The 140,210-nt window shown below is 43.5% G+C and overlaps 9 protein-coding genes across 25 annotated transcripts in view; 6 read left to right on the top strand and 3 right to left on the bottom strand.

Moving 5' to 3' along the window:
- LOC118221880 (alanyl-tRNA editing protein Aarsd1-like) overlaps nucleotides 1–6,970 on the top strand; it is a 7,992-nt gene extending 1,022 nt beyond the window's left edge. For both annotated transcript variants that reach the window (XM_035407315.1, XM_035407314.1), the window contains exons 3-12: nucleotides 234–393; nucleotides 1,067–1,124; nucleotides 1,342–1,498; nucleotides 1,930–2,046; nucleotides 2,693–2,823; nucleotides 3,424–3,490; nucleotides 3,891–3,982; nucleotides 4,484–4,538; nucleotides 4,871–4,965; nucleotides 6,086–6,970. In XM_035407315.1, the coding sequence (XP_035263206.1) occupies nucleotides 234–393; nucleotides 1,067–1,124; nucleotides 1,342–1,498; nucleotides 1,930–2,046; nucleotides 2,693–2,823; nucleotides 3,424–3,490; nucleotides 3,891–3,982; nucleotides 4,484–4,538; nucleotides 4,871–4,965; nucleotides 6,086–6,224 (1,071 nt within the window). In that variant the 3' untranslated portion in view covers nucleotides 6,225–6,970. The remainder of the gene's footprint in view (nucleotides 1–233; nucleotides 394–1,066; nucleotides 1,125–1,341; nucleotides 1,499–1,929; nucleotides 2,047–2,692; nucleotides 2,824–3,423; nucleotides 3,491–3,890; nucleotides 3,983–4,483; nucleotides 4,539–4,870; nucleotides 4,966–6,085) is intronic.
- Nucleotides 6,971–8,534: 1,564 nt separating this feature from the next.
- On the bottom strand, nucleotides 8,535–11,559 carry LOC118221882 (glucose-6-phosphatase-like). The gene is made up of 5 exons (XM_035407319.1): nucleotides 11,241–11,559; nucleotides 10,740–10,849; nucleotides 10,140–10,245; nucleotides 9,552–9,667; nucleotides 8,535–9,411 (listed from the first exon to the last, which is right to left on the bottom strand). Exons 1-5 carry the CDS (start codon nucleotides 11,456–11,458, stop codon nucleotides 8,909–8,911), a joined length of 1,053 nt encoding a protein of 350 aa, XP_035263210.1. The 5' UTR covers nucleotides 11,459–11,559; the 3' UTR covers nucleotides 8,535–8,908.
- A 6,330-nt stretch (nucleotides 11,560–17,889) lies between these two features.
- On the bottom strand, nucleotides 17,890–20,804 carry LOC118221209 (glucose-6-phosphatase-like). Its single transcript, XM_035406057.1, has 5 exons — nucleotides 20,475–20,804; nucleotides 20,235–20,344; nucleotides 19,950–20,058; nucleotides 19,467–19,582; nucleotides 17,890–19,334 (listed from the first exon to the last, which is right to left on the bottom strand). Exons 1-5 carry the CDS (start codon nucleotides 20,702–20,704, stop codon nucleotides 18,832–18,834), a joined length of 1,068 nt encoding a protein of 355 aa, XP_035261948.1. The 5' UTR covers nucleotides 20,705–20,804; the 3' UTR covers nucleotides 17,890–18,831.
- A 4,026-nt stretch (nucleotides 20,805–24,830) lies between these two features.
- Nucleotides 24,831–31,314, top strand: g6pca.1 (glucose-6-phosphatase a, catalytic subunit, tandem duplicate 1). Its single transcript, XM_035406058.1, has 5 exons — nucleotides 24,831–25,212; nucleotides 25,955–26,064; nucleotides 26,410–26,512; nucleotides 27,656–27,771; nucleotides 28,098–31,314. The coding sequence occupies exons 1-5, from the start codon at nucleotides 24,995–24,997 to the stop codon at nucleotides 28,598–28,600; spliced, it is 1,050 nt and encodes a 349-aa protein (XP_035261949.1). The 5' UTR covers nucleotides 24,831–24,994; the 3' UTR covers nucleotides 28,601–31,314.
- A 9,916-nt stretch (nucleotides 31,315–41,230) lies between these two features.
- Nucleotides 41,231–90,100, top strand: LOC118219464 (protein FAM171A2-like). The gene is made up of 8 exons (XM_035402631.1): nucleotides 41,231–41,476; nucleotides 55,299–55,526; nucleotides 60,182–60,274; nucleotides 70,819–70,977; nucleotides 73,274–73,453; nucleotides 81,705–81,818; nucleotides 82,742–82,868; nucleotides 83,207–90,100. Exons 1-8 carry the CDS (start codon nucleotides 41,335–41,337, stop codon nucleotides 84,735–84,737), a joined length of 2,574 nt encoding a protein of 857 aa, XP_035258522.1. The 5' UTR covers nucleotides 41,231–41,334; the 3' UTR covers nucleotides 84,738–90,100.
- Nucleotides 90,101–90,239: 139 nt separating this feature from the next.
- slc25a39 (solute carrier family 25 member 39) lies at nucleotides 90,240–105,835 on the bottom strand. Of its 5 annotated transcripts, none has more exons than XM_035402634.1 (12): nucleotides 105,632–105,835; nucleotides 101,757–101,862; nucleotides 101,255–101,314; nucleotides 100,557–100,607; nucleotides 99,006–99,115; nucleotides 98,285–98,352; nucleotides 96,893–97,017; nucleotides 95,688–95,861; nucleotides 95,257–95,366; nucleotides 94,144–94,225; nucleotides 93,069–93,149; nucleotides 90,240–92,185 (listed from the first exon to the last, which is right to left on the bottom strand). In XM_035402634.1, exons 2-12 carry the CDS (start codon nucleotides 101,851–101,853, stop codon nucleotides 92,067–92,069), a joined length of 1,077 nt encoding a protein of 358 aa, XP_035258525.1. In that variant the 5' UTR covers nucleotides 101,854–101,862; nucleotides 105,632–105,835; the 3' UTR covers nucleotides 90,240–92,066. The 5 variants fall into 5 exon arrangements, with proteins under 5 accessions (XP_035258525.1, XP_035258524.1, XP_035258526.1 ...); XM_035402633.1 differs by having other exon boundaries at nucleotides 105,637–105,834; XM_035402637.1 differs by lacking the exon at nucleotides 90,240–92,185 and adding an exon at nucleotides 93,905–93,994 and having other exon boundaries at nucleotides 93,097–93,149; nucleotides 105,637–105,835.
- Nucleotides 105,836–107,982: 2,147 nt separating this feature from the next.
- Nucleotides 107,983–126,016, top strand: LOC118219776 (progranulin-like). 10 transcript variants are annotated; one of them, XM_035403175.1, is made up of 19 exons: nucleotides 107,983–108,040; nucleotides 109,065–109,173; nucleotides 110,203–110,340; nucleotides 110,927–111,064; nucleotides 111,709–111,852; nucleotides 112,135–112,219; nucleotides 112,630–112,736; nucleotides 113,665–113,815; nucleotides 114,125–114,237; nucleotides 114,637–114,763; nucleotides 115,012–115,103; nucleotides 115,402–115,546; nucleotides 115,911–116,008; nucleotides 116,902–117,180; nucleotides 117,906–118,133; nucleotides 119,213–119,455; nucleotides 119,807–120,040; nucleotides 122,390–122,680; nucleotides 123,866–126,016. In XM_035403175.1, the coding sequence occupies exons 3-19, from the start codon at nucleotides 110,203–110,205 to the stop codon at nucleotides 124,004–124,006; spliced, it is 2,754 nt and encodes a 917-aa protein (XP_035259066.1). In that variant the 5' UTR covers nucleotides 107,983–108,040; nucleotides 109,065–109,173; the 3' UTR covers nucleotides 124,007–126,016. The 10 variants fall into 10 exon arrangements, with proteins under 10 accessions (XP_035259066.1, XP_035259064.1, XP_035259063.1 ...); XM_035403173.1 differs by having other exon boundaries at nucleotides 108,008–108,142; XM_035403172.1 differs by having other exon boundaries at nucleotides 108,013–108,150.
- Nucleotides 126,017–126,128: 112 nt separating this feature from the next.
- Nucleotides 126,129–135,521, top strand: rundc1 (RUN domain containing 1). 2 transcript variants are annotated; one of them, XM_035403183.1, is made up of 6 exons: nucleotides 126,129–128,499; nucleotides 129,668–129,676; nucleotides 130,338–130,496; nucleotides 130,747–130,945; nucleotides 131,165–131,260; nucleotides 132,662–135,521. In XM_035403183.1, exons 1-6 carry the CDS (start codon nucleotides 128,104–128,106, stop codon nucleotides 133,525–133,527), a joined length of 1,725 nt encoding a protein of 574 aa, XP_035259074.1. In that variant the 5' UTR covers nucleotides 126,129–128,103; the 3' UTR covers nucleotides 133,528–135,521. The 2 variants fall into 2 exon arrangements, with proteins under 2 accessions (XP_035259074.1, XP_035259075.1); XM_035403184.1 differs by lacking the exon at nucleotides 129,668–129,676 and having other exon boundaries at nucleotides 127,637–128,499.
- A 344-nt stretch (nucleotides 135,522–135,865) lies between these two features.
- Nucleotides 135,866–138,858, top strand: rpl27 (ribosomal protein L27). Of its 2 annotated transcripts, none has more exons than XM_035404913.1 (5): nucleotides 135,866–135,962; nucleotides 136,415–136,497; nucleotides 136,614–136,783; nucleotides 137,404–137,514; nucleotides 138,775–138,858. In XM_035404913.1, exons 2-5 carry the CDS (start codon nucleotides 136,417–136,419, stop codon nucleotides 138,821–138,823), a joined length of 411 nt encoding a protein of 136 aa, XP_035260804.1. In that variant the 5' UTR covers nucleotides 135,866–135,962; nucleotides 136,415–136,416; the 3' UTR covers nucleotides 138,824–138,858. The 2 variants fall into 2 exon arrangements, with proteins under 2 accessions (XP_035260804.1, XP_035260806.1); XM_035404915.1 differs by having other exon boundaries at nucleotides 135,945–136,114.
- The last annotated feature ends 1,352 nt before the right edge of the window (nucleotides 138,859–140,210 follow it).

Here is a 140,210-nt window from a genome sequence, read left to right as displayed (position 1 = left end):
TACATTGAAATGACCAAAACGTCCTTGTCTCAGCCCCCGCGATTTTGAATGTAAGGAGTTAGTCATGAGGTTTGACTGTCAGAACCTTATTGTAAAGTGTTACCATATAATGTGTTTGCTGTGTAAAGCAATATACATGTATTCATATTTGTTGTGCCAATAACATTTCTTGAACGGGAGAGAGATTGAAAGACAAGGGACGCACGCATGTGACCACTTTTTGGCTTTTTCAGCCAGATGACCGCGGGACGATCGGGCCCGTGCCTGTCCTGCGGGTGACCAGGCAAGGTTCAGAGGCGGTGCACTTTGTGGAGTCGGCGCTGGAGGTGGGATCGGAAGCACGGCTGGAAGTGGACTGGGAGCGCAGATTTGACCACATGCAGCAGCACTCTGGTGAGGCTGGGAGGCCCGTGTGACTGCATGTCATTATTTCTGTTTTTATTTATGTGGGAGATTTACTCACAATGCTGAAAGCCATTTGTGGAATACTTTCATCGCTGGAGTTATCTCATTACTCATTACAATCCTACCCAATTGCACAATATGGCATAAATATGTGCTCTGCCTATAAATCTGACTGGCTTATTTGGAATGCGATTGAACCAGAGACCATCTATAAAAGTTTTGCTGTGGTTTTAGGCCAGTAGGGGGAAGTCTTGGGTCATAAAGAGCAGGGGTTTGGCTACATTCTCAATCTGTGCTCTTCGCTCGAGCCATTTTCCTGTCCCCCTGTTTAATCAGCCCAGTTCACACTTCTGGATACGCTCCAGTGGGTGTGGGGCCAGTTCACTTCTAACTGACTGACGAACAGAGTGCTGCGGCCCTACATCCGATAGTCGGCATGTCGGCATGAAATAGGCTAATTCAAGTAGTTCCCTGCTCCAGCAGTCTTAACCTCGTCTGATTTGTGGTGACAGTTCTGGTGCAAAATGATTGCCGCGTTCCCATGTTTGGTGCTCATGATTGGTGGTGGCAGTGTGGACGGTGAAGCTCAATGAAATTTTTGAAGGGGTTGCAGAAATTATGCTGATAATGGTAACCGTTTGTGTTCACTTTGCTCTTTTAGGGCAACACTTAGTTACTGCCTTGGCAGACAGTATGTTTGGATACAAGACCACCTCCTGGTAAGTGTGTGGATTTAAGAAATCACAAATTGTTGCTGTTATGTTATGTTTTTTTTGGTAGGGTTTCCATGCTAGCTTAATATCTCTCATCTCAATCAGTTTATATACAGAACAGAAACTCCTGGCTTTAGTACAGCGGTAGCTCCAAAACTGCACCTGTTTCCGCCAGCGCTTACGACAGGGTGTTTCTGTGTGTACGCGTCTGTGCCGCGGGCAGGGATTTGGGCCGCCAGCGCAGCGTCATCGAGCTGGACACGGCTGCGGTGAAGCCCGGCGAGATGGAGGCCCTGGAGGACGCGGTGAACCAGAAGATCCGCGAACACGTCCCTGTCACCGTGCAGCTGCTCTCCCTGGACGATCCCGCCGTGGAAAAGGTGCAGGTTGCGTGGGCAGGAGGCTCTTCGTAGACCAGGGGTGGGCAAGGAGAGTTTTATATCCGACTGGATGTCATGTCAGCTGGTTCTTAAATATTTAATTAGCCCAATCCTTTTCTTCATCTGACAGTTTAGATACATTTCTTGACAAGCTCAGGAAAGAACTGAAGCCTGTTCTTGTGTCCCAATATGAACTGTTGTTCTGTGGTTTAATATACAAGTGAACTAGCATTGATGTATAGAGCTAATTGAGCTTGGGTAATTGGTGGAAGCAAAAACACACCAGCTCTCCTGGAAAGAAATTGCCCGCCCCTGTCTCGGACACCACTGCAGTGGTTTAGGACTGAGGCTGCCCTCCACTTCACTCACCTTGAGCACACAGAACACGCCGCACTCATCTCCTGGCCCTCGGTGCCAACGTCCCCCCTCAGGTGAGGAGCCGCGGCCTGCCGGACGACCATGCAGGACCCGTCCGGATCATCGACATCGAGGGCGTCGACGCCAACATGTGCTGCGGGACCCATGTGTCCAACCTCAGCCACCTACAGGTAGAGTCCTGCTCGAAACAAAATGGTTCTGTTTTTCTTTAAGCCTATGTGCTGTTTCAGATTACAGTTTAAGGTGAAGCTACGTTTGGCTTTGCGCTTTAGCGATATGCAGTGTTGCGGACCTTGAGTTTTGGTTGATTTCGCATTTTATCCAAATAGTGTTTTAGTGTTTAGATGAAAAGCGTAAACATTATAACCCATATGGAAAATAATGTATTATTTCAGATTTAATGTTTAATATTTAGGCAGTTGTTTGGATCTCCTTGTATAGTTTTCTAATTTCTTGCTGTTCTTGCCCCAGCAAGTTACCTTGGCTTTCCTCTGTTCACCAATCTTATCTGTCAGCCAGTATATGCTCACATAATGTATATTTTCGAAAAGACAATACCTGTTATGGCTGTCAGTATTGTTTTCACGCTTACCTTGGACTTCGCATGGTACAACCGGCATGTTGTGGCACTTGTAATCTAGTCAAAAAATACTTTTTTATAACCTTGCAAACATTGCTTGCCTTGGCCCAAATTAGGTGCTTTACATGGCAAGATAACAACATATACTCTTGACTCAAGTCTCATGCTGTTCTGATTGATGGCCACTGGTTTTATAATCCTCAAACACTAAAGCTGATGTACTGTGTTAATTTCAGGTTATAAAGATCCTTGGGACTGAAAAAGGAAAGAAAAACAAAACCAACGTGATTTTCCTTGCGGGAAACCGGGTTCTGAAGTATGCGGAGAAAAGCTACAGCACGGAGCGATCGCTGACATCCTTACTCAAGTAAGGCCTGGGCCAAGCATACTGTACCACATACAGCTGTTTGGCCATTGAATACCTTCAATTTAATATCCTATCAAATAGTCAAAAATCTGTATTTGAGAACCTCCCAAGTGTCTGACAATTATTTTCAAGCCATCAGCAGATGCTGAATTTCTGTTTTATGAAGAGCACGTTCAGTTAAATAGCCTTATTGTTCCCACACAGGTAAAACCTAAATCAGATTTATTCACAAATTTGTATCCCCTTTTCATTTTATTTTCAAATTTGAACACCCAGAAATATCCAAAAGCCCCTCTCATCACTGCAGAAGCCTCTTCCATCTGGAGTGTGTTTGCTGCCAGTTGCCGCTTCTTTTCAGTCTGCGGCCCACAAGCTGAGCTTCGCAACTGCTGTGTCAGTGGAGTGCGCTTCTTACAGCTTTTATAGGCAGGTGCCTGACCAATCAGAGGAGCTGCAAAATGACATCATCCTGTAGGTCAAAACCCTCCCTCTGTGGGTGACCAAATATGCCAAATGTGCACTGCAGTGGCATGGTCAGGATTCAGAATCAACTACTCGACTTTGCTTGTTTCTCACCATGTTGAATCCTGCATCTAACAGGACTGGAGCAGATGATCACGTGGAAGCCGTAGACAAGCTGCAGAAGTCTGTCAAGGTGCTGCAGAAGGTGGGCCATTCTTAAGTGGATCTTAAGCGTTCATTTCTGTTTCTGTACACACACTGCAGTTCTAAAGCCATGTGGAATGCACGTTGGGTGGTTCTGTGAGAAAATAAATCAGAGGTAACGTTTGGGCACACTGAGTTTGTAAATCGGCCCTACCACGAGCGTTGATTTTGTTTATTTTTGCACTGTGTACGCATAGTAAAATTTCCCTGAGGCTTTGTACATTTCCACTGAACTTTCCCTATTGTGAAATGCTTTTTTAAATATTGTTTCACAAAAAATGTTAATTGCTTGGAAACTTTAGATCTGAAATGATAATGTTAATGTAAATTGCTGGGAATTTTTTTGAGAGAATTCCTGCTGGTAATTTGATGATAAAGCTGTCCTTATCTTCCGTTTCAAGAACAATCTCAACCTTTTACGAGACATGGCTGTGCTAATTGCAGAGAATTTCAAGAACAACCCCAATCGAGGCGACTTGTTCTGTTTACACAGGTGAGCACCTGATATCTTTATTCATTTCGGAAAGGAGTGCTGTTTGGAGGAAAATGAGATGTCCCATATAAACACATTTTTTGGAGATCTTGATTGAAGATAATTACATCCTTTGATATATTAGTTTTTTTTTCCTTTGCTTTTTCTTTTCCTTTGGAGTTTACTTGGCTTACATGCTCTGCGTTTGTACTGTTTCAGTTACTGAAGGTTAACTACTTTGCTCAGTGCTGCAACATCCCCACCTACTGTTCAGGCTATCTGATTACGAGTCCAGCTTATTCAATAATACACACTGCTGCTTCTACAGATCAGTAATATTACTGACAGTCACAACGTTTCAAAATGGTTATTATTTACACTTTTAAGTACATACACTTGCTTGCTTGTGGATATTGTTAGCTAAAAGGCACAGGACACATTTCAGCTGATAAAAAAATCAAAAAAGTATTTTTACTCTCTCTTTGTGTGAAATTCTTTTTCTTCTTTTGCTTAATCTTGAAGGAAGGACGGTGACAATGAGTTCATGAACATTATAGCCAATGAGATAGGCACTGAGGTGAGGCTGCTACTTTTCTAATCTTTTTGCTTTTTTCATGATTTAGCATCTGACCTGCGTCAAGTACATATTTGAAGTATCTGCTTTTATACATGTCTGTGAAATTAGTTTGTTTTTAATTCAGGATTGTATGTTGGGATGGCAGTTCCTTAGTTAACTCTGGAACCACACCTTTGTGGACACACCTGTTTTCAATATTTCTGTATCCCTTTTTTCTTTTGTTTTGGCAGTTGCCTGTATTTGATAATATGCTTTACTGGAATGTATTTACTTGTTTGATGAATGGTGAGAGGTCACTGAGACCTTGGACTGGTTCCTGGTTCCTCCCTCAGGACACAGTGCTATTCCTGACTGTTGGAGATGAGAAGGGGGCGGGGCTGTTCCTGCTGGCAGGGCCAGTGGGTATTGTGGATGAGCTGGGACCCAGGTGCGTGTGATTTAATTGACATGTGGGACTGTGGTTAGTAGTGAATGCAGTCAAGTTAAGAAGGTGTCTACATTACATACCCTTGCAGAGGAATAGGGCAGATTTATTTGCAGGTGAAACATCACTACAATTACCATACAGTTAAAGCTGTCCCAATGAACACATGCTTGTCCAATTAATGCTTTGTTTGCCAACTCATTTTAGATTCTAATTGTCTTTTTAGTGTGAAATTTGAACATTTTAAATAGGTAATTTTGCTCATTTTGAGGCAAACATGACCATAAAAAGAAAAAGTGCACTGTCTGAATAGTTAATTTCTTGCAATTTTCTAATAAGCTTTTCTTTTAAGGCTGCTTTTCTTACATAGTGTGACTAGTTTACTACATCACCTACAAGCAAAGCATTTCATAGCTACCGGCTAATTGACCAAACGACCAAGTTGACTGCTTGACTGGCAGAAGGTGCCATCAAGCAAAGACTCTGGGTTTAAATTCAGCAGCACTGAGTGCATAGAAAAAAGCACCTATCAACTCAACTTGCATCAAATGGCTGCCCAATTATAAAGTTAAGGACAGGGGGTTGGAAGCAGTCCTACAGCCGGTATTGGATTCCCAAGAATGTTCATATTCATATTTAATAAACACATTTGAAGTTATCCAAATTACATCTACCCATTAATTCAACTACGGGAAAAAATTAAGCAACAAATTATTTTAATTGGCTGGCAGCTGGCATACTGTACAATATATATTACTTTATTAATTCTTCTAGGGTCAGTTTCATTATGGACTGGAAGCATGTACAAACACATTCAGTTGCAGCATAAGTTAAATATATAATATGTATAATAGCATATGCATGTAATGTCTATTATTCCAGTGTATTTTACAGTACCACTGGAGTGAGAACATTCTAGCAGAGGTAATGGGCAGTTGCAGGTTGTGTATCTTCATGCAAGGCCATTTGTGTTACTGTAAACGGAGCGCACAAGCTTGTGGGATGCTGCAGTGATCTACCAGTGTAGCATCAGTTTTGCATCTGGTTCCTTCACTTGAAGTCCTCTGCCCTTTTGCTGCGTCGGTAATGACGTCTGCCTGTTTCCCACGTGCCCCTGCTGCAGGGTGGCGGAGCTGTTGGAGGGGAAAGGGGCCGGGAAAAGGGGGCGTTTCCAGGGGAAGGCCAACCGCATGGCCCGGCGCGGCGAGGTGGAGGCCCTGCTGCGGGAGCACAGCCGCCATCGCGGCTCAGGGGAGGAGTAGGCCGGCCGGGCGCGGCCCTGTCCGCCCGGCCACCGCACCCCCGGACCGCTGTCTGTCTGTCACTCGAACGCACAGGTGCGCTCGCTCGCACGCGCAAACGGGAAGAGGCGTGCAGGTGTGCAAATCCGCACAAGCAAACAGCCGAACGCAAAAGGGATCAGGGATCTCGCACTCGAATCCTGGAGGGCCGCAGTCTGCTGGTTTTAAGCCTGCTTCAGTTTTTGGTCTTTGATTGGCTTGAGATTACACATGCCTTGTTTCCAAGGCCTAAATTGGTTTCTGATTGAAAGGGAAACGCAAAAACCCACAGACGCTCCTGCCCTCCAGCACAAGCGTCTGAGACCCCTGGCCTTGTTTTCTGAAAAACGAAAGTCAATATGTTTACGATCCTTTAAATCTATTTTAAAAAAGGAATCCTATGTGCTTATACTGTATGTGTTTTTTGCTTACATTGTATAAGATATCATTCACATCTGCATTACTGTGCTTCATGGGTCCTCAGACCTGGTACTGGGGCCCCCCAGTGTGTGGTGGGCCTCAGACCTGGTACTGGGGCCCACTAGCCTCACACCAGCTAATGGGTCCCCTCAGTGTTTGGTGGTTTTCATCTGAGCCCCAACACATGAACTGTAACAAGCTGTTATCAATTAGATACTATAAATGTCTCTTTATGGTTGATTGCCCCTTTGACGACCACATTACGTCAGCTATGCATGAATAAATGTCCTATAATCAGGTCAATCGGATCAATTAATGCCTCATTTGATGTGCTATATGCAAAAGGATTCTTTAGGAAAGAGGCTATGCTTGTTCCTGATTACGGTATGGAGACAGTTTAAACTGTTGGGGCTCTAGCTCCTGAAATTACCTGGAAGTCACCTGGTCACTGAAATAAAGCCTTTTGTTGAAAATCAAGAGTTAATAAAAATAATTAAAAATTTGTAACTAAAAAGCGAATGGTGATGAACAAAGCCTGAATTGTGTGATTAAGTTTAGGGAAAAATAATGCCCAGGTTTACAACTAACTTAAGTGATCAAGCGATTGTCTGCAAAGCAACAGCATGCACAGTTTCACTGGCAGTGTATTAAAGGAATTGAATTCTAACCCTATTTAATCAGTGATTTCATAAACAGTACAGAGAATGGAAAATGAAAACAAATTTGTGTGCATCCTTTTTTCATTAAGTTATTCATCGTGCTTAGAAATTAAATTGTTAAATTAGGCATTATATAAACTTGTAGGTTCCATTATCAAACAGGTTCCTCCTGTTTTCATTCTGAGAAACTAGGTGGGGCAGTTTAACAAGGTAAAAATGTTCTGGAGTTCTATATTCAGTAGAAAGTTAAAAGGCGTTATTATTATTATTATTATTATTATTATTATTATTATTATTATTAATAAACAGATTATACTGTACTAAATAAATACTATTGTTGTTGGCTAACAATTATACGTAAGACATTGTTTTGGCCTCTTGAGTTTACCCTGTTGAAAAGAATAGACTTTTCATGAAGAATTCAATTTTATAAAAATTATTTTTATTTGGATGTACATTTAATGTTGTCATTTTATAAAGAGCAAATTTTTAGTTCAGCAATCACTAAGATAAACAAGAAAAAGTGTTGATTCTTGCTTTTACTTGTAAGTCAAATTTAAAGACAATATGTTGATTGAATTCAGGCCAAAGTCTCTATAATGAGCTGTACTAACTATGTAAATACACAGCTCCCTGAAACTGAGCAGCCTGTCTGTTCTCTGGCAGAGCTCCAGTTGGTGGTGTCGTGAGCATGCTTCCAGGCGTGGGTACGTCTTCATTTACTATTTCACCTTGGTAGACGAGAGTCGTAATTTAGGGTTGCCAAAGAATCGTGTTCGGTTTGCTCGCTGGCAACGTTACCGCAACTTTGATTTCTTATGCATTCATGTCCGTTTAGCTAGCTTTTTAGCAATGGCCTTAGAGAGGAGCTTCTGGTGGAAGGTGGGGTGAGTGACAGTGTGACACCTACTTTTAAATTTGTCACTTGAAGGCCTGACACATTCTGACCAAACTCACTTATAGTGCCCGCCTCATCAAGCGTGTTTTTTGGGTGTTTATTATGTCCATAGTCAGATTTTGTGAAACTGAAAAACTGTTTTTTTAAAGCACCAACGTGAATACATTATTACTCGCAATTAATGGTGATGCAACAACTCTTTCACAACTGCTTGTGAACAACTGTTTAGTCTGTCAACATGTTCTTGAATCTTGCATTTGTGAGTCTTGTTTAGCAGTTACTACCTGTGTGTGTGACTGTGTATACAACCACAGATTTCATCTTGATCAAAAGTTTTATTATAAAAGATACACAATATACAGTATTTTACATTGAATGACCCACATTTGATGTGGGGAAACATTCTTTCACATATTAATAGTGTACTTAAAAACGCGTACCCTGCTCAGCAGGTAATAAATTAATCCTTATTTTCTTCAAGTGGAAGCCATTGGATATGGAAACATAAAAAAAGGTTAATTGATTTAGAGCATGTGACTGACAGTATCCTTTATGTAATTATTTCACTTGCCATTTAGAAAGCCTGTTATTACCAATGACTAATATAGTGATTTAGGTTTTAAGAAAAAGTCTTCTGTTTTGTTCTGTGAAAATATTCTTTGCCATTTGGCAGTCTGTGAGTCCTCTGCTCAGAGCTGCTTTTTGCTGTTGGCACTCAGAGCCCCTGCTACGCAATAGGGGATGATGCTGACGGTAGCCAGGGGAACGGTGGCGCTCTTGCAGAAAGACAGCAGGTAGAACAGGGCCGCAGTGTGGGTGGGGGGCTTGAAGGAGTCAAACAGGTGCAGCAGCACCAGGGAGGCGATGATACAGCCGCCCCTGAAGGGGGCGCTGGTGCTCTTTTTGCTCTCAGTGTACAGGGGCGAGTGCAGGCCCAGCCCAAGTCCAAATAAAGTGCCCATGTTGCGCAACAGGCTGGCGAAGGGTGTGGTATCCATGTGGACCCACTCAGAACGGACGCACCACTTCTTAGCTTTCTCCAGGGTCCAGAGCAGATCCACGCCCAGCACCTTCAGCAGCAGGTAGAACCCCACAGCGAAGGTGAGCAGGAAGAGGGTGATGAAGAAATACTTCTTCAGACTGGCGCTGTAGATCCACTGCACTCTGGAGAAGGCCTCAGCCACAATCATACCTGGAGAAACAAATGGTTCTGTTATGGATCTCTGGATCTGTCAACACTCTTGGCCTCAGTCTTGATATTGCTTAGTGCTGTGAAGTATGCAGCACATGTGCTTCTGTTCATATTTAGGCATGTTTTCACCTGTGACTCACCTGTGATAACCCCAGCAACGACCTGGTGGGGGAAGTGGGCGGCGATGAACACCCTGGACAGACAGACGCAGACCTGGACTCCCCAAAATAAGGTCCAAAGTGTGCCCCTCACACACCTGACAGAGACAGAGAGCTGTCAGCACAGGCTTCCATGTTAACACATTTGGCAGTGCAGTGCTAATAACATCTGCGTGTGCGTAACATCTGAGTGATGAAATGCTGGGTTTCAGTATGTGGTCTATGATCAAATTATGTAGTTTGGTGTTTTCATAGAGCAAACCCCAGTCTGGCACTCCAGACCAGGGTTACCTACTCCTGACTTAGTAGGTGCTCTGTCAAACACAGTGTTAGAACAATAAATTCAATATAAATCAATAGTCTAAAGTGCCAGCCACACCACAACATATTTTAACTAAAATGAATGCAGCTTCAAGTATATATTTGTACCTAAAATTCCATACAACTCTGCTCAGCACTTTGACACTGTGGGCAGTTGTGTTTTATTAGAAAATATAGTAAAGGGTCTAAACTGCCGTATTTGGGTATATTGTGGAAAACATTGCGATATCTGGGAAGTTGGGAGCTCACTGTTTTTTTGTGGAATTTCCATATCTCTTCAAAAACATGGCAAGAAGAGAAGTGACCATAATGTAGTAGACCCCAGCCGCCCCCATGGCATGACCAGAGGGACTTCCTGTGAGAGAAAAGGCAGTGACGTCAACTATGATATCAGTTGCCCATGAGAATTTGATTCGTTCAGGTGAACTACCTCGCTCAAGCATACAACAGCACTGTCCTACCTGGGAATCTAACCTAAAATCTTTGAGGTTATCAGCTCAGTTCCCTAACCATCTTATTACACAGCGGCCTATTTTCATTAATCAAATGATTGATGTATTCTTGGGAATAGAAACCAACTTTGTCATTTCAATTGAATTTTCAACCATAAAACCTGACACGGAAAATCCCTTTCACTTAGTTTTTTTGAGAATACGGCCATTCATGATCCTCATCATTCAGTTCAATAGCATCATCATAGAAATAATCCCTTAATGCTGCAGTGAACATTAGTCAAATCCAGTGCTGAAATGAATAGCCATTTAGCTGACGTGCAATGTTGTTATCTGCTAAAAGGCAGCTGAATTGGGAAATGTGCAACAGGAGAGTGTGTGCATTAGGTATGCTTACCTGGGCCAGTCTCACAGGTTATTGGGAACTGCTCAATATGGGGAAATGAGCCATTGCTGTAATAGGGTGTTTCATGGACCCACCAGTATGGCCGTTCACCAAACAGGACCCTAGAAAAATGCATTTATAAATAAGCCTGTTAAAACCATGCCTGAACAGTAAAGACATGAAACCATATGATCCACTGATGCATAAACAATAATATGGGGTATTATTTAATTCATTAAAATCAGACAAATGTTCTGTTTCCCCTTTGTCAAACTTTAACAACAGATGCATGGCCAGATTTTCAGATTTTTGATTGACATGACAGGTTAATATAATTACAAATCGCACTTCTTTGGATGATCAGTTCTGTGTGTGTATATATATATATATATCCCAGCAGAAGATCAGCAGTAGCGGATTAGGCTGCATAGCACAATGAAATGTGTACAGGTTTCAAACTTAGGCCTCTGACAGAAGTGGAGCCGTCTGTGAAAGCTATGCACGGTAGCTCACCACTTGAAGACCAGGTTGAGCCAGTCCCCGATCACAGCCACCCAGATGAGCTTGATGCCCACGGACTCCCGCAGGTGAAACCAGATGGGGAAGAAGACGAAGAAGGTGTTCCTGAGGTCGGCGGCGAACGACACGAAGAGGAACCAGCCCTGGGCGTCCTTATAGTGGGTCTGCAGGTAATGCGTGGAGCTCACCCCGAAACCATGCATGGCGTCCATGGCCGGCGCTTTCTACGCTCGAGCTATTAGCCGGACGGCTGCTGATATTGATAGCTGTGTGAGCTGTGCCTAACGGTGAGTGCTTCTCCACCCACTTGTGTGCAGCGGGTCAGCACACCTTTTTATACCCTTTGCGGTGGTCCAGCCAGCCAGGTGGCCGACCTTTGGATCCGTGAGAGGAATAGGTGGGAAGAGAAAATTAACACCTCTGTAAACATTACATCACGGCAGTTCCCCACAGGCAGGCGACTCAGCCGCACGCTCTCCCTCATCCGCGGCGCACGCTTGCCAGGGCTTCTCCCCGCGTGGCTTTCCATTAGCTCTCCCTGATCGATCTCTGCTAACTATGCAAATGAGCAATAGCTCGACAGCCGTCCAATAGCTGCTCTCGAAGCCAGCTGCTGGAGTTGTTTTTGCATTCTTTGCGTACTTTCTCTAAAGGACGGCATTGCTCAAAATGGATGGGGGGCACTGGCCTGCTGAAGAGTGCGATTTGAAGATTGGTAGTGCTCCTTCCGTGGCTGTCTTGGAAATATTCAGCAGTTTTTAAAGATTTTAAGGAATTTGTTAAAAATTTTCTAGACCATGTAACATGTCTGCGCATATAAAATATGTAGTGCAGGGGTCCTCAATCTTGTCCAGAAAGGGTCGTTGTGGGTGCATGCTTTTTTCTTCAACCACACACTTGGTTCTGCTAATCAACCAGTCTTTGCTACGTACCTTGACTAGTAGAATAACAGTGTGTAACTACTTAGTTGAACCAAAAACCTGCACCCACACTGGCCCTTTCTGGATAAGATTGAGTACTCCTTGTATATTTCTGACTGTACATTATATTATTTTAAGTTCAGTCAATTGAAGGAAGAACCCCACAATACCGTGGAAAGTCCCCTGGAGAGGCTAAACCATGTGGTCGAAAGGACTTTGGCTAATCTGAGTCAAAGGGGGTAAACAGCACTGGACAGCAGCCCTGGTGAAAGTGCTAAAAGGTTTGTGATGTTCACTTCTGACTGAATGACCCCGGTGGTTGGTTCGCGTGCCAGCCGGCCGTTGCTAGGAGAGCAGCGGAGGGGAAGGCCCTGGAGCCTTATCATGTGGGACGTGATGCCGAGGCCTGCTGTCAACAGCGAGCCCTGCCCACTCGCCTTCGTGTCCCGCACCACAAGCAGACCCCGTGGGCTAAAAATATTTGAGCACAACATGCCTGATGTCCTTTCTGGGCTACTGTCATTATTGACACATTTGCTTTGTAATGGTGCATGCTGTCTAAAGGCAATACACTGGACTGGAGACAGGTGGAGTGGATGGATCAGGGGCACTTAATCAGCAGTTTGGAAGGTAATGTGTGTTGAGGATGGAGACATTGTCAGCTATGCTGGCATAATGGAGATGTACACCCTGTACTGTATACTTGTGTGTGTCAAGGGAAGCATCCAGTGTACTGTGAACATCACTATACAGGCACAGGTGGAACTAGGGTTTCGGGCTCAGGGGGCAAAACACTTGAGGGTAACCCCACCTCATTTGACAATGGAGGCACTCTGTTTTTGTGAATTGCTTGCCCCCTTGCCCCCAGTTCACCCCAAACTCTGCCGCCCCAGTGACCTATACAAATATTTTAATAAAACAAATAAATCAGTCAGACAACCACAAAAATACCACAAGTCCTGTCAAGAGCTTTAAAACAGGGAATGAATAAGGCAGTTAAACAGTACTAGTACAGTAGATACATTTAGTGCATTAGGAATAAAAATGTTGTTCAAAATCAAGTATTACCAGTGTGTGTAGGGTGTTGCGGAGGGGGGTTCCCCTTTTGAGGATGAACCTAATTGTGAGCTGGCATTCTGCTGAAGGTACAATAATTATTGACATTTATTTTCCATGTAAGTTAATTAACTAATGATGCTTTATTTATTCACTCCATTAGATCAGCTTTCCTTGTCATTACAGTGGGCAAAGCAAGCTGCTAACTATTTTTAGAGATGTTTGTTTCCAATGGTCACAGTTACACTAGCGGTTTCATGGCATACTGTATGTATGTACAGTACAGACGATATTTACATTAGAATGTATTTAGGGGATTGGCTCAATGTTGACACACACAATTAATATCATGTTATGTAATAAAGTTTTTTCCTTTGAAAAACAAACCCTTAAACCCCACTTAAAACCCAGGGCTTTTTGTCTTAAATAAACCCTATTATCTTCAAAAGTATATACAGTATGGACATGATTCAAAGCTTGAAATAAAGAGCTCAATTGTACCAAAATGACCAACTGGGAGACTGATCCTATGGGAGTCTTAATCCGTAAACATACATGACATTTGTATTCTGAAAAACCGCAAAGGAATCCAAAAATCGTTTTTGTATTTTCTATATTCAATAGTAATTATATGTATGTTTGATATTATACAAAACCAGATTTCTTTTTCCAATCATACCACATGATGTATACAACACCAGGATAAAAGTTTGGAGTGGATTGAACAAAGAAGTAAAATTTGATATGCATTTTCCCAAAGGTGGGCCCAAGTGTCCCCAAAACATCTCCAAATTGGAATATTGCATTTATCTTTTTTCCCAGCCATGTTCCACTTCCAGAAGCTAATTTAATTGAGGGTGGTACCCTCTGAAACCCCACAAAACAAATATTCTTTATTTACCCATTCTCTATACTTGACTAAGCAGTGTATTTCAGTCAGATGTTATTCTTTCGGAGAGCTTCTAAATACAAAATCTGTTCATGATGGTTACTTTTCACGCTAACTAAATTCACTTAAAAACAATCAGACCACTTGGTTTTTACCTTGCTGCATGCTCTGATCTGCTCTCAGCTGTCAGGTTGCTGTAAATCAGGCTTGTAAGCTGTGAACCTCCTGATCACAACAGAGTGAAAGCTCACAAGGAGGGAAATGACAAAAATATCAAATTGAATCATAAACGATTTACAATAACATAGTGCCCTTTATCACTGCAGTGTTCTAATGCGAAGTATTTGCTGATAAACAAAGCTCCAATAAAGCATGCCCTAAGCTTACAGTCCTGCACTATGCAGAAACGCAAAGTGAAAGTAAGTGGGTAAGCAGCAGAACTGTGAAGCCATAATTTCAGCAAGAAAAAAAGTTAGCTATGTTCGAAAGCTATGTAAATGAGCTTGAAGAACACAAGACTGTAAGGTTAATGTAGCATATACAGGGTTTCCAATCAGGGGCACAAGTCATGATGAGTAGATCTTAGAGAGTTAGTTAGAGATTTTTTTCTGGTAGTAGCTTGCTTTTAGATAATTTAATTGGCACTGGAATGTTTAATTGAGATCTCTTTTTTTGCCGTTTGTAAGGTAAGAAGTTCCTTTTTTAGAAAAATGGCACTTTTTGCATTTGAAATTCTATTTACGTACATAGAAATGGTTGTTTTCCAATTTGCTCGAAAAGGCTTTCAGCTCAATAGAAATAATGCAAATTGAATAATGATTTTTGCTAGCCTGTGTACAAAGAGCAGATTGATTGATTAGGGCTCAGAGGGGGATTTTAGGGATATCAATACCATCACTCTTGTATTAGCAGTTGTATTAGCTGTTGTTTGACTTGCTGCGTACAGTTACTGAATTATAAAATTATTTAATGGTCAACCTGGAGTGTCTATTTCAGCCCTACTTTGGGGAAGGAGGCTGCCTTGTTATTTCTTTTGTTATCTCAAATGGTTTTTCCAATTGAGATGGGGTTTTTTTTGCATCTAAGTGCAAAGAGTCTAATCTTAACAAGGTGTAGGTATTACAGCAGTGCACCTTAATCATTGACAGATAAAAGCAATAATTTAAGACACCGGTGTCTACTTAGGGGCTGGCATGTCCAACTTCCACCCCAATTTGAAACTGCAGTCACATTCATGCACAAACCCCACTGCAGATTTGGGAGAGTGTAGAATTTTCTCTGAAACACATGGTATCGCCAGCTGCTTCTTTTCACACTACAGACTACAGCCAAGCTTGCACTGAGTGGAGTTGGAGGAAGACCTTTCATATGCAGCTTTAGCATGCCGTCCACGGGTGCCTGTTAGACCAGCAGCGTTCGCTGGATAGAGTTGTACATGGACTCCTAACGGTCCAGATTCAATCTGTTGCTCTGCGGTTAATCCTACACTGTGTCCCCTTAACCGAATGAGCCATCCAGCAGATGCATTTTTTCCGTTTTTTTTTTTTTTAATCTGAAGATGATCAATTGAACAAATGCCATTCTGTACTTCCACCTGGACAAAGTGGCTAAAAAACAGATGTGTGGCAACTCTGAACATGTGATTAGCAGTTCAGGTAGGATTAAAACAATGGGTAAAACAAAATTCAGGGAGTACCTGCTTAACACAGCTCCTGGTTGCCACTGCTTAAGCCCTATACTTGGTTAGCTTGCTGTGCTACATTTTGTCTGATATTGCCTTTCCATGTGTCTTGAAAATTTTCCCTGTCCCACATGGATCTGAGCTTTTTCCCTTCTGATTTTTCCTCCCATCTATCAGAGTCATTCCATGTGAGTGTTCTTCATCCGTTTTCTTTTGTAGTAAACCTCTGATGACTCCTGTGTGGAGGCCTGCCATGTGAAATAAACCTTGCTCTTGCCTGTAGGCATCCAGCATGTTTTCCAGTATCAGGCTACATTGATCATACTCAACTCTTCTACTGGCTGGTTTGTTGTGCTGTTTGTGGTGTTTTCTGGGTGTACTCAGGTAGCTGGGGCCTCATTTAAAAAAATGTTTATAAATTTAAACGTAATTTTAACATGATGTCCCAGTTATTCTTGAGTTATAAAAATAACTGGGACCAAAAAAGTTGGTTTAAAGTGGCATATCTGTGTCTTACGCACCTGGGATATATAAGATGCATGATTGCATTAGTGTGAAGAGTATCACCAGGATTCCCTTTTCAGTGTAGGTCCTGGCAACTTGCACACCATCACACATGGTGTGTCTGGGTAAAATAACCTTTATGAAGCATTATGTAGCATTATGAAGTTTTTTTCAAATTATCAAGCCGGAATGTCCTGCAGTTACACTCCCATTATTGCATGACTTAGTCAAAGTAAAGGAAACACTTGCAAAGCAGAGCGTGTCCAGATCCATGTTGCGTATGTGGCAAGATCCAGAAGGGCAGGGGGATGGGAATGCTATGGTGATGATCCTGACGTAAGCCCCCATGACCTCATCATCCCCGTTGTCACTGCCCTCCTCACAGCTAAGCCACGAGAACTACTGGGCCAGATTGCAAAACTGAGAGAAAGCCAAAAAAAAAAAAAAAAGATCTGAATACACACACGAGGTAAAAGACAGCAATTGTCAAATATTGAATGTCCAGCCAAGGCTCCTGGGTTTACGGAGCTAGGCCTCGCACTGACGTGTGTAAACCCCACCATTGCATGCAAAAGGTCACACAACAGGGCATGAAAACATGTTAATGATTATCCATAGTTATCTGTTGGGTCCTCTGATATGAAGACACAGTACTTGCTGTTGACGTTAAGCATTTTCTACTGCTACTGCTAGTGCTGCTCGTGCTTTTGAGCAGGGACTGCCGATACTTTGGCTTTTTATGATTTGTGTTCTCTTTAACTGGTAAGTGCAGGACCCTATTATGGTGGCAGGCAGTCTGTTAATCCCAAGTAAGCCATCCACAGTATTCTAACTGAAACACTTAGCATGTAGCAGTACAACTTCACTGCAGCATTGAGAGAACCAAGTTAGGGTAGTTTCAGTCACTCAATGATGGCTGTTTTGTCTATGGAACAGAATACAAATTTCTTTTTAAAAGTTTGATAAATTTGGTAATTGGTAAATATTTTAAATGAAATTATAGATGGCTTTTTATGCATACTGAGTGAGGAAATGAAGTATGATCACAACAATAGTTCATCGTGCATCCCATAATCGATAATTGGCCATTTTTGTTGTTATTCAGTCTCATTTTCTTTTCTCGTTTCTTGTTGTAGGTTCTTGGAAACACACAGCAGACTAAAGATAACCTATGTAAACTGCTCTGTCCAGCCAATGTTAGGGGAGTTCATATTTACCCGTGTTCAGTATTCACATTCAGTGTTCAAAATTAATTCAGTTTACTAAGCAATATTGCACATCCAAACCCTTATGTTCACATTAATAAGCACATATGCAAGTTGGTACATTTATGAGAGCTCACAGCACATGGATGTGATAAATAAGAGGTAGCAACTGTGTAGTTCCTTATTGTTATCCCTCTACATGTGAGTGTATTTGTAATGGTTGTTTTCAGGGGGTGAAAATATCTTTTATTTTATTGAGATACTTTCCCTTGCATGGAGATCCACTTGTCTGAACCTTTTTTGTTACCTCTTATCTGAAAATTGTGTAATTTCAAGATCATCTTAGACACAGTGTGTAGTGTGGATGTACTGAGAGCTTTCACACAAGTTCTAAAAATTATTTTATTATAAATAGTCTGGAATAATTCAAAAATAGAATATGACAGAATAAACATCTTTTTTTAAATGAGGGAACACCCCACAATTTTGAACAGTCTTGAACAATGTCAAGTGGCTCTTAAGACATTAAGAAGTTCAACTTTTACACAGCTTCATGTTGTGTGGTGGCAGGTCAGGACCCTTCCATTCTTTACAATGGGGTTTGTGCCATGACACATTGGACTCTTTATGAGTAATCTATACCCAAGGACCACAATATTCACTATCACTGTCACTGCTTCACTCGGGATCCTATGGACTCTTAAACAATGGAGGAGGCTGATCTAATTGACATTCAGTGCGATCACAACAGTTAAACTGCAGTCATAATGTCTACGCATTACAAAATCCAACAATATGTTGTTCTTTTTAAAAGATCAATAAATTAAACAAGCCCCAGTGTGTGGCTCACATTTTGGAAGAAATATAGTATACACTACAGTATAAACTAGAATCGCCACTGGAATTCATCGATTGTAATGAAATGAGAGATGATGAATCTGATCCACAGTAGCTTTTCTGAGTCCAGAATTCTTAATGAAAACAGCTCACGTATTGGTCAGGACATATACAGACAGTACTGGATGATGTCAGACAATCAGGGATCCGAGGTTGGTTTTTCCTGTCATTTGAGAGAGGCATAAGAGGAAAATTCAGGTCTGTAGTCAATGATGAACTTTCCCAGATCTTCCAAAGTGTTGACTGGGCTTTCAGTTCCTAGCTTAAGTCGCCACTATTGTTCCTGAGCTGAGCTCTTGGGTTCTGGAAGTATGGACATTATTGAAATGTTGTGAAGTTGAAGCATCTGCGAAAACCATTCAGTGCTTTAAGATGACTTGCAGATGAGCTCCTTTGCAGGACCTCAGATAATCAGTCTGTGTGAGTCCTCTGCTCAGAGCTGCTTCTTGCTGTTGGCGCTCAGAGCCCCTGCTACGCAATAGGGGATGATGCTGACGGTAGCCAGGGGAACGGTGGCACTCTTGCAGAAAGACAGCAGGTAGAACAGGGCCGCAGTGTGAGTGGGGGGCTTGAAGGAGTCAAACAGGTGCAGCAGCACCAGGGAGGCGATGATACAGCCGCCCCTGAAGGGGGCGCTGGTGCTCTTTTTGCTCTCAGTGTACAGGGGTGAGTGCAGGCCCAGCCCAAGTCCAAAGAAAGTGCCCATGTTGCGCAACAGGCTGGCGAAGGGTGTGGTATCCATGTGGACCCACTCAGAACGGACGCACCACTTCTTAGCTTTCTCCAGGGTCCAGAGCAGATCCACGCCCAGCGCCTTCAGCAGCAGGTAGAACCCCACAGCGAAGGAGAGCAGGAAGAGGGTGATGAAGAAGTACTTCTTCAGACTGGCGCTGTAGATCCACTGCACTCTGGAGAAGGCCTCAGCCACAATCATACCTGAAGAAACAAATGGTTCTATTATGGAGCTGCCAACACTCTTGACCTCAGTCTTGATATTGCTTAGTGCTGTGAAGTATGCAGCACATATGCTTCTTTTCATATTTAGGCATGTGTTCTCCTGTGTCTCACCTGTGATAACCCCAGCAACGACCTGGTGGGGGAAGTGGGCGGCGATGAACACCCTGGACAGACAGACGCAGACCTGGACTCCCCAGAAGAAGGTCCAAAGTGTGCCCTTCACACACCTGACAGAGACAGAGAGGGACCTGCTGTCAGAACAGGCTTCTGCTGGCACGTGATCAACCGTGAAATCAGGGCAGAGAGGTACAGTTGGCTGCCGCGTGCTCACAGAACAGAGAACAACAGCCTCTATTAATAGAGCCGCGTTCGCTTCCCTCACTGACTCTTCACGTTAGTCACCTGGTGCTCACTTATTTTTAGAAACAAAGCAGGAATATTCCATAAGTGCAATGGCTTTCATGGCACTTGACCAATTATCATTACAATGATAAAGTCCATTTGGTGGGTGCATTATAGCAGAAATAACTCAGCAGTGCTAAACAACAGCTATTACGGGAACTGAAAGGAATTAGAGAGATATGGGGCCTTTACCAGTTGTTGGAGTTGGACATCCCCTTGCTCTTCATCAGGATGGCAATTATCGAAGTGACCATGGCGTAGTAGACACCTGCTGCTCCCATGGCATGACCAGATGGGCTACCTACCGATCACAAGGAGAATCGGAGTCTTTATTACAGCAATTAAAAATGCAGTATGGAAAGTACACCTGTCAATCGAAGACCAACAAGTGCTGTTAGATGATAGTTTCAATCCACATATCACTGATATATAATAGGTAGTGAGCTGATAGGTAGTGAGCACAAAGGCGATGCTTACCTGGACCTGTCTCACATGTCATGGGGAACTGCTCAATGTGAGGTGCTGAGCCATTACTGTAATAGGGGGTTTCATGGACCCACCAATAAGGCCGTTCACCAAACAGGATCCTGAACGGGGAAGACAGTCTGGTCAGTAAAGTCAGTCAAGTTTTGCAAGGGCGCCTTAAGAACATGTACAGAAGCTATTGCAAGGAGAATACAATGGAAAAATGAGCTTGTTCAGGCTGATTTTACTCACCACTTGAAGACCAGGTTGAGCCAGTCCCCAATCACAGCCACCCAGATGAGCTTGATGCCCACGGACTCCCGCAGGTGAAACCAGATGGGGAAGAAGACGAAGAAGGTGTTCCTGAGGTCGGCGGCGAACGACACAAAGAGGAACCAGCCCTGGGCGTCCTTATAATGGGTCTGCAGGTAATGCGTGGAGGTCACCCCAAAGCCATGCATGGCGTCCATGGCCATATTCATTTTTGGGCTGTTTGCTATAGATTTACTGCTACTCAGTAAAATTGGCGTCACTCACACTAGGAGACTGAAAGGCAGCTCTGACATTCTGTTGCAGTTTGACTCCTGCTTTTATACCACTAGGCCCACTACCTAAACGCATGGACAGGGCCTGATCTTTGGACCTTGTAGTGAGTAATAAAACAAGACAAGAGTCAAAAACGTTTGTTACGTCAAACGCAGAAAGGCACAAACAAGTTCAGGGGCAAGTAAAAGAGCCCCTCAGTCAATCAGTCTCCAGTCCAATTTAACCCCTAAAACGGAAAAGGCACGCACACAAGCTCCATGTCTGCACGACACGAAGAAAACTCAGGCAAACAAATCGGATGCATTAAACCTAGCATTTTTTTATTTTATTTTATGCTTCACTCAATGTTTCATTGAAGATTTTAACACTTCCACAATTATGTCTGCCCAATATTTAACAACACGAGAGTGAAAAATGGATTTAAAAAATGGTTCCAAAAACTCAGAAAGCAAATATATGCCTCACTAGCCACAACATTCATTTATTTACTCAGCTAACTGTTTATGTTAATATGATGAAGCATCTAGGAATATCTGGGTGAAAATCCCATTATAGTAAAAATTCAACTCTTTCAGAATTTGTCCCAGCTTATTTATTAGTTATATAATCATATTTTAACAGTGTAGTGAGAGATTTCAGAATTCAGGATGGTTAAGTCTTTTACATAATTGAATTAATCATTAAATGGTTTTTCCTTACTCTGAACATCCTGACAAGATAAACAGCTAGTAAAAGCTAGCATAATTAAACCTTCTAAAACTAGATAGATGAACACAGATAGCTGTACATGTAACATCCAGGTCCTCCTTTATTATCTCACCTTTCTGATAGCGTTTAACCTTAAGTTTAATGTCACTGGTATGATCATGTGAACTGACATAAAAGTGATTTATGTTTTCCTCCAAATGTAAAATTTTACTAGAAATTTTCCATAATGGAACCAAATCATTTTTCAGGTATAAATGTGTAAAAGTAGTCACAATCACTCTTAACTTTTTCATTTTTATTTACCCAAGAATTTTTTTTTTCTTTTTCAGTAATATGCCACTTTGAATAATACACCAACAATGGCCAAATACTAAATCAAAAATATAAATGAGGCATTGCAAAAAAAAAAAAAACAAATCAACCGAATCAAGAAGACCGGTCATAACTTACAGACAAATTCATGCTTAAAGCCCGAACTTTCACAGCTACCGACAAAACAACTCAGTGGAACGCCAGTTTACAATATCCACATGTTTTGAGACAATGGTTTGTTTGGAACGACAGACGAGGTGAATCATTGAAAGGGCTTTTATCAAGTAATGTCTAGTGCATGAGCTGATCACAGCTGAATGGGAAACACTGTCTAATCATTGCTGGAATGTGCTTCCTCAGTTGTACACAGCATCCATGTGGATCTCGTTCAAACGAGAGCGATAAGCTCCTCCACTGCACCCATATTTGAATTGCTGTCTTCTTTTAAGATTTTGCAATGTAGCGGCTTGTTACATTCAACAAAGAAACTGCATCCCAAATTAACAAAGAAAAAAAAAAGTTTTACTTGTGGTCTACTCTGGTGGTCTGAGAGGTGAAAATATCTCAAGATTTTCTTGACTTATCATCAGGGAGCAAAACATTTGACAGCAGTGATTGATACATTAAGATTAAGATCACTTTACTTTAATAAAAAACACAAGGTAACTTGAATTCTTTTTTTGCAAAGATCTCCTAGATGCACAGACGTGTATTATAAGAGAGTTTAGTACCTACCTGGCCACGCACCAACCTTTTGAATGTCAGTCAGCCTCTCTACTTCATCGTGCAGTTTAACCACATCCCTTAGTCTACCATTTATGTCCCTGAGCTTCAGTATTCTTCAACAAACTAGCATAGCTACATTGTTGAGTACACTCCGAAATGCAGTTTGCAATTTCACTGGTGATATTCTTTGAAAATATTACAGTTTACAATCCAAGATTAGTTTGAGTGCCATTTGTCCTTGCATTTGTTGAGCCTTTTTGGAAAAAAAAGAGGCTATTATTTAGTTATTATTATTGTAAATTTCCATGGAAGGTAGACTGGTGTGATGTGACTTTGTAGGAAAATGCGGGTTACATCTTAGAATTTTGGGTAGTTTGTGGTTCAGAAATTCACAGCTTTTTGCCAGGCTAATAGAGATGTATAAGACTGGCACTCAATGCTGTATTTTAATGGGCTGTTGGTCCTCAATGACCCTCACATGTTTATGTTTGTGTTTGAATGTGCTACTGATTCGACATGACCATCGTGCTGCTTAGGTATACTATTGGCATACAGGTTGTCCACCCTAAAGATTTGCCTGTTGTCCAGATATTTGGAAACCACTGGCTCGAACCATCACTTCAGTACATTCAGTACCTTTTTTCAACCAGTTGAAGGACTGGGAGGATCCAGGGGAGAGATAGCTCAGGCAGCAGCTAGCGGAAAACACCAGGCACAGTCAGGAATGCAGTTTCTGGGCTATTTTAAAATGAACTCAGGAGAAGACAGCAACTGGTACGCTGAGATTATATATTTCTGATTGGTTAGGAGCTGTCTGTATTTTAACTCATTTACAAAGGCTGATTACATGTCAGGATGCTAGTCAACTATGCAAAGTACACCACATGGCCAAAAGTATGTGGACACTTGTCACCCAACAAGATCATTCAGATTTAAGGGCATTAATATGGCATTGGTCCACCCTTTGCTCCTATAACAAACTCCACTCTTCTGGCTTTATACTAGATGTTGGAACATTGCTGCAGGGATCCATTCAGCCAGAAGAGCATTAGCCAGGTTGGGCACTGGGAAAATGATAAAGAGGGGGAGGTATAGGAGCAGGGTATTGCCAGAGAACTACAGAGAACTTCTGTATCTCCTTTGCCTGCAAAGTGTGTGGAATATGTAGTTATATAACACCCTCACTTGCCACAGTCCAGCACCTGTCCAGCCAGGCACTAAGGTGGAGTGGAGAGTAAAACATCATAAATCATTTATATTAGTTCCAGCATACAACATTGCATGCATCTCTCCAAATTACTTTTGTGAGCAGTAGTCAGGGGTTAGTATGTGCTATTCACACAAACACACACACCATGACAAATGTGTAAGTAGTGAATAGATACTACAAAACACAGCAATTAGTCAGATTATTTTCTGCACAGTCTTATGGTATACATAATAAGACAGGTGTGACAAATGTTATGAGTGCTACTTTTTTATTAATTAAATGTTCCTTCACAGCTGAGGTCTTCTGACAAGGATTTTGAAAACAAAATGTCTAATCAATCAACAGTGCCTGAGGATTTGATATTTGTCAATTTAACATGGTTTTCAACCCACATAACAAATGTTGGAAGCACAGAATCGTCTGGAATGTCACTGGGTTGCCTCTGTGTATGAAGTGTGCTATAGAAATACATTTTTATTGATTGATTGATTGATTGATTTATAGACACCTGCACATGTAACGTTTCAAGTCTTTACAGCCTTAATAAATTAGAGCAAGGGGCTATATTTTGGATATATTATTATTAATATCCAATGTTATGGACTGAGCTAATGTGAATAATGAGGAGTACATGCAGTACATGATTTTTAAATTGATTATTATGCTTCAATACACAATCAACTACTGTATCAACACTTACACACCAACTGGAGTGTTGTTGGATAAGGATTCATTTGCTCACTAATTTGCATGGCAACTTTTTGAGAGGTTGCTAGGAGAAAAAAGTAAAAAAAGAGGAGATGGAGAGAAAAAAGGATGCAGGAGAAGAGGAATCAGTCGGAAATTGTGCTTTTGTGAAATTATCTGCATCTGTCATCCCATCCATGTTCCAAACACAGTACCATATTCAATGCCAAATAAGAGACATACCAGTGATCAACAAATAACCTTCCCCCAGACAAGTCATTTACTAAATGTTTACTGTTTGATGAATCAGGACCTCAATTCATACTCTGAAAAAGTAAAATGCCTGTTTATCAGGTTGGCACCAGCAGCCTGGGGTTATAAAGGTCAGAGAACCTGGATAATCCCAGATTTTCCTGCAAGCAAACAAATTGGTCAGCCTCGTATAAAGTTCACTTTCAAAAGAGCAGAAAATGTAAAGAAGAGCAGACAGGAAGGAGACAGCCTCAGAGCAGACCCCAGCCTTCAGACCTTCTAACTGTCACTAACCGCCACACGGTCACGAGCCGGACCGGACGGCAGCACCATGGACCTGCTGCACAGCTCCGGAGTGGACCTGGCCGTCCGCCTGCAGGCCCAGTGCCGCGACTATGAGAGCTGGTTCCACTTGGCCTCCACGGTGGCAGACCTGCACACCGTCTACTTCATCGTCTTCCCTCTCTGGTTCCACCTGCACCGTGAGGTGAGCATCAAGCTGATATGGGTGGCTGTCATTGGAGACTGGCTCAACTTGGTCCTCAAGTGGTAAGTTCATTTTTCAATGCAATTACATGTCATTTTTGCAAACGTGTTTTCCTAAGCACAATATTTAAACTTAAACCAAAAGAGTAAATGAATGTAGGCTTTCCTTGACTCTGCGGAGAAAAGTTTGAATGTGACTTTTAACATGCATTGCTTGCTTCTGCAATCTAAATGTATGATATTGTTCCTGGAAATGCACATCTTTGCACACTGAATAGGGTGGTTTATCATTTTAACATTTAGCATTATTTGATGCCATTTTAGTTACAAAGATTTAAGCCTTAAATATAAGTTGATGCTGATTTTAGACATTTGTTTTTAAAATGCAACTGTAAGGTTTTATCTTTGCAATAGTGGAAAGAAACATCCTATCTAAATATGGATTTTCTCTCTTGAGGCCAGTGGTTACAAAATGTAACAAACAGAAACCAGGTGAAATACTCACGCAAGTGCATATTGCACTTTTCTTCACATTGTGACGAATCCATGTGCGTGTGCATTTGCAAGTGAAATTAGCTAAAGGCAATTAGCATCCCAGCAGAGTGATCGGTTCAGGGACATGATTTTGCCACAAAGCAAATGACAAAAATTCAGAAGGTGCCAGAAAACTTTGTTTCGGTCAGGTTGCACAGAGTGGCATTTAATATGTAGTGAACTTTAAAAATCTCCCAGGATATTCTCAGTAAACAGTTCTGATATGGAGAATACAGTTGCTGGATTAAGTTAGGTTCTTTGTTTGCAACAGGGTTCTGTCTGGGGAGAGACCATACTGGTGGGTTCATGAAACACAGTATTATGGGTCAATGCAAGCGCCTGTCTTAGAACAGTTCCCCATCACATGTGAAACTGGGCCAGGTACTGCTTCTCTTCTAACATCCAAAGTTTGAGCCAATTCCAACAAGTACCTCTAACTACATTATGCATATATTGCACAGCTCTCAATGGCAAAATTCTGAATGAATTTATGACTTGCATAGTAAGCTAATGATAAAATTTATTTTAACTTTAGATAATGGCTTCAACCTTTGCTCCTTTTGTTAAGAATGTGAGTCCATACATGGTGGCGCAATCTTATCTTGAAAGAAATTCATGTCAGAGAAAATACCGTTTCATAATAAAAATCATGCATGGGCTAGGTCTGTTACACCCCTGCTTTTTATTGGAACAGTCCGTTTAGTGCATGATTGCTGTCCTCTGCAGGGAGTCCCTCGGGACACGCCATGGGCTCGGCAGGGGTTTGGTATGTGATGGTAACTGCTGTCCTCTCCATTGCTGCAGAGAAGTGCTCTTCAGTGTTCACAGGGTGAGTCTGAGATGTGTTCACCTTTGCACATGTGTACAGATGATCATGTGATCATTCTAAGGAGTCATGTACTGTACCTTAGAGTAGAATGTGACCAAATGTGTCTATTATTTTTCCATCATATTGTGTGTTATCTTATTAAAGTCCATCAATTAATGAGTACATATTAATGATATTTGAGAATGAAGAAAAATATATTTTCATTATTTTGAGTTTATTTTAAACACACAAACCTAACTAATTTTTATATCCTGACCCATGAATAACATAAAAATATGTTAAACATAAGCAACATACAAACATTAAAAAAACATAGTCTTTACAGTGAGAAGAGGAGGTTAGAATGATGTCAAATAAAAATGAAATACCAATCCCAACTAGAAAGGAAAGTTTGCCGACTTTAAATTGGTTTGTAAAAGCTAATGTTGGAACATGCATGTGGAAGAATTATAACTAACAAAAGAAAACAAACGAATATTTGTTTGGGTTGAACTCATATTGAAGTTGCTAACGTTACTCAATGTTACTTGCCAGAGATTTTGTCCATTAGAAGTTTTGCTTGCTTTGCAGACAGATGGCCTATATTTGTGGCAGCTGCAGCGGCCGATTATGACGTCAGCTGCAAGCGTGTTGTTCAGATTCTGAACATTCCATCAATGTTAATCAATGGAAAATCTTTCTATATAAAATTATACGCATCTCAAAAATATGTGAGCTACTGACACAAAAAGCAGTTCCATACTAGATGAAGCTGCTGGCCAAATTTGGTATTTTTTGAGACTGAAAAGCTGTAGGAGGCGTAAGGTACTGAGTATTGAAGTGAAATAAGCAGAAGAAATAGTAAGGAAAACTGTAAATTGGCCACCTTAATTATCCTAAATGATTTAGTAATGAATTAAGTTGTAGGTTCATATTCATGATTCCTGGCACAGCATTTGGTATTGCTTGAAAATGTCTCATATTTCACAAAGACAAACACCAATATTTACTCTGGGGTCGTAAGACAAGGCATTCTGTCCTCACTCTGTTTAGAAGATTGTGTCATATATATATATGACTATATGTAGCAGTGTGTGAGTAACATTTTTTTATGTATGGGCAGACTGTGCGTTGAGTACTGATTCCCCCTTCATTCACCTCCAGGCTTTTGCGCTTGGTGCTATGGATGGTGTTTTGGTCTGTGGAGCTCCTGGTCTGTATGTCCCGGGTGTATATGGCTGCCCACTTCCCACACCAGGTCATCGCAGGGGTCATCTCAGGTCAGTAGCCCCTGAGAAACTCATGACAGCAGTCCACTGAGCTGACAGGTTTCAGTAGCTAATTTTGTGCCAACTAGTCCATTTTGACAGTCAATTCCTCACATTTTACATTGAAATTAAAGACATTTCCCCATACTAGTATGTTACTGGTATGAAATATTTTCTCAGACAGTGAAATCCCAACACCATAACTGTACCATGACTCTTTCCAATGGCTTTTCTTTCACATTTAAGAACCTTACCTGCATACACTACCCCAGATTGGTTTAGGTGGCTTTCCAATGCATTTCTTATTGTGAATGAGGTCATTTGTCTACTGATGGCAGGCATGATTGTGGCTGAGGCCTTCTCCAGAGTGCAGTGGATCTACAGCGCCAGTCTGAAGAAGTACTTCTTCATCACCCTCTTCCTGCTCTCCTTCGCTGTGGGGTTCTACCTGCTGCTGAAGGCGTTGGGCGTGGATCTGCTCTGGACCCTGGAGAAAGCTAAGAAGTGGTGCGTCCGTTCTGAGTGGGTCCACATGGATAGCACACCCTTCGCCAGCCTGTTGCGCAACATGGGCACTTTGTTTGGACTTGGGCTAGGCCTGCACTCACCCCTGTTCACTGAGAGCAAAAAGAGCACCAGCGCCCCCTTCAGGGGCGGCTGTATCATCGCCTCCCTGGTGCTGCTGCAGCTTCTAGATCACCTGAACTTCTCCTCTGATAACGCAACACGATACTACTTACTGTCCTTCTGCAAGAGTGCTGCTGCCCCCCTCATTGCCACCTCTCTAGTGCCTGGTTTTCTCGCCCACCTTTTTTGGGGAAAGAAAGGCAAAAAACATTGAACACTAATTTAATAGGACGAGGTGAGGTGCCATTTCTCTTCCAGATTCAGCCGTTGTGAGAGCCCATATCTTCATGTCTGTACACATCACTAAGGCTCTGAGTTCTGGGTGATTGGGCTATGTGTGTTGTAACTGGAGCACAAAATGAATGAAAGCTCACACATAAAATCCACGTAGCCATGTTAGCATGCTTCAAAGCTACCCAATGCTCTGTGAATAGCCCCTGGATATTGTAACATACTATAACGGGATGACATGCCGATTCAACAGTTAAAAGAGTAGTCAGCATTTACAATGGAGGGTTGCATCGAAGCTCCAAGAAACACGTTGCAGTGACTAGGACTCCCTGGCTGCTTTTGTTGCTGTTTTTGTATGCCATTATTTCTGCGCTGTTACAAAACTGAAGGACTGGGATTCTTGTGCACCTTTCTATTAGGAACTCCCACAGGAGAGGACCATTCTGTCTGCTCTGGGTGCTTTTTAAAACTGACCCAGGCTTCTGTTCACAGTTTTCCTGTTTTTGTATAATCTCTTACTTGCTCATTTGCAATATAAACATCAGTGAGATTTTTTTTTTTAAAGAAGGCAAGGCATTTTCCAGTTTGCCTTGGGAGTGCTTCTCTGATTGGCCTTGTGAGACTATACCATGTGCTTTTTTATGCTTCAATTATAATGCTGGAGCAATGATTAAATTAAGTGAAAACATTGTTTGAATATCATCATATCCATGTGATGATTAGACCAGATAAAGTTCCCATTGGAGTAACATCCATATTGACAGCTGAGACTGCCATTTAATATCTTACCTACTTATTGAAAAAACCTACTTATTGAAAAACTCCCAAGTTAGACATTGAATGAATATGACAGAAATAACTTGTGAACCTTCTTTCACTTCTGACGCATCTTTCAATGCGCATTTATATAATAGTGTCCTGTAACAGCTTGTGTTAATGATTCTCGATCCCTATCTCTGTAAACTTGGCCCTCGTGTGCCCACTTGGGCCCAGCAGCACCCTCCCATTCACATGCACACACAGGCAGGCACTCAGCCAATCAGGTGTTTTAAAGGCGGATTGGTCCACCGGGTTGGCACAACTTCCCTGCTGAGAACACAAGACCAAAGGTTTGCTAGCAACCTCTGTGATCTGAACTCTGACCCTCTCCAGAGCAAAAGATTGTGTGTACTGTACCCGAGAGATGCACTGTGGTTACCACATGTTATTGTGGCCGTTTGGGTTCACTTGTCCCATCAGTGTCACTCACCTCGTACCCTTTTCTTTCAGCTCTGCTGTTAACTAATAAAACTACGCCTGTTTCTGTTCTGCTCATACTAAAATCGCCTTGCAGGCTTTCGTCTAGTTTTCTCCTCATTAAGAAATGTCAAAAGTACAATAACATTCCTTCTGGCTGCAGTGGCATTGTCTGACTTTATGAATCTTGCATTTTACTGTAATATTCATTATAGAATCTCCGGATTCTCAATGAACATAATACCTCTGCAGCCAGGAGGTCAGAAGCCCACCACAGATGAATCATAAGACCTCCACAGGTAGAAGGCAGAACTGCAGGAAAGGTTGGGGGGTGTTTTATTTTGTGAATACCTTGCTGAGGAAAGGTAGAAAGGAAGCTGGGTCAAACAATTTCACAGTATAACCAATAACCTACAGCAAATTCCTATTTTGGTATGTAGATATATGCATTTTTAAATATTCAATTGGAATTGCGGCAATGTCGGTGATTTATATATCTTTCATTATTGCCTGTTTTAACACACAGAAGGACTATTGTTGTTTGGTTGGTAATCTTGGCATTTTTAGATTCATTTTGGTAATCTTAATGTGTGCAAGGAGGCACAGGATATTTAAAATCCCTTGCCAACAAATGCTTCTTGGAGCCTCAGGGTCATTTTCGATTCTCTCCTTAATTTTGAGAGTCATATTAAAAAGGTAGCGCAATCTTGCTACCATCAGCTCAGGTACGTAGCAAATATTAGGCCATGTTTATCTTTTTCTGGCACTGAGAAAGTAATTCATGCTTTTCTCTCCTCTCAGTAAGATTACTGCAACTCTCTATATGCAGGTTCAAGTAGTCTTGTATTATCTAGCTCCAGCTTGTTCGAAATTCAGGGTAACCCTGGTGTCCTGGCTAAACAATCCCACACAATAGCCTGGATATGCATGAACAACATGCAGCACAAACAAGCAAGTTATCACAAAGTCTATTTTTCCCTTGTTATCTTACATTTGCTCATTCCCTTGTCCACGTCAGCTCATGACTGTGTAGGCTACAACTGTATTCTTTTTGGTGCAGATGAGATAAAGTTCTGTGCTCAGAATCAATAGCAGTGTGGAATCAAATATCCAGTGTTCAACCTGTTGGTTAGCAGGCTGCTTGTCTTTGCAGTTCCCTTGGCTGGATTTTTATTCCTGTTATTTTTCTGTATCCTTTTAATTGTTTTTTTTATTGCTTTTCCTTGAAAACATAACATTGGCTAGCTCTCTGTAAGACCACAGAGAAATACCTTGAGGTGCCCCATCTATGTAAGACACTGTGTACATGTAGGCTGTGAATGGGGTTCCCCTCTTTGGTTTTATATATAAATGCCCTTAAATAAAAGCTGAGAATGTGCTCTTTAACCATATGTGAATTGTTTGATTACAAATCTAAAATTGTGGAGTACAGAGCCAAATCAATAAAAAAAATGTCTTTTACCCAAACGTTATGGGGCTTACTACTATATATATATACATAGTACATTACATGGTGAGTAGTGTTTTCATGGACAGCGGTGGCCTGCATTAGTGCATTGTGTATGGGGATTTTCTGGAAAGGAACAACAGTATTTTCGTTTTACTTTGTTGCATAACCTCTCTCTCTGTTTGTATAGCTTTGTTGTTTTCTTCAGCTCCCAAGGCCAGTTCTGTTTAATTCACAGACCAGGGACAACAGTTATCTATTAACTCCGTTGTTTTGCCACTTTTTTCCCGCTCCCTTTTTCAAATTCCATAGCGCTTCTCTTGTGCTTGAGCAGAGGGGAGTGGTGGGCAAAGGGGGCGTTCTGGGGGCAAAGAACAGGTCGTTCCAAATGTACCAGTTTAGGGCGAGAGGCTACACAGAGTACGAGCAGGACTGCGTGTGGAAGGCACTTCACTTGGGGGTGGAGGGCTTACCCTCCACAGAACGACTGTTGACACCTTGAAAAAAATATGGTCTTGTCACCTTGTTTTTTTATCTATGCCTTCAGAGGCAGCTTGATCAATATTTATAGAGCCTTCTCAACGTTGTTTGGGTATTTCAAGCTGCTGAATGTGCATTTTGCTATCTGATCACCACGGTTTAATACCTGAGCAAAGATCGCTTAACTTCCCTGCATCTCGGTAGTTTCCATGTCGTAACGTAGAGCCCATCACAACCGTACTACGTATCCTGTGATGTAACACTTTATACTACACAGCTGTGTGGGAAGTCTGAGCATCAGCAGTTCTGTGCTCTCATTTGCAAGGCTCCTATCTCCCTGTGGCCACATGCCTGGCTCTTCCTGTACTTCCTCATTGACACCCGCTCATTGATAAGTTGCGCTCTGACAGCGGTTAACCGGTCTGGGAGAAGTGTTTACGAGGGGCTGCCTTGCTTCTCGCTCGTGCGTGATCTGGCGCTGATGTAGACGTGCCTTCCCTGCTGCCCCTTCCATAGGTCACCTCCTGATACCTGCGTGATGGCTGTGAGCTAACCAGTGAAAGTTCACCAGCCCTCCCTGCATTGATAACTGCTGAGAGTCGCAGCCAGAAAACACTCAACCAAGATTAGCGCTCTCTTAAAACTTTGCTATAGGGCTGTTTAGCTGACCAGGAAAGTTTTGGGCCAGCTTACCCAACAATGAAGCAATCACATCGTCACTGATTTACACTGCAAAAATAATAAGTCTGTCTTTTTGCATGAAATAATCTAACTGCAGTGGCAAATCTTTAAATTAGTAAAACTGTCTCACCACATTGGCAATCTGTGTCTTATTCAGGAAAAAACTAATAAAATTTGATTTTAAGTTTAATAAATATAAGACTAAAATACTCATAAGATTTGCGTATTTTTGGTTTTTGTGTTATTGACCAACCTTGCTAAGAAATACATACTGTAGAAATTGTCTGTGTGAGTGGTATTATTAATCCTTTGATTATTATTATTTAGCAAGTGAGTAACAAATCGCTTGCTAAATAATAAGTAACAGCTGATGCCAAGTGCAGGCCAGAATTCTTTCTGAATATGCTCTAATGGCTGAAAGAGCATTACGTGCATAGCCTTACATAAGAAAATGCCTTATTTTGTGTGTGCTGCAGTGCGCTGCTATGAACAATGAACAGATGTTGTGATTGGTTGAAATAGATACAGTCCAATGGAGAAAAAAAATAATTAGTTCCCCCCATTGGACTGTATTAGAAGCAGGACAAATAAGGAGAGGAAGGTGGAAAAAACCTGTATATGAAGCTTATTATGTTGCTGTATGAAGCTGAATACTGTGTTTACATGAGATCATAGGGTACATAGGTTAATGTTTATAATGTTTAATATGTGTCTGAGCTTGTGTGTGTGTGTGTGTGTGTGTGTGAGAGAGAGAAAGAGAGAGAGAGAGAGAGAATGTTGAAAAATTAGTTTATAATCATGCATCAGTTTTTAATCTGCGTCAACTTCTTAACAAAATATGTGTTTGTCAGTGCGGAGAATGAAGATTAGGCCTACATGTATACATAATTTCAAATAATGGCAAAACAATATCTACAATTTCATTGCGCAAATAAAAATGATTTAAATACTCGCCTATAGCCTAATTGAAAAGAACTGGCTACATCTGATGTTGTTGAGAATTATGTGCATATAGGCTAATGTGTTTATATTTATTTAGTAACGTCAACGTTGCTCACACACCATATGCCAATGGTTAAACCAAACACTGTGACAACCTATAGCCTACTTTCTTTTATTTTTGTTCAACGACTTTGAAATCATGGACGTCAAAGTTTACGCTTCTTTACAGAGCCATTCTTGTTTTCTGTGTTTGGAGCGGCAATCGTTGTAACTTCCATGTTCACTGATCGCAACCACAGAAGCTGAACCTGTGCTCTCCACATTTACACCGCCTGGAAAAGTGACCTAATTCGGTCTTTTGCTCTCATGTGGCACACATCAGATATGTAGGCCTAGTATGAATGTGTAAACAGGAAAAAGCACATGAATCGGATATTTTCAGATCCGTTTTGGGCCACATTCATATGTGGAAATAAATCAGATGGGCTATCTGCCAATGCGACTTCCATCTAAACACACAAATCAGAATTTCGGTCATTGCGATTCGTACGTCATTCAAAATGCTCATACTTGTTTCGCATTTGAATTAAGCGTAACGTATATTACATGCACAACCACTCTCCGCTGGTAACGTCGGTAAAAGAAGCTACACGGAGGACAAAGTTGCATTGGCAGATATCCGTTTGCAATCGGATTTATTTCTACATATGAATGTGGCCCAAAAATCCGATTCCATGTGCTTTTTTCCTGTTTACACGCTCATAATACATATTTGATTTCTTCCACATGTGAGCTAAAAAACGGAATTTGGTCACTTTTACCAGGCGGTGTAAACGTAGCCTTGGAAGCGGCAATAAGTAAACACACATTTGTATGCTGCACCACGTGCGGCTGTGTTTCTATTTCGGCCGAGTTCTCCTACTTTTCAAGCGCAGCCTACTCCGAGCTTGACAGAGGAGGCAAGACACAAGAGGACGAAGCTGATGGGCCAATGGGATGAGCACAAAGTTTGCACATGGTGGTCATGAGACTTGTAGTATTGTGTAGTATCAGCTCGATTGTAGTAAATTGTGTCAGATGCCTTTTGTAAACTACAATGTTTTTTTTTTCCATAGAAAATGCTACCAAAAGATCACACGCAAAAGTGGCTAGTAAGACTGACAAAGCTAACCGCCACTCCCGGATACTGCATACTGTTCAAATAAATGCATGGAGTTTGACCATGTGATGTTACAGTCAGTGGGGGTTTCCCCCGGTCTTGGACATCCACAATCCAGAGGGATCGGAAAGATGGCGGGCATTTCATGATTTACATCTGGAACAACCGATCATTCCCATCCCATCCCATCAGTGGTTCCCAGGAAGTAAAGATTTTACTAGGAACAAAAGTCGGAACCCTGTGGACTTCAACCCAAGAGTATAATTAATGTGAATGGTAGTGCTGAAGAATAAATAAATAAAAAGTTGTTCCACACAATCAATCAAAACTGTCTTGCCATTAAAAAAAAAATTGTACTGTGGCAAAGCACTGACAACAGACCACAGGCCCATTAGACCTGTAAGGACATAAATTATTTTGCTAATCAGCCTTTGATATCTGTATCAATTTCTGCTCTATATTGCTGCCCTATGTGTAAAAGGTTAAATATTGTACTTGTGTTTCATTTCCAAGAAAAAGTTTTATAATGGAAATGGAATACGGCAAAGCCACATGACAGATCCATATGTCTACAGTTTGAAATGACATAATTCAGATACATTTAAATTTGTTGACTGTGTGACAGGTGTAGCAATATTGTCTATCACTGTGTGGAGAGGGAAAATGGCCCATTTTCCCCAAATGAAAGAGCATACTATATTACCATCTTTCAACTTCAGGCCTATAGAGGGGCCATTTAAACTCACTCATAAAATCAACCGTTATCTACCCAGCAATATTTGGAAAAATGACAAGCAATCAAAGATCACTGCAGATGTGGCTTCCCGTAAGGAGAAATAGTGATATAGCACAGTGAATAAACAGTGTTATGCATATCTATGATGATATTACAATATGCAACTTATTTAAACTTGCTGCTTTCAAAACCTGCTGCTTTTTGCAAAATACTTTGTGAAGGGTGAATTCTTTCATTTTTAATTTAGTTTTTTAGTTCTTGCATACATACATACATACATACATCCTGCAGCTCTCTGCAAATTTTTCCCTGTTGAGCCTGGTTCCTTTCGAGGTTTCTTCCCATCTGCCACAGGGAGTTTTCCCTTGCCACTGTTTTAGGCTTGCTCCTGTGGGGGTTTAGGCCAGAGTTGTCTGTGAAGCGTATTATGACAATTGTTGTGAAATGCGTTATATAAATCAAATTTGATTAATTGATTGACTGATTGATTTTGGGTTTGCAGATCATCTCATTGTCGATAGTGCTAAAGAGAGGCTATATATTCCTTGTACAATTAAAGATGGCTTCATGTTCAAATTGGCTAGAATTTTACCTTAGACATCCAAATGGATATATACCATGTACAACAATTACATATAAGCAGAATAATCCTTATCAGAGTTGAATAGTGTGGCCTGGATGAAAATATATTTTGGTTAAAAATAAATAAATCATTAAAAATAATAAAGATTCAGACCACAGCCAAATACATTCTTCTACAGCCTGCTAATGTACACTAATTTGGTAGTCCTGACAAATCCTCTGGGACTCACACATGCAGATACTGTGAATGAAAGAGCCAAGCAGAACCAGCTCTGCTATAGCATGTACAAGGATCCCCATTATTGTTCTACTAGTTATCAATACCGGAAAATCCATTTGGTAATCTTTGACCCTTGTAGCTGAACCCCTGACCCACATGTTAAAGCTGACATTCAATCAGGTCTATACCCCCAAGGTCTGGAAGAAGAAGCCCATGTCCTTGTGCATCATAAGGACACTGACCCATGTGACCTCAATGTGACCTCAGACCACCATCCAAAACTTTGTGCATAGCTAAAATAAAAGTCCCTGATCTGTCTTCAGATTCTCAACTTCCTTGATAAGAATTTTATCTTAAATGTTTATTAATCTGGACCGAGTGTTGGACATAGCACCACTTTCGCCATAACCCTTGGCTTTTAGTGACTTAATAAATGCCTTAGATAAGAAACAGCATCGTGCTGCTCTATTCATTGTGCTGTCTAAAGCATTTGATGCTGTGATTCATTCATTGTTGTTGCATAGGCTGTTCTCGGTTAATTAGGTCAAGCTCTATATGGCTAATTTCATAATTACCTGATTGATAGAACATTGTATTAATATCTATGATGTACAGTCCCGGTTTCTTGACTTCAATGGAGTCCTTCAAGGGTTAATGTTAGGACCAGTTCTTTTTATTGTTTATATATAATGATATTGACTCTGTTGCTGAAGACACTGTGGTGTATTCACATACTCCCTCAATGCGCCTGAATATACATGGCCTGCAGGCTGCTTTTAATGCAAGTGAAAACTCACCAGTGAGCCTAAAATTGGTCTTGAAAGCTGGAAATATGAAGTAATCTCCAAGCCTCACAGCATTTATTGTTTTAATTTCCCAAATAGCATATTTATCTAACATTTGGAGCCCAAGAGTGAGTTCCTTCAAAATAAATACCTATATTGATGATAACCTGTTTTAGGACAGATAATCTAAAAACTACAGATTTAAATACTAAACTTATATTCCTCTATAAGAATAAATCATATGCCTTTTCAGATGGCCTTATTTTATTACCAGTGACAGAGTTTGGAACCCATTGTTGTATTTTACATTGAAAGGTTCTTGTTCATCAGAAGGTTATCATTACTAGTTGCCAGACTCATATCCTCAAAACAGGCTTGTTTCTGATACCCTGTGTACCTCATCAAACCCAGGAAAAACAGCTTTTAGTTTCTATGTCTGACATTCTTGAAGTTAGCTTCCCAAATAAGCTGAGGCTGGAATCTTGGTCACAGTGGGTCATTTCACAACTGCAATAGAACACCTGGTCAAAGAGAAAAGTTTTTTAAAATTTTCTTTACTGATCATTTGTCTTTTACTTTGTTCCTTCTTAGTAAATCATTCTGTATATTGCGTTACATCCTATATTCTGTTGTTCTTTGAACTTTTGCAAAAAAGGCTCTCTTGAAAAAAGACTTTGGTCTCCCTGGGTAAATAAATGATAAATAAAATGGTATAGCAGATCCTGTGGTTTTATTGCATGTTTACATTGATGTCTTAAAATAGTGTAAATATATATTATAGCAGGTACCCACAGTATGTACATGTTGTTTTCAGCAGTCAAGGTGATAAGGACTATTAAAGATTAAAACAAATCTCATCAATCAAAATAGAATTTCAACAAGTAACTGTGACTGTTGCCTGGGGTCTTGTTTGCCACCTTGTGGCCTTATTGGAAACTACTGTCTCCTCAGAGAGAAGAATGCGGGGTGTGCCTTTGCTTCAGCTGGGCAACTGAACATACAGAACTGATTCAAGGAATTCATTGTAATTAAGCAAGCATAATCAATTTGGTTGTATTTAAATAAACAAATTTTGAAAAGTTATTTATTCAACTGAAATAACACTTAACTAAACTTTATAACACCAAAAATTATAAATGTATTTCCCACTACTGAATCATCTATGGCAGTGGTAGCCAACCCTGTTCCTGGAGGTCTACCAGCCTGAAGGTTTTCACTCCAACTCTAGCAGAGCACACGTTATTCAATAGCTAGAGATTCCATTGAGCTACTAAGTAGACCAATCAGGTGTGCCAAATTAGGGTTTAAATGAAAACCTACAGGATAGTAGATCTCCAAGAACAGGGTTGGTTACCATTGATCTATAGTTTTTAAAGAGATTGGTGAAAGCATTTGGGAAGATTTGACCATTCATCCATACAGAATCATTCAGGAGCCTTCAGATCCCTCAGTCTTGACATGCCTCTTCAGAACCACAAATTTTATATTGGCTGGAGACTCACATGACCATTGCAACCAGTCATTTTGTTGTCAATTAACTATTTATTTGTTTATTTTGATGTATGGTTGAGATAAATCGCTTGGTTCCTTTTTATTTGCCTCCTAAACCATGCGCCATACTGGGTGTGGGGGCAAGATGCATTTGTGCCCTCTACAAGGTAGGTTTACAACTCTTACAGGGGTTTCAAACCTAATTATTGATCGAATTAATAGTGGGAAGTTGTATCTTTAGATTTTTTATTTATTTGTTTGACCTGTGAAGGTCCACAATCCTTTGCCTTGTTTTTTCTGTGATTTCTTAATCCTTTCCTGATGCTAATGGGTTTTGAGCGTTACTTCATTTTTATACCTCAGTAAAACAGGAAGTGAACTTTAAAAAGTCATATTTTAATTCATATTTAGTTTGGTTGGTTTTATTTTAAGCAATTATAATCCATGACTACATATAATAATTGTAGGGATGTGAGTGTCTGGTTTAGTATCTAATACGGGGTGGGCAGTTCTGGTCCTGGAGGATCGGTGTGTATGCAAATTTTTCTTTCTACCAATTACTCTGGCTAAATGAGCGAATTAGCTATATACACCAAACTGGCTTGCTCATAGATTAGATCACAGTAAAATGTTTCTCCTGAGACGGGAGAACAGCCTTCAGTTGTCATTCATGCGTTATGCGCTAATTAAGTAATTAAGGCCAAAAGTTTGCATGAAAACCAGAAACAGATCGGTGTGGTTGAAATACTATTATCATGTCATGCTGAGAGATATTAATGAAATAAAATATTAATTTTCTGCCAGGAAAATTTAAGAATGAAATCACTGGACAGCTAAAGTATATTGATTATTACTTATTTCACAGACAGTAATGTGATGTAGCTTAATGTACTCATATAGCCAAACAGCTAGAATAGTTGGGTCCAAATATTGTATTTTATTCTAAAAATATTTAAGTGCTACCATCATTATCAACCACTATGGGAGTGTCAGAAAGATAATGAGAAGAAATGTGTAAAGAAAGGAAATATTGCTGTTATAGATTTTGCCACACTGTATGTGCATGACACAGACATGTTGCTTGGGTAATTGTTGGTTGCTCCCTCACTATGACTGTTTATTCACAGCACTCTTATAGCTTGTTGCTCAAATGGTTGTTCTGAGAGCTTTCAGCCACTGGGGGGCCAGTGAGGAACGGAGGAGGAGAGAGCTGTTGCTGGGGGCAACGAGGCCTAGCAGCCACACACTCCCAGTAATGTGGTTTACTCATGCAATGTGTATATGTTCACAAGAAAATGATCTAAGCATGTGGTGGACAGTAATCTTCGTATAGTAGTTTGCATGTTGAGATTAAATCATACTATTTATTACCGGAAAGTTTGGATGACATGCTGTTCTATTTAATAAAAACTATCAGTATAACTGTCAGTAATACGTATTTGTTTTGGATTCAAATACTTTTCTACACTTTACTGATCTTGTCTGTTGTATTGGGACCAATTAAATACTCTCAAAAATGGCAAACACTGCCTTCTGGTCCTATTGGCAGGCTCAATTATACCAGACAAGATCAAAAGAGCACAGAAAGGTATTTGAATCCAAAACAAATACGTATTTGACCCAGGTCTGCAGTTAACCAGTGCTATGTCACAGTCACGCCAGTCTGTCACAGAATATGCTGTAATAAGCCTTTACATTGTACCTGGGGCATACTGTGATGGGAGCTTTCCAGCTAAAATGTGGTCTGCATGTAATTAAAGTGATCTCCATTAATATACTTGTTTTTGTGTTTTTGACCAAGAAACGTCACACAGTAAGTTTTGTCACATAAAACTCAATTTCAGTGCTTAGCCAACATTGACAAAGCTGCATATTCGTGGGGGCCATAGAGCCATGTTGTGTGCTGAGCAAAAAATGCTTGGGAAATTTCTTCAAGAACTCCTTAAATCAACACTATGTTGGGTATTTCATGATTGGTACTTTTTGATATTTTCTTTTTAGTTCTGCTAATGTATTGCATATCAATACATTAAAAGTTTCCTCTTACTGTAATAAACAATACGATACAACTTTATTAATCCCTCACGGGGTAATTAAGATAGTTCATTAATTTCAAAACGATGTTTTACAGATGTTGATTTGGTTTTGATCTTCTTGCATATTATTCATGTATTACAGATAAAGCAATGAATGAGGGAAAACAAAATAAATAAATAAAAAATGTTTTGCCAGAAATTGTTTATTCAAGCATGTGAGTTGCATTTGCTAAGTATCAAGCCAGCATAGCGTTTTCTATTTGTTAAATACATAATGTTTTGTAAATATTAATGGTCTGGAGCTAAAATTTAAGAAGTCCGTAATGGTAAGGAGGTATCTAGTGAAATGCATTTAAACTTTATTGTTAGACAGTGTTAAACCTTATGAGAATAACTAAATAACTTTGTTTGTTGAGCATTATCCCACGAAAATGGAAACCGGAGTTCTTTGAAGGTCAGAAGGCATGCTATTTGTGCAAAAAGAGGAAATCCTGGTTTATTTTATGGCACGAATGCGAACTGCCTTCCTTCAGCCGCTGGGTAAGATAATAAATAACATAAACACTGAATCAGCATCCTGCCATTGTGTAAGAATGAAACATTTAAATTAATCCTATAAATACACAACCGTAAAGTATCGTTACGATTTAATCGACTTCGTACAAAAATGTCTAATTTTGAGCAAAACAACACGGAAAACTTATACTAATGTTAAGATTCTTACAATTTACATCATGCTGATTCTCTGACACACCATACCACTATTTCACCAATAGAGGGCGAACATACACACCACATTTACAGCATCTCCTCCCATGTAAGACAATGGATCTGCGAGCCAAACGGAGAGCCAGCGTGCAGGGGAGTGGGCATCTGAAGACTGGGAGATCTGAGTAGTAGTCAGTACCCGAAAACAACATGGATGAATGGCTACCTTGTTGGCAATGGTGATGTAGCTACAAGAATGCCATCTCTGTACATCTCTCGTTTTATTTTATTCTTTATTTTCTTCGGCAATGTTTGGAAGAGTCGAGCTAAATCAATTCCGGATCAGGGAACACTTGGTGAGTTTGGCGTTGAGATTTATATTTATCTAAGCATTGGTGTGTGAGGTGGGAGTGCTAGCTACATTTAATACGGAACATGTTAATATTTGAATATACAGGTCCTCGACAGGAAGGGATTCTTTTGACGGGTTCATTATGCAACCGTATATCACGCAATAAATAACGCCTGAATGCATTCAAGTTTCAATTAACATATCCCCTGATCGTTCTTCATAGATTGCCATTTCCTCAGCGTACAGTGTAGAAACAAAGGATTTTTGAATGAGAAACTCCCACTGGAGCCTTGTGTGAGGTTCACATGGTTGGAGAAGGGTGGAAATGTTAAGATACATATTTATATATGAATGCTTTGTTATTATCTAATAGCCTGATTGCCTATGAGAAAGGCTTAGCCCAGTATCTTGCATTTTTGGCGATGAAAGACTGACCAGGACGATACGTGTTACGAATTATTCATATTGTAGCTAACGTTAGCCTTATGACATTTCTTTTCCGACACGATGGTGTACCCCTGTAATATATACCTATATTAACAAATGTAAATATATTTTAAATAATTATTTTAATTATAATTTTAGGGTGTATGTGGTTGTAGCTAGGCTGCTTAATCATTGTGATGATTTCCATATCTTCTTTTTTCCTCGAGGATTGCGCTGTTGCGATATTCTCCATGTGCCAAATGTTGTCATTGCATGTCGTGTGTTCTGTCCTTCTCGCTTAAAGTGAAATTAGGTTTCCAATGTCTGTGTATCGAGGTATTCTTTGAACTACTTCGTGTAGTAATTATATCTAAGTACCAACATGATTTATGAAAATTATAGATTGTTGATGTACTCCAATGTAGCGGGGTTACTTTATAATATTGACGTCAGAAATGTCTGTGGTGATATCGTTCAAATGATTTATTGCATAACTTTCATAGGTGTAACTAGGCACGTGTAAAGATGCAACACAACCGTATAGGTTTATGGGCACGTAAGTTTAAGGCTATGCACCCTTTATCTAGATGCACAACTCATTGGTGAATTGAAACCTTATGTGAAGATTTCAAAATCTGTTGGCCTGACTGTGAGCCTGATCCTGTCCATGGAATGACCCACATGTCCGTTTCCCGCATAGACATTTGCCGCTGATTTCCTGAATGCCGTAGGTTAGCTACATTTTGGCTCCACTCTTTAGGCTAGTTTTCTAACTCATTCATGGCACTGGCTGTAATTTAGGCTCTCTATTTTTGAGTTCTGGGATCTCCAATGTATTTTGTCGCTGAGGTGTTCAGACATGAGATATTTTATCAGGTATTAAGCATGGAACCAACGTTCCCTCACTTGAGAACATGGATGTGTCACTTTTACAAAGTCAATTACCAGCATGTCCTCTTATGGTCCCACTTCAGCTATTGAATTGGCTGCACATTATAACGTATGTCATTATATCTGTAGCTTTTCAAAATGAAATTAATTAATATCTCTCATTATTCCTTCATATAGCCTATATCTGACTTGTGGGCACTCAGGTATGCTGGTCATCACAGATTTTTGTGTAATGTGCATTTATGAGAACATGATTTAAACCCTGCAGTGATTTAATCCAGACTACCTAGCTTTTAGTACACAGCCTATTAATCAGATGTAATTGTGGATGATTAGAGCAATCTCCACCTTTTCTTCTCCATTATTACCCAACCCTCTTTAGCCAATAGACGGCTCACACTCTAAAATTGCTGTTCCTAAATGGAAGATATTTTTAACAGTGATTTAATGAGTGCTAATGAGAAAATAATGAGATACAAGCTCATGAGCACCTTGACATGTGAACCAAATCTTACACTTGCCTGGCTTCCGCTTCTGGCAGTCTTCCGTGCAGATGAAAATACATTTTATTCCTTGAAATTAAACTGCAGTAAATCTGAGATTAAATTGATGTCTCATATTTTTTAAAAGATGGGCAATGTATTTTGCACATCAATACATCTGGGCACATCGATACATTTGAGAAATAATTTGTTTTTCACCTGTGTTTTAACATTCAGTTCACAAGCTTTACCCAAGAATCGGTTTTCTCTGTAGTACTGAATGTTTGAGGTGGTCCTCCATGTCCTTCACATTATAGGCCTATGTGCAGACTTCTTCAACCCCAGTTCCTAGCCAGTCAGATCCTCAGATGCATCATGCAGGCTTCTTGTCAGGTATACAGTACAGTATAAAAGAATGATCTTAACATACAAGGTGTTCAGTGATTTGGCCTGAACATACGTGGCCAAACACCTACAAGACTACATCCCTGTTGACTGTAGCTCTGCAGATGCCTAACCTCTGCTTTCAAAAGAATCCAAATGTTTTGATACATCTTGTGTAGGCAACACACTTTCAAGACCCATCAGAGAGGTACAAATGGCTCTTAAAATCAATTTAAAGTCTTTCTGAAACTGGTTTTCCACTGTTTCATTGTTTGAAACCTATTTTGAATAATAGCTTAGTTATTTTTTAAAACATTATTTTGTATTAGTCTGTTATTCTGTTTTAGTGTGTCTCTGTAATGTCTTTCATTCATGTTGCTGTTTATCATCTTTTGATTTGTCTTCTGTGAACTGTATTGTACAAACATAAAAATTCAGAGTGGGATCTCGGCTAGTTTTTGTGACGGTCTGTTTTTATGGGAGGGGGGTTATCGGAAAATTCAAACAACAAAATATGTTTTAAACAGAAAAATTATTGTTGATTAAGAGCATAATCTGAGAAATTGCACCCTTTTAAAATAAATGAACAAGTCGATAAAAGAAGACACAGTGACACAAATTTGTCCACCTAGGCCTTGCCTACTTCTAGAGGGTCCAGAATAGCCTCAAGCCTGGACTTGAATACCCTGAAGGACTCTGCCTCAACTACATGACCTGGCAAGCTGGTCAACACACTGACAGCTCTCTGTGTAAAAAATAAAATAAAAGATTCCTCCTGATAACCATGTGCTATTTACTTTTTGCTTTTTTACACCTGTGCCTGCTTGGTCTAGCGCTCGACCATTTTATAGTTCAAATAGAATTCCCCCTTAGTCTCCTTTTCCCAAGACTGAAAGGATGATGTACAGTATTTTAAGGTCTTTCCTTTGTAAGCTTTACATTTTACACCAAGAACCATTTTAGTTTCCCAATACCTAGACGTTGTTGAGACAATGCACAGTTCAGAAATTACAGGTTCTTAAAAGAGGTTGTAATTGGGTGTAAAATGACCAAAGATTGGAACTTTGATTCCAAATTGCTCAATTAGTAGGCCTATATGACCCGAATGTCAAATATGCATTTCTACATATCATTGCTCAAATACAGGACACATGAAATATTTTAGAAGAATATACACCCTCATTATTTATCGTCGTTTCATCATTTTATTGTTTTGTATAATAAATTTATGCACTTTTCAGCTTTTCATTTTATGCATCTCTCTGCATTGACAAACCAATTTATTGCAACTTGGAATCACATTCGTTTGTTAATTAATACCTTTCAGTTTTTCAGAATGAATTAGATTTATTTGCCACAATACTAGTAAAGTAGAGGGGTTGTTTTGTCTGCATGCCTGACAGAACTGTTGGTGTTGGTCAGGTAATATACTCAGAGGTACAACAGAAATGGTGGTTTTGGAATATGCGCCTGTAATCTGGCCACAGGCTTGTGTCCCCAATCCCGCCAGGTACTACTGTATTTTCCACACTGTTTTTGTTGTAGACAATCATTCCATTTTTCAATGAACATAATACATAATATGAAGCTAAAATTGACTTGGACCTTGATAGAGAAACTTTTTTAAAGGTCCTAGTGAATTGCCAAACGAAACAAAGCTCTAGAAAGAGAAAGAATCTCTCGAATGACACTTCAAAGCCAAGCTCAGCCTTCTATCAGTTTCCACTTAATTGAAATTTTGAGACTCTTCATCTCTGCAGTCCTGTTTGGTGCTTTGTCACACAGCTTCCGACCCCAATTTTCAGTAGATGCCCCCATACTGTTGAAGAGGGTTTGCTTTGAAGCAAAAGGTGTATACTTCAATGAAACCAGGTAATAGATTGGAGAGGTTGTGTCCTGCGAGTCTTAAGAGTTTGATCGAAACTGGGCTTGACAAAAAACATACATTTTACTCTTTAGTGGAAGGACACTAGTTTATGATTCTTTAGACTGGCATTGCAGACTGCACTGATAACTAATTCAATCAGCAACTCTTGATAATTGAATGCCCTTTTATGGAAATGAGTATTTTGTGAGGGGAGATGAGAAGGAAAAGCTTGCTTTTCATTCAGATGGAGCAAAGGGACCGAATGCATAATATATCCATTCCCCAGAGTGAGTCCTTATAGCATTACATGCTTTCTGCCTCATTAGTAATCATGAAGTGCCTGTAAATCATTTGTTCGACCATTTTAGCAGAGTCAAGGGGTTGCTTTAAAAAAAAAAAGAAAAAGCACTATAATTCCATGTCATTCTTTAATTGCCAAATGTTAGCTGTAATACAACAGACCTCATAGCAGATAATGCTGACACTGGCATGTAGGTAATGTATAAAGATGAAACATAGGCTGTACATTTGTATATGAAAACAAAACATTTTTATATTGGCAGTACAGAATGTACATCAGTTGATTGAACATGAAAGAGTCTGGATCAGCTTCTGATACATTTAAGATAAAACAGAATATTTTCCTCATAACTTCCTGGCATGAACGGTGTGAGTTTATTAATTAGGCCTAATTGCAGCATTCTGTATAATCAGGATTTGTGAGTTTGTTCAGAAGCCGGCTTACAAACTTCTTGTTCATTTTCAGTTTGTCCAGTTCTATAAATACACTGTATTTTTAAAATACACAGTACATTTATTTTGTATACATATAGAGCTCTCAATTCTCCTTGAAAATGTCTTTTTTAGCATATCAAAGATCTTAGCCAACTATGAATATTTAAGTTTAAAAATTATGACCTAACATTTCCAAGCCATTGTTGCCCTTATCTGTATGGTGAGCTGTCGCAGTTTCTCTTTTTGCATACAGTTTGAAATAGGCTATATGAAGATGCAAAGGTTTCATTGTATGTCTGTTCCACTTTGTGTGTCACTGTGGAATACAGTCAGGTTTGGCTTTAACCTGTTACCATTTTCACCAACATTTATCGCTGCTCTTGGCCTATTTGGCTGTATGAGTATTTTCTTTCTGCTATTTCCATTTTGTGCAAAGCGTGATTTTAAGATAGCACAGTGCAGTTAAGATGTCAACAAATTTAATATTACACAGCAAAGGCATTCTAACCAGTGAGCCAATCGGAGGGATGGGTCTGAACCCCTGTGGTGTCATTAAGCCAGTTATGTATTTTAGGTTTTTGTCTATTGTCTGTTGTTGGCTTGTTTGCTTGCAGCCAATGTGGCTAGTTCGCAGATGGCTAACTTGGTAACCTTGTATGCTAATAAATTCCAATCCAGCAATAGCCGTCTAACAAACTAAATTCAAGATAAATTACTTTTTAAAATGAATGTAAATCAATGAATGTTTTGCTAGTGTGTCATGACAGCCTTGTTAAGCTCCTGGACCCTGACGTCACAGTAGCCATTGCAAAAACCATGGCTGAAGCAACTGCCTTTTAAACAAAAAAAATTCAAGACCAGAAATGTAAGTTTTACATGAGCGATGTCGGGTTACGGTTGTTTTTGGGTCTTCCATGTTTATCGCTCTTTTGTCTTCCATTGTACCATGGGTCCTCTGCAGAGGCATTACAAGTTGAGGCTAGCAGCTCCGTAGCGGTGAACCGCTGCCCGTTGGGTAAGCGTCGATGTGGTGCAAGCAGTGCTTGCTCTGAGGCTGCCCAGACTGAGCTAACGCTCAGCCCAGTCTCCCCAGTGCTTGCCCAGGTGCATTCAGCCAGGCCACTTGGGCAAGCAGGGTCTGTACGCGACCCGACTCCCTCGTCCGTCTCTTCTCAGAGCTCAGCCATGGGGCAGCCGGCCGCTTCACGCTAGGTGTGGATACGGCATGGAGAGCAGATGGCCGAGGCTCGGCCTGCTCACCTGTCTCAGGTCTCAGCACAGGATCCGGGGGCAGCGGTTCAGCAGAGCTCTCTCTCTGCAGTACTACGTCTGCTTGAGATGCAAATCGACTTCAAATGTAGCAACTCCCTGTTTTCCGGCGGGGAGCTCGTTCAGAGGCCCACCTTGTTTCCAGGGGACCTAATGGGGTTTGCTGGAATCATTTGGATCACTGTCTTTACTAAGAGGTTAATAAGTGAGAATGGGGATATAGGTTGAATCCCGGGCCGGGCTCAGGCCAAAACACCTCGTCTTCCCCCCGCCCTGGATTTCAGTGGACCGTACGGGACTAGGCTGCCGTGGCAACACTGGCAGTCAGCCAGGTAATTTCATCTTGACGGCTGTTTTTCTGGGTTGTTTGACTGTCAACAGCAGACAGCAGGGAATGAAATGGTCTGTGATAAAGCTAAATAAAGCTATATATAGTTTATCAGTTACTATATATATAATATATCTATAAATGGATGCAATGTGAACGTAAAAAGTTGTGTAATTCACTCTGGATAAGAGCATCTGCTAAATGTCTGTAATGTAATGTAGAGGACTTCTGTATTGCTCCTCCCCTCTGGCTCAACTAGTATCCTTGGCTGATAATAACTTTGTGCTCTGCTAATTTGGGGAATTCATAAGATTTTTTTCTGTTGTACCGGTTAACAATATTCATTGCGTCCCTAACTGAAACCACTGCAACATCTTTGCTTGAAAACTGTCCTGACCTGCTGGCGGGATATAGGAAAAGTTTGAAGTATTAAGTCTGGCTTAAGGTGTGTGCAGTGCGTTATCAAATAATTATCCAACAGTGCCCTGATTTTGGTTGTGTGTCTTTTGTTTTCTGCTAGTGAACTAGTGAAATGTTTGAAGGGAAAGGGTTCATCAGCTGCATATGATGGTCTAAGCATCAGTGTAAATGAATGTTATTATTGGACAGTTTTATATTGTTTTGGATCACTGGAGATCTTTGAGTCTCGTAGAAAGCAGTAAAAGGTGTTTCAAACAGGTGTTTCCCCAGTCATTTAGTGGCAAGTCCCATGTAATTCATATGTTAATGTTAATGTCATATGTTAGCCTAATTCTTAGGTAGCAAAGTAATCCTACCTGTTTTTTGAGTGAATCGTGTTACTGGGTAGTTATTATGAACCTGAAAGAGTGGCTAATGTGTGCACCATTAACTGAAGCACCACCAGAGAGTATTTCAGCTTTGAAACGCTGCCTGCACTTGGAATCCCGCCTACACAAGATTTTCTACACTATTTCTGATTTCTCAGAAATGGTAACTCGCCAGTGGTTTATTAGCAAAGTGCTTCTCTGTAGTTTGTTGGGATAGATGTCTATCAGGCTCATTTAAGCCTGACCAGCAGTGATGGGCTGTAATTGAATTACAGTACATGTATTAAAAATATGTATTTCAAATATATTTTTTGTGTTTTGTAATGTCTATTTTGTGATCTTGGAAAAATTTAAGTAATTTGAATACTTTCTGAAAGAAGCATTTTTATATTTCAAAAATACTCAATACATCCTGGTCTCCCTCCTATGAAAATATTTTGATAAATATACATTTACAAATATACAAATATACAAAATAAACATTTTGTGTCGAAACACATTTTGGTGTCAAGCTGAGAAGTGAGGTTAGGCCATGTATGGAATAGGTTTGATCCTTCTGGACGGCCAGAACCTTCACATGATGGAACCATGAAGTCAAAAAGTTTTACTTCGAGGCAGGTAGTGAGCGCTCAGCTCCCTTCGGGAAGCGTTCAATTTGCATTCGTCACATCACCAGCTTGTGACTGTGGTGACAGCGACTGAGGGAGATAAATCCGGGGAAACGGGAACTCGAGCAAGCGATCATGCTCTAAATTAAACTTTGTCTTGCCACCCGGTTATTTGAGGCTCTGTTCACCTACCGTTCGAGAAGCCGCTAATCACAGTGTGAAGCCTGGCTTCAAATTCGCTTTCCCACAGAGCGACCTGCTTCAAAACGTGTGAAATAGGCCTACTCCTGGAACTGAAAACCAACTTCAAAAAAGAAGAATTATAAAATGGTTCATCATCGCTGCGTTTGGTATGGAAGGACAGGCTCTATCAACCCAGCAAGACATTTAGTCTGGCTCTGTCAGGGGGAGCTGATAACGTAGTTCCCCTGTGCGCTCCCTGTGTGTTACAGCACAGGTGGTGTGTTTCGCATTGTAACCTTATCAATGGCAGGTCAGGGCCATTCTGAGGTATGAGAGGCTGGTAACTGTCCTCCACGGGGAGATCCTGCCGAATCGGCTTCAGTCACGTGCAGCTGAGAAGCCTCTGTGTGCCAGCGTGCCTTTTGTCCATCACAGTGGTCGTTGTCCTACTTAAGAGGAAGTCCAGCTCACAGGCAGAGTGAGAACACATGTCGTGTGACTTGGAATTGGGAGGAAAGGAATGAACAATGGCATATTTTCTTGAGAAGTCCTTTTCTTCTTTAGCATTTCGGTGAAGAAATCTGTTTTTATCTGTTAGCTCTGATGTCTCGACAGAATATATTTTCAAACTCACATTCTATCCATCTGCATGTCAGTACAGAATGGAAGTGTTTCTTCATCATTGGCATAATCCAGTCAGAATTTGTTTCTTTGCCAGACTGAAGACTAATATTGTCTTAAGCAACGCGGGAAAAGGTTGCGAGACGGGAGGCACAGTCCGTGGAGTGGCTGACTCTCTAGTCGTACACGACTCCCCTGAGCAGATGGGGGCCCGATCCCCTGCTGTAGCACCATGGCGAGCGTGGGGTTGGCCTATTTTCTGTCCTTTAAATAAAAGAAATGTGATTAAGGTTTGATAGCACTGAGAATGTATACTAGCACCAAGAACGTATGTAGTGCTGCACAGTTGTGTGTGCATGTGCAATACCGGGTGAAGACATTGGTACAATGTGATAGTGTTGGCTTGAATTTCAGGGAGGATCTGCAGTGCTGCAAGGCATTTGTGTTGCTATTTGATACTCAAAGGTGTAAGTCTAACATTAGACGCACAACTTGAGAGTTCTGTGACCAGGAGGCTAACGGGTGGACACCAAGGAAGGACAAACCTACCTAGGTGTGTCAAACGCCTCAGTGTAGCGCTCATTACAGCTGAAGCAGACTCATTTAAACCCTCCAACCCTTGGGGACAGTGCAGACCGCAGCTTGAGACGTCTGGGATGGAAGCAAGAAGTCTGGGATTCTCTCACTGTTAGTGGTATTACAGTTCATTCAGGCTGTAGGGTCTGTTTCTATGGGACTGTTACTGTAGGGTCATTCCTATGAGACCTCCAGGCAGAGAGGGCGTCTGGTAGCCATGTACAGCTGTTCCACGGACCCAAGCCCTGCCCGGTTATTACTCCATCTGAAATCATCCAGTCAATGAATCGTCGCTGTGTCATTGCGTGACTAAGCGATTCGCTGGAGTCGCTGGATTTCATCAGCGGCGGATGGTGCGACAGTATTTGGTAATGCGTCGACTCGTGTGGTCACAGTTCTGGAGAATTCCAAAATGGGAGCCGTTCTTCGTCTGCTATCGCCAAACTGCAGGGCCGTGCTCCTCGAGCAGCGAGAGAGATCGTCCTGTGATTACTGTTGTTGCTTTTAATTAAAGTCTAAAATAGCCCAACCGAGATAATTAAAATGTAAAATAGGTTGGATCAGTCTGCTTCTGCTACAGGAAGGAAATATGCTGAGCTCATGCCACTAAGGGGGGCACAGTATCACCATAATCCCTGGCATTCCCCACAGCAACCCCCACTGGAATCGTCTGTAGTGACCTAAATCTTGGATTAGTTAGTTGCCTTTTGTTTTGTCACCGCAGTGGACCTCTCCTTCCCTTCGGCAGTTACCGGAGACTCCAGCTTAACTAAAGCTTGTTGAACAAAGTGTTGAAGTGGACAGGAGAGGGGCTGCTAGGTGCTGCAAATTACGGTGATTGTTGAAAATAGTTAGTCTACCTCCAAAGTTCTCTTTATTGGGCTGTTTACTAGAAGTAATGCAAATGAACACAGTCATAAAATATAGTCTGCCATTATATATTTGTAGACTATTAAAATGATTAATTACAATACTTTTAATTGTGAGTTCTCAGCGCCACTTAGCCTAACTTGCAAGCCAGAAAATACAAATGCAAGAACATGTTATGTGGAGAGGTACTTCCATGCTGTATGAATGTAGTGTGTCATATTTTATCTCATCCTTTATTTCTAATATTGGGAGACCATGGGTTTTGATGTTGCTTTGTTCTTCAAGAGGGATGGTCAAGTAGAAGACACCCATTGACATTTACGTTATCTTGTACAATTTTGTACTTGTACAATCTCAGTTACTGACAATCTCTCATTCTTGTAACAATCATGGCACCGGTTTAAATGCTGTCAGGGAAGTAAAAACCATGCAGGAGTTGATATAAGGTGGCATGAGGTGGCCAGTATTCAAATATCCACACTGCACTACTGCTTAGGCAGCTTCACAGTGGACTCGCAGAAATATGTATATAAAGAGTAACATGCAAAATCCCGCAAATGCTTCACGCATTTGGGTAAACAACAACTGGTGCTTTATTATGTGTGATGTTGGTTTCATCTTGGCTGTTGTTGGTTTGATTTGACCTCATGCAAATCTGGAATCGGCTGTACTCGGAACTGTTCCCAAAACTGACCCCCAGAGCTGATCAGCCACACTTCCCTGCCACTGCAGCCTGCTCCTCTCCTTCCCGTCACTGTGCTCCCCTGCCCCGAAGTGCCTGCTGCCCCTGGAGGGCACTTGTTCATCAGCTGACAGAGGAGGTCTCGCTGAGCCTTTCCAGCCAGTGACAGAGCGGGGGGTTGGGTGATTTGCCTCCTGAAACTCTTCTCCTTGCCTACAGTGCTTCTGCTTTGGGTATCAATCAGGGGAAACAAAAAGCAGCGAAAAGCAGGTGGCATAGTGCAGAGAGGACTAAGCCCAGTGTTTCTAAACATGAGCTGTGATGCTCTGTCATATATGTTCTCCTACAGAAGAGCCTCTCAGACCGCAGTGCAGCAGGTCCGAAGAGCCCACAGTCGGCGCGGATCTGCTACGCCATCTTGGGGGATTGAAGGAGATATTTAACGTTTAAGCAACCTCATAATCCCTAGTCGCCAGAAAATCGCAAGTACAATGTAGTCATCCTGATTCTCCCCATGGGGTCTTCATTCCCCCACTCAATTAAAGCCATCCAAGCACCTTTTAGTCTGCAATCGATGGGACCTTTGAAGAGTCGTAAGGTTCAGTGTGCGAACGGCAATCCAAAGACGCAGGCTTTAGAAATGATTGATTGGGGCTATCGGTCTGAGGTTGGCTTTCTGAGTCAACTCTATGGTTAGTGGATTCAGCTCCGTGGGCTCCAACTCAACGCTCTGCAAAGCCTCTTACAGGAATGAGGTCCTTGGAACATTTCCTGTCATTGTCTGAAAGCGCTTCCAGGCTAACGGGCAACTTTCCCTGAGTTTACAGGGTTTTTCCTGGCTCAAAACCAGGCTTAGGTGGTGACTTTGTGTGACAGCGACTGCGGTCGGTCCGGATTTACTGCCACCGTCAACTATATTTAGCTACATTTAGAATTTTAAAGTTCTGGTCTTCAGGAGACCACCACAATGCTTTGAGATGTAGGCTAAAAAAATGGACCAATTTAAATAGCCTATTTATTGAAGGGTGCCAGAAGTGGGGGGTATAGGATTTACACATTGTGAAGGCGTCTTTCTTCAGAAATAGTGATCTTTGGAATTGTAATAATAATAATAATAATAATAACAATTTGGTATTGTCTTGAAATTGATTTCATTTTGGTTGCTCAAAACGTAGGGTACAATATTAATTAACCTTTTAACTTAATGAATCCAAATAAGTGCCATCTTTTTGTATTTAAATCATGTTTATACATTCACTCAAATAATGCTTGCACCCGACACAATTTTAAAGGTTTTCTAGAATTTTAGTTCTCAGTTCAATTTACACAAATGTGCAGAACAGTGTAGTTTAATACAGTAGAATTGAGTTCATTGCATAGCAGGTTATTGCATAATTTGGGTATTTGCATGGAATTCCCAAATTGCTTTCTATTCATTCAACTGTAAAGAGATTGCATATTTGCATAAACCATTAGCACATATTGTGGATATTTTCATGGAATTATGTTCACTATGTCCAATTGCAGTGCGTAGCTATTCTATAAATAGCCTATACAATGAAAGTTGGCAGATGTGGCAAAAATATATTGACATTTGCCCTTCAAAGACACGAAACCTCAAAAATGTAGCCTATAGATAAGTGGATTCTGCTGAAAATCATTTTGATAGCGGATGCCTGAGTGGCACTTGGTCATCGGTTAATTTTCTTTATGCAATTAAGCGGATTCTAAGGCTGCACGCAAACTTGAAAGCAATTTCTCCTATAGGCGGCCTGGGCTTGTTCTTCTTTTGATGTTGCAACCTGCATCTTCACGAAGGTAATCCGTGAGCCCTGGTCTTAAAGTGAAAGAGATTAGCGTGGGGGAAGAAAGTCGACATTTGCCCTCTTGTGTTGAGAGTTTGACGGGTAAATTAGCACAGGAAGTGCTGATGGTGAGCGCCCGCGAACGTGACCGCGGTGCAGTGTTCCTGTAAGTTGAGTCATTCAGGACTGCCCAGCAGAGCCGTTTCACCCCCCGAGTCAGCAGGCGTGCTGAAGCCCGGCTCGTTCCTCGCTGTAGCGCACAGATGCCATAGGTCCGCCAGATCGGACACTCAGAAGATTAATGGTTTCGCTGGAACTGATTGGTTACAGAGGATGTGTTTATTTTGCTGCTTTGTGCTTCCGTGAAGGAGGTGCATTAGGTCACCTTTACATGACTGAGACTCTGTGCTGACTGCTACGGTACTAATATGGGGGAGATAAAAGGAGCTTCATATATGGAGAGCATGAGGAGATCTGAATTTAAGGCCGGATGGAGACAGTTACCAGTTAGTCTTTCTGGCACGTAACTGCATACAAGGGTTACCGTTTGCTGAGAGGCTCTGCTGGTATCCATGGCAACACGTGACCCATTTATAATCAACAACAAGAGGTTCCCAAGGGTAGTGGCGCATGTGAATTAAATCAGGAAATGTGATTGTTTCATTAACAGGTTCAAAGGCTTACCACTGTTTGGAGCATTATTCATCCATAACCTTTTCTCATACAGTTGTGTCTACCGTCACTGAAAGAGGGAAGCAAAGGTAGTCAGTACATGAAAGGAAATTCCCCACATAATATAATGCCAGACAAATTCAGCCCAGTGAAAAGCTATGGGTGTGTCCGAGGGTGAATGCCCTCACTATAGGTTTCAGTATTGATGAACCAGGTCATTGATGGGTACTTGTAAGTGTATTGCATTGAAAAGGCTGTTTTCATTGTGTTTTGGCTACAATGTCTGAGTCACTTCTATGTAGTTGAATCCTAGATTTAAGCAGAGTTTTGCTTTACCAAGTTCCATAAACACTTTTTAATCTTGCTACAAAAATACCTGTCATGACTCATTTTATGCAAGCAAGCAAATCTAATAGGAACTGTTTGCCAAAGCAGACCAATTGAAGGAGGTGCACAAAAAAGGCATCACTCATCTCTGTGTGAAGTGGATGAGACATCATTCCAAATACCTTTGTTTTAAAGCCAACCAGGTCACAGACAGGAACAAGAGGGATATGCTAGTACAATTAACCCTTTGCGTAAATGCTAAAAAGGGATGAGATTGTGTTCATCATGGTCCTGTCTTCTTTTTCTCTTCAGATGTGCTGATCAGAGTTCGCGTTTTTGACAACAGTGACCTTTCCCCTCTGCCTGATGCCGCCATCGAGGTTTACGGCAACCAGTCCACCTTGGCATCCAGCAGGGCGGGCAGTGATGGGGTTGCCACGGTTACTTTCCAGTACCATCCGGGGACGTGGGTCATCGTCACAGCATTCAAGCAGGGATACGTCACCAACTCTGCCCCCTGGCATGCCAACCGCATACCCTGTAAGTGAATCTTCTCAAAGCCTGTTTGTGGAGTCTGTGAGGAAAGGTGTGCTGGCAGTAGGAACTGTGTTTTTTTTAAATGTCTATGTCCTCTATGAGTCAATTCGAAAAAATTCCACATAACACATAACAAATTTTAACCATGCGAGGTAAACTGTGAAATCATTTTAACTTTTTGTTATTTTTTAATTGCAGAGTTAAGCTATTTTTGTTTGTGATAATTGACGTGAAAGCAGATGCTATCCAGGAAACAGAACCGTGCGTTTTGTCATCACAGCAGGCGCCCAGAGGACAAAACGCTAGCGGCTACGTATAGCGGTAAAGCGGTAAATGCGTTTCTGGTTTAGAATATATCACAGCATCAGCGAGGAAGCGGAATGGGGGCGGTGGACTCGGATGGAGATTTCCGCCGTCCCCGCGCTGAGGCATCGAGCTGCGAGCCGCTGGCGGCTTGATCAAAGAGCAGACGTCCCCTTATCACTCCGGCTCTCCGCCTCTCACCGCCGCGGTGCTGTCAGTCACCGCGCCCGGCGCGTCCTCTGCAGGCTTCGACCGACGCCGTCACTGTATTCACGTGCTCCCACGCGATCTCCACCAGTTGCTGTTGTATTTATTTTTTGCCTTGGAAGATTCCCCCACACCGATGATTTGGCTGTTGCTGAGAACAGCTGGAAGCCACTTAACTGTGCTTGCCATGTTTAGCAGCAGACATCCTCAGCTTTGTGACCCAGACGAATGCTATACGTTTGAGCGACATTAAACAACAGGACTGATTTTTGTGGTCGCGCAGATGATGGAACTCGTCCCCACAGACCAAATTACACGCACGCCTCCTGCTCAAAGCAGCAATCTTGTCTCCAGTCAGGCTAAATATTAGAGATGATGCTTCTGCTGGTAATACAGCATCGTGTTGCATCTCTGACTTTTGCGTTTCTCTACTGCTGACACAAGACATCAATTTGGGAAGTTCCCCTTGGTCTCTGCACCCACAGGGTTGTCAAATAGTTTAAATGGTCATGCCCGCTGGAGGTAGGACCCACCCTCGGATCTGGACGGGGTGATGTGACAGTGGGTGAGCGTCCTCGCTCGATGGTTGCAACTCGCGGCAAGTTTGAATCAACCTTTTTGGAAAAAGTGACCCTCTGCGTGCGAGTGTATTGTTACGACACACATTTTATCTCCATGGCCTTTTAGACATCCTCATTTGTGAAGCTTTTGTTGGTTATTCAGGTCCTGGAAGCCACAGCACATTGTTGCTGCCCGTCTCTTCCTCATTAGTCTATATTAGCCTGATAATCCTCCCTGAAAGATTATGACACTTCCCTGATGCTCACTGTTGTTTCATCCACTTGTAGATAGCCTCTCTCTTGGCTCCAATCCATTAAATGCTCTCCTCGCTAAAGCATGACTTAGTATTCCATGGGGGCTGCTTGTGTCCAGCACAAACTTCCTGTGAGCAAAAATGGGTAATGCAGGGCGTCATTCCCGACATGAGCAGTATGTGTTGCCATCAAAACAGAATAGTGGTGGTGAGGTATTGGCATTTAAGCCCTGAAACACATGTGATTTAACAGGGCAGCTTAGCAGTGGTAGCCAATGCATCTCTGGCACTTTGAACTCTGGCACTACAAGAAGGATATAGAAGCTCTGGAAAAGGTTCAAAGAAGGGCAACCAAATTGATTGCTGGTATGAAAGATAAAAGCTATGAGGAAAGACTTAAGATGCTTAATCTCTTCAAGCTTGGTAAAAGGAGACTCAGTGTGATATGATTGAGGCTTTTAAATTCATAAAGGGGATTAACAAAGTAACTACAAGAGATAAATTTTGCATCAACATTAAGAAGCATTTTTTTCATGTAGAAAGTAGCCAGTGTGGGATAGCCTGCCAGGTCATGTAGTAGCGGCAGAAACTCTGGGGGTTTTCTAGACCAGGTTTGATACAGTGTTAGATACTATCTAGCCTGTAGGTAATCGGAGCACAAGGTACAATTGAGCAATTAAATGGACTGGTGAGCATTGTTGGGCTGAATGGCCTGTTCTCTTTATTATGTTATTTTATGTTATGATATGATCAGGACTGAGGGTAACTGTTTACTGTACACTTGGAAATGTGCACATGGAATGCACATGGAAATCAGGCTCATATGAAGCAAGGTTCCTTAGTTGTTTGGCATTATGCCCACAACCTGCAGGTTATTGGTTTGAATCCCAGGTGAGACATTACACTTTTTATTTCAAGGTGCGTAATATAAATTGCACTGTGGATATGGGCCTCTACAAAGCTAATAAATAATTTAATGGATGTGTCGTAGAATGAGGATTGCTTTCACTACAATATAAGGGAAACAAACTGGTAGTGGACACCGTATAGCCATTTATGTTCTTTAAACACTGCTCTCAGGTTAATGGGCATTAACAGTGCTTCAGTAGAGTAGGCTTTCACCCTTAAATTTATTTCTGTCAGCCAGCAGCTGAGGTATACCTTGAATAATAGGGTGATTCCGTTCCCCAACCAATCAATAGCATCAGTTAATTAGGAACAGAGACCAGAGACCTGTGTATATTTACTGGATGCCCTTTTATGCTATAGGTCTTCAGTGAGAGGGGATGAAAATATTTCATAACGACCATGAGAAATGTTACTCTTCATCCTGACAGTAATATCTTGCTAATAGTTTTATGGAATATGTGTAGAAAATTTCTTTAAACGAGTTACAAATTTACTGCTTTGCATGTGATTACCCACTTACTCTCGCTGGCCTTGCCTTTTAGCACGTTGCCTCGGATGACGTTTGAATTCAGCGTGTCGAATGTCGCCTTGAATTTCTGGTCGTTTGACTGTCATTTCAGGTTCTGCTCAACGCATAACATGTTTCTTAACAGCGCTCTCTAGTACCTCGTTTATTAGGAAATCGAGCTCTTTGTTTCCCTGCCCTGGGCCTCTGGGGTCTACAAGCTGTCATTTTCTCACAATTGCAAAATTCCGTCTTCCCTGCTGATTGCAATATTAAATAACAGGGCTGTCTGCTCGCCGTTCCCAGCACCTGTTTCACTTTGTGCGAACGCACTTGTCCTAATTCTCACAGCCAGAGCTACACGCTGTGTCTCTGAGAGCAAGTCAGTCTGCCAGCAGCACCAGCAGGGAAGTTTCTGGAAGGCAAAGCCCTGGATCTCCCACCCACGCGGTTCAATCGCACAGCCCGCGGTACGAGGGTGCAGGTGGCGGTGTGTTCGAGCAGTTAAGGGTGTGGAATTACAACTAGGTGGTTGCAGGTTTGTTTTTCCAACAACACGCCACTGTCATATCGTTGAGCAAAGGTACTTGGAAACACTTGACCACAAATTGCTTTGGTATTTTCCAAACTGCACAAAATTAATAGTGTGGAAAAACATTGTATCTATATAAATCAATTGATAATACAAGCAATGTAATACTGTGAACTGTGTCTGAGAAGGACTTGGAGACTTTGAGCTCCCGCTGTTTGCTTACACTAAGAATAGAGCTTTGCTTTAGCCTGAATCGTGCAGTGTATGTGTCAGTTTAAATTCCTCTCACAGGCGGCAGTTGCTGACAGCATATCCAGCCAGTTCGGCCTCCCCGTCACAAGCGATTTCTCAGACATCGATCCCCAGGCCCCTGTTGCGTTGACTGATTTCTTCTTCAGCCGTTTGCAGGGTGTCGCATACTTTAATAATTTTGAGTTTTCGGGGAACGTACTTGGAATCCTAAACAATGAATAGCTTTTTTTTTTCTAAAAGCGGTTTGTGACAGAATGGTGGGAGCACCCGGCGGTACATTAATTTTTTTTTGTCACGACTCGGAGCGCTTCTCCCGTGTCGAGGCCATTGATGGCGCTTTGCCTTGGTACGCGACGGCCTGGCTTACAGCGGACGGAAATCAGACCGCTGGCACAGCATACCGATGAGCGCGCCCGTGGCTGCCCCAGCGCACCCAGCTCAAAAGGGGCAAGATTGCCCGCGGGTACACTCAAAAGCCCAGAGAGCGGGGAAGCGCTCCAGAAAGCGCTTATTGTTCGTGAACACAATAGCCAAACATTCAGCGACGGGCTCAGCCGGGCCCAGCGACAGCCTTGCAGACCAGCTCTGCGTGAGTTTCTTTACGGAAGTTGCACATCAAACCATGGCTAGGATAACAACTTTGTCCAGTTTATCGAAGCTGAGAAAATGCTGCTCTGCTTTTTAAGTTTTGAATAGCGTTGATTATCTCTTGTTCTGCAAAGGAAAGAGTCTTTTGGGAAGATGACTGGAAACAGATTTAATTATGCGCTCCAGTGCTGATGGAGGTGGAGCCAGAATAGAGCATGTTTCAGACAGGCATGTTTCAGCTGTGTTCTGCACTCCTTCCTGGCTGTTGCCCAATCAGAAGGCTATGTGTTCACTTCAGTATCATATAGCTTACTTTCTCTCCCTTCATCCTTTCAGCAAATTCAGATTATAGTAATTTGTTTTATGTAGACACTGCCTCCAGTGGCCACAGATAATAGTGGTAGCTGGAGGGTTAAACCATGTCATCTTTTGAGCGAATCTTAATTTTTGTTTGTCTTTGATTTGATTGCACAGGTTGAGCGGTGATTGTGTGATGGGCTTCTTTCCCAAAGTGTTAACCTACATTTGTGATGTCCTCTCATTTTCAGTGTATGCGTCCGTCAGCCTCTACCTCCTCCCCCAGAGACCGGCCACCCTCATCCTGTACGACGACGTGGTCCAGGTTCTGCTAGGGTCACCAGGTGAGCGCCCGCAACTCCATCCTCTTCTGCACCAATCAAACCAGGAAATGCAGACGATCCAGAGAGTGTCCCTCGCTGTTTTGAAGTGAGGTTTGACTCGGCAGGAGGGTTACACATACGGAATCGGTGTTTTCCGCGGCGGTAGAGACGGACAAGAGGCCTGACCGCACAGCTGACGGTGCTGCTGTCTGTCGGTGGTCAACCGCAGCCTCCGGAGTCCAGGCAGTCTGAGAGCTGCACTGCACCGAGCTAAAGCAGAAGGGGGTTCTCTCCATTAGGCTGCGGTAGGGCCGTGACAAGGAAGGCCAGGGTCGGAATGGGGGGCGGTCTGGCTGACGTTGCCTCGCGGGGAGAGGGATTCCACCAGAGCCACGCCGTCTCCTCCAATGAGAGCGTCCCTACTGCAATACTCATGAACGGCTCTTATTGCTGAACAAGCTGGAGATGCTAAACACTGATATCACATACAGTGGGAAGACCTTTGTCTGTATGAAGAAGCTGACGCCACTAAAGGTTTTAATTTGCCCCAGATAACACAGAATTGCTCGGGGGCCTTTTCAAGCCATTGTGAGAAAATGTGCTGTTAATGCCACTTTAAATTCATTTGCGTGGGCTAATGGCTTGCAAAGACGTACTTGTTCAGGAACAGGAAAGACATGTTGGCTCTCTTTTATGGATTTGTGTTGATTTTAGGACTTGATATGGATTAATGGTGGCATTTAGTCATTACATTGTGATACGAGTGGTTCATAATGACAGTGATGCAAATGGCTCTTCCGGGGGAATGTTTCGCCTGGTGTCTCTGTCACCTCAAAGATGTTGCGGTTTCAAAACCGGTCTCAGGTCACGCATCTGCAGTAGTAACGTCCAGCCTGGAATATGATTGTCACGATCAATGGAGTGCGGATCATTCTTCATTATCATGTCTCTGTTTAGTCAAATGTCGCCTTTTATGGCTATAATTCACCTTGGCAAGCTACATGGTGACTTAATTTGCGGTGGCAAAATGGAGTGCTCTTTCTTCAGTGGGGAAGGCTGTTGAACAGAAGTTTCACAGACGTGCAGCCCTTATCTCCTCAATGGTCCCAGTGTCTTTGACCGGCTGTGCGGAGGGTGGGTAATTTGGTACACTCTGCTGCTCTTTAGCTGTTGTATTGACTTACATTAGCGCCCTCAAAGGGAGCAGTGTTCGGACGTATGCTAATGGGATTATTCTCCTCAGTGTGCTGCCCGCTTTCTCCCTGTGATTCACCGTTTGTCCCCAAAGGCTTTCATGCCAAGCGCGCCCATGTGACCCGCAGGCCACTGAACGTGTCGGCACCACTTTCAATAGCGATATTGTTGTCATGGCAACCAACACAAGCAGCCAAGTGGGATGTTGGCCTCCTCTGTATGTGGGTCTATTTTGGTAATCAGAGTCCAAGATTGATTTACCTGCTAGTACAGGAAAGCCACAGTAATTTTCTGACTCGCTCTCATATTATAGTATGTGGGGTTTCTTTCTCACTTCCAGAGGGCTTCTCAGTACCTCCAAGTTTCCAGTCTATTTCTCTATCAGAAGCTATGTGATTGGATGAGATGTTATGAAGACCCTCACTAGCTGTGTAGTCATTTGTGGTTACTTTGGTTGAGCATGTGATGACTTGGGTAAGAATAGGTAGAGGAACAGTTGTATCACAGGGCATATGACCAGCTTGTGCCCTCTTCTGTTTATAAGTGCACTCTTTATTTAGTCTGAGCCAGGGCTCATGCTGTATTTGGCCTATAAATGCAAAACCAAACAATCATAATACAGATGATTGTTCAGCATCAGCCCGTCCAGGCCATTACAGCAAATCACAGCAAGCTGTTGGGAAAGAGGGGTTAAGTATCTGCACAAGGGTTATATAAGTAGCATTGTCTTTATATTAATATGTGTGGTATCACCCATGCCATATCATAAATTAAACTAGGGGTCCTCTGCAAAAGGGGCAACAATTTCCCCTAATATGCCTTTTTTTTGCAACTCTTAATAAACAGTAAAGTTCTGGATATGTTTAAAGCAAAATATTCTCTTTAATTCTTGGCTTACTATTTAGTTTATTACTAGTACAATCTTGGTATTAACCTTCTATCTAGCAATATGAAACAATATTACCAATTCATAGCACTGGTAATGCAGTAGAATCCACTTATTTGCATAATAGATTATCGCATTATTCAGGTATTTGCACTGAATTGCCAAATCCTGAACCATTTCATATTCTTGCCATTCTAACGAGATCACACATTTTCATAAGCCATTATTGCATATTTTGGATATTTTCATGGAATTATGTCCCAATTACGTCACATAATTGCAAATATACATTAAAAGTATGCGTACGTGGCATAAATAAACTGAAGTTTTTCCTACAAAGGCACAAAACGACTCGGCTAAAATGTACAAAATGAGGTGGTTTCAGTGGAAAGTCACATCGATAGCGGATGCCTGAGTGGCATGCGAGGTAGTTGGCACTCTGTCCACTGTCTCATTCTTTTTATGCCAGTAAGACCCGGCTCTACACCTCACATACTCCTTAGCGTGTAACGTGTGAATTGGGGGGACAGGTGAAAGAATCTGTGCATAAAGCACAGTTTTACGGGATTGCAGCAGTTGCCATGGCGACTGTGGCAGGAAATGTGTTGCGCGAGCGTACCAGTGAAAGCTCTAGAAATCCCCCGTGTGAGAAGAGAGAGCTTTCGGCGCAGTAGACAAGTGTAAAAGGCAGCTACGCCCTTCCTTGCCTGCACCATATGGCCATTTTGAACACAACAGAGGTTAGAACGTCATGATAAACTTGTGCATGAGCATTGAGTTTCTGTTTGGAGTTGCTTCTTGTATCAGTGGAGTAATTGGTTGGTTTCACGTATTCTATATCTTATTACATATGTGCACTATTCTGCGGATGTATTTTGCGGTTACAGAACAAAGTGTAACACACGTAGCACACACACAACCAGTGGTACTGCGTGCCCTTCTGTGAAGAATACAAATACGCCTCCGAGCCTCTGCTCGCCGGCTGAACTTGAGTTCAGCTGTCTTTCCGTTGCAGACAAACAGCCAGGTAATTGCTTTTCTCTTTGCCTTGGATCTGGTGTGATAAGTATGCTTAGTCTACTGTGTTTTAAAATAAAAGTCACACCATATAACCCATTGGAACATCAGGCCAAAATGATTGCAGGTACCCTCTCTTTCCTACATTTGAGGGCTGCGCAGACACCCTCCCTTTCCTACATTTAAGGGCTGTGCAGACACCCTCTCTTTCCCACATTTGAGGGCTGCGCAGACACCCTCTCTTTCCTACATTTCAGGGCTGCGCAGACGCCCTCCCTTTCCTACACTTAAGGGCTGCGCAGACGCCCTCTCTTTCCTACATTTGAGGGCTGCGCAGACACCCTCCCTTTCCTTTATGACACGCGTCGTGTTTCATTACCAGGTGCCGTCGGGCATACGCGAGCCAGTCGGCCATCACGCCCTGCCGCCGTGGAACAGGCGCGATTCTTTAAAATCAGCATTTTTCACCTTAGCGGGCCTCTGCGGAATTTGCGGGAATGCTGTCGCAGGAGCTTCCTTTGTTGCTCCCGTCCCCCCGCAGCGCCCGCTTCCAGGGAGCCTCGGTTTGGCGTTAGCGCCGCTAACAAAGACGGATTTTTATTAGCGCCCGACTCGAGCGCTCCCCGCCAGTGCTGGCGATGTGCGGCGCGGCGTGCGAGCCCCGCGTTGTGGTCTGGAGCTGCGGGCGCTCTCTCCTCTCCGTGCTCGGTGTCTGACCTCAGGACCCTCGATCCCAGTTGGCGGGCACAAAGACGGCTCGGAGAGAAAGAGATCAATCAATCCCCCCCATCCCCCCGCTCCACGTAACAGATTCCCGTCTGAAAGCCGTCTGAGGCTACGGCTCGAGGCCCCTCGTCGTGTCTGCTGAGCCCTCACGAGAGTGCGGCGTAATTATCGGGGATGGCCGAATGCAGCGTGTGGTTTATGGGGGAGAGATAACGGTGGGGGGAGGGAAAGGGGCGAAGCGAGTGTGTCTCATTGGACGACGCCTCTGCGCAGAGCATGTTGAAATCCCAGACACGCCCCAACGTAGGTCCTGTAACTGAGCCGTTGGGAATGCTGGGAGTGTGGGAAACGTGGAGTGATGTCATCATTTGTCTGTGCCCACAGTTGGGACCCCTCTGAGGGCACTGACAACACCACCACAAGGTCTGCTCGTGCCTCAGGCCGGCCTGTCCACATGACTGATGGGACACATCCATCAGCCCGTGACCTGTGGCCCAGCCTTTGAGCCAGTGGGTGCACCTCACCATCGCGGTTACAAAAAAAGGGCACTAGACGAACGCGGTTCACTTCCCCGCTGAACCCGTCTGGCGGGAAACGCCCAAAGGTCACAAAACGGCTAACGTCTCGCTGCACCTTCTAGTAAATGTTTGCGGTTCTCTTTCATCTACCAGAAAAATTAACGAGGCTCGAACTGTGCGTGCCACTTTACGTCAACCTTTGAGGATGAATGAAAAATTTGCGGCTGGGAGTTTTAAACCTCGTCTCCGCGGAGCTCGGTGGGCCGAAGTTTATTTTCTCGTGTTGTTTTTCTCTCCCCCCGTGACTTCCCGTTCACGGTCTTACGGTCTCGTAAACTGAAGCACGGTCGAGAGTTTAATAGCCGCCTGAGTCACGCTGTGACGCTCCCTTTCTTCCTAAAGTGCTGCGCCTCTCCAAATGGCTGCGTTCCTCCCGGCCTCGTGCTCCACAGCCGACGCGTGGCTCCACCGGGCCTCCCGCCGGGGCCCGCCGGTGGGCCCGGCTTTTCAAAGAGGACAGGGGCTGCCCCAGCCTTCTGAGTCAGGGTGTTGTGAGGATATACAGCAGACTGGGAATAGATGAGACGAGTAGGAACGAGTAGCGCATTTCCTGTATTATAATGGTCACACGCCTTCCAAGGAATTATGTGGCCAATCAGTTTTGACAAATCGGGCACATGGACCCGGAAGACCTGTTTGATCGCTGCATGGTGTCGATCACTAAAGTACTGGTGCTTTTCAGTGTTTCAACGGCAGCGACCGATTTGGTCTGTTTTGTGGAATCACAGACGAAGGTGAACCCCGGTGCGGAGCGTGGTGCTCAGCTCCGATACCGTGCTAAGCCCCGCCCACGTGCTGACTCGCATGCAGGATGTTGGCTGGATTTCCCAGAATGCTTCCTGTGCTTTGTCATCGCAGCGGCGCAGTGGAAGTTGCAGGGCGGCAGCTGCTGCGCCTACGCGCACGTCTGAGCCTGGCGAGCTCCCGGATGACGCCTTGCGCACGGCCTGCCTGTGGGGGTGGGAAACCGGGGCCTGGATGTCAGGTCTGTTGACGATCAGCTCGCGTGTGTTTGCTGAGGTCTAAATGTGAAAAAGAGAAGAAGATTTGTATCTCAGTGGGACTCGGTTTGTAACGCAGCGGGATTTGGATTCATAAAAAGATGAATAATACTTTTGTGCTTTTATGAAATGTGTTGTGGCCCTTTGCGGTCCCTGGGAAATTGAATATTTGGAGGTAGGCTCCTAACGTCTGAGCCATTTACACCTTTCAGAGGTGACTTCAGTTCCCCTCAATGTGTTCCGGAACAAGCTTCAGCTAGTGTGAAAGAAGAGGGCGTGCAGAACGTCCCACAGGTCAGACCAACTGGTGCAAATCGGCAGTTGTCTGTGCCTGTCGCTCGCAGTCGTTAACGAGATGTCCGAGTGCTCAGCCAGTCATAACTGCGGCTCGCTATTAGCTGTCACTTCCTGCTCCCCCTTCGCTCGTTTTCAAGCCAGACGAGCCACTGCTCGGCCTTGGTGTGCCGAGTGAAATGAATGACAGAATGTGTGAAGAAATGTGGAAGGGCCTGGTTCCCGCGTGGCACACCTACCTTAAGCAGTTCAGTGATGTGCCTCATGGTCCCAAATCCTGACTGTGCCTGTGTGTGGCTGGAAGGTCTATGTGGTAATCAGACCTGGGTCAAATACGTATTTGTTTTGGATTCAAATACTTTTCTGTGCTCTGTTGATCTTGCCTGGTGTAATTGAGCCTGCCAGTATGACCAGAAGGCGGGGTTTGCACTTTACAGAGTATGTCATTGGTTCCACCAGACAAGATCAGTAAAGCATATAAAAGTATTTGAATCCAAAACAAATAGGCTACATATTTGACCCAGGTCTGGTGGTGATACACAGTTGACCACGCCCCCTCCCAGGTGGGGAGGGGTTTCAGTCAGCAGGATGCTCCGCGTCTCATAGAGCAGGAGAGAGTCCGCTGGTCCGTCAGGCTTCCTGCTACCACTGCCTGAGTGGCGCAGACTTCTGACATTACGCTGGCCATTTTTCTGGCGCATTTCTGAGAATGCACCTCCCAGTGTTCTTCCTCCCGAAACGACAGAGGATACCGCAGTGATGGAACTGTGCAAGTAGTATGGCTGGGCATTGCAAATTAGGCAAAAAACCAAAGACGAGGCATAAGAAGTGGTTTGAAAAATATTTGTATAAGAAAGTAGTACTTTCTGAAAGATCCAACGGTTTTTTCTCCGAAAAATAAATAAATCCAAGTCGCTCTGCCATGAGTGTTCTCGTCAAGCGCACCCTGAGGCCTGTAGCCCAGACGTTCCTGGTTCAAATTTGAGTCAAATGTCATTGGCTGACTCCAGTGTGACAGGAAGCCTGCAGCTGACTCCAATGTGACAGGAAGCCTGCAGCTGACTGCAATGTGACAGGAAGCCTGCAGCTGACTCCAATGTGACAGGAAGCCTGCAGCTGACTCCAATGTGACAGGAAGCCTGCAGCTGACTCCAATGTGACAGGAAGCCTGCAGCTGACTCCAATGTGACAGGAAGCCTGCAGCTGACTCCAGTGTGACAGGAAGCCTGCAGCTGACTCCAATGTGACAGGAAGCCTGCAGCTGACTCCAGTGTGACAGGAAGCCTGCAGCTGACTCCAATGTGACAGGAAGCCTGCAGCTGACTCCAGTGTGACAGGAAGCCTGCAGCTGACTACAATGTGACAGGAAGCCTGCAGCTGACTCCAATGTGACAGGAAGCCTGCAGCTGACTCCAATGTGACAGGAAGCCTGCAGCTGACTCCAATGTGACAGGAAGCCTGCAGCTGACTCCAATGTGACAGGAAGCCTGCAGCTGACTCCAGTGTGACAGGAAGCCTGCAGCTGACTCCAATGTGACAGGAAGCCTGCAGCTGACTCCAGTGTGACAGGAAGCCTGCAGCTGACTCCAATGTGACAGGAAGCCTGCAGCTGACTCCAGTGTGACAGGAAGCCTGCAGCTGACTCCAGTGTGACAGGAAGCCTGCAGCTGACTCCAATGTGACAGGAAGCCTGCAGCTGACTCCAATGTGACAGGAAGCCTGCAGCTGACTCCAATGTGACCGGAAGCCTGCAGCTGACTCCAATGTGACAGGAAGCCTGCAGCTGACTCCAATGTGACAGGAAGCCTGCAGCTGACTCCAATGTGACAGGAAGCCTGCAGCTGACTCCAGTGTGACAGGAAGCCTGCAGCTGACTCCAATGTGACAGGAAGCCTGCAGCTGACTCCAGTGTGACAGGAAGCCTGCAGCTGACTCCAATGTGACAGGAAGCCTGCAGCTGACTCCAGTGTGACAGGAAGCCTGCAGCTGACTCCAATGTGACAGGAAGCCTGCAGCTGACTCCAATGTGACCGGAAGCCTGCAGCTGTGGAACACGAGTGACTTCATCCCACCTGTTTAAGGTGGGCTTAAGCCAGACAGGGTTCTTCTGGTTCAGAGGTACCTCCTAGAGGTTAACAGGGCACATACGTGTTACATGTTGTCATCGATGAGAGAAGCATCCTTGCTCCATTTGCCGATAGCTCTCCTGTAGTACAGTGTGCGGCTGTGAACTGTGATAAATAGCTATTGCCATCGCGTTTATATTTAATGGAGTGCACTTTGCTCTTCACTACCTGCTGTAGTGTGGGTGACATAGTGACCGAGTTAACGCTACATACGTTGCCTTCCAAAAGTATGGAAACAGTGGAGTGAGATATGTTATTTAATCCATTAATCCATTCCTTACCTACAGTTCCCTTCAGTGTGTTACAAACGGGATATGTGGTTTATATTTACATTTGCATAGTTATGTGATTTACTGTACCCTCCAAAAGTGTTGGAACAGTAGAGTGAATCTTTTGCTATATACTTAAGCTATTTGGATTTGAGATCGAAATGAATATGAGACAAAAAAATGTACAAATTATTTACCACTTTTAGAAATGGCTGTTTTTGTGTTGAGTTCTCCCACTTTTCACCTGTGCCATTCCCATACTTTTGGATGGCACTGTGATTGAAGAGGGCAGATTCAGTTTCCAAAAGTTCAGGTGGAAAGGGGTGTGGGGGTGATGCATAAAAAGAGGAAAAACTGTCAGAGAACAAAGAAACAAATTTAAAATGACCCAAAGAGCAGGGTTTGCTGCACGTCCATCTTCTAAGCGGCTGAGGTCGAAAGACGGATGCGGACGGGGTGCTCGCGAAATGGGAGGACGCTACACGTCGCGCCGCCCGTTTCTGACCGGGGCGCTGAAGCTGCCCCGTCAGCGTAAATCACCCGCCATCTCGGCCAGCGCTAATGAGAAAGGACAACCGGCGCAGGAGCGGGGATGGATGGGCGTGTCCGCGCCGAGCGGAGGGGAACGGAATCTGGGCCCCGGTGCAGAGAGCGAAGAGGCCGCTGTCAAACTGCCGGCTTCTCCCTTCAGGCCGCCCCTAATACGTCTTCCTCACGTGACCGAATGCATAACTGCTGCGGGGCCCTTTGAGGCACCCGAGGCCGCTCCAGCTGTAGGCTAATGCACGAGAGCCGCCGCCGTATGTAGCAATGCTACATGTTCAGTGTAAACTTAATGTAAGTGCGTTTACACACATGGAATGGTGCAGGAATAGCATTCAATTTAACTATTTATTTGACCACCTCTGTCTAACCTGCCCAACCCATTTTACCATTTGCTCTGATGGATAACTCATTACATTTCTGTTCATTTTATCTCAACTGTTACACCAGGCCGACCAGTGGAGGATGGCTTCCCCTCTATAGCCAGGTTCCTCCTGAGATTTCTTCCCATTGGGGAGTTTTTTTCTGGCCACCATTTTGAGTGTTTTTCTTCCGACTGGGGAGTTTTTTTTTGTTTCACCTAAATTGCTTGCTTCTTGGGTGTTCAGGCCTGGTTTTCTGCCCAATTTGTATTGTATTCCCACTGGAAAGCATCTTTGCGACATTATCTCCATAAAAAGCACCTATACAAATAAACTTGAATTGAATTAGTTTTGTTTTTGGGTCGGGCTTCTTTAACCAGTATTCACTGCAACCAGTAGTTTAACGGCTTGTAGTCTTAGACTGCCAGTGTTCTGTACCATAGACATGTGCCTCTGAGCAGTGAAGCAGCTTTCTCTCTCTCACCCTCACAATCCTGGGTGAAGGAGCAGGTAAATCTTTGCCTCCACTCTCAAAAACAACAGATGTAATGGCGACAGCAGGGAAGAAAAGTGCCATTTGAAATCTTTTTGAATTGAGCTGTAGTCAGCGCGTGATTTTGTAAAAGGTGTGAACGGCGCTTAATTCGCCAGTCATATACAACTGTGACACACTTGACATTGGACAAAACAAGATATTTTCCTTTTAAACAGCTATGGATTCCATCCTATAATATAATAAAACAATAAAATCGTACTATTAAATGGATAATTCACAAGCGCAGTCTTCAGAGAAGGCACTTTAGTAGAGCTGGAATGATCCTCACATTGCGCCAAGCTAGCTCTCTTATTGGCTGTGTATCTGAAGGCTGGTTGCTGAAGGTCGACCCAGATTCTGCTATAGGGTCAGAGGAGAGGGGGGTCTAGGTTGTTTAGGACCAGTTGGTGTGCCAGACTGTCTGGATTTTATGAGCTGGCCATCTGGTCACCTATTTGTTGCGGCTTTAACATTTTGTCTGCTCAACATGTTTGAGATAAAACCGATCAAGCATTAATAGCAACATGGAATCGATGCTTTGGACTTTGCCTTGCTAACATTATGGACCTTCATCTCTCTTTTTTTCTTCTGTGTCCCTTGAATACAAATACTTAATAAAAACAATACAAATACTCAAATCAAATACTCAGCTCAATATTAACTTATAACACACTTGTTTTGTGCACTAAAATAGTAGTCCCTCAGTGCTGGTGGCAACAAAAAAAATTACATTTTTACTTGGACACATGGTACTGTCACTGCTCCATTTTATTGTACCCTCCTGCTCCATCTTATCTTCTGTGTTTACACTATGTGCTGTGTACACCTGATTATTTTTAAGTATCACCAAATCATGTTTAATTGTTATTCTGCTATTCCTCATCATCCATACTAGTTTATGAAAGGCTACCAGTATCTTAGCAGCAAGATCGACGACATAGCCCTGAGCAGAACGCTGGGTCTGTGGCGCAGGGAGGATTTGGGGTGGGCGCGCCATTTTCATTTTGCGCCTTTGTCTCTTCCCCCTCTTTCAGGCGCGAGGAACCAGCCGTTGGTGCAGTTCCCGAGGAAGGCCGTCCACCTGCCGGAGAACTCCTCCTACCCCGAGCTGTCGGCCGTGCTGACCGCCGCCAAGACCCAGTATGAGATCGGCGGCTTCCCCTACCTGCTGGGCCAGGAGATCAACGCCACGGGTGAGCCCGGGCAGTTTGCACACGCGCTATTACCGCGTCGTGTTCGAGCCTTAGGCCCAGATTCAGCCTACACACAACACACTCTGTTATTAACTTAGAGCAGCGAAATTAAGTGACACGTTGTTTCAGACCTGCACTAGTATTGACCGTGAAAAGAATAATGTTGGGTAATTTAAAAATTGAAGGCTGACCGACTCCACACACGTAGCGGCACAGCTTGGCGTGCGCTACATCCGGCAGTGAAACTGACGGTAAAGTAATGGCGGTGAAAGATGTTGTCCGCGCCAGAAGCGAACGCGGCTCAGACCTGGCATGGCCTTCTGCAGCCCAGCTGCTCCGCAGCTTTCCGGTCCACATCTGTTCTGTATTTCCAGCTTGCTGCGTGGCACAGAGAAGTGCTTATGCACACAAACCTGCTCTACAATGCTGGACACATATGATATGGTGTAAGCTGCTTCATTACATCACTGCAGGTGCGTGCACTGTGCCCTTCTGTGCCAGTAGAGACCAGAAGATATTTTCATAAGCAGCTGAAATACTGACAAACTAGCCTTTTAAGTTTCTTGTCCAGGCAGAAAAGAAATAATATGAAATCCTCAGGGACGATGTCTCCTTCACTAGCCATTTCTGCACTTGTTGTTCAAAACTTGCTGGGCCGATTATCCGTTGAAGAAGGAATTTTTATCTTTATGATGAGTAAAGTTGAACGTTTTAATGAATCAGTCACTATATTCACATCAAATAATTTTAACAAACAGAGACGTGTGAGTCAAAAGTGAATTTCCAATGGATGCGTTCCAAAGATGTGGTCTGCCTCAGTAAAGCTCACAAGCTCAATAAGTGAGTCATGTCAGTTTGCAAACCACAAATTATTCATTAATTCTTTGTAGAATAATGTTTAAAAGCAACAGTATGTGTTCTTAAGCAATAGCTTAACAAGTTTGGGGTAAGGGCTAGTTTAATACTCAAGTCTATCTAAACACTTGCAAGATACTGTGGAGAGGATTGATAGTTTTCAGAGAAGAAGAGTGCAACCCTGGGAGACAGCCGAGAGGGGCTTCTCTATAAATAGGCCAACTGCCACCCTGCAGGAGAATTAAATGTGAGAAGAACTGAGGGGAAGAGATAAAAGGAACATCTGCAAAACATTTCCATGAGGAATTTTTTAAAATGGTAGTCTTGGGACTTAAGTAATTTTGTGATAGAATATGGATATAAATAAGTAATATCGATGTAATCTACGAAAACCCACTGGTGAAGTGCAAGCAACGCAAAGCGGACAGAACTGGTGTAGACACACAAGTCACATCACATATGCACCACATATGCAACAAGACTGCTATGTGTGTGGTGTAAATGAGCTGTAAATCTAACTTAACACACACATCTTTATGGCTGTGGGTTACGACTTTCATGTGGTGTGTCTGGAGCCTTGTGGGGTCTGTAGCCTTCCGTAAGTTTCCCATTTAATAAAGAGAAACCGCCATTTTGTGCTTTGTCACAGCTCACAGATGAAGCAGTTGGCTGTGGTAGAAATCTTAGGGTTATCACAGGGATTTCTGAAGCATCACAGTTTGCAGTGACATCAGCAGCTATGTGAAGTAGCACAGTACTGAGAAGTCAAGGGTCCTCGTCCTCAGATTCAAGGGCAAAACGGTACAGAGCACAGCTTCTCACGATAAATCAGTGTGACCCACTACCAGGAGTGTGAAGTGACTTGTACGGCACACTGATTCATTGCATACAGTTTTTCATGGCTTACTTGGACACATTCATAAAACGTCTGAACTTGCAGTCTAAAGCTTGATTATCAGCATAAATTTAAAATGTTCTGTGTACTTACACTTTCATACTTACAGTATATGTCTGTAATTGTTTCTGCATCCCAAATAAAAGACCTATTCAAGAGCTCCATCTTATTGAAGGAGGCTCTGTGTTCCTTGAGTTTCTCTCATGATTAAATGTTATGTGCTACTTTCACAAGGAATTAAATTTTTATATTTTTGAGGTGATATTAATTATTGTGATAAAAGATGTGAAAAGGGGCTAAAATGGAGGTGACGCTCACAGAAGATGAATAATGATGGGCTATCAGTAATCTTTTAAGTTCAAGCTGTAAGTGAAGGGGGCTATTGGGTGAATTATCCAGCTAAAGCCTGGCCTCAGTTCAGTGAGCCAACCCAATAATCTGAAATTGATAAATGCAGTACCTGTAAATAATGTTGCTGACAATTGGTAACGATGACGACGGTCATCGCAGTGGGGGTGACACTGGTGACGTCCCCTGTGTGTACAGGCGATAATGGCGGCTGGGTGGACCTGACGGCAGTTGCGGCGGTCAGCACTCACCTCTTCACTCGCAATGGGAGTGCCGTCCAGGTGTCCGAGCCCGTGCACATCTCCATCCCCCTGCCCTCCGACACCCCCGTGAAGGCCGCCACCAGCATCCCCGTGTGGAGGTTCGAGGCCCGGACAGGTGAGCGACGTCTGCCCCGGTCCAGTGACACTCCTGTCGGCTGGATGCAAGCCATTAGTGCATCAAAACCAGCTGATCCAGCTAAGTGTTCCAGCTAATCCGCAATGGTCCTGTCACTACAGCTGTGCTCTACGTCAGTGATCTTCATTGCTGGTACTGAAGCCCTGCAGGGTCTGCTGGTTTGCGTTGTTACTCGGCACTTAACTGATCAATTAAAGCAAAATCAAAATACAGCATACCCTGTGGCTCTCCAGGACCAGGAACGAGGATCGCTGGTCTAGGTTGACAGGGACCCTCGGAAATCAAACCAGCAGGCTGTAGGTTCGAGTCCCAAGTGTTTGCTGTGGTCAATGGGACCACCTAAACTGAGGTGTTCTATATAAATAATCCGTTATCTGAGTGTGATGGTGGGCCCCATGGTCTGCTCAATTCTGGATTGTAGACCAAATGTAATCTTTGTAAGTCATTTTGGATTTCAGCACTCATAAAGAAAACAATGGAATGCAACATTTATTACTAGGATGCTGATTAGCTCTTATTGCAGTGAAGAGAATCTAAAAACTGAAATGCCATTTGGGGCCTGCAGTAGATTTTCACATTTTTACTTAAATATCTTTTTTTCCTCTCAAGACCAGGTGTTCCATAAATCATTCCATAAAAAAATAGCAATGTCACGCATTCAGCTAACTCTTTTAAAAACTCCATTTTCAATCCTGTCAGTCAAGGCGATTTGATTTTGGTTGTAGCCTTTGGTTCTTTTTCTGTCAGTTTAAATATGTAGTCAACCATTTGTCATCCATTTTATACATCCACTTGAAGTGGATGTAAAAGATGTATGTGAAGTGAAGCCATTTATGAGTGGTACATTAAATAAAATTTGACTGAAACAGTGCAGGAAACTGGTAACAAGGCTCAACTTTTTAAAAAGTATCGGTTTCATTTGTTATTGACATTAGTGTTTGTTAGCACTCTATTCCCATTCCACTGGCATCATTGAGTGTCTGGTTCTGTTTTTATCCTCGTAGATCAAACCGTTTTGAGTGTTTAATTCACTCTTAAAGCACCAGGGAGACAGCTAGGCCCACGTTGTGTCTGCTTCCCAGACAAGGAACGCATCTTTTTATTCGCAGTCTGACTGTAAAGTTTTTTTTAAATGTAAAAACACATGAAACAAACCCCTCAGATGAAAGCACTGTTATTATGAACCACCAAATAAATAATCTTGGTTAAAATCCGTGCTGGGGTGAGAATTACGGATGGTTCCCCGTCTCTTTCCCTGTCTGGCTGTGAATGGTTAATCTGCATGAGCCTGTAGCATTTGCATGTTTGAGCACACCGTTATGCAACAGCGAGCAGGCTTTCAAAGTGGCTGTGCCAGACGACAGCTTTCCCTGCGGATTGGTGCGGCTCTCCTCTCTTTCGTCTGCTTATAGAAATAAGGCTGCAGAGGTGGAGCCTTGACTCGTTCCTTTTATCTGTAGAGAGGGGAGCCTTGACTCGTTCCTTTTATCTGTAGAGAGGGGGAGCCTTGACTCGTTCCTTTTATCTGTAGAGAGGGGAGCCTTGACTCGTTCCTTTTATCTGTAGAGAGGGGAGCCTTGACTCGTTCCTTTTATCTGTAGAGAGGGGAGCCCAGACTCGTTCCTTTTATCTGTAGAGAGGGGAGCCTTGACTCGTTCCTTTTATCTGTAGAGAGGGGAGCCTTGACTCGTTCCTTTTATCTGTAGAGAGGGGAGCCTTGACTCGTTCCTTTTATCTGTAGAGAGGGGAGCCTTGACTCGTTCCTTTTATCTGTAGAGAGGGGAGCCTTGACTCGTTCCTTTTATCTGTAGAGAGGGGGAGCCTTGACTCGTTCCTTTTATCTGTAGAGAGGGGAGCCCAGACTCGTTCCTTTTATCTGTTAGAGGGGGAGCCTTAACTTGTTCATTTTAACTATAGAGAAGCTAGTTCATTTTATCTGTAGAGGAGTCTTGATTTGTTAATCTGTAGAGGGGACACTCAACATCCCTCCATTGAGCACTGTTTCATATGCTATTCAAAGTTGTATTTTATAATGAAGGCTGTATCTGCATGGAACATTTTTTAAAAAAAAGAGAGTCCATATTTTACGAGCAAGCCCCTGAAAATTTTAGACGCTGGTAATTAAGCCTGTGACCGCAGCTTGACGAGACGGCACGGACCGAAGGAGACAGACAGCCGCCGAGGCCAGAGGGTGTGTTTGAGCTTTCAGCGGTTCCTCCTAATTCTGCGGGCCCCGGCTCCAATGGGGACTTAATAAAGAGGAGGAGACCACCTTTAAAACCCCTGCCTTTGTGTCGCTTCCGGGTGCCTGGCGTTAGATCTGGCCACGCCCGCAGCGCGCACGGCTGCACATGTGCAGCACATGGAGGCTCGCGGCCTGTCGACGTGGCGCTAGAGGTCCGCGAAACCGGGCGCCGGTGCCAGCTTTTGGATCCGGCCGGCGCGCAATGCGCTAACGTCTGAGCCGTCGGAGCGGCGACCGGAGCGACTCCTCCCTCCGAGGCTCCTTCAGCTGGGCCTCTGTTGCCACAGTAACGTGCACAGAGACGGCGAGAGAGAGAGAGAGAGAGAGGGGATGGCAGAGACAGATAGAGAGACTGCCGGGGAAAAGGGATGGAGAGGCAGCGTGTTTGTCATGAGCGTGACATGCTCCCCCTTCTGCTCTGCTCCTCCGCACCTAACCCACATTTCACATGCATTAATCAGCAACGGCGCGAATATAGGGCAAACTCACAGGGAGCATACCCAGGTTTCTCACTGGAGCTCCAGACCCAGACCCATTACTGACTTCACTCCCGTACCCTCGGACCCGGTGGGCGGCCCCTTCCCCGGCCTCACCTGCCATCAGGTCCCTGCCCTCTAAATCTATGCGCTTCGTAAACCCTTTCCTCGTTATCCACGCCATTCATATTACCCACAAGTCTTTGCTCCTTCCTTCCCAGCGTAAGCCTTTCTGTACCACACCGAAGGTCTGCATTCAGCTTCGCCGTGTAAAGTGGTCTGGTTCAGGCGTGTCGATTGTTGCCCACAGCATGCCGTGGCTTCTCCCCCGCCTGGCTGGTACAGAGCCTTTATCTTCACCTGTGTGTGACGCTACCGTTGACAGTTGAGAGTGTGAATGCAAAGCACCGATCCTGGAATTTAATACAGGAAAGCGGATGTGGCCTCAGGACATGCCAACCAACAGGAATAGGAGGTGAAGATGGAAGGGGAAGCGAGGGTATACGTTAACAAAAGGGGGGGATGACACGGAGACACAAATAGAAATTAAAGAACGTTGCCGACGCAGATGCGCTCCTTAATTCAGACCGTGAGGCTGGGAAATCTCTGGAGGGTTTGTCTAATCTTCAGTGGAAATCTGTTCATTTTTGAGGAAGGTGTCTTGGTTACCTCCCTTACGTATCTGTTTACATGTAAGCTCGGGATTGAATTCCAAGTGAAGTGTTGCTGTTGTACTAATATACAATGTGTATGAGGCTGCTTTTCCTGAAATATTCCTTGGAAAAAAATGGAAAAACTGAGACTCGCGAGACTGAGAAGCAGGTACATCTTGTTGAATCAATGAGAGGTTGGTCTATAGGAGCTGTGGGCCTAATACTCGGCATAACTTCCTAATTGCATTTTCCCCAAAGGGGTATCCCTACAGATATGAACATAATGCCTGCTACCACTTAGTGACACAAAGACCAACAGAACCCACAAGGCACGAGGCAGTCACTACCTAGATTGGAGACCTCCACTCTTAAATGTGTTGAAGGGTCAGGAGGCCTTACATTTTAGCACTTAGCTGACCATCTCATCCAGAGCGACGTACACTGTCTGCCGTCTTCTTTATAGAGTCCATTTATACTGCTGGATGTTTACTGAAGCAATTCCGGGCAAGCTCTTTGCCCAAGGGCACAGTGACAATGCCCCATCAGGGAATCAAACCTGCAACTTCAGGGTTACAAGCCCAGCTCCCAAACAATTATACTACACGGCCACTCCGTAGGACACAGTATCCTGCCCTGTGGACCTAGTTTTATAGTGATGGGGAACCTGTTGGAGGTGACACCTTTCTAATAAGATCCTTACTCAGTGTAATAACTCCCTACTGCCATTAAAGGTTCCTTTCTTCTCTTTGAGAAAAGGAACTGTCCTCACTCCTCCTTGTCTGAATCTTTCAGTCTTGACACATAATCACCTCCTTAGTTTTTACTGGCCGTGTGCCTCTTGGCTTTGCTCCTGGCATTAAGTCTATTTATCTTGTGTCCAGCTGTACTTCTCAGGTTGGTGCTGCACATTGATAGGGGCCAGATGCTTTCCCTGGCTGTAATTAACTTAGACAACTTTGGATCAAAGACACTATACAAGCCTTTCATGTAATGAGAAGATTGGGAAGATCATCAGTTGCCTGAGGTACATGAGTGACACATTGATTCCATGATGGTCTCAGGCCTTTTGGTTCTGGTAAGATTTGTCACTCTTTGGCTGCTTAGTCAAGCAGGCCATTTCTGTGCGCTAATTGCCAGGCAACCCACTGCCAATCAGGATTGCGCCTGCATTAAATGCCTCTTCTGTCCTAAGGGTTTTTTTAATGGAGATTAAAATTATGTGTGTGGCCAATCTGAACAAGGGGGAGTGACTCTGCTGGAAAGAAGAGCATGGCATCTGATGAGCAGAAAGGATTCCAGGTGTGTGTGCTGTCCCGTGTGTGTGTGTGTGCGCGCGTGTGTGTGCTGTCCTGTGTGTGCGTGTGTGTGTGCGTCTGCCTGTCTGTCTGTGCCTATGTGTGTATGTGCCTGTAGGCTTGCAGTGTTAGGATCGCCAGCCTATAAGAAAAGTCTAAATGTTTGCAAGACATTGCTGTGTTCCAGTGATAAATAGTCTTATCAGTATGTAAAAAATGCCATTGTCTATATCCCTAAGCACAGGTTAGTGTAATAGACTTTTAAACATGCATTTGTATTTGGTAGGAAACCGAAGGACCGCCACTTCTTACCATGTATTTAATTTTTTTTTCTTTGGTGTAATCTATGTATCGCTGCGCATACCAATAAAATACTGAAACGTGCCTTGTTTCGTAGAGAACTGGTAGAATACATAGAGGCAAATTCCATGTTTTTAACCTCCCATGCAGATGCGCAGAGAGCAGCCCCTCCCAACTTGAGCACTGTCCTCATGAGTGGTGTTTGTACAGCAGTCCCTTTGTCTCACCCCTCCCTAAAGCTCAGAGGCTAAGAGGAAGCCTCCCCTGCCAGAAACACCAGGATGTCTGCGGCTAACCCTCCGCTGTTTTTCCTAGATCCGCCGCGTCCGAGAGGGCTTTTGAACCCCTCAGTTGTGGCGAAGGGCTGTGTGTACAGAAAGGCCAGGTGAAGGAAGATGGGGATTACTGTGGGAAAGCCCCTTTGCTTCAGCCGGGGATAGCGCCTCCCTGCACAGCCATGCCCACAGCGCCCCCTTGTGGTATTAGCTAAACATGTATTTTCGACAAACATGTTTTTAGCAACTTGACAGTCCTGATCACACTATCCATCATACTTAAGTGTACTGTTAAGGATTAGGGTGGATGGGAATGCACTGTTTCGATCCCCTCAACAGTTATTGCAAAGGCATTACAAAGCTTTTTTCAATATAGCCGGGACTGGAAATGGAAGCCCTGACTTTGCTTCTGGTAGCGTAGCACAGATCTTTGAATGGCCATAAATAGCAGTATTCCGAAGGGGGTGAACCTGTCAGGCCTGACTAATGGATCTGCCGCTATGTTGCTTCAAGTTCTGCGGCCGCCGCTATGACAAAGGCGGCATACCCCTTGCTTTTCATCGCGCAGCTAGCATACTCACCGCATCGATTCAGCTGCGTCGTTTATTCCGTGGATAGATCAGCTGCTCCCGTGGACTCCACAGCGAGAGGCACGGACTATATTTCACACACCAAGGCAATTCCTCCCGTTTTTTTTTTTTTTTTTTTTTTTTTTTTTTATCACCAAGCCCGAGGTGAAAATTATAGTGTGTGCCAGATAGCAGTTATCTGCGGGCAGCTCTCTTCAGTTTAAAGGCTTATAATTGGCAGGGCTTTTTACAGCCCGACCTATTTGCTTGTCAGTGGCTCCGGGGATAATTACAACGATTCTAAGTGCCGCTCGGCGAGGGAGCCGGATTCATCCCCGCATTGTTTTTGTCGCAAGTTGAGCGTCGTTCTGTGGAAGTGGGCGGACACAACTGGAGCACCACGGCACATATTTTAACTGACGGACAGCTCTGCGTGATTTATGGTCACATGCTGATTCTTGCCGATAATGTCGAGCCGCAAGGAGGACGGTGCCGGAAGGGGAGCCCGTTGTTTGAACTGGAAGGTGCTACGCTTTGGACTGGAACAGAAAGGAAGGCTCTCTGTCACAGAAAGGTTGCAATGAACTGTTGATTTAAAGTGTCTGTGGTCAGTTTGTCCCAAACCGGTTGTTAACACTGGAAGACTGAGGTGTTCTGTTGGAAAGATGCCTCTTCACCAACAGGGCTTGGTTGGGTGAAATTCATTCTTTGCCTTGGAGCTGGATAACAGTGGGGATAAGCCTAAGGGAGCTCTTTTCGTGAGGTAGGGACTGCATCCCTTTCCCAGCATGCATTGCAGGCTGTAACATTAAATATGCCGAAGAGGGCCCTGGCACTGTCAGTCTGCAGAGGGGGTGACCAGACTGGGTCCCCAGAGAGGCATTCTGGGACATCCGTTTCAGTGGTGCTCATTAATAAATGAACAGCCAGTCCCCCAGACTGAAAGCAGCCTCCTCGTTCTCCTCCTGTTCTCAGGCATAGCTGTATAGCCTTGAGTGTGCTCATGCCTGGAAGCAGTAATATAAACCCCATTAATCTCCTGGCGCTCGGCAACGACAAAAGGGAGTGAAATCCCATAAAAGGACTGGAGCAGAACTGCCGGTTCACCCCAGGGTGAGATTTAACAGTGAGAGTGGCTGGATGTCATTGTGTTTGCATTGTGTTTACATTTGAGGAGAGAGAGAGAAAGAGAGAGAGAGAAGTATTTGTCACTTTGACATGAGTTCAAAATATATCCTGATTTTTAAGGTCTCTGTAATTTAATAATATAAATGAGACCCAAAGAAAGTATTTTAAAGAAATATCCTTCTTGTATACATTTATTCATGCTGATCCTGGGTCATTATTTGTAAAATAAAAATAGAAAATACAGCAGTGCTGTATAACCCAGATAATACTGTTGCCTAAAGGCAGTTCCTTTAGGAGCCATCATATATCATTTCTGCTTGAAAGCCTTTTTGTAATTAAAATAAGGCATTATCATAAAACTGGGAACAAAGGTGCTGCTAGAAGTGGGGGGCAGGTAGAGGTCAGACTTTTCTCTGGATCCCTCCCTTTCCACCTCAGCTGAGGTGTGGTGAGCATTCTACCACAAAATGGCTCCCATGCATTGCCTCATTGTGGCTGAGATTAGCTTCACTGCAAAGCTGTTTGAGACCGTGAGAAGGAAAGGAAAGAAACAACTGCTGGAGACACAGAAGTCCTTGAAGGTGCCTGTGTGTGCGAGAGAAAAATGGATACATTTGAGCGTTGTTCAGCCAGAACAGGCGTGCGCATCATTTCTTGATAAGAACTCCATTAGACTGCTTGTCTGGCTTTTGGGGGAAACAGTATGTTGTGACAAGGCATGTTTTTATATTTAATTCCTCAGTTGACTAGCCACTGTATTTTCATTCCCCTCGGAAGCCCATCATTGTTTTGGCTCTTGAAACCATCTACTGACAGCAAGTGCGACTTTTTTATCATCATGTTTTTGTTCTTTTTAATTATCCGCAAACCTGTTTTTGGGATGTCATGGACTATAAAGGCTTGGGTGGTTCTGTGAGTAAACTTAAATCAGGAAACAGGTTTGGTTTGATCCATCTAATGGATCTTTTCATTTCCGCCATGTAATGGCCATCCATTTAGTCTTCTTGGTTCATTCATTTACAAACATTGAATGGATTTTTAAAAAACTTTTAGACTTCAATTAGATGGAAATGTTTTAATGACCATTGCATGGTTTTAAAAAGCCCATGTTAGGAACAGGCCTTGGTACAGCACGTGTCTTCACTGGTGGCAAATAAACTAAAACTCCTTGACAAATAACTGCGCTAAATGCTGTCAGGGGACCTGACTCGGTGGTCTAGGTCACTGGGGTTATACACATTCGTCTTGCGCTCTGTGTTTTGGCTGACTGCGCCTTCTCCTCTTTACAGGTCTGTGGGTGAGGAACAGGACGGGGTACATTAAAAAGGAGGGGATGCAACTGACCTGGAGTTTCGTGGCCCCGCAGTTGGGATATTGGGTAGCGGCCATGCCTTCCTCTGCAGGTAAAGGTAGTGGCGTATCCTGGACACCAGCAGTCACGGTTTTATGTCATGCTTCACATCTACCACTGCATGACGAGTGTTCCATTGGTGGATGGAACAAGAATCTCAAATAGCAATATAGAACCCTCAAGAATGTATTAAAAAAAATGTGTGTCAAAAGAAATACAGTGCACTCCACAATTACTTGCACCCCTGGTAAAGATGAACAAAAAAGTCTGAGATATATAATACAAATACTGGCATGTTAGAATGTCCTACTTTCATAATGATTCAATGGAATCAACCAATGCAAAAAAAAAAAACATTTTTCTCATTTATTTTAGTTTTTACAAATATTTACAACTATGTGCAAGGATAACACTACCAAGCCATCTTCTATCGTGTTTAATGAGATATGTATAAACATATTGGGGGGATCTTTTACCACTTCTCCCACCAATTCTGTATGGAGGAAGGGTCAAAGACACCACCCCGTCAATATTTTCACCAATCTCTTAAAGCTGAGTTGGAGGTGTTTCTTACGGAACGAATTTTCTGCTCAGTTAGCTATGTCTTGGTTTCTTTTAAGGTATGCTTGGGATCGTTGTCTGAATAAAAGATCCTTTTGCAGACGAGATTGAGCTTCCTGGTAGAGGGAATGAGGCCAGAATTGTATTCGTATAAAGTATAATTTTTTTTGAGCATACAGTTCAGCTCTTTATTTGTTTTACTTATTTTATACAGCTTTCCCTGCTCATCTTCATTAAGGGTCTGAATAATTTTGGAGGGTACTGTCTTCAAAGACGAACAAACTTCAGTAGCATGTAAATGCCCCATGCATTTGGTGGACGTACTCCCGATTCCACTGCATGGATGAGATGGAACAGAGATGCAGGGCAGTGACCCAGCCCTGCTGACTCATGGGAAATCCTCTCGTCTTGCAGGGACGAGTCTGAACCCCACAGGCCTGCGGGACATCACCACCTACCACACCATCTTTCTGCTCACCATCCTGGGCTCCATGGCCCTGCTGCTGCTCATTCTGCTCTGTCTGCTGCTCTACTACTGCAGGTAAGGCCGAGATAGAGGGAGGGCCCAGCATGCATTGTGGGGCATCTGTGGAATCCAGAGTCAATTTTAAAAGTATCCATTTTAAATTTCATTAAAATTTTCCAATTTTGGATACTACCATTATTCTTTCTACTGGTCTGTTTGTTAAAGGTAAGTTTGTTTAGAAAGTTATGCCTGCCAGCCAGACATGGTGTTTTTATTTCCCAAATGGAAGAGGTTTAAGCCTTTATACTGATTACATTACAGTGCTATGTTTATGGTTTATTCAGTTGTGTGCTTTCCATGATTTGCAGCCATGCATTTTCAGTAAATTTTCTTCGTTCTGTTTGGCGTCCTAGGAGACGATGTCTGAAACCGCGGCAGCAGCACCGTAAGATGCACGCCTCCACCACACTGGACAACTCCAAGAGGGACCAGGGCACCTCCACCTCTCGGCTCAACCTCATCAGCGGGGGCCACATGGAGACAGCCTCCTCCAATGGCGACATGGATGGTGTCAAGTCAGACCTCTCTTCCTCGCGCGACTTCCAGAGCTCGCGGGAGGAGTTCTTCAGGAATGTCCCCGCCCACAAGCTGCGGCACGCAAAGGGGGATGGAGGCGCCCGGCGAGGCGAGAGCTTCCCCATGAAGGTGACCCGCTCCACGGACACCAACAGCCTTGACCCCCCGCTGCTGCAGGACGACTACACGAGGAGCTACAGCTCCATGGACGACAAGGGAAGCGACAGCCGGCGCCACAACGCCAACGACAACCAGGGTTACTCCTCCGACCCTCCTTCCCCACCCGGGATGCCCCCGCCATTTTCAGACCACTACCAGGGCCCCAAGCCTGACGGCAAGCCCCCGGAGTACTCCATGACCCAGTCCACGGACCACCTGGCTCGGCCCACCTCCTTGAACACCCAGCCTGGGCAGCTGATCTTCTGCGGGTCCATTGACCAAATGAAGGAGAACATGTACAGGAGCATGGTGCCCACACTGGTCATCCCGGCCCACTACATGCGGCTGTCCTCTGACTTCTCCGGTGTGGAGCAGGGGACGGAGCAGCCGACACAGCAGCAGCAACACGACATGGATGCCATGCAGGGGGGCCTGACCCCCCAGCAGCAGCAGCAGCTCCAGCAGCTCCAGCAGCAGCAGCAGCAGCAGCAGCAGGCCGGCCCGCCCGGTGAGGACCCCGAGGGCCGCGGCTGGGGCCCTAACCCGTCCTCGGGACCCGTCCGCATCCCCGTCCTCTTCAACGACTCCACCATGGCCCAGATGAACGGGGAGCTGCAGGCACTGACGGAGAAGAAGCTGCTGGAGCTGGGGGTGAAGCAGCACCCTCGGGCCTGGTTCATATCACTGGACGGGCGCGCCAACTCGCACGTGCGACACTCCTACATCGACCTGGGCAACGAGCGCCCCAGCCGGGTTAACATTGACCCAAACCTGGATTCTGGTGTGGAAGTCAAAGAGTGCAAGACAATACCTGCCGTACACCGCAAGGGAAAGGGCAAAAGTAAGGAAGACCGTGGGGGCGGCGACCGCAAGGACCCGAGCGGCAAGGCCTACTCTAAGCTTGCTTACCTGGACGACACGGAGCCAAGCAGCAGCGAGAGCCGTACGGCCATGTGCTCACCAGAGGACAACTCCCTCACCCCGCTGCTGGACGAGGCCCCGGAGCCCCGCGGGGCCACCATCCCCCGGCGGGGCCGCAGCCGGGTCAACAGCTCCCGCAGCAGCAACAGCGAGACCCGGCGGGACTCCATGACCAGCCCCGAGGACGAGAACGACCCCGACGACAAGGACGACAAGGGCGAGAACAAGAAGAGCCCCTGGCAGAGGCACGAGGAAAGGCCTCTCATGGTCTTCAACGTCAAGAAGTAGGCCTGAGTCGCCAGGGACCCCTCACACTGTTTCTGAGGGGGCACAAGATTCAGTCTCCATCGATGGTGTGCTTGTAGATCTTTTTCCCGAAAGTGGTCTTTGGGTAAAATACCAACAAAACCATAATCCAATGCAACCCAGTGGAAAGCACAACTATGACACGGATCACTTGAAGACCAAGATGCATTGAAAGTACATTGCTAAAAAAACAATCTTCCTCATTGTTTTGAAGTGATTGAGTAAACATCTTGTTAGTTCCCTAATCCCCAGAAATGTTTTGGAGGAGCATGGTTTGTTGTCTCCATTGGGACTATCCCAGCATGTGGTCAGTGTTGAAAAATCAAGCTGTCATCAGAAGTTGAGTTCTTCCTGTATTGGATAAAGCAGAAACTGAGAGGACATTGATGGTCAATGACAGTGAAGTGAATGCAGATTGTATATTCCCAAGATTATGTCTTTTTTTAAATCATTCCCATATGTTGTAAATATTTTCCCAGGCATTTTTTTGTTGAATGAGCTGTTCCCAGCAACAACAATGGCAAGCCATTTTTTGGGAATAGACAGCAGGCCAACTGTAACTGCTTTGTTCCCATGGAAAAGTTTCTTAGCTGTCCCTCCTACTGGCTGAATAGAAGGTTCTGGCAATGTCGATGTTGGATACCTCTTTGTTTTTGTTTTTAGGGTTTGTTGGTTATTTGGTTCATTTAAGCTCAACAGCTAGACAATTGAGAATGAAATGACCAATTTTTCTGTGGATTTATGAACTATCAACAAGACCTTTTTTGAAATGTGTTCTTGTGGTGAAGAGGAGAAGTATAGTGCTGTAAATTGAAATGGCTTGGCAGCCCACAATGAGGTGGATTTGTTTCGTGTTTTTTCACTATTGGAAGCAAATCAATGTGTTTTGATCATAGGAGAATTCACTTCAGTGTCCTGCCTTGGATATCCCATTAAATCCTGATTTGTGTTCTTGCAATTGTCCCTGGGAATCACCTCTCCTATAGACAACTACAGATCCTGAAAGATGTTACTATGAAACTTTGAAATATGTCATTTTTTTCCATTTCATTTTTTTTGGTCAGCTGGCTCTTTAACCTGTGGATTTATGAAAGGACTTTCCAGTGTGTAATGTTAGTGTTCGTTGCTGTATACTCAAGCGAATGTGAATGTTTGCTGTTTCAATAAGCAGGGTGCATTGACTGAGCTTTTCTGCTACATCTGTGTTACTCTTTCAGGGACATCCAGTGTCAGGTTAACCTAATGAGGATGGTATCATTTTATTGACAGCGATAGAATTGGGATCAAATTAACAGCTGCTAAAATATAATCACTTATCACTGCAGTTATCCCACAGTGTTCCATAATTGGAAATAGTGTTACATTTTCTCAGTTACATTTGCTCTGTTATAAAGACTGAATTATGAGGATCCCAAATTATTTTATATGCTTAATTATTAGGTCAAAGCACAAGGCATCCTTTAATGAAAGAGTCTGAAACGTGCAGTGAACAGATATGATTCCTGTGTAGTTTTATTCAAGAGGCGGCTACCATTTGTGATGGCAAAGAGATCTGATTAACAAGGGGAATTCTGTAGTTCCCTGCATTGGTACCCTGGAACATATTAGTGTAGGCCTGGGAGAGAGTCCTGTCTTATTTACTGAAAAAAACTATCCTTGAAGCATTTCATGGGGTCAAGCTATTGCAAATGGGTAAAAAATAATGAAAACGGAAGCCATCAGGAAATATTTACTATACCACACCGAGCTCAAAACTAAAAGTTGTTCCATAATTTCCATCCAGATTCACTTACTTAGACCTACAGAATCTAAACACATGTTTATCTTATATTTTGTAAGAATTTATGCTGTATATTGTAAGATATTTGAGACACATTGCTAAACAGCCACCCAAAAATGAGGCTGCTAGACCAGACTATTCCATTAGTGCCCTTGACAGCAAATATTGTGACATGTCGCTTTGGGTCATGCTAGGACCACCCTATCCCAGATCTTAACCAAATTCATATGATCTTCTGTTCACATTGAATGTGCAACAGTCACTCATAGTTCTCTATTCATAGTACAGAAAGCTGTGTTCAGTTAATTTAGTCAGTCCTCGTGTCCTGGCACACCCTCCCATGAGACAGAGAATGTGTTGTGTGTGTTCACATGAAGTCCATTCCAGCAAAGAAAGAAGGCTTTGGTGGAAACGGCCTCAAGCGAGAAGAAGGAAGATGTCCTTCAGTAACAAGGTGGGAGTGTACTCGCCACACTTGTTGACATGCAAATGAGTGTCAGAAATGCACACAGAGTTAATTACCCGTCATATGAACCATACCGTATTCTCTCCCTCAAGTGCCTTCTTTTGCATACATTTTTCTGGCCGGCACTGAAGACCTGTTCAGCTAGCACTGAAAGGAGCGTTGTAGATGCAAGCCAAACAAGTTAATTCAGTCAGGCGGGTGCCAAGCATGTAAGTTTGTGGCTACCTAACGATAACGTAGACCCGTTCACTTGCAAGAATTCATGCCGCCATTTCATTGACACCAATTCTTACTCAACAATACACTCTAGTTTGTCAGCATTTCAGCCAAGTTTTTTTGGGGGGAAAGGGATATATTTTTAATGAGCGCAAATGGTATGAGATATAGTTTAGTATCATGCATGTACTCTGTATAGTGGTATGTTGTATGAAAATTCAGATATTCCTACAGTCTAGGCTTCAGTTGGCAGGGTACCCTCTATTTCGTGGCACAGGAGCTCTTATCCGTGCCTGCTGTCAGTCTGTTCTGTGTGTGTGGTCCTCTGGTGTAATGAATGTGCAACTTGGACAGTGAACTTATCAAAAGGAGCAGTGGCTGGCAACCAGTGTTTTGTAGGATGTGCCTGCTAATCTGTGCTTTCCAGAACTAATGAAAGATGCTGCAGATATGTGATAGGACCATAAATAATGATTGGTCATTAACAAATTGAGAGAGAAAAAATGGGTGAAGAGAAAAACGTGTTTGAAAAAATAAGATTCAGACATTTGGGATGCATGTGGAAGAACATCAAAGGTCATTTGATTCACATGCCAAATTTCCATCTAAAAGTAGGAGACTTTACTGCTTTTTTTTTTTGCAGGTTAAGCATCCACCAGTCACTCTTCCAGACATTCACAATTGATTTAGCAGCCAAAATACCCTCATTGCACAATTAGCAACAACACTGCCTATGACAACAACTGTGAACTTGATCTCTTAAGGATATTAGCCTTTCCATGCTGAACTATGGATTTTGAAAAAATTTAATTTAATTTAATTTAAACACTGTCTTGCATCCACCTGGGAACTAATATCCTACAACAGTTTAGTTGGACATAGCACTTAATCTGGCATAATTTGTAGTAAAAAAATCTTTTTTTTAAAACTTGTGTCATCAAGGACAGTTATTCAAATCCCTGCAGCAGTGAAATTTTGCCAATTATGAATACCAGTTAAGAAGAGGAAGAAATTGCAGGGGACCTGATCTAATTTCTCAGTGGCAAGCACAAAGACTTTAGAGACCATTAATTGAAGATACCTCAGCCGAGATAAGTATTCATGTGAGTGATGCCTATTCATGTTACATCATATACAATGCTGTTAGTATGATCCAACGTTTACCAAGTAGCCATAAACTGGCACAATTTATGTCTTTAAAGCTTGAGTTGAGATTTCCAGTAAAATATTCCTGTTTTGTAACTTTCTTGGTGAAACTTTAAGCCATTCTCTGTAACAAGAAAAAACAGACCGTTTTTATCTCTTGCCAGCTAACGTTTGTCCTTTTTCTAAAATGCTGTCACTGAGCCTTTTTCTCACTGCCGCTTGACATCTGAAGTAGTCGGTTATCTGTGATTTGCTAAACCCAGTCCAACTAGTTTTTCTTTACACTACTGATGTGTATAACATGAACTACAACAGTTATGTTTCCATTAGAGGAGATAAATTACTTGAAAATGAGAGTATATTAGGAATACATTGTTGGCATAATGATCACATTTAAATGTGGAAAAATAAACTTTCTTACCCTCACAGTCTAATGTAAACATAGCCAGGTTCAGGTTCTCTTGTAATGTTTATACTGCCCAACAGGCTGCACACTCTGCAATGGTATCTGTTGAAGGCAGTGGGACATTTGTACCACCACCTTGCAGGCTTTGAGTGATATCGCTTGCAATTATAAGGTCCTAATTACACCCAAAAAAAGCAAAAAAAAAAATACAATGTCTGTGTTACTCTGCATTTTAAACAGATGAACCTTGTCCAAGATAATGCTTCAAGAACATAAGTGTTGTGTCAAGAAAAAGAAATGGCAATTTAATTCAGAATACAATATGGAGACTGAAGGATTAGAGGGGAAATGCTTTCTAGAGGAATCTGACCATTCTTGAAAATGTCACTTAGTTCTGTACGTTGACAGTTGTACATTTTGTGTAGGTTGTATGTTTGTGTCCAGGGCGCGAATGGCGAGGGAGCCAACCAAGAAACTCATCTGAGCTTAAAAATATGAGCGAGTCTGCAATGTTCCATGACCTTTTTCCCCTTTCAGTGTAAAGAAATTGTGGTCGAGATTTTTGAACACAAGAAATTGATATTGCTATCATTTTTGACAGTATCCATTTTGCAATTTAGCTTAAAGATAATTACAGTGGATTTTCTACCTTGATTTTGGTCATACCAGACAAGTCTTTTCCATGTAGATGTACATAAGGGAGGGTTGAAGTATCCACTGCCTCAGCTGGTATCCGTGTATCTTCCGGTGCCTTAGATCCCACCACCTCCTCCCAAATCAGCCTTCTACAAAAACTGGATCGGTTATTAGCAAGATGGCCTTATACAGCTTGGTAAAAAGTCACACTACTGAAAAATGTGCTGTAGTGTGGACTACTCTCAAATATTTACAGTGTGCAACCAAAGTCTGCAACATGCTTGAATATTGTTAAACTGGTTAACCAATTCAATCAGAAATGAAATATTTGGGCCTTTGTACAGCACCAGTACATTTTCTTAAATAGATAAAAATAAAGAAATGCGTATAAGAAACCTCGAAATGAAATATCCTAAAATGGTCTCCTTCAGCACAGTATAACATTTGTCCACTAGGGTGTAACATCGAGCAGAAACTGAACAGTTCAGGCTTTTCCATGTACAGGCCGAATGGAATTTTGGAAATGGTTGTGAATGGCTGTTAAGCTTTTTTTTTAAAGACTTTGTTAGAATGTGTGAAAAATCTGAACTCGTGGTGAAAAGTCACTCTCCTTGTCTTTTTACTTTCATTTTCAGTGCAATCTTTATGCTTGTTATTAATAATGTTAATATACAAAGATTAAAGCATTTAACATGTTTGAGTTTTTTTCCTGCATGTTGGAACTGGTGTTCACCCAGAAGTTTTTATAAGTCTCTCTAGTCATAGAACAGGTTTTCAACAGTTGAAACCAAAAACAAACATGGTATGCTTGTGGCAATACAGCAGAAAAACAGCTTATCAAATAAGATCTTTATTACTATTTAACACATACATTCGAGTACGACCAACAGTAAAAGAACATTTAAAAAAAGTTACATCACTGGAAATGTTTCACATCAGTCTGGCCCGTTGCATTGATCGATGGTTTACTGTCAGTTTCCACTCTACCCGGTGAGAGAGAACATTGGATATTAAATATCCCTTCACAGCTTCCTCAAGTGTGATCTGAAATGGGCTGAATAAGCAGGTTCGAGATGACTTCAAAAATCACAGTTTGCCTTAATTGATCCCTTATCCCAATGCCCTATCCCCATCTAAAATTAGAACAGAGGTCGATCGAACAGCAGAACTGATGTACGTATCCCATTGAACGATGCAGTCACCAGAAAAGAACATGCATATCGTGCTTACTGGAACAAAAGGTAGAGCACAACTGGCACCATCGACAAGTCAATGCTGCTACATGTTGAACTTACTACGGAAATATTCTTGCCTGACGAGCTATCGAGTGGTTTATCCACGCTTTGTCTTCAGCTTTCAACAAGCCTTCTTGAGTTTCGGAGGTGGTTTCACAGTGGGTGGGTTATTGAATGCCAGCAGGGAGACCACAGGTCGACCTGGGAGTCACAGTTCAACCACGGAGCTCGCAGAGTTTCCATTCAAAGGCCTCGGAAACACAGTCTCTTTCCAATGCCCAAACAGGCTATAGGAGTCCGGTTCAAATGGGTGAGGAAATGCCAGTCCTTCCTCCATTCTGCCAGCCGAACAGCTCAAATGCCCTTTAGCGCAATCGCCAAGCTCTCCGAGAATGAACTGCGATGGGTAGTGTACAGTTGAGCCAAATTCATAACCTCAATATTCACACAGTCGCTTACAAAGTAAAAAAATAACAACCAACTCAAAATAAGACAGACGTGACTAACAGGGAGCCAAAGCTTACTAAGTTGCAGCTGGTTGGGCGTCTTTCTCATGCGTGGAATTGTATGCTGTCTGCAGGAGCTATCAGCCCACAGTAGGCGCTGCCAGAGGTCTCTTGTCCGGGTGCAGTGAGGTCTGGTTGCTATGTGCCGCAGTATGCCAAGTGTCCGTATCGTGTCAGCCAAGTTTAACTTCCAACCTAGGACAGGGACGCACCTGAGAACTATTTCCAGACCGTGACAGCAGGTGGCGTCTCTGAGCAGAGACGGTGAATCCTTGATAAAATGTGCTGAGAGTCGGGGGGGAAAAGGCACGCCACTATTGCAGCAAGGGGAAAGTCTCAGGTTTCTCAGTTCCAAATGTTTCCAGCATTGCTGTTTCGGTTACTACCCCCTTTAAACTTAGATGGAAAGAACTACACAATCCAAACGGTTTAAAACGCCACAGAAGGCTTTGAGTGGGGCTAAGGCCACACAGAGGAGGTGAGCCAGATGGTGTCCCTACATGAGAATTTACAGACTTACAATATAATCTCTGGTTTGTAAGCCTTACAATGTAATTACTTGATGTCTGCATCTCTGTCCAGGGTGCTTCTGGGTAGATATCCCAACAACTTAACAAGGGACTAGAAGCTACACTGACTATGGACACATAATAGTGGCTTGATATATAATTTAATATTATATTAAATTATACGCTGTGGTGAAAGAATCTTCCGGAACCTTTCCATGGATTCTCTTAAAATGTATTGATTATTTTCTTTGTGTCACATTTGGTAGAATGTCACAAGGCCATTAAGTGCTAACGAGTTATGCCCCTTTCAGACATCTTAAAGTGTGCTCGTTTTAAACGGTTTGGATGGTCGGGAGTGTGTTCTCCAGAGTCACCCAGCAGTTGCGTGTGGGGTGGGGGGGGGGGTCGCTCTCACAGAGCCCGCAGGGCGTGCTCCCGGTTCAGCTTCTGGAAGAAGGCCTTCCCAAACTCGTAAGTGCTGATCATGACCGCGCAGGCCGGGGCCACCTTGACCACTCTGGGCAAGAAGCCTGAAGGGAGGAAAAGCCAACAGTCACGGTTTGGTCAACAGTTCTGACCGCATCGGCCCCTTGCCCCGGGGGCGCCGAGCAGCACATCCCAAAAATACAACCATCTTAGGACACATTGGGCCTCGTTCAAGAAACATGCGTACGGTCACATTTGATCGTAAGCTGTGTGTGTAAGAACATTTCCAAGAACATTTTGGCAGTATTTTCTTTCTTATCTTTCTTAAAATTAAGTCAGCATTCATCATCTCATACAAAAACAAAGGTCTGCACGTGTCATGAATCCCATATTGGGTTTTCGTTGGAACATTTTTAAGAACAAAAATAAGAATAATTTAAGAAAAGTTTTGTGAATGAGGCCCATTGTTATGTTTGCATTGATGGGATTATTGGAGTTCACTGAATTTTCCACTTTAAGTTTATTTATTTATTTAGGATCCCCATTAGTTATAACCTCAGTAACAACTATTCTTCCTGGGGTCTACACAAAAGACAAGATAAGACATTCAAACATCACATTATAGACAATCCACAATATCAACAAAACAAAATTAAATATAAATAAGAGAAAATAAGTAGTTCTCTCACATTCATAATGTCACCTCAACAATAAATGGTTAAAGCAAATAATACAGTTAGTAGGCTAGGTATATATAAATATATATAACTGCCCAATACTACTAGTGCACAGTGAAGCCTTACCTAAGTTGGGGCTCAATTAAGAGTACTGCTCACAAATATTTCTTAAGAGTGAGATCTCTTACAAATTATTGTGAATTGCCATACCCCAGTTCTCGTATAAAACCTAACCTTTATGTCTGACAAAACGTACACCCTATACATGGTCAACAAACGGTGGGACAATGGAGGTTCCTCCGATTCTCACCTGCAAAGAGTCCCCTATAGCCCGAATCAGCCAGGATCCTGCTCATGATGTGCCAGGTGGATGAGGGCTTCTTAGCTGGGGCTGTGAAGGGGAGAAGAAGAGAATTAGTCGCTATGCAACCATCTCCCAAGACGAGTGATCAGAAAGCCGCGAGGGACGCCATTCTTCTCTCCTTTCTTCTTCCAACACTGTTCCTCTTTGCAGACCCTGTAAGGGTACAGGCCAGGGAATGACACAGTTAGCACACGCCTGCTTGACGTAACCCCTCCCATCCCCTGGCCCCGCCCCATTTGTCCATCATCGTAACTGAAGGACACGATTTTCTCCCCCAAAAAAAAAGATCTACGAAAAGGCACCATGCTGTGGTGCAAGGATGAGCCCCATGGTCTCAGCTCAAATTTGGACTGTGCCAGTGCCAACCGGCCAGCAGCTCCACAGGGAAAAACGTAATTAGCGACCAGCATGTGGGAGGGATCGGTCAGCTAGGGGTCCACGTTTCTTTGCTATATAGCTACCACCTCTGGTCGACCGAGTGCCCATGGCTGTAAAAGCCGCATGTAAAAGGTCTTCCTCCAACTCCACTCTGTGCAAGCTTAGCGGTGTGAAAAGAAGCATCTGGTGACCCCAGAGCAGCCCCACATTGGGCACCAAATGGTTTAAAAACAAAAAGAAAGAAAAAAAAACAAGACAAGGGCAAAAGCCTTTGTCTTGCGTTGCCAAGTCCTCCGGTGGCATCAGCTACAAATGTCAAGCGCCCTCCATGCAGGGCGTGGCACAGCCCTGCGCTCTAAGCCACGCCGAGCCGCCATCTTCACCGCGAGGCCCCCGTGGATCACCTGTCTCTGTGGGAGGAGGGGGGGGGAAACAACACGCAGACTACAGCCCCGCCCCCCTCAGTCCATCACGCCGCTGCCGCCGCGCCCTGTCTGAGAGAGGGGAGAGAGACCGGGAGAGGGTCAGTTCAGCGACACGGTCAAAGCAGCGGTCTGGAGTCGGCACAACCCAGCCGGGAGCCAGGCCCCTGCTGCTACCCCCCCCCCCCCCCTTGGCCCTTCCCCGGCCTTCCCCGTCCTACCTCCCAGCGTCTCCATCTCCCCCAGCTGAATCTGCCTCTGTGTCTTCACCACGTCAAAGGGCAGGGTCATCACCGCCGCTACCTGTTACAGAGAGTCAACAGTGCGACACACTTAACAGCTGGACTTTAACAAAAGGGTTAGTGTTGCTTATTTACATAGGATCCATATGAAAAGGACTCTTCTGATGTTGTTTGCAGTGAAGGCTAAGTACACTATCAGTTTTTAACTATAGCCTGTAGCTAAGTCAAAAGAACATGAAAAGAATTATGGGTAACTATCATTATAAGGTCTTCCGGTTGACTGGCATTCAACATGGTGGCTCGTCTCTCCTGTTGCCAATGGTTAAGATTAGATGGGTGTATCATTTCAGCGACTGAAAACGCATGGTGTATCATTTCAGCGACTGCCATGGAAGGGTGTCCAAGTCCAGTATCCTCCCAGGCATGGATTACATGGTAATGCTCTCATTTTACAACGCAGGGCCACTTTCCCACAGTCGTACCTCTTCACAATGGCTTACCCAACCCATATTTGTTCAACAGTATAATATGCAGGTGCGTGTAACATTATTAAAGTGTCACTGCAGCTCTCCTTCTCCTTATCAGGGACAGTAAACTGCTGGTGCAAGCCAGCGCATATCACTGCCCGACAAAGGCTGAGGCTGTTAAAAGATCCGAGATCACCGGAGCGTCAAATCAGAAACAAGCAATCCACGCGGTGAGCAAAGGGGAATCGAATACGGTCCACATTACATAACTATGCTAACGCACACATGAGCCCTGTATATAATAAACAGCATGCCGAAGGGAACCGCAGCCAGGAAAAATGTTCCGCTTATAGTCCCCAGTGGAAACATTTGTCACGCACACACCTGTGAACCGCTGACAACACTTCTCACCAGTCGTAAGCACCTTCAGCAAATGCATTTGAACTGCCAGTACGGTTTTACAGCACACACTTCATCATTACACACAATTATCCTTTTTTTTTCTTCTTATTCTTTCTTTCTTTACCCGTTTTTCAGCTTAGGTGCCTTTTCTCATCGCCGTGTATGGGGACATTTTGGATACTGTGTTAGCAACAGCAGGCGTTGCAGATGCAGTACTACTCACCGCCCCGGAGATGGCGCCGGCAAAAAAACTCATCATGAAGGTAGCCTCGGTAACCCTGTAGCCAGCGCACAGTTGGGCCTTCGCCAGCTCGTAGTTAAACCAGTACAGGGCTGGAGGGCAGAGAGCAGATAATGAATACAACACGACTTTTGCGAAACAGAACAGGGTGCTACTACTTCACAGAGAGCCAGAACGTTAGAGAATTATACTGCCCTGTGAAATCTGTAACGTTCAAATTAAGTAAAACTATAACCGCAAAACGGAAGTCTACTGACACTAAAGCTGTCGGGTCGAATTCTCTCGTACCAAGTTGTTCTTTCATTCAGAAGCAAACACGCTGTGTTTCCAGTCGAGGTGTGTAAAGTTCAGTTAGGGACAGTGTGACTGTTAGACGAAGCGGTCCCCCGGACACGGCGGGAAGGGAGAGTCACCTGAGAAGGGCACGTCTCGCAGGACGGTGGGTCCCCAGCCCCTCCACAGGGACAGCCAGCCGTTCTGGGCCACGGCGGAGCGGATGCAAACCCGCAGCTCGCCGTAGGACAGCTGGCGGGACTGCATCTTGGTGCGCACCAGCTCCAGGGGGCTGATGACCGTGACCGCGCCCACTGCCGAACAGAGAGACGCAGCTCACCCGGGTGAAGCGCGCACCGCGAGCGGGCACACGGACGCACAAGGGCAGGCAAAGATACACGACCTTCACGCGACCTCGCGAACCAGAACTTTGCTTTTATTTCTGCATGAGGAGACATCCATGTTAGGGCTGGGCAATATACTGCGACGATAAATATTGAACGCCACAACGGTCGTATTGCCTTTTGTCGTTTTCTCTTCAATTATACCTGATGTGAAGGTAGTAAACAACCACACTTCAGAGGCTGCGTGAAACGCTTCCGGAAAAAACGTCACCACTTTTCTATTGGCTGACCATAAGACAGCCAATCAGCAGCAAGGCCTCGCAGCTTCCATGTGACTGACAAAAACACGTCACATGGTCACATGGTAGCTGTACAACCTTGGCGCTGATTGGCTGTCTTATCAACATCCAATAGATAAGTGGTTGCATTTCATTCTCCAGAAGCATTTCATGCAGCCTCTTTAGTTTGGTTGTTAACTACCACTTCAGGTGTAATTAAAAACGTAAAGATGAAAAGAAAGTTAATGCACCATATTGGGGCAAAAACCATTGCTGCATTCAATAATTATTGTCGTGGTGTTTTGCCCAGCCCGACATCCACTCTTTGCTTCAAGATTTGGGCCAGCTTTAATTATTATCAATCCTTTTAATAAGATGCCTTGATGCTGTTGCTGTTGTACCCAAGCGCCTTAGAGCTTTGCATAATCACCTACTGTCTACACTGAGCCAAATTAAGTCCTGTTCTCAGCCAATTCATTAGTTCAGTAAATATTCAAAACTGGGGAGATTCCAAATGCGGGGAACCGATGGAGAAAGAAAATGGATGATTTCAACTAATTTGAAGCGACTGATAACAGTTGCAAAGGATGGGGCTGGAATGAACATGGAATGAAAGAATGAACAGTGATAATAAGTTTACAGGAGTGACTCCCAACATGCACATGTGGACATATGTAACCTGTGCTGTGTGCATAAGCGTCTCCCCCCGGACCGCATACTCACATCTGGCGAGCCCCCCAGCCACGAGGGGGACCTGACTCCCCTGGTAGCCCATCCCGTAGCACAGGAAGTCCTTCAGCTGGTCGTAGCACGTGAAGTAGATCACGGTGGCTGGCACCGCCATCACTCTGTGCAAAAGAGACACAGGGTACACGCTCGCTTTAACGCGGCCGGTCTGCCAACACACAAGAACGCCAGAGGACGCTTGAGGACAGGCCATCCACATCAGCTAGGCTGCAGTGTAGAGCATCTAGCACTGTGTAAAATCTGGTCTTGAACACCCCAAGGTCATCTCTCCATTACTGACCTGTACATCATTACCTGCCTGCTAGTAGTCATCGCCTTATTTAAAAGTGCTGCCATGTTACGCTTTACGCCATGTCCCCATAGTCTCTTCATTCCTCTGAAGAAAATGTCCTGCTGTTAGTGTCGTGAATTCTAACAATCCCCAACACTAACCAGGATGCAAAAGCAAAAGCAAAGGTTTTCTAGTCATTTCTGAAGGCCACTGTTAGTTTTAGTCTGCTGCGTTGGACATGATGTCATGAGCCGAGAGCCAGAAATAACTCCTCACAGCATGGCTGCTCTCATCCCGCAGTGACAGGTCCTTCAGGCCAAATTAAATCCATAATACGTGTGGAAACAAAAGACAGACTCTGCCTCCCGACAACTCTTTTGCTCGGGCTATCATATTCACATCTGATTGGTTCTCACTTTGTGTGATCTTCCAATTTAAAAAAAACCTAAGGGGGATTTAATTACACTATAGTAAAATGCCACATAACTGACCTCAAATAAATCTATTTTCTGTTTTCTGTTCTTTGTAAAGCACATTGAACTGTCACTGGATATGAAATGTGCTACATAAATAAACATGTCTTGCCAGTGGGGAGGACAAGGTCGGAACAGGTTAAAACTGAAATAAGTCTAGAAGGCTTATTTTATTTTTTGTGGTAATTTTCAAAATATGAATATGGAAAACTGAATTCATTCAACAAATTCTGTTCCTTTTTTATTTTCTTTTTTTAACAGCAACATGAACACAAACGATCAATCACATGCGGAGGGGGAGTTCCAGCAGTCCTAGCTTGCACCAGGAGCGCAAGAATGGACACTGTTAATGTACTGCACTTGTATAACAGCACTTTGCCGGGCTGTCAAATTGACCTTAACCTTTCAATGAGGGCGTTAGATAAGCCGGTAGGTCTCTCGTACACGAGGCAGTTATGAGCGAGTTTACTGTATTTGAATCTCAAGTGCACTTGGGCCAACCGTTGAGCCTGACTTCAGATTGGTGTTAGAACAGAACACATTTCCAAACTGCTAGCCCAATCCCATCTGGTGTGCAATGGCAGGACTTCACTGTGACGCGTTCTGTCACCGTGGTGCACTTACAGCGTTGGAGGCAGCCCACTCCACAGAGACCTCACTCCTTCGTTGCGCGTGATCTTCACAAACGCGTCCTGAGCAAACATGGCGGAAAACGAGGAAATCCATCAGGCCTTTCAGATTTGACAACTGCCAAATTAGCTCACACCTGAACTTTGTATATGTGCAGTGTATAGTGTTTGTGAATGCTTAGCGTACACCCTGGGTTTTCAACAGGGAGTCCCGTGGACCCCTGGGGGTCCTTGAAGGTACTGTAGGGGGGTCCCTGGCCAGACTTGATATACAATGACTATATATAGATTTGTGAAATTATTTCAAAATACAATTTTTTTTTATTTTATTTTTTTTTTTAAATGTAACACTTTTTACTTGTGATAGGGGTCCCTTGGATGCCCCTGAACCTGGGTGGGGGTCCCTGGAAAAGGTTGAAAATCCGTGATGTACACCAATTTCCAATTTATGCCTCATCTACTGTATGACTGCAACAGAACCGATGCCGTCTCACAGCACCGTTAAAACCCAAATTATACAGCATACAAGAAAACTGCAAATCCCAGCACTCTCTTTCTGTCCATGGCCCCAAATTAATGTACATCCCAAAAACATCTAACATCTAACACTCTTTGAATGTGAAAACGGAACCAGTGGACAAAAGACAAAACGTGAACCGTGTGCGGAGATAACCGATATGGAGAATGTAGCAGATGGGAGCTGGTCAGGATCTTACTAGAGTTCCGCTGAAATGTGTGGGGGTCCTGTACCAGCTGGTGCAGCTTGCGCCATTTTGGCAAACATAGAGGTGGTCCATTAGCCCATTACAGTACAGGAAGCATTTCCCTGCAAACACAGCACAGGTAAGCACTAACTACTGCAAAGAACACCTTATTACTGATAAACAGGGGAGACAAGTAAATACATCACTACAGAGCAGTGAATCATTAGCTCACTGAGATGAGGACTGAGCCACCTGGATACATCTACGCAGTGATAAACCCACATATATCCACTCTGAAAGGGATTTCTGTTCTGTTTTCTATCTAGAGTTCATGGTTAAAATACAAACAGTTGGTAGGGTATGTGGAGCAGTCAGTTGGGCAGCCGACTGTCAATCAATAGAATGTTCCCCGTGCGACCAAGGGTTTGATTCCCCCGCCCCACGGCCCTTTCCACACTGTGATCCCATCGCTATCTGTAACCCTCTATGCGTTCCCCCATGCGAGCACGGCGAAACGCCCGCTCCCGTTTAATGAATAAATAAAAACGCAAACAGTGATTCGGACAAAACGCGGGCCTAACTCGAACTATTAAAATCAGCTCTGTGGCATTGCCAGCGAGACACACATAAACAATCTCAAGGTTGTTCAAAGTAACTCATCGCACTGAAAATAACAGGGTGTGTTTTTTTAGCAGTTGTGTCAATGAACTGCTTTTACACTGTATGCTGGCACTTGCATGAATGATGGCTCCAATCCTCGGCAAACCACTGGACGGCATTGTTTTTATTCAATTTCAGTGGATAAACTTAAATAGGCCTACAGCTTCCAGGTTTCAGGGAGTATTATACCACTGAGGTCTAGGGGAATGCAGATTCATTACACGGCACAACACGTTTTGGAATGTAGCTTGGGTTTTGTCAGGGAATTACTGTGCCATAAAACAAACGCAGTAGTTCAGGTTTGTGTGAATCTCACGAGATCGCTTTGTCCTTTGTGCTAGCAGAGAGGAATACTGGCATGTGTGCCCAGAGTCTACTCATCAGTGGTTAAATAACAGGAGGCAAAGTAGGTCAGGGTTGCAGACAGTAATCACCGCTTGACAAAGGCCCTTCAGTTCATATCTCATGTTTTGAAATGCATTTCTCTAACTTTGCTTTGCATTACCATGGGACAAAACAATTAATAAATGTTTTTGCGATACTAAAATCTTTTTGCACACGCAAACCACTATGTTGACCAACTATATTGAAATCAGTGCAAATAGTAGTTTTCATGTCACCAACGCCTTTTGCGCATGCTAAACCTTAAGTAAATCTGGTCTTTAAAGCACAAAACGTTTTAAAAAATGCTTTAGTGTTAGCAGCAAGCTCTAAGAGCGAGTGATCTAAATACACGTCCAACCGTCCAATCCCCGCCTTTTTGCAAAGGGGCTGTCTCAAGCCTGCATTGAGGCACGTTATCTACCATGCACACCAGTCCGCTGGGACTGCCCAAAGTGTGTCCGCCATGTTAGTGGAACCAAAACACAGCCTAAGGATACTAGCAAAGCGACATATACTCACACTTAGATGGACGTATAACATTGCTCCAGGGCACAGAGTCAACAGCCAAAGCTGTAAACCGACAAAAAGCAGAGAGTGAGCCAGAAAAAGGGGAAAGAAAAGACGAACCAAAAAAAAAAAAGAAGCTCATTTGACGTTAGCTGAAGCATCTCTTCCTCCACTCAGTGCTCATGTAACAGCTACTGAAGACGAGCTACCGTAATTACCTTTGCAGGTAGCAATTTGGGCCGTTTTGCTTGTGACATATGGCTTATGCCATTACTGCAGTTAAATGTAGTTCTATATAAACACTCCAAATGTTAGCAATAAAAATGGCAAAAACAGGCAACCAAAATAAAGAATATGTGCTGTACATGGTTGCATATAAGGGAAGTATTTCACAATGTGTGGTGATATCACTTAATTGCAACTGGGTTTCAAGAGGTCAAACAGTGGGAAAAATATAATTGGCTCAAAGATGAGAAATTAGGTGAAATGGTGAAATCAGAAATCCTGTGAAAGAATGTGCAATGCAGCAACATGACTTCCGTTTTAGATATTCCATTGTGAGGTATTAAAAGACAGAGGGACTGGCTGAGTGCAGCAGATCAAATTCATGCACAGACAAGCAATAAGAAGTTAGTAGCACTGCACTGCAGTTAAGCAATAAGAAGCACTGCAGTTTTTTTCATAGCAGACTGGAGGATATTCATCAGTACCTCGATAGAATGGTGATCTCTGGGCTTGCAGTCTTATCTTCACTACGTCCAGTGGTGTGACTAAAGAAGACAAAGAACTCATTTGACATTTTTATTTTGCATTTTATTCTTCCAAAGCCTGCAGTTTTCCCATTCTGCCCAGCTCAGTTTCTGATGTCCTCTGTGACTTTATTCCTGTAAGATTTACATTTACATTTGCTACATTGGACAAGGGGTGTCCAATCCTATCAAAAATAGGCCATTGTGGGCGTAGGTTTTCATTTTAGCCCAGCACTAAGACACCTGATTCAACCAATTAGCCAATCATGGTCTTCTTCAGTCAAGTAGAATGAGGTGTCATAATACAAAAACCTGCACCCAAACTGGCCCATTTAGGATAAGACTGGACACCCCAGCTTTAGACCAACTTCACAGCCTAGTTATATATTAATATTCTATGACCAAAACAGGTACAGTGCAGTCATGCTTTCTCAGACTGTACTGAACAGGCATCCATTCTCACCAAACAGGGATGTGAGGAGGGCTCCAGTCCCAGAGGCCAGCATCTGCTGCACTGGAGTGATGCCCCCAGAGGGGGTGACAGTGGCCCGTTCCCCCATCCCGACACCCTGCAAACGAACACGGACATCAGCATCACCTGATATTCGACATCTACTGCGATATGAGGCGATGCTGTCCAAATCAATACTGGAATACATACAGTATATGCGATCATATTACATTGCATTACATTTATTTGGCAGACGCTTTGCTTTCCAAAGCAACGTACAATAGGTGCATACCAAAGGGCATTATTGGGGTTTTTATCAGGTTCATATTGAGGTTTTTATGTATAGCCTCATGCTAAAGCCTGCCTTTGAATTGTAGCTCTTCTTCTTCTGATGAACCACTTAAATGGGAAATAAGGAGGGAAAATATCATGCTGCCCTGAAGAAAAACTGAGCTGTGGCACCAGTTCATTAAACAACCAAAATACACTGAATGTTTTATTTCATTTTTTAAATACATTTTTCACCCTCGTTTGTACTAAAAGTAGGCTACATAATAGCTTTACAGAGAGAATAACGGTCCACAAAGACACTGGTTAAAATCTGATCACGCACAGGAGAAAACAGCTCACTCAATGTAGAACTCTTATGTCATTTAGAGAAAGGACATGCAACTGCCCCACCCCAAAATGAAATAAAAAATAAAATAATTTTAAAAAGAGGAGGAATCGCAGTAAAACCCACTTTATCTGTGCTGTGTGTCCCATGTGTCGACTTTCAGTTCACATTATGATCCTAGAAATAGGCTACTTAATGGCAGGCATGCTAACTTAGCAGGCAACTACAAATATTCCATTACCATTTCATAAATCATTAGATTTTTTGAGAGAAGAAATTAATTAAAAAATTGTACCATATGTACATATTTTGTATATCCATGTGCGCGCATACAGTTCCATGAAAAACTATTTGCCCCATTACTGCACATCTGTCATAATGAATGGTTTCAGATCTTTAGACAAAATGAAATTAACAAAATATGTATTGCATACGCAGACTGCTTGGCAAGAAAGAACAAAACATACAAACTATAGACTTTTATAGCTTTATCATTTTTGAGAAATTGTAGCTTTGCAAATATGCCAATTCATTTCCCATTTTTGAGGATGTAAGCTTACTACAAGAACAGTGGACTACAGCACTTCCCGGTCAGAATGCACATGTTATGGGAATAGTTCACAAATTCACCTTGGGACTGGACCGACAATCAACGACTGATTTACAGAAGTTTCACATTAGCCGAGGACGAGCATCTGAATTCATTTGGGAGGCTATCGTGCAAAGGCTCTTTGTGGCATTTTGGCCCACAGATCGTACCTCCAGCACAAGACAAGCTGAGCACCATATTCTGATCATTACAAAGGAGCAAGGGGCTGGACAGCTTTTAGGACACCACTCTAAATGTCTGGAACAGAGAAAATATTCAACATCCCCCAGGACGCAGGACTTGGACACTGTCTGGACTCAACCGTGCTCTTACTCCAAAAGAAGAACACTGCATTACTGCCCAGTGTAGGTCTTGTCAGGTCAGACTTGTTTTCATAGTAGTGATAATGATACGTGTCCCAGGGGGTCTATAACACACAGTCCCTGAGCACGACAATGAACAGCACATTGAACACATGGACCTTCACAACAGGTGTTAACAGGAGATGGTGCAATATGCAAAATTGCAAATATAAGCCCACAACAGTAACTGGCTGCAGGGTTAAATGGCACACATTGTTACTTTGATTGCTTTAAGCAAATAAATTCACATGTTCAGTCAGTTTTAAGAGAATAACTTGTCAACATTGACTGAACTATCTGCACCACCGAAAGGAACAATGGTACAACTAAAACATAGTCCTGCCTTGTAGAAGGGTGTAACACCAAGCAGTACTGCACTTGGGCACTTGAGACACTGATAACTTATCCGCAGCGAGCATTTTGGGGGAAGGGGGGCCCCCCAGACAAGCTGACGCCCATCATGCCGTTAGAAACCATGACTCAACACTGCATTTCAGATAGGTTGGACTGGTGGATGAGGAACATAAAAAAATTCCAACTTAATACTGAGATGAATACCAATCAGCCTAGATCCACATTAGACTTTGGGGTAGACAAATTTTGGGTTTTGGACTGAAAGGTAACCAATAGCATGGATAAATACAATTGCTTTATACTGTACTTTATTCAAGTAGGTACCACAACAAGACACTTCGAAGTATCAAAGACCCTCCTGTTTTTACCCCTTCATTCTGGAAGATGATTTACAACCCAGACAAGCAGGTTTAGCAACAGTGTATGCATTGGCTGTGAATCTTTTAAATACATTTTCCCGTTTTATTTTTTTACTCATAATCTCCAGTGGAAATTCTGTTCAGTGAGATTTATAAATATTGCAGCTGTACTGTATTGATTTTTGCACTGCTGCATTTGTGTTGCCGTTCATTTGTTCTATATACACAATGCAGTATCCCCGTGTTGTTCCACAAGCATGTCTATATTATATAGGCTTTATTTACCTTTTTAAAAATCTCCTGATTAAAATAGGTCCACCAAAGCATGCCTATAACACCAGAAATGTTATTCAGATACATGTTTTCTGTATTCAAAATGCCAAATTAAGCGGAAAGAATGTAGCACAATTAACGGCGTATTAAAGACCAAGGATTTCATTCGCCCTTTCGTCGCTGTTTCGCATTTATGTTTTGTTGAATCTCAATCGCCGATGTAAGGAGTGTGTTTGAAGACGAGTCAAATTTTCTGATCAATTTTAATGCAATTAAATGCATACAGTTTGGTTTTTTTTTTTTTAAACGTAACATTTTAAATGTATGAACAGATAGCTGAATTCGTCGACCGGTTGTGGTTCTGATTGACCCATCATATTCTGTTCCTGCAGGGCGGTATAATTCAAGCTCAGCGCATTACAGCGAACACAAGGCCGACTAGTCCATGTGCGCTTCACTGAGTCACGTTCCCCTCCGCGTGGCCAGGCAACCTGCTTCTCCCCCAATCAGGAGAATCCCTAAACTCTTCCCAGACACTTCCGCACTGAACCCCTTCCCCCCCAGAAATAACACTGGCTACAAAAACACGGCCATAGCTGAAGCAAATATAAAACTAAAGCCTGCTGAAACGATCGTTCCACATGAATCTATTAAACACGTTGCGATAGTTACCGATCGGAAAGCAATGTCTATTTGCTTGCAATTTTAATCATTTAGAATAATAGAATAGTGCATAAACATTAATAAACTAGAATAATCTGCCCAGTGCAACAACTTTTTGCAAAACATATACTTGAGCTTGACCCAAATGGTAGTTGTCCCCTTGCACAATTAGCTAACTACCTAGCTATTTCTCTTAGGTTATTGTGTCAGCAAAACCATTTTAAGCTAGCTAAATTAGCCATTTTGCCAGCTAACAGTAGTTCTATACGACATTGATAACTGAGCCAGAGTCCTCTTATTAACGAAAGGAAAAGAATGAAGGCCAGAACTGATATGGAATCAAGTTGATAAAAAAACCGCATCTATCAAACGTTAGCGACATCAGTAACGCATTTTAATTAATTTCATTTTTCAATATTGTCGTCAAGTCACAGTCAGAAATTAATGAGCACGATCTCCATAAGTTAGCGTTATCGCGCTGTGATAACTAGACCACAGAACTGGCTACTAGCTATCTATGTAGCTAGATAGTACGGCCAGGGCATCTCTCAAACGCAAAGGCTAGCCTGACGTTAGCTACCAACAAGAAGTCGCTAGCTAAATAGCTTGCGTTGCTACTGTATGGAAGCTAGCGCGACACACTAGCTAGATATATTGGAGTCTCCCCTTACCTTACCTTTCTTTGTTTAGTCTAGGAGGAGATGGTCCCTGTTTTGTAAATTGCGGTCTTCATATTGTTAGTATCGGAAAAGCTTAATTTTTCCCCGATTCCAGAAACTGAGTTTCCATGCCTCCCGCATCCCGACGGCTGCTGGTAACTAACCAACTGCGACGATGCGGGCAACTGACAATCCTAGCTGTTCTCGCTGTTCTTTGGAAGGTACACTGCTTTGGACGACAATGACCTTACCCGGGGTTTCTTATTGCTCGTAAAACTAAATCTGAAGAAAAATGTTAAATTAAATTAACGTAGTTTTACCGCTTCATGCATTTTGCAATGCTTGTTAATATTCCATCTTGTTTTAAAGACAATGAAATATAGGTGAATAAAAAATCACATTCCTGACATGACAGCCTTTGTCTAATCCGAAAGTACACCTAGATCACTCAACTACAGTCATAAATCGTTTCAACATTGATATTGTAAATATAACTCGTTCATTAAACGGCGTCAGTTTAATTGAATGAAAATAAAATATTACAAACTGTGAATGTTAAACTCATTTATTGTCATTTGGTAAATATAACGTAAGTATTGGCTCCATAGTCTGTAGCCAATAAATCGCGAGCTCCCTCCCCTGTTCAGAATATATAGCAACAGTATTCACAAGTGCATGTATCGATATGATGTTCTTCTAGGGAAGGGTCACTGCAAATCAATACAAAGTTATTCTGAGTGATCACTTTTATCCTATGATGAAAAGTTTCTATCCTGATGGGAGTGGTCTCTTCCAAGATGACAAATGCCCTAATCAACAGGTCTTGAGGGGTCACTGAATGATTTGATGAGTATGAAAATGATGTGAATCATATGCTATGGCCTTCGCAGTCACCATATCTCAACCCAATTGAACACCTACGGGAGATTTGACCAACATGTTAGACAGCGCTCTCCACCACCGTCATCAAAACACCAAATGAGGGAATATCTTTTGGAAGAATGGTGTTCCATCCCTTTGGCAGAGTTCCACAGACTTGCAGAATCTATGCCAAAGCACGTGGTGGCCCACCACCTTACTAAGACAGTTTATATTGATTTTTCTTTGAATTTGTCAAGCATCAATACATATGTGTGTATATTTAATCCTCCACCCGCCATGTTAGGGGACAAAAAGTAATTTGACAGTTGGCTGCTTATCTGTGTGCTGTTGCATCATAATGCTCAAGAAAGCAAACGAAAGGTCTAGAGTTGGTTCTAGGTGTGATATTTGCATTCTGAGTCTATTGCTGTTGTCTCTCAACATGAAGCCCTAAGAAGTGCCAATGTCAGTAAAAGCAGGCCATCATGAGGCTGAAAAATCAGAATAGATCAATCAGAGATATGCCCAAAACATTGGGTATGTCAAAATAAACTGTTTGGTACATTGTTACACACTGTGTAGAGAAAGAATGGAATTTCTCATGGTCCAAAGCACCCCCTCATCTGCGAAACATGGTGGAGGTAGTGTTATGGCTCCGACATACCTGTATATGGCTACTACTGAAACTGGTTCACTTCTCTTTATTGATGTGACTGCTGACAGCAGTAGGATGAATTCTGAAGTGTACATAAACAGTTTATCGCCTCAGATCCAACCAAATGCCTCCAAACTCATAGAATAGCACTTAATCTTGCAAAAGGAAAATGAGCCCAAACACACTGCTAAAATATCCAAGGAGTGTTCAGAGTCAAGTAGTGGAATGTTCTTTACTAGCTAAGTCAATCGCCCAATCTGAATCCAACTGAATAGGCATTTCATTTGCTGAAGACAAGACTGAAGGCAAAAATCCCCCAAAACAAACTGGAACTGAAGATGGCTGCAGTACAGAGCAGGCAGTGCATCACCAGGAAGATACCCAGGATCTAGTGATGTCTGTGGGTCGCAGGGTTCAGGCAGTCATTGAATGCAAAGAATTTATAACAATGTATGTAGTATGACGACGTTAAGATTATATTAATTTGTCCAGTTATGTATGGTCCCCTAAAATGGGGGGGGACTCCGGACAAAAGACTGCACGAATCCCCGATATGGATACAAATACCCTCAAATTTGAGCTGAAGGTATGCACTCCTCATGTTCATTAATTCATTTCAAATCCATTGTGCTGGAGTAGAGCCAAAACAACAAATATTGTGTCACAGTCCAAATACATACAGACCTCACTGTACATAATACATCATTTTAGACATTGCCATTCATCTTTTTCGTTTTGACATATTCTCTGCGGATATGTTGCCCGGGATTGCTAACTTCATATATTGCTAGCTTCACGGAGCTCTGCCCCGTGTGAAAATAAGTCATATGATGTGCATGCAGTGTCATGTGACACGTTCATGCAGTGAGAATCGCAAGATAAACAAATATTCGCCAATTGAAAAAGTGAGTTCCAACTTGGGCGGAGTTTAATGTAGGTATTATTTGTGTTGAACAAACTGAACTGACTTACTCTAGTGGTTGATTCATTTTTGGTTTTGTAATAAGGTAAGAAGGTAAGAACCGCTCTTCCCTTAAATTCTTTGTTCCACGATTAACTAGTAGCTATCTGTTTTGCTTGGGTCTGAAATATTAGGCAATAACAACTCATTTCTTAAATTTTGTGTCCCACGATTAACTAGGAGCTATATATTTTTGCTTTGTTCTGAGCTTGCTAGTTTTGAAGATATCGTTAGAGAAAGAGGAGAAAGCGGTAACATGTACCCATCAATTAGCATGCTAAATGGCTTCCTTTGGCTATTGTGCTGGCAAGTAGCTAACTTGTACAATATTTTGTTCACACGAGCAACGAATGTATATCAGCAATCTGTCTGAATAGCTAGCTAGCTACCTAACTCTAATGAGTGACATTAAGGAGACCATTTCATTTGATCGTTTGGTGTATGTCAAATGAAACACGTTTAAATGTACACGGGTTTAGCTACCTAGAACCCAGCTACCCGTTATCAGCTGTTCTTTGGTAGCCAGCTATAGTTGCTGGTTTACAAGCTACTGGTACAGCTAATAGCTGGCGAACACTTTCTGAAAAATTAGTTAAATTGGTTATTTTCGCCATCAGGCTTGCTAGCTAACTACACACAGTCAGCTTTATATTTGCTGCATTCCCATTTACATTTAGCTAACCACCAAAATATCTACTACGAAACATTTCACAGGATAGCTTTTGGTAAGTGTGTCGAGTCCATTGTTACACGTTTTTCATTGCTCATATTGTATACAGTGCAAAATAAGTAACCGCTCATAGATTTACAGATTACTGAATTTTGAAATGTATCAAATGATACTTTAGTTTGGGAATGGGGATGACTATAACACGTTTCAAGTCTCGTTTAGTGTTCTACTTTAATTACCAAGTAATGTTGTTAGTGGAAAATAGTTAAACTGGAGAGGTTTTCTTTCATTCCTACAGTTTACAAGCGCCAGCAAGAAGAGCATGTAGGACAGGTTGTCTTGCAGGAAAGAAGGGACATATTTTCAATTTTTCTCTTATTTAAAATTTCTCCTTTTCATCTGAAATAGTAAGTGCCATTTTTTTTATACAATGTGTTGATATTTACTTTGGTCTGGTGAAAGTATGAAGAACTAACATATGATTTTTTTCTTTCTTTTATATAATAACAGCTTTCCTAACAGAAATAATCTCATTCATCGTTAGAAATGAACTCTAACCAAATGTTTCCACCCATATCTAAGTGTATAGTGGGCTATTCATGCGTTATCAAATTTCCAGTTTCAGTGTAATTTTTAGGCAAATGCACCAGTAATAAAGACATTACTTTAAGTGTATTGAAGAGTCTTGGGGAGTTCTGACTGTGGTCCTACCAAAAAAAATGGAGAAAACTTTGTGTTCTCAGTTGGAAAAATAAAAGGCATAGGCCTATATATGATGTCTTGTGTGTCTGTATATTGCACCATAGCTGAAATTTCATTCACATACAGGCCAAAAATGGCATCGCTCTTTAATATTCAACGGATTAGCGTTGTCATGCTTGTAGTTATCTGCTGTGCTTTGGCTTTACAGTTAGTTGAACATTCGCTTTTCTGCTTTAGTGCACATACATTTATACATGAAAGTTTATACATGAAAGTCTGGCACTGCCTGACAGGAGTGAACAGTTTTTGAAGCAGTTCTCTGGTCCTAGTATATTGTGCAGCAGTGGATGCTGGCCTGTGTTCATGGTCAATGTACTGCTCTAATCAGTTGAATATATTCTATATTTTCGCATGAAATTTTCTGAGCAGTTTTAGTTAGTGCAGTTCATTGCAGCTTCTATGTTTCTAATTAGACCCTTTGAGGAAATAAGTTGCCTTTTTAAAAGCCTGTACTTTTGATGGTCGGACATTGTAATTCATAGATTTTTGGCTGGAGAAATGAAAATAAATTTGTACTTGTTTTTGTGTTCACGTTTGCGTGAAGTGCCTCCATACCAATATTTTAATATTTTAAAGTTGTTCACTGCAACTGTAGGTCAGATTAAATTGCTTTCCACTACCTCTTCTCCCTATTTGTCTTCATTTTCCCTGTCCTTTTATTGCTTTCTCGTCAGATGCTGAAAGCAGGAGTGTTGTGCTCTTTGCTGGCACTGATCTCTGCGCTAACGTGTCCTGACAGTAGTGTGTGTAAGGATGACAGCACTTGCTGCCTGGCTCCTTCCAACAAATATGGCTGCTGCTCGCTTCCAAACGTGAGTAGAGCCACTCGACACTGCAGACAATTAATAGACCCCATAACGCCGTTACATACAACCTCATAGCACACTCATCTTTTGTACTAATGTGGGTTATGGTACTTTTATGGCTTCAGGTTATATTTTTACGGTATTGTGGTTATCTTTTTAGGTCATGTAATGGATATAGTCTGTTTGTATTTACAATTTGTACTTTAGTCCGTGCTTAGCTTAGGTACCTTGCAGTAGGCTAGTGCTTTAGTGATCCTTTCATTGCTAGTCTGAGAATGTTGTTTGTCAGGTCTGGCGCTGTCGCTCAAATCATGTGAATGCAGTTCTGTTTCTCCTAGATCATATCTCACTCTGACTAAGCATCCCCTAAGTGAATGCAATGTAATGCAATGCAGACTGTGAATTTTGTTTGCATGTGATCGGATATTCTTTCATTTGCCTTCTCCTGCGACTCATTTTTCGGGGTTTGACATTTTTTTGAGGACCTTGGTAATACGGCCAGCCAAGTCAGACGGAGGACTGACCCCGTTAAGGATCTGACGTCCTGGCTCATTCATAGTTTAATGATACCTCTGTATGAACTCTATCACAGGCTGTGTGCTGTGCAGAACACTTGCATTGCTGCTATGAAGGCACAATCTGCGATGCAGAGAATGGCAAATGCCTCAATAGAACCCACTCGTTGCCGTGGCTGGAAAGGGTCCCTGCTGAACTTCCCAAGTTGCCCCAGGTATGACACTGTGGTGGTGTTTGGTCAGCTTTGCCTGTATCATTGTGCAGTCTAGAACTTGGGCAAAAGCTGTGAACTGTTGGACACGGAGTAGCTCAAGATTGGTCTGTGAAATTGTTTTGCAAGCATTGCCTCCTGTTTCTCAAGTTTGCTTCCTGGTGTATGAGTTCAAGGGTGATGTGAAGCTAACACATTTTTGTGCAGTTAGAATTCATTCCAGTGGCAAGGTGCATTTTTGATCATTTAGTTGCACAGACCATGTACTTACCTTGTACTATACCTCAATGCAATGTTAAAATAGCTTCAATTGAAATTAACTAACGTTCGGTTTGTCAACGTAATTTAGTTTCATCACCTGACCTATGAAAAACATGCAATGTTCTTTAGTCTACGCTTACTGCAAAGTAAATAAAATGGCTTATTACAATGGGGGGGGGGGGGGGGGGGGGGGTCAGTTCCCTTTCAAATTAGCCAGTTAAAGAAATAAACCAGAATTCAATTAATTAATTAAAAATCTGCATTATTTAAATTTTTGAATTCATGAATTGAATTTTAACTGGAAGTCATTTCCTGAATTGACTCAAACCTTGGTGCTAACTCTGCATTTGGTTGTTAAGCAGTGTGCTGTTCTCCTGTATTGGCAGACAGTCAGGTCATTCTCCATGATCCACGCTGTCCCTGTGAATCTGGATTTTGGTAGCGTCTGCCCTGATGAGACTCTCTGCCCTGGAGGATTCTCCTGCCTGAAGACGCTCAGTGGAAAATACAGCTGCTGTCCTCTTCCTCAGGTAATATTGCACACGCTCACGGTTGTGCGGCAGGAAGTCGTGCCGTGGGTGCGAGCTTGAGTAAATGTTGCGGTTGCAGTTGCAGCGCTCAAGGCGCCGTAGGTTTGAAAAACCTCAAGCGAATTTCTCTGCCGCACTCACTATTACACCTTGAAGCAATGTACTGTGTGCAAGCACAGGTATTTTCTCTCTCAGAGCTTCGCAAAATGCAAGTTAAGGCTCACACAAAGATGGGGAAAGAGCACTGAGGTAAAATGTCTGATGAGATATTTTTGCATACAGGGCGTGTCGTGCTTTGATGGAAGCCACTGCTGTCCTGACGAGTACCAGTGCAGTAAAGATGGGGCCTCCTGTTCCAGGAACGCGGGTGAGGACATTCCTCTACTCAAATGAATAGTTAAATGAAAAAGTATTGCGACGATGACACAATCTTTGTTGTCGGAGTCTTGGCTCTGTACTCCAGCACATTTGATTTGAAATAAAACAATGAATATGCTGTTGAAGTGTGGACTGTCAGCTCTAATATGAGGGTATTCGCATCCATACTGTGTGATTCGTGTAGGAATTACTGCCCTATACAGTATATTAAATATGAAATATTTTTTGGGTGTTTACAGCCCTGTAATACATCAGGGCCTCTTAAGTATGGGTGAAGTATGTCTGATTGCTGTTTGGAGTTAAAAGAAAATGCACAGGTGTGCACGCCTTCAGAGCGGTAAGGTATAGGTAAGGGGCTCTGATCTGTGTCCCTCTCGCTCCCTCCGTCCGTTGCTCCAGAGCGCGTGGAGGCCGTCATCTGTCCCGACGGGGAGTCCGAGTGTCCGGACGAGACCACCTGCTGCCTCCTCCCGGACAGCAGCTGGGGATGCTGCCCCATGGCCAAGGTGCAGAGTTCAGCCGGGGGGACCGCAGAGTTCAGCTTCTCTCCGAAACCGTTTTCCGGCCTAACGCAAGCACGACACACACGCTCGGTCAGGGGTCATTCCACCCACGGCTTCGAATCGCGCGTAGCGTCTTGGTCTGAGTGGAGGAAAAAGGTGTCAAATATTTACAGAACATGGCACGGTGTTAATCTTTAATCCATTTACTGTAGTCATGTTTCTGAGCGACCGCAAGTGGCAAATCATTAAACCTGACTGCTGGTGTTGGCTAGTTTTAACTTGGAGTCGGCAGAAACTGAATGGTACAACCCCCGTTTTAAACACAGACCTTGTATAAAGTGTACCTTTATGAGTTGCAGTAAAGTCTAGAACAGGTTTTTGTTTCTAAAACACAGGGCTTACTTCAGATGTGTGTCTTTTATTGAATAAGTACATTTTTTTTCATTAATCTTACACATCTAGTTGACACTAGCCCTTGAACATTCAATGTAAAATATTCCATAAATAAACATGCAGGTAAATACCTTTTACGTATTTTAAACTGTATACTTTAATGCCTAAGACTGCTTAGATACTGTTTAATGCAGTTGTTGTCACGCACTGCTTACATTATTTATGAGTCTCACCATAATTGAAGTACATATCACAAAGAGAAATGATACTGTCTGTCAGTCAGTCTGTGTTTCTGTCTGGAGGCTCTATATTCCTGTTGCTCAAATCATGCCCCCACGAGGTCCTGCTGGTTTTCCACCCTCCCTTTACCCGAGAGTCAGGTGTGAACACATGCGGCCAATCGCTTGCACTAACTGTTGAGTGAATTACCCGGGGGGAATGGAAAAACCAGGCCTGGATTTTGGATTAGAGGTCCAGATTTGAGTATCCCTGCTCTGTGGTCTCTGACTCCGCGCGTGGCGTTCCTGTGCTCCCTCAGGCCGTGTGCTGCGCGGACAAGAAGCACTGCTGTCCCGAGGGCACCACCTGCGACCTGGAGCACTCCATGTGCGTGACGGCCTCTCGGAAGCGCGTGCCCATGTGGGAGAAGCTCCCCGCCAGGCGGAGGGCGGCGTGGGAGGACCAGGAAGGTGGGCCGTCGGTCCGGGTACCCCCCCGCGCCAGCCTGTCGAGGGGGGTTGGGGCTATGGCACCGGCGATTAGCGTCCCTCTGCTTCGCAGGCGTCAAACTCCGGTCCTGGGGGGGCCGCAGTGTCTGCCGGTTTTTTCAGGGTGTCCTTGGTGATTCGTTTTAAGTCATCGATTGGCTAAAGAATGCACGCAGCTTGTCCTCGAGGCCTCAGTTGGCTGGAATACCACAAAAACCTGCGGACGCTGCGGCCCCCTGGAAATTTAGTTTGACCTCTCACCCCCCCCCCCTCCCCGCTCTGCTCCCTCAGATGCTGTGAACGTTACGAGCGTTACCTGTCCCGACGGGAAGAGCAGGTGCCAGGACGGCTCCACCTGCTGTCAGATGATCAGCGGGCTGTACGGCTGCTGCCCCTACCCAGACGTGAGTGCGCTTCGACCGCGGCCAAAAAAAAAACAGCGCGCCGTTTCCCCCGAGGTTTACCGACCGCCACTCGTCCGGTTTAATCTCATCCAGCGCTGGAGAGTCCGGCCGATTTCGTTACGTTGCAAACGGTGCCTTCGTTCGCCCTGGTGTCTGAGAGCCCACCCTTTGCCGGTTTAGCCGTTCCGAACCTTAAGGAGTGGAGTGGAGCAGTTCGGGGTTTGATGAGAGTGTGTTGCTGAGCTGTCAGCTGCTGCTGGTGCGCGACGAAGCGATGCGTTAGTCACGTGACCGTTGCTGTCAGTCACGTGACCGTTGCTGTTAGTCACGTGACCGTTGCTGTCAGTCGCGTGACCGTTGCTGTCAGTCACGTGACCGTTTTCTGCGTTTTGCACGCAGGCTCTGTGCTGCTCTGACCATCTGCACTGCTGCCCGGGCGGCACCACGTGCGACCTGGAGCACATGACGTGCAGCCCCGGAGAGCGCCCCCCGGTGGAAGAGCGGCTGCTCGCTCCGCCCCGCGACGGTAAGGTCTGACGGCGATGCCCAGTTTCCGTGAGAGCTCTGCACGGGTTGGAGCACTGATCTGTGGTCACTTCTGGCACGACGATCTTTACTTCACTCTAGTGTGTTTCTCTTGCACCTCTGCACCTTGAACTGATGCACTTTGTTGTACGTCGCTCTGGATAAGAGCGTCTGCTAAATGCCTGTAATGTAATGTAATGTGTCTCGGTGCCCGGTTTGAGTCGGCTGCTCTGCTTTATGGCTGTTCAGTCGAATGCCCGGACATGCAGACCATGTGCCCCGACGAGACGACCTGCTGTCAGCTGACCGACGGGAGCTACGGCTGCTGTCCGATGCCTAGAGTGAGTGAAGCTGTTTTGCCCTTTTACAGACGTCGACCGACAGATCCGGTCGACAGTTATGATACGAATCGCAGATATCGGCCCAAAATATCAGGAACTTGGTGCTAAGGGCTCCGATATGGCGCTTAAAAGTGTTAATGTTTAATGTGAAAACATTTAGTGTTTCTCAAGAGACATTTCAGCCAAGATTTTAGGGTAACACTTGAATTTGTCATGTGTTGCATTCATCTGTGGAAGTCTGTGATGGTGACTGGCGATTGGGCGGTGGGGCAGAGTGACAGTCGTAGCTCCTCCCCAGGCGGTTTGCTGTGAGGACCACATCCACTGCTGCCCGGAGGCCACTACGTGCGACCTGGTGCACAGCAAGTGTTTGAGGGCTGGCGGGAACACCACCTGGGCTACCAAGATGCCTGCAGTGCGGGTCCCAGCTGTGGAGAGCACAGGTTCGACGCTTCTCTTGTGACCGCACTCATTCGGCTCTGGTATTCAAACCCGTTTATCGTTAACCACACGGAATCTGACTTTACAGGCAGGCAACTGGTTCAGCACACTGCTGTTGTAACCCTGAGCAGATATTTACTGAAACAAAATGGGCTGGAATTATCTGGCTTTATAGAAGAATGAGCTTTTATGAGTTGCCCTAGATAAAGCTTTATCTTGTCAAGCAAATTAAAATGGTGTGTATTGTAGAAGATGGAGCATGAAAGGTTTTTTTGATCGCCATGAGCGAAAGTGCAAGCTGGAGGCCCTTTGCATATAAGCACATATCTGTGTGACCGGAGTGACTGATGACGCTGTGTCCCCCAGGCAACGACGTCCCCTGCAACGACTCTGTGGCCTGCGCCGACGGCAGCACGTGCTGTAAAACCGCGGGAGGACAATGGGCGTGCTGTCCCCTGCCTCAGGTGCGTTTCGTCTGCCGGGTCCTCCTGGCACACCCTAACTGATCTGTTTTTGCGGGCGCGCTTTTATCTCGTAAAAGGTCTTCTCCGTCTAAATGGATGCTTGCGATGGGTGTAACTGTGTCATTTCACTCCAGTCACAGCCAGAAAATCTTTCAGCCCCTCCCCTCTGGTAAACAGTTTGGATCTGTAAAAACCGGAATGGTGGATTTCCAGAATGCCTTATGCTGTATGACTTGTATCCCTGTGCTATGAGCACAGATTCCATCGGGATCTTTTATACTTTACATTGAATTGCATTACATTACTGGCTGTTGGTATATTCTCTTGTCCAGAATGACCTACAATGAGCGGACAAGTGCATAAATCAAGGTTAAGAGCAACAGTTGCCATGGCAGTGCAGTCTCTCTGCTTGCCTTCTTTCTCCTGTCTCTTCATGGCCTAGTCTAATCCTGCCCAGGAGCCATTCTGGGTCCTGATCCGTTTAACAACCAGTGCTATAACACCACACTATAGGCAACAATTGTTTGATTAAAATTTGTCAGCACAAAATCTTTGCTCTCTGCGATCCTGAAAAGAACTGAAATGAACTCTGACATTAAGATGGTGCCCTGCGAGAAGTTCTAAGATCCAGCCTCCTTATTCTTCCTGTACTTAACATGGCTACAAAAGCTTGTTTCTTGTGAGCTTCCGGAAAATGACTTTGCATGATACCGACGCAAAATGTTTGTGTGAAGACGTTTTAAATCATGGAATGAAAGGAAGTGGATGAATCATCGCATCGCATCTTTCTAAAAATGAAACGGCCAGTTGACGTGTTTTTTGCAACGCCTCTTCCGTGCGGGCCGTTGAGCGACAGCGACAGCCTCAGCGTTTGATTGGCTCCTCGTCCTCAGGCCGTCTGCTGCGAGGACCACCTGCACTGCTGCCCCGAGGGCACCGTCTGTAACCTGGCCGCCAGCACCTGCGACGACCCCTGGGGCTCCACGTCCTGGCTGGAGAAGGTTCCCGCCATCTCCAAGGCGCCCGAGAGGGAGACGCCGGACTGGGGGGCGGACGCCCGGCCGACCGCGGAAGCCGAGAACGTCCCGTGTGACCCGACCCACGCCTGCCCAACCGGGAGCACCTGCTGCAAGACAGAAGAGGGAGAATGGGCCTGCTGCCCCCTACCTCAGGTGAAGGAGGGGCCAATGGCTGCCGGAACGTTCTAGGAGCAGGGCTTCTCACGCTTTGCAGCTAAAGGGTCTATAAAATGATTAAAGATGGACTATTTGAGCATTTGCATGAACATGGAATAGTCGGGTCCGTTTATTGTTTGTCTCATCAAATTTGAGTCTATTGGCCACTGAAAAGTTAAGTTATGCACGTGTTAAGTTATAATAGGCAGAGTATTCGTTTTATGTCCAAGAAATAATCTTGCTGACCCTAACGTCACATAGAGTTTTAGAAATAATTGAATGTTAGCTAAGGGCAAAAGGTTTGGTGTTCTAAAATACTGTTCCAGTTTGATTTGTTGTACGCTGTCTGAGGTAAGGTTTTGTGGGACTTGATACTTGAGGTCTTGCCCCGAATGGGACACAAAGGACCATCTTTTGGCATCAGAAAACCTATATAGTTTTCTTACATTACAACCTGGTACCATATAAAATAAAACGCTATGGCTCTTGCCAAAAGTGTTCAATGTCTTCATCTACCATACCCTGTTACCTGTATTGATTTTCAGGATGGCTCTGTTCCCAGTGTTAAGAGAACCTCAGTGAAATATTGTATAGGTAATAGTGGGAAGATCTTTTATCATCTCTTGGAAGCAACCAAACTCTGTCAGTTTCCTCCTCTGAGAAAGTTTGGTTTCCTCTCGTTTTCCCCGTAATGAAGCCCGTCCTCGGTACCCTGTCCTCAGGCCGTCTGCTGCGAGGACCACCTGCACTGCTGCCCCAAGGGCACGGTGTGTAACCTGGCCGCCAGCACCTGCGACGACCCCTGGGGCTCCGCCCCCTGGCTGGAGAAGGTTCCCGCCCTGCCGTGGTCCCCCGCCAACGAGAAGTGCGACGACGAGATGGTCTGTCCCAGCGGCACCACCTGCTGCAGACAGAACACCGGAGACTGGGCCTGCTGCCCCCTGCCCCACGTGAGTCCTTCACCGCATTACCCAGCGTCCACCAGTCTCAATATTCCAACAGTCACATAGTGCCTATTATTCAGATAATTTGCCAAATAGTGTTCCATAGCAGTTTTATAGAATTTTTATCTGGCACCATTAATGAATTTTTATGTTGGAAGTGTTGCTGAAGTAGTGCTGTTAAAGCTCACTCTGCTGCCTGGTAATGCCTTGTAATGTATTGTATTTACACTTGCATTGCAATAGCACTGATAATTTTACTCTGGTGTGCTTGATCATGTAGGCTACGACTAGCAAGTTACTTAGTGAGGTGATTTTGAATTCCATTTTGAAGTCTAAACCTGCTTATTTAATCGTTCAATCTTCATGATGGATACTTAGTTTATATGTCTGTTATAAATAAAGAATAGGTTTAGATAGGCGTACCTCGTGTATATTGTTTTAATTGCAGAAAAAGTATAAGTAAGTTTTACGGAAATTGAATGTTTGATTTGGGGGGAGGGCGGGGGTTGAATATGCATTCTTAGCAGACACGATCCGTTTGGTTATGAACCGTCCTGCACTTCCTTAGCGCCCTGAGAAACCATTGTCATTTAAAAAACATTTTTAATGGCCATCTGGGTAATGTAGAGCACTCGCCTACCACCGCAGAGAGCCGGGTTTAATCCCCGGCAGCGGTACTTCCGGCTTGGTCAGATGTTCCTACGTACACAATTGGCATTGTTTGCTGGTGGGAAGCCGGCGAGGGTATGAGTCCTGATCGTTGCATTAGCGACTCCTACTGGTTGGTCGGGGCACCTCTTCAGCAGGGAGGGGATCTGGGGGAAATAGCGTGAACCTCCGCACGCGTTACGCTCTCCCAGTGAAACTCCTCGCTGTCAGGTGAAAAGAAGCGGCTGGTGACCTTACATGTATCGGAGGAGGCATGTGGTAGTCTACACCGTCCCCAGACCAACAGAGGGTAGCGCATCGAGCAGGACCGCGATACACACGGGGAATTGGTATAACGACTAAATTGGGGAGAAAATGTGAGAAAAAAGGCCAAAAAAAAACAGAACATTTTTAAATGTGAAACCCTGCCCCTGCAGGCGGTGTGCTGCGAGGACCACGAGCACTGCTGCCCCAAGGGATACAAGTGCGACGTCTCCCAGCAGACCTGCGTCCGGCCCGGCGAGCTCAGCCTGCCCTGGGCCCGCAAGCGGCCGGCCCTGCCGGCGGGCTCCTCCCCTCCGGACACCCGGCAGTGCGACCCCAAGACCGCGTGCCCCAGGGACACCACGTGCTGCTACATGGACAAGCTGGGGAAGTGGGGCTGCTGCCCTCTGCCTAACGTAAAGCCCTGAGCCGCGCCCTGACTGTAACCCCCACCGCAACGTGCTGCGTCACCGTAACAGCATGCATTATTAATCGGGCCTTAAGCCACCTGCTGCTCTTTGTTTTGCCCCTCCCCCCCAGGCCACGGTTGGCAGTGCGCACGCCTGAACGTGCGTTTTTTTTTTTTGGCTGGACCGCAACACACGCGAATGTCTGTGACTGTGTGACTGAGTGACTGAGTGATGACGTTACTCCGTTGGTCGGCCGAGTTATGAAGTTGCACCATCGGTCGGCCGGATCACGTGTGTTAGGTCCAGCCATGCACTAGGCTTTGACCTGGTCTCGTTTTTTCCGCGACTGCCTTTCAGGCCGTGTGCTGCGACGACGGCGACCACTGCTGTCCCGAGGGATACAAGTGCGACGTGGCACGCGCAACTTGCAAGAGAGGGGGCCTGGCGATTCCCTGGTACCGGAAGGAGGGGGCCTTCCGCGTCCTCGCCTCGCTCGCGGACGTCGGGCGCGGCGCTCGGAAGAGCTGCGCCGCGGGGACCGCGCGCTGCCGGCTTCCCACGGGGCAGCGGGGCTGCTGTCCGCTGGTGGAGGTAACGCGGCGCGCGGCGAACGCGCACAGCGAGGCCGCCCGGAGCGCGCTGAGGAAAGATAGTCAAATACGTCTGACCGTTCCGTTAGCTCGCGTTTAGTACGAAGAAAGCCTTACGTGGAGCGGCTTGCGGCCGCGAATGAGACGGCACGCCCGGCTCACGATATGATGATGCAAAATGAGGCCGCAGTTGACACGGGGGATGAGCAATCTCGCTACTGTGAGATAATTCTGACACATTCATTCCGTAGAGGCAAATTATTATTGAACAGTGATATGCCAAATTTGACATTCAAACCACTCTTTGTCACCATTTATGGCGGCACTTCTATAAAAATACTTTGGTACGCTCTGGCTGAACAAGGTCACATGCTACAACTCCGGTCAGAATGACTGATTAATTCTGGCAACATGAGAAGTAATGTAGAAAGTAACGCATCTTATAAATAACTCTTCCAGAGGGGTTAGGCCTATTTTAGGTGCATAGATGGCACTGTCATGATCATTTTTCAGGGTGCCTACATAACACAGTAGAACTTCAAAATAAAGAAAAGACATAATAAATTTTAGCCAAATAGCTACAGCTTTAGCACCAGATAATAAGGCTAATAAGAGTCATTATGAAGTTGTAAATACCAGATAATGTTTTATTGAAAGTTACTGGAATTACAGCACTTGACCGTATTCTTTGCAACCGTTTATTGACAAAATTAGTGTTTGACACATGGTTTTGGTGGCTCTGTACTTGTTTTCCCTGTGAGTTTAGCATTAGCCTTTGTATTAGATTTTCAAAATGGCTTCCATTGCTGCCTCTGCTTCTGTTTATCCATATGGAATGACCTGTGGAGGGACAGTGTGGTGCAGCATGGCTAACTCAGAGCAGAATTGTTTGCTGCTATGCTCACTGCAATGGGGCCTTAATGGATTTGATAGTGTAAGAAGCCCCTCAGATACACCAAAGAGCGCGTCGAGGTCACCAACTGCAAGAAACCAAAACTTGTCACGTCTAGGTCACCAACTGCAAGAAAGCCCTCCGCAAAACCGAACAGCGGAAGTACCTGAGTGGCGAAGGAACGCGTGTAGTCTTACTTGGTGCTACTGGAACAGGACTAATTTAATGTTATCTTTATTATGTGACTCCAAAATAGTGTTTTAACCTTTCCTCTGTGCTAACAGTGATGCATAGATGGAGGAGACTGCTTTCCGCTGGTAGTGTGGTCCTGTACGGATCGCTGCCTACCTTGGTAGACGCAGACGTGTCTTTGGATTGTGTAGCCTGCATAAATACAGTGGTGTATCCTTCTATGACACTAGTGTATAGGCGAGTGACTACAGGGAGCATCCTGAGTTCTGTGTGTATGTTACAACTTACCTTACAACTGCTAAGTGTGCAGTGTTAATAGTCAACAAGGAATCCCAGGTTGAAATGAATGCAGTTTGTTGTTCAGTGGGTTCAGTAATAATGACAATATACAATGGTGCAAAACATGAGTCTTCCCGAACCATTGCATGTCTCTCCTTATATACAAGGAAAACCTCAAGTCATCAGATAAAGACACAAACATGACAAAAGGGTAGAACAATGACTCCTGCTTGCGCTATCTCTGGAAGCATATCACACTGGGTTAACCTTTGTAGCTGAGACACCAGCTTGTTCCCCATGACGGCTTTCCAACAATACAAAACATGATTACATTGTATTATGTAAAAGTTTTACATAATGCTGATCCAGTAGAATGTTAGGCAACTGAGCACTCTTTATCACACCTGCTGACTCCCTGTCATCAGTAAACTGTTTTGTCTGTTTTACTTTGGGGATCTGATAAGAGGCAGATTTCTGTGAACTGCTCTTCAATAATGGGATGAAATGAAGATAACAAAACTTTTTCCCACCATGACTGGCCTTCACTCATTGAAAAATCTGCGAAACCTAATTGTGCCTCTGCAGCATCTAGCTTTCTTAGTTTCTGACAACACCCACACTGCTATCAGTTAAATAAGTGACTTGATATCTGAAGTTTTTTCAAGTCTGGCTTGAGTCACAGTGGCAAATATCCAACTCTCTGGATAATGTTAATAGTGCTTTTCATTGACTGAAGCACTAGGGTGTGCGCATGCTAAGTGTGCTAGTAGCATCAGTCCATTGCAGTGGGCATATGACCAAGGATTGAATAAAAATGCAGCTGGAAAACATACAAAAGTCATACTGTCACATTCTCAAGTCTTTCAGGGCTACGGCCTATTTCAAGTATAGGATCTTGATCCCCAGTACAATAAGAGATTACCGTAGAGGAATTGTGTGCGTATATGTAATTGTATGCAATAATTACAATAATTGATGATCTTTTAGACCACCCCAGAGACCATCCCAGAGACTACCCCGGAGCCTACCCTGGAGACCACCCCAGAACCTAACCCAGAGCCTACCCCAGGGGCCACCCCAGAGACCACCCCAGAACCTACCCCAGAACCTACCCCAGAGATAATCCCAGAGACCACCCCAGAACCTACCCTGGAGACCACCCCAGAGCCTACCCCGGAGGGAGATGAACTCCATTGTGATGAACAGCACCGCTGTCCAAAAACTGAGACTTGCTGTAAGACTTCTGCCACCACCTGGGCCTGCTGCCCCTCGCCCAAGGTACTGTACACCCAGCTCCTCGACTGTTCGTCCAGGTCTCCCCGGTCTCACTGTAGAGCTGCGAGCCAGGCGGACTCATTTAGTGCACTTTGCTGGTGTTTTTTTTTTGTCAGGCTGCGTAAGAAAAGCCTCAGGCCTGCAGGCTATTGATCTGCTTGTGACCAAGCTGTGACTCAGCAAGCTGCCTGACTTCTTATGCGAGATGACCAGGGGAGCACGCTACCAGCACTTACGGTTATATTTTTTCCCGCTTTCAAACAAAAAGAAAATGTCAACAGTAAAGACGCGTCGAGGGGGACCGCTGTGTCGCCTAACGCAACTGTCTTTTGTTTTGGAGGAATTGGCAGACCCCAGTAAAGTATTTCAAGTGGCATATCGTGCTTATTGGTTGTGCGCAACAGCTCCAGCTGTGGGTAATGCAGTGGAAAAGCGTGGTGTTTTGGCTTGACCAGGCTTGTCTTGTCTGGCTCCAGCTCTACAGCGAAAATGGTTACCTTCTAATGACTGGCAAAGTATGGTTTTGTAAGCCCTTTCAGGACAATGTCAAAAGGATCGGAACATGGTACTAGGCACAACACATTTCTTGATAGAGGCGGACAAGTATACCCAGGCATCGCACGTGCACCTATGGTGGATTCTGAAAATGCAAGGATCAGGTCAAGCAGCCGAGACCACGCATGCCGAGTTGCACGTTTTTCATATTAAACTGGAGCTCTTCTGTGTGCATTTTCTTATAAAGCCGTGCATTGGATCGTATTTTCATCTGCCAGATAGTGGACGGCAGTGTAGTATAATGGCTAAGGAGTTTGGTCTTGTAACCTAAAGGCCACAAGTTCAATTCCCAGGTAGGACACTGCCGTTGTACCCTTGAGCAAGGTACTTAACCTTCATCAATGTAGAATGTTGTTTAAGTCGCTCTGGATAAGAGCGTCTGCTAAATGCCAGTAATGTAGTGAAATTAAATTTCTCTTTGGGGTGAATGTTTGTTCTTCGATATTTAACTCATTTGAATCGATAAGAGCTTGCTGTTATATACAAAAAGAGAATTTATTGGTTTGCATTTGTCCATTGCCACTATGCGTTTTCAAAACCTACTCTAACAGGATTGTTTACCATTTCACTGTCATTATACATCATCGACGTTTCTCAGTCTCTCTCTCTCTGTCTTTCCCTCCCTCTTTCCAGGCCGTATGCTGTCGTGATATGAAGCACTGCTGCCCGGCCGGCTACTCCTGTGACGCGGTGGACGGGTCCTGCACCAAACAGGACAACTTCTCCTGGGACTTCTTTTTCAGAGCTAGGAAAAGATCTTTCATCGCTGTCTGACACCGAACCGGTCCAGATCTACACTCCACGTGCATTCACAAACCTGCAGCACACGGTCGTTTAAACTTGGGGACGAGGGACAAAATGTGTAACACTTTTCTTTCCACTTTTGCTCGTGACTTGTAATTAGGTTTATTTTTGGGACGTGCTCAGTCGTTGAAATAATGAAACGTGTGTGTTGCAAGGGGAAGGTGACAGGGGTTTATGTTGTTGAAAGAGTCAGGCGCTTGATCACGTCTGTTGAAACTGGCCCTGTGGCTGAAAGCTATGCCCTGCTGCTTGAAGCTGACTGTTTTTTAATTTTTAAAATTTTTTAAATAATGCTAACTTCTGTTGAAAAATGACATTTTTTCTACCAGTTGCATCCTAATGCATGCACTGAAACATTTTAAAAAGTGTTTTTTTTCTGCTCTCAGAATTCCTCTCGAAAGTACCACTTCTAAACAAACAATTTGTTTTTTATCCATTTTTATTGGAGGATAATGTTCACAGTCTCTCTCTCTGATGGTTTAAGTAATCTTCTATGCAAGTGGTAGCTCTCCAGTAAAAAAGAAAACATGAATGTACCCAATCACTGCTGAGGGCTAATAATGAAGCAGATGTCTGTCCAATAGAGTTCCTTTTCTCATGTTTATGCTACTGGATTAAGGCAGATTGTTCAATTATTGGCACATACTTGTAGGACATGGGTGACTTTGTGAAACTTGCAAAAATGAAGGAATGCTGTCAACTGAAATTTGAATGAATAGGTTGCTTTAATCAATCTGTCAAATGACTGGTCTTCTGTAACAAGGAAATGGAGGCCATTTCCTTTTCTCTTTTTGTTCTCTTGGGTATTCTTATTTTCACATCATTAGATGTGAAAAGAGAATCAACAGGGACAAGTCTCGGCATCATTTTCTTCTTGTTGCCTCTTTACCAGGGACTGGGAGGCGCAGGAGCTGATACCATGGTAGTTTTGACATTGGTTTCAGTCTAGACTCTCCAGTCAGTTGTGCTGCAGGACTGACCATTGCAGAAAGGTATACATTTGTGTAAATGATAGTAACATTATGAAGTATTCAGTGCAATGCATTTACAACTACAAAAAAAAAAAATTAAGGGGCAATTTGGTCAGATGCAGCTTGTTAATGGAATCACTGTAAAATATCTTTTGATGCAAATTTAAGGTGGGATTTCTCTTACAGCATGCTGTTTTTCCAACTGATATGAAATGAATCTTGGAAATTATGAAAAGCAATGCTACCTTAAATGCAGCTATTTTTTCCTCTGCATTGATCAGTCAACATAATCTGCAGTATATTGAACCATCCACAACTTTGCACTGATGATGTGTCATTTCTCAAGCTGACTTGTGGGGCCACTTAAGGTAATAGGCTGGGTCTTGTTATTTTTAGGGCAAGTATATTTGTTGGCAGTTCATGAGGGCTTCTCCCAGTTTTACAGTTGCGAGTGTATTAGCCCACATACCTTGACTCTATGTATGACAATGACATACAAGCTGAAATTGAATTCTAAAAAAGCACAGGAGGAGTGGGCATGTCAGCCATATCTGAACAATCTACGGCTACGATGTGTCAGTATAGCACCCAAAATTCCTCTTTTAAAGAGGTCTGTGTTTGGCAGCAGAAGAACATCGGAGAATCTGTTCAACTACAATGAGAACTTAAACTTGCTTAACATAATTCACTATTGCAGCATAAACGTATTAATTTCAGATTACCTGTGCCCCATTAACATTATTCTTTCTATGGCTAATTTGTGTTTTTCTTTTTTGGTTCTGGTTTGTCTGTTGATAATTTAATTTATATCTGAGCCAAGTTCAAGGGTCTTATTTTGATCAGGATAGTGAAGTATTGCAGTGAAGCAGTTTTAGTTGGGTGTGCACCTTGATATAAAAAATAAATAAAAGGGAAAATTGATTTAATTGAGGCAAGGTAGTGTTGCAGTGATGCAGGTACAAACCTACTGTTACCAGTTTAAGATCAATAAAGCAACTCTGAATCTCAATGTCTTTATGGGAGCTGTCCTTCAGTATGAACTAGAAACGCTATATCTTCTCTAGGTTTAAAGTTTCCATCCACAATCATCAATCTATTCATGCACGCATCCATATGTTCCTGTGGTATATTTGGTTTGTCAACCATTGATTTGTTTTTCAATGCCAGTCTGTTTACAGTGCTTGTCTATTGGGGAGTGGGGGCTATGTGGTTGTGAAAGACAAAGCACAAAAGGCTAGAGGAGTAGGTAGATAAAGTGGCTGGATCACATGCACACTGAAAAATAAATTCATCTTCAGAACCATTGAACACAATATTGCAATTCCACTCACATTACACCACTCGCACCTAGTTGACAGAATATCCCATAAATGCTTCATTTGATTTAGATCTCGGGCCTGTCTCACGAAGCAGGATTCTCAGAGTTAGCTGGATAACAACTCTGAGTAAAATCCAAAACCCTCCCAAATCTGGAACATGGGCTGAAGTAGAAAGAGCTGTTCCAGGTTTTATTAAGTGCAGTTATCCAGCTGACTTGGTAATCCAGCTTCGTGATACAGGCCACGGGCGACTGAGAAGGCCATGAGACCGTGGTTCCCAACCTCAGTCCTGGGGACCGCCTGTGTATGCTGGTTTTCATTACAATCCCTGTTAGAATCCCAGAATTTTAATAAACTGTTCTTTTTTTTTTTGCTAATCAGATGCCTTTTATGTCTAGGGGGATTATTTACTCTCTTAAACCACATCATGTCATAAATATCTGAGCATTCCATGAAGAATAACAGTCTGATGTTCATGCTATGCTTATTATGCTATATTGCTAACAATTGCATAAAAAGGTAACAAAATTATTCATCTGATCAAATTGAGGTGACTGAGGTGAATGAATAGGTGCCTAACTGGTGAAACTGTGGACACATGGGCACTAAAATAAACAATTTGGTAGTAAATTAAGAATTCAGAGACAAAGCCAGCGATAACCAGACAAACCTGACTTGTGTTAATAAGTGCTGAGCAATCTAATTAGGAGCCTGTTGATTCTTTATCACATACCCTTTTGACGAATGTTTTTGTAGTTTCACGGCAAGCCTCATCTGCGCTGTTTTCTAACCCTCTTCCCAGTTTACTCTGACTTTAACTCTTCCTGGAGAACCTCTCAGAACAATGGTTTACAGGACGAGGACTTTCCACTCGATCGAGAAAAGGCAGGGAACCACCATCCGCAATGATAAGACAAAGGCATGTCTGTTCATAAGAACCCACTAATAACTCATATACTTAGTTCAATTTCAAATTAATTTTACTATTTCAAATTAATTTTGCCAGCCTCGAAACGTACCATGTAGCCTAATGCCATCCTGATAATCTCGATGTAAAGCTTGGTTTAGATGTAAAACTTGATGAACCATTTTGCAGTGCTATCAAAAAGTATTAGAATATGCATGCTGGCTATAGCACGTCTTGTAACCTGAGATGGGCTGGAGGCGATTTGCATCCTGAACAGTAGGCTACTTTGAAACTGTATTTGCTCTCCTCTCCTGAGCTCGCATTAAAATAGCCTTTGAGCTACATAATCCGTTGACGTACATTGTACAGACTGTTTCCTTATTAATGTATAATTTGTTTCATTCTAAAAGCATGGTAAGAATCTAGGCTATTAATAATGTTCACAATTCGCGTAATTAATTCAGTTTACATGTAACCGTTACTGCAAGTAAAAAACATTAATACAAAGATCGCGGGTAAATCAGGATAACTCGTTGATTGTGTGGTTTAGTAACACCCCTTAATAGTGCTGTAACCACTTGTCCACCATATCACCTTTATTTAGTCAGTTTGCACGAATGAGAATAATACGGCCTAGAAAGCAAACATGAGTCACTGACAGCCCGTGGGCGGCACTAATGCTCGGTGTACGTATATGCTGACGTAACAGCTGTTATCTTTTGATGGGAAGCTTCCACCAAGATGGCGTTACACCTGTTTCAGTGTCAGGGACAGAATAGAAACTGTTAAAAAAACAACAGCAAAGCAGATAGTTACTCAGAATTATTAAGAGACTGTGATCAGCGACACGGTCTCCTTTATCTCCTAAAAATGTCGACAGAGGAGCTGTCCACCTCAGACAGTGAAACTGCCTTCGCTGGTGGGGAGCGGTGGGCGCCAGTGGGAGCTGTAGCCAGTCCCGAAGATGAGGAGTCGAGAGACGGACAGGGGGATGCGCTCGAGCCGAAGCGTAAGGGCTCGTTGTCATCTGCTATGGAGATGGCCACGAAGCTTCAAAAGCTCGAGGAAGAGCAGGAGCTTCTGAACTCCTCGCTCCTGGCTCTTACGTCGCACTTTGCCCAGGTGCAGTTTCGTCTGAAACAGATTGTTCACGCACAAAGCGACGAAAAGGAGAAGATGCTGCTGGAGCTCGAGGAATTCGCATTTAAAGGATGCCCACACGTCCTCGGCTGCAGGGCCCAAGATGCGCTTCAGTTAGAGAACTCGGTGAGCTTTCACAATTGTATGTTGGGCTGTCTAACGTGCGGAACTACTAGGTAAACATTACAGGTAGCTGCAGTCGCCATCAACAGAAGCAGAGTCAGATATGTTGTGCCAACAAAAATAATTCGTTAACTGCACAGGGTGGCACTAGAATTCCTATTGTGTTATCGTTCCAACCGCACTTTTCCCTACGGTGTACATCGACTACCCAATTAAGTTTATTCATAAATGGCACAAATCGCGCCTTTTGAACCAGCCCAGAAAGCAACGTTTTTTGTCCCTTTGAGACTCTGTGAAACAGCTCATCCCTGCTGTCAAATTGTTAGACATGTGAAATCATCAACATAACCATGCCAGATGTTGTGTTTCATGGTGATTTCGGAAAGGTTGAATGTGTTATATAACTCATAAGTCCACCACATCTGCCTAGTTATTAAGCAAGATCGTCTTAATGTAGCCCGGTGATTAACATCTCATAAATCAGCCTTCGGTTCAAGTCCTGACCATGGCTTTAAAAGAAGTATTATAATTTCCCCGGTCATTTTAGTAAGCCTTTCATTATGACTGGAATCATAGCAGCATCTGCTGTGGTGAAGGGCTGAGCTGAACACTCTGTCCCTCTGTATCCCCACTGCCTCTTTTCTGTAGTGTGCCTGGAGTCATAGCCTACAAAGCAACATATTTGTCCTTTTTTTGTGTAATTGTGGTGTCAGTGTATGTTCACGCCCCCCCCCCCCCCCCCCCCCCCCACACACACACACACATATATATATATATATATATATATATATATATATATATATATATATATATATATATATATATATATACATACACACACACACATACATCATCTGTGTGTCCTTGCACGCGCACAGTCGCCGGGACCGAAAGTACACGGGTAATTAAAAGACTTATGTCCCGGTTAGTGCGTCATTTGCCTTCATTGTGTGTCGGCTATTATAACTCTGTGCACCGTTCTGCCAGTGGTAATCTCTGAGATGATCCAGAGAGGAGACTTATTTTGCCTCATGATTGAAACGTACTTATTAAGCCACCTCTTTGCGACAAAAATAGAAAAAAATTCCCCTTTCCATTCTTTTCCTTGATGTTTGTAAACGGTTCCTTATTAAATTGTTTTTTCCTGTTCATTCGCATGCTTGGCTTATAGGAGGAACTGGTGAGTATGATGCCTGCTTGCTTTCTCTAGTTTCCTTCCTTGGATTCTTCTCTAAAATTGTGATTTAAAAAAGAGAGGGTCAGTTGGCAGGAATCAGCTCCTATTGTGTAAGAAGTGTTATATACTGCCCAATATGATCCGTTTAGTTTTGTTTGCAACAGAACGCTCAGTTGAGAAGGAGTTCTTGTGGACATTTCCTCTTGAAAATTTGCATAAGATGTGGTGTGTAGATACTGGTTTGTCCTGTGGTAAAAGTGGCTTTTTGTAAATTAGTGGCAACATTCACTACTTCGATGTGAGCAGGAAGAGTCTTTGTAAGCAGGAAGCTGTGGTCTCGAAAATGAATGCCTTTCGCTGTGTAGTGGTAGCAGAGGTTTGAAAGCTGTTAATCTGTGTCTGCTTTATGTTCTCCATAATATTTAGTAAGACAGGAGTTTTAAGTTTTTGGCCCCTGATATGTTGTGGTGAAGTAAATGAACACCCCACCCCCCTTCTTCAAGCATAGATATGTTCCTTAGCATGCATGTTTCATAACACACTTGAAGAAGTAGTGAAGATGCATGCAGGGAGGCGTAGACAACACTGCGTAAGGGCCATGGTGACACTCCAGAATACGTCCACGCTGTCAACCCAGTGTGTTCCGCGGTGCCCTCCTCCGCAGAGCGAACGGGAGAAGAGGGAGCGCCTGGAGGCCCAGAGGGAGAAACAGAAGGAGCTCATCGTCCAGCTCAAGACCCAGCTCGATGACCTGGAGAGGTTCGCCTACCAGGAGGGCAGCTATGACTCCCTGCCCCAGTCCATGGTCATGGAGAAACAGAGGGTGAGGAGGGAGGAGAGCACGTCCATGCTTCCGTGTTCAGCCCTGGGGGTCGATGGAGGGAGTTCACAGCTATCTTTTCATTTCACAATTGACAAAATAATAGCCTTATGGCTAATAACATAGGCGGGCATTGCAACTGCATTGTCGTTCTTATACAGTCGTTCTGTAGTATGAATGCTGTTTTGAGGCAAACTTTACCGTTGCGAGAAAGGAGTGCCTTCAGAAGTGTGCGTGACTGCGCGGTTTGCAGGTGATCATCGACGAGCTGATCAAGAAGCTGGACGTGAACCTGAACGAGGACATCGGGAAGCTGACCCCCGAGGAGCTGCGCCAGAGGGTGGACGCCGCCATCGCCCAGATCGTCAACCCCGCCCGCGTCAAAGAGCAGCTGGTGGAGCAGCTCAAGACCCAGATCAGGGACCTGGAGATGTTCATCAACTTCATACAAGGTGCCTCCGGCTGCCCTTTTCCCTCCGTGGCCTCGGGTCCGGAAACAGAGCGCCGCCGGGCCTCCGCTGTCCTCGAATGGCACCGAGGCCCAGAGCGCATTGTGTTCCGGGCTCTGCTTTATTTACACCCTGCAGATTCAGCAGAACGCGCGGCTTTGCCTGTTTGCCTGAGACGCTGTTTGGTTGTGTACTGAATGATCGATCTCTTCCTCATCGCAGATGAGGTGGGGAACCCTCTCCTGCCCAATGGCGGAGCTTCGCAGCAGGCCGGAGCACCTGGGCCCAGCTCCAGAGGCCCCGGTGGAAAGAGGACAGGTCAGCGTTCAGTGTCATTACATTACATTACAGGCATTTAGCAGACACCGTTATCCATACTTACATAACTATTACATCCATTTATACAGTTGGATATATACTGAATCTATACAGGTTAAGTACCTTGCTCAAGGGTACGACGGCAATGTCGTACCTGAGAATCGAACCTGTGACAGTGTCGTATCTCTGAACTCAGTGAGCGCCCATTCCTAAGTGATAACTTGCTGTGTCCTAGAGTTTGAAAGGAGCTTTTAGCTTTTCTGCCCCTCATGTTTGGAGTTTAGTTCATTGTCGTACAAGGTTCAACAGTAACACTTGCCCGCTTGCCCAGGAGAAGTAGAACTGGGTGTCGGACAAGTAAAACCGCTCAGCCACTGTGAAGTTACATTTCAGAGTTGATTCGTGGTTCAGTTTGCTCAAATTTATGTTTGGCGTCGCTAAGTGAACACAGAGGTGTTGTGTGTCACTTCGGTTACTGATGTTGGGTTGAGATGGAAAATTCCACCCTTATCTTGTAATAAAGAGGCAGTCCAGTCAGGAAAGCACCTCACACTAGATCCAATTATACGGGTCTTTATTTCTGCACAAAGAGCACACCTGCAGACAAAGTCAACACCGTACTGGAAAGCATTATTTCCACCGATCCTTTATACCCTCCGAGACAGACTGAGTCACCGTGTGCACGTCGTTACCAAGGGCAACCACGTCATTAGGTAGGACTTAGTTTCCCACCTTCCAGCTGCAGACTCTTGTTCTGCTTTTCGCTCAAGGCCTGTAGGAGTTGAGGATTCCGGCCTGTGACACACACGGTTACTCAGCCTGCCTTTATCGGATGGAAGATAACACGCAATGTGAAATAGTACCGAATGCGTCATTTCATATATTTCATGTAAAATAAAATATAATCCTGATAATATGAATAAAACCTGACCGATCATCAAATTGGAATGGAAGTGCCGTGTCATTGACGTAGTCAACAACAACAACCAACTAGAGATTGTGTGTATATGTTTGCATTAGTATGAGTGTGTGTATGTTTGTGTGAGTGTGTGTTTGTGTGAGTATGTGTTATGTTTGTGTGTGTCCGTTGTATGAGTATGTGTGTATGTATATGTGTGTGTCCGTTGTATGAGTATGTGTGTATGTATATGTGTGTATGCCTGTGTGAGTGTGTTTAAGTTTGTGTGTATGTTGTATGCGTATGTGTATATGTTAGTGTGTGTATGTTGTATGCGTATGTGTATATGTTAGTGTGTGTATGTGTGTATGTTAGTGTGTGTGTGTATGTGTATGTTAGTGTGTGTATGTTGTGTGCGTATGTGTGTATTTAGTGTGTGTATGTTGTATGTGTATGTGTGTGTTAGTGTGGAATCTGACTGCCAGACTCTCCCCTCCCTGCAGTGGATCCAGAGCAGGCCCAGAAGATGCGTGAGACCGGGCTGCAGCTGATCCAGCGGGCGCTGGCGGTGCTGCAGATCTTCGCCGTGAGCCAGTTCGGCTGCGCGGCGGGGCACGTCCCGCGGGGCGTGTGGTCGCAGGGCGAGGCGGCCCAGGACTACAGCCCCCTGCTGCAGCGCCTGGAGGCGGCGGTGGAGCGGGTCCGGCAGCAGGCCGTCCGCCGGCAGCCGTCGGAGGAGCAGCACCTGGTGTGCCCCGGCGACGGGCCGCCCTGGGGCGCCCGCGACGAGCTGACCGCCACCGTCCGCAAGGAGCTGGCCGTGGCGCTGCGCGACCTGCTGGCCCACGGCCTCTACTCGCCCTCGCAGGGCATGAGCCTGGTGCTGGCGCCCATCGCCTGCCTGCTGCCCTTCAGCGCCGCGCCGCAGACCATGCACCCCTGGGAGCTCTTCGTCAAGTACTACCAGTCCAAGAACGGGCGGGCCTTCGCCGAGGCGCCGGCGCGCAAGCTCTCGCAGTCCTTCAGCCTGCCCGTGGGCAGCGGCCCGGCGACGGTCACGCCCAAGCAGTCGCTGCTGTGGGCCGTCCACTCGGTGCTGCGCGAGCACGACCCCTTCAAGCGGGGCGCCGACTCGGAGTTCAAGGCGCTGGTGTGCGTGGCGCTCAACGAGGGGCGGCTGGTGTCCTGGCTCAACCTGCTGTGCAAGTCGGGCCCGCTGGTGCACTCGCACTACCAGCCCTGGAGCTACATGGCGCGGACGGGCTTCGAGAGCGCCCTCCAGGCCCTCAGCCGCCTCAGCCGCCTGCGCTTCAGCCTGCCCGTCGACCTGGCCGTGCGCCAGCTCAAGAACATCAAGGACGCCTTCTGAGGGCCTAGGGCCGAGCTTGGGGGGAGGGGGGGGTTCACGTATGGGAAGTTGCGTCAAAATGTCTCTTCTCAGGGGCCCCCAGCTTCCTCAAATAGGCTCCCAATCAAAAAAAAAAAAAAAAGGACAAAACTTGAGTTTGTCCCAAGCTAGCAAATCTGCTCATTGTAGCATCTATTGAAGGGATGTTGCTTTGTTTATCAAGATGGCAAATTACCAGTGGAACATTCCAGAATTGTTTTTTTTTTTTTGGACAAGTGTTATTTTACTGATCCTAAAATACAGATTTTTGCATGAAGTACACCTGAGCTGATAACCAAAATCATTTGAGTAATGATTATAGAAAACAGGGTTAATGCTACATAATTCTCAAAGTGATTGTACAGTTATTCTGTATTCTGTTTTCCGATTTGACGGTTCGCTCTAAATGCATATCATATCCTGTCATTATAGATTGCTGCATTATAGGTTATGCTGAACGACGTACTGTATTCTGTTAGATGGCTGACAACACTGTCACATGCTGAATATGCACATGTACCACTGTGTCCCTAGGGAACACACAGCTCGTGTTCATATGAGATTAACCCTGTGCTGGTCAAGAAAATGCTGTAGGTCCCCATTGAACTTTCAAGGAGGTTTCTGCTGAAGCTCCATATTCGGGTCCAGTTAGAACGGCAAGTCCTAAACGGTCTTCCGGTGCCCAGCATTAAGGAATTAATGCGGACTACCACCGGACAGCACATTTCAGCCGACTTCAAACTGTGAAGCTGCAAAGCAGAAGCATTTCACGACGCTTGGATGAGTCGGTTACCATTCTTCCGGGCGGTAGCTCAAGGAAAGCCTGGAGGATAGCCCAGGATCCCACGTTTTCAGTCCCGGATTAGATCGCACCGCCGGCATTTACCATTAGCATATCGCACGGTAGCCTCGAGCATTTAAGTGAGGACCAAAGGAGAGAACAGCTGGATACACTCAGGATAACAACACACTACGACCCGCATTCGCCCTCGCGATGCTTCTTGGATTAAAGCGGTCCAAAGCTAAGAGTTTACACAGGTTTTCTTGTTGTCCAGTGCTCTTGCATTTCTCTCCATGGTATGTCATGGTTATAGATGCCTATTTAATGGGAGGATACTCAGAAATGGTGATTCTAACAACTGCTGCTTATTGTTCCAAAAGTGCATTTTAAATGAAAAAATATTTATATGCTTATATGTCTATTGTATTTGGCGTGATTGTGGGATGTGAATGATCCCATTTTGAATGAAGGTTAAAAAAAAGAGTAAATTATTTAAATCAATCATGAATCACACTGAATATCAAGAACCAAAGCTGAATGTACCATTGTTAAAGGTTGTAAGATAAAATTCAGTCTATAAGTGCTAAATAATATTATTAGGATGTTGATTATTTAAAGCATTATTTTGGTGTAAATCAATAGTCTTATCATTGAGATTCTTTTGTTTGTGTTGAAATCGTTTCGCATACACAGAACTTTTAGTAACTCCTTGAGCATGTTATTTCTTACATGCTGATGTATTGTTTTTCCTTTATGTTTTTTTCAGTACTTAATTCATGCTTTATAAGGGGACACAGCTGAAACTAATTTGTGTCGTGTATGCACAGTATTTTTGGTCTGTGGATGGATTTAAATGTTTTTGCAAAGTGAGTGAGATGTATGAACTTTACTACTACTGTGGTCAAAAAGTTATCAAAAGGTCATCTAGTTTTCTGTCTTTATTATTTCAAACATTTATTTTCAGCATGGTGTCATTAAAATTGTGTCTATCAGTATCTTTTTGTCTTCCAAACTGGAAATGTCAGATGTTAGAAAACTTCCTGTCTGTCTTACAAGTCATATTGATCTCCTATTTCCATTGAAGATAGCATAGCCCATTGTTAGAAGAATACACACATACTTAGTTTATGGCTTAACCTGCCAGTACATGGCTTATTCTTATGTAAATACATTTAATAAAGATTTTAAAAATGTAGATTTTGGCTTCGTGTATACTTCTGTAGAAGGCATTCAAACTAATAATTGATTACTTCATGTTCAGGTATGTTCTTAATTATTCCTGAAAAAGTCTTTTTGTTTATGGTGTAATATTTTTAATATCTGTAATATTTTACTCACTCTTTTAGAAGTAGTTTTAAAGACATCTTAATAGAAGTGATAAAAATAAATAGATTTAAATTAAGATGTCGCTGGAATAGATCTTTTTTTGTAATTAAAGACCTCTTCAGTAGTACTTTAAAAGTGGATCGTACCCATGGAGATTTCACCAAGATTTCACCGTTTCCAGTGTTTGCCACTATGATAATACATCTATGGTACTTGAATTTCAACGGAAATGACGTAAGCACTTGCGGTAAAAGGTCATTAGAATCTGATGCCACTTCCTTTTAAAGTTAGCGGCCGTTCAGTGCTTAGGGTAAGTGTATTTTCCCATAAAATAATCTTAGTCCATCACTGGAATTGTACATAAAGAGCGACATGTTTTTAGCAGAGATGTCTATCGGTACACATCTAAGAGTCAGCTGAGTCATCAGTTCCCTTATTTCTTTTGGATGTGAAAGAAAACACGTAAGGCAAATAAATTACTCCCTAAATGAATTCGGGTGTGTGATATTGATGATCGGCAGATAGTGTACTGGCGGTTTTAATTGTATGTTTCCTTCTGCTTGCAATCGAAGTCAACAGGCTTGCAATAAATGGAAACGGAGTACGTTTTTATTAAAGTAACTCGCTTGCCGATTCCGATTGAAAAGACCGGTCGCTGTGTGTGTTGAATTGCTTTGAGTCTTGCATGTTACTAAATGGCTGTCTATTGAGTGTTGCGATCATGGCATTGTGTGTAATGGGCTTGTGTTCCCCTTCACACAGAGATGGGCAAGTTTATGAAACCAGGCAAGGTGGTGATGGTACTGGCCGGCCGCTACGCTGGCCGCAAGGCTGTCATTGTCAGAGTGAGTGAGATCTGCAATAAACAGCTCATCGTGTCTGTTTTCCCTGAGAGTTATTGCTGCTGTCCTGTGATGGGCGTCTAACTGATGCCTTTAACACAGATGTTTCTTCCATGCAGAATATTGACGATGGCACCTCTGATCGCCCTTACAGCCATGCCCTAGTATCTGGCATTGACAGATATCCTCGCAAAGTCACCACCACCATGGGCAAGAAGAAGGTTGCCAAGAGGTCCAAGATCAAGGCCTTTGTGAAGGTGTACAACTACAACCACCTCATGCCTACCAGGTCAGTGTCTGGTATTTCAGCAAGGATGAAGAGAGGGAGGTAGTGAATGCGCGAGTTGCATCTTCTGTGGCCTTGTTTCAGTATGAGGTGCTAGAATTGGAAACTTAAAACTGCAACAAGCTCAGTGGGAAAGGTGTTGTCCACATTCAGCTCTGAGGGCATTGACGTCCTAAGACAAGTTAGGAAGAGCTGACAGGCTGAATGCCTGCAGTTTGTTTGACAGAGACGACTTCACAACGTTAGGATTTGTTACCTCAAGGCTCATGTACAAGGCCCATGTCCTGGCTTAGATTTGCTTTGTTTTTACTCAAAGGACCGGCTTCATTTGCTTTCTATGATGAATGAATTTACTCACCTGTATTTTTGTCCCGCTCATCTAGCCATTGACTGCCTTTTCTTCTGCCATATATTTTATGATTTTATTTCTGCTTAAGTGTTGCACGTTGGAAATTTTTTTAATTAGTTGTTTTCATTGATTATGTTAAGGTTTCCATCTACTGGTTACTGGAAAAAAATGGATTTCTGCTATAAATGCATTTGCAGAGGTCAAAATTATTTGTTATATTTATGTCCAACGAGCCTGTGAGATTTCTGCAGTTAATACAGATTTCTCCATATAGATACTCTATTGATATTCCTCTGGACAAAACTGTCGTCAACAAGGACGTGTTCAGGGACCCTGCTCTGAAACGCAAAGCCAGGCGGGAGGCAAAGATCAAGTTTGAAGAGAGGTACGTCAAAGCATTTTTCTTGTTTCGTCCAAGAAATGTTGGGAGTGGCTGGGTCGTTAGTAAAAATCCAGTCCATTACTGACCCACCTTTACAACTGTTTCACAGTAAATTTAGTCATTTGAATGCTTTAATAGATGTTTGGAAATGTGGTGTAGATACAATTGTAGGTTTATATGCAATAAGGGTCGCGTGTACGTTAGCATATGATGCTTAAAAAGACTTGATGAACGTGGACTCCCAATAAAAACATTCTTCCTCTTTCAAAAAAAAAAAACTTTGTTTTACAGCAACACTGCTAGTGTTTCACTAGTGTTTCAGAGACCTGGGAACATGGGACTCTGGAATTATTGGACCTTGAAAATATCTTCCATACGTGACTGAATGCAAACAAGCCAAAGTGATCGCTTAAGTTAACGTGCATGTTCTAAAATTCATGTACCTTCGCAGTGCACAGTTTCTGGGATATCTGGAGTTAGCTACTTGAAGTGCATTTTCTTGCTTTAGTCCGCAAACCTCTGAATGCCTGCTATTGTAAAACAGGCAGGTCATCAGAAGCTTGCGTAAATATCTAAAATATCCTTCCTCACAGTCAAAGACTGGTCCAGATAGTTTAAGTGATTTGTGAAAAGTTTAGGAGTCACCATCTGTGAGAATTTCTATAGGTGAACCTGATCAAAGCTGAGAATGACTGGGGCTGGATTAACTAAAATAAATTCACAAAGTTGCCAAGCCAAAATGTCCATAGAAAAAAATTGAAATCTATTTTCTCTATGGTAAATTGCTATCTAACAGGCATCTTAAAAGCTTTTAGCTGACAAACCTCATCAAATATACAGTAGATGGAAGTAATTAGGTCATTTCCAGTTAACTAGTTAACTAGCTAACACAGTACACTATTTAAGTAGTATTTTGTTAATTTGTTGGCCCTACATTTTCCTCTGCATTTCAAGTCCAAATGGAAGCACTGCTGTTTCTAATTTACATTACCAGAGTCAATGAATCTACCTTATATGGCAGCTAATTATTGTGAGTGAAAAGGCAATCTTTCAGTGCTAAAAGTCACTGAGTGTCTGCAAATCACCAAACATAACTGAATTTTTGAATGCCTGTTGGAGTCCATGCTCATCGAGTTGTCTCTTGTGTCAAGTTCAATTGTTGGACAGAATATCAAACTTGCATTGTTCTATTGGATGTACTTCCCTCTATGAATGTTTGTTTGGTGAAGAAATAGTAAAAGCTGTTTTCTTTCCTTTCCACAGATACAAGACAGGCAAGAACAAGTGGTTTTTCCAGAAGCTCAGATTCTAAACCAGCTAGTTCTTTAATAAATGTGTAAAATACAATCTGGCTCCTTTGGGTTTTGTAGGGAATACTGGACACAATCCATCATTTACTGTAAGGCTTAGTGGACCTAAAGCAAAATCTGCATCACCATTAACTGACATGTAATGATTATATCTGTGGGTAAGAAAATCTGAGTAACTGAACTGAGATGCAAAAACTCCTTACAAATACCACTCTGGAAAAAGTCCACCAAATATTAATTGTTGAACATTTCGTAAGTGAACACATTATTATTTGTTATTATTTATGGGTTTAAACTTATTTAGTTTCGTTATTCAGTCTGTATGTTTTTTGTTTTCTTTTTACCTGTTATTTTTTGCAAATTAATGTTCTGAATGACAATGTTGTTTGGAATTAAAATCAAAAGTGGTCAATAGTTCATGAAAGAATGTCAAAGGTTTTCAGGCACGCACCCATAAACTATAATTTTCTCAACATCACAAAATAGCTATTTTCTTGCCCTACTCTAACTCTCAGAGTAATGGAAAAGCACAGTAAATGTGTTGCAAGTTGATTTATTATTGCAATTGACTAATTTTATGATGGGCACGCCCAACATGTTCCTGACAACTCAATCTTGCGTTTAATGGGAACTGGGCCCCTGTGCTTTCGTCCAGCCTGAAAACAGCAGCTATGCCTGTTCAAATCTTAGGTTTTGTTGGAACCTGATGTCACTAAAGCAGTAAACCCGGAAATGTGAAAACAGCCGAGGAGATTAAGAACAGTGATGCAAAGTACTGGAACTGTGCTCACTGTGTCTGTGAACTCCAGTATTCTAATATCACAAACAGCGCAGTCCATAAGTATTCAGACTGTGAAACTATTTTGTTCTTTTGAGAGAACTAAGTGTAACAACAGCTGTAATTTCTACCGAAACTGCCTGATATGGATATAAGTATAATATAAGTAATTTAAGCTGACAGTTTTCACATTGACCTCATATTCACTGTTTCATTTCAGTTTGAATATGTTGGACTACAGAACCAAAGGAAATTTGTGTCACTGTGTCCCTGTCCAAATACAGACTTGACTGTATATTGGCCTCTGTATATATTGCATATTTCATTTGTTTTTCTTTGGATTTGATTTCAGATGAACCTGTTCTAGATATGAGGTTATTTGATTATATTAATATGGTTATCTGAACATATCAATGCACAGACCAGTTTGCCGAGAAAAACTGATTTTAGAGTGAAGTTCCACTTTGTTATTGTGTGTTTGCTGTGTTCTATAAACTAGATTAACAGTACCAATGAAGACTTGAAGTAAATGGAATAAAAGTTTTTTTTATATATTAAAGGTCTGAGTAGCTGAAATATGATTTAAAACTTCCCTGTGGCAAAGATAAGTT

The sequence above is a fragment of the Anguilla anguilla genome, chromosome 2 (genome assembly GCF_013347855.1).
Source record: "Anguilla anguilla isolate fAngAng1 chromosome 2, fAngAng1.pri, whole genome shotgun sequence".
Classification (NCBI taxonomy): Eukaryota; Metazoa; Chordata; class Actinopteri; order Anguilliformes; family Anguillidae; genus Anguilla; species Anguilla anguilla.
The sequence above is the reverse complement of the archived record's forward strand: the minus strand, read 5'-3'. Positions and strand labels throughout refer to the sequence as shown.

What these genes read in the sequence shown, in the direction of transcription:
- LOC118219776 (XM_035403175.1), top strand. Translation starts at nt 110,203, where the DNA reads ATGCTGAAAGCAGGAGTGTTGTGCTCTTTGCTGGCACTGATCTCTGCG. An exon ending in GCTGCTGTCCTCTTCCTCAG is followed by an intron (nt 111,853 to 112,134) that starts GTAATATTGCAC and finishes TTTTGCATACAG; the next exon opens with GGCGTGTCGTGCTTTGATGG. An exon ending in GCTGCTGCCCTCTGCCTAAC is followed by an intron (nt 119,456 to 119,806) that starts GTAAAGCCCTGA and finishes ACTGCCTTTCAG; the next exon opens with GCCGTGTGCTGCGACGACGG.
- LOC118221209 (XM_035406057.1), bottom strand. Translation starts at nt 20,704, where the DNA reads ATGAATATGGCCATGGACGCCATGCATGGCTTTGGGGTGACCTCCACG. An exon ending in GACATGTGAGACAGGTCCAG is followed by an intron (nt 20,059 to 20,234) that starts GTAAGCATCGCC and finishes TGTGATCGGTAG; the next exon opens with GTAGCCCATCTGGTCATGCC. An exon ending in CGTTGCTGGGGTTATCACAG is followed by an intron (nt 19,335 to 19,466) that starts GTGAGACACAGG and finishes TTGTTTCTTCAG; the next exon opens with GTATGATTGTGGCTGAGGCC.
- LOC118221882 (XM_035407319.1), bottom strand. Translation starts at nt 11,458, where the DNA reads ATGGACGCCATGCATGGTTTCGGGGTGAGCTCCACGCATTACCTGCAG. An exon ending in CTCAACCTGGTCTTCAAGTG is followed by an intron (nt 10,850 to 11,240) that starts GTGAGCTACCGT and finishes GCATTTTTCTAG; the next exon opens with GGTCCTGTTTGGTGAACGGC. An exon ending in GGAAATTCCACAAAAAAACA is followed by an intron (nt 9,668 to 10,139) that starts GTGAGCTCCCAA and finishes TGTCTCTGTCAG; the next exon opens with GTGTGTGAGGGGCACACTTT.
- rundc1 (XM_035403183.1), top strand. Translation starts at nt 128,104, where the DNA reads ATGTCGACAGAGGAGCTGTCCACCTCAGACAGTGAAACTGCCTTCGCT. An exon ending in TGGTCATGGAGAAACAGAGG is followed by an intron (nt 130,497 to 130,746) that starts GTGAGGAGGGAG and finishes CGCGGTTTGCAG; the next exon opens with GTGATCATCGACGAGCTGAT. An exon ending in CCCCGGTGGAAAGAGGACAG is followed by an intron (nt 131,261 to 132,661) that starts GTCAGCGTTCAG and finishes CCCTCCCTGCAG; the next exon opens with TGGATCCAGAGCAGGCCCAG.
- LOC118219464 (XM_035402631.1), top strand. Translation starts at nt 41,335, where the DNA reads ATGAATGGCTACCTTGTTGGCAATGGTGATGTAGCTACAAGAATGCCA. An exon ending in GCATGCCAACCGCATACCCT is followed by an intron (nt 55,527 to 60,181) that starts GTAAGTGAATCT and finishes TCTCATTTTCAG; the next exon opens with TGTATGCGTCCGTCAGCCTC. An exon ending in GAGGTTCGAGGCCCGGACAG is followed by an intron (nt 73,454 to 81,704) that starts GTGAGCGACGTC and finishes TCCTCTTTACAG; the next exon opens with GTCTGTGGGTGAGGAACAGG.
- slc25a39 (XM_035402634.1), bottom strand. Translation starts at nt 101,853, where the DNA reads ATGGGGGAACGGGCCACTGTCACCCCCTCTGGGGGCATCACTCCAGTG. An exon ending in GAGATCACCATTCTATCGAG is followed by an intron (nt 100,608 to 101,254) that starts GTACTGATGAAT and finishes GTCGGTTTACAG; the next exon opens with CTTTGGCTGTTGACTCTGTG. An exon ending in GGAGATGGAGACGCTGGGAG is followed by an intron (nt 93,150 to 94,143) that starts GTAGGACGGGGA and finishes TCCCCTTCACAG; the next exon opens with CCCCAGCTAAGAAGCCCTCA.
- rpl27 (XM_035404913.1), top strand. Translation starts at nt 136,417, where the DNA reads ATGGGCAAGTTTATGAAACCAGGCAAGGTGGTGATGGTACTGGCCGGC. An exon ending in GCAAGGCTGTCATTGTCAGA is followed by an intron (nt 136,498 to 136,613) that starts GTGAGTGAGATC and finishes TCTTCCATGCAG; the next exon opens with AATATTGACGATGGCACCTC. An exon ending in AACCACCTCATGCCTACCAG is followed by an intron (nt 136,784 to 137,403) that starts GTCAGTGTCTGG and finishes TTCTCCATATAG; the next exon opens with ATACTCTATTGATATTCCTC.
- g6pca.1 (XM_035406058.1), top strand. Translation starts at nt 24,995, where the DNA reads ATGGACCTGCTGCACAGCTCCGGAGTGGACCTGGCCGTCCGCCTGCAG. An exon ending in CTCAACTTGGTCCTCAAGTG is followed by an intron (nt 25,213 to 25,954) that starts GTAAGTTCATTT and finishes TGTTTGCAACAG; the next exon opens with GGTTCTGTCTGGGGAGAGAC. An exon ending in CATCGCAGGGGTCATCTCAG is followed by an intron (nt 27,772 to 28,097) that starts GTCAGTAGCCCC and finishes TACTGATGGCAG; the next exon opens with GCATGATTGTGGCTGAGGCC.